The 144,179-nt window shown below is 43.4% G+C and overlaps 3 protein-coding genes across 11 annotated transcripts in view; all 3 read left to right on the forward strand.

Moving 5' to 3' along the window:
* Positions 1-442: 442 nt before the first annotated feature.
* On the forward strand, positions 443-52,423 carry LOC142400472 (myosin IXB). Of its 9 annotated transcripts, none has more exons than XM_075485379.1 (45): positions 443-900; positions 17,454-17,685; positions 17,874-18,093; positions 18,399-18,908; positions 30,124-30,218; positions 32,546-32,608; positions 33,994-34,093; positions 34,553-34,653; positions 35,012-35,141; positions 35,372-35,461; positions 35,957-36,073; positions 36,188-36,322; positions 36,738-36,859; positions 37,002-37,143; positions 37,232-37,427; positions 37,901-37,976; positions 38,490-38,582; positions 40,034-40,147; positions 40,952-40,991; positions 41,124-41,246; positions 41,494-41,574; positions 41,829-41,939; positions 42,689-42,814; positions 42,916-43,065; positions 43,209-43,369; positions 43,500-43,860; positions 44,089-44,666; positions 44,861-44,936; positions 45,078-45,193; positions 45,591-45,709; positions 46,011-46,204; positions 46,299-46,406; positions 46,530-46,700; positions 46,787-46,828; positions 46,915-47,026; positions 47,128-47,201; positions 47,290-47,482; positions 47,669-47,797; positions 48,046-48,151; positions 48,450-48,581; positions 48,736-48,859; positions 49,109-49,159; positions 49,958-50,073; positions 50,178-50,317; positions 50,766-52,423. In XM_075485379.1, the coding sequence occupies exons 2-45, from the start codon at positions 17,519-17,521 to the stop codon at positions 51,317-51,319; spliced, it is 6,759 nt and encodes a 2,252-aa protein (XP_075341494.1). In that variant the 5' UTR covers positions 443-900; positions 17,454-17,518; the 3' UTR covers positions 51,320-52,423. The 9 variants fall into 9 exon arrangements, with proteins under 9 accessions (XP_075341494.1, XP_075341495.1, XP_075341496.1 ...); XM_075485380.1 differs by adding an exon at positions 50,439-50,493 and having other exon boundaries at positions 43,500-44,666; positions 50,766-50,854; XM_075485381.1 differs by adding an exon at positions 50,439-50,493 and having other exon boundaries at positions 43,500-44,666; positions 50,741-50,851.
* Positions 52,424-54,566: 2,143 nt separating this feature from the next.
* On the forward strand, positions 54,567-61,469 carry use1 (unconventional SNARE in the ER 1 homolog (S. cerevisiae)). Its single transcript, XM_075485383.1, has 8 exons — positions 54,567-55,071; positions 56,454-56,503; positions 56,653-56,731; positions 56,940-57,092; positions 58,416-58,431; positions 58,531-58,561; positions 58,701-58,863; positions 59,983-61,469. Exons 1-8 carry the CDS (start codon positions 54,973-54,975, stop codon positions 60,163-60,165), a joined length of 774 nt encoding a protein of 257 aa, XP_075341498.1. The 5' UTR covers positions 54,567-54,972; the 3' UTR covers positions 60,166-61,469.
* A 17,190-nt stretch (positions 61,470-78,659) lies between these two features.
* insrb (insulin receptor b) overlaps positions 78,660-144,179 on the forward strand; it is a 78,541-nt gene continuing 13,021 nt past the window's right edge. Inside the window, exons 1-14 of the mRNA XM_075485384.1 lie at positions 78,660-80,182; positions 99,580-100,128; positions 131,586-131,794; positions 131,899-132,032; positions 138,901-139,040; positions 139,146-139,290; positions 139,382-139,596; positions 140,185-140,311; positions 140,640-140,890; positions 141,471-141,638; positions 141,739-141,937; positions 143,047-143,176; positions 143,569-143,722; positions 143,903-144,051. Coding sequence (XP_075341499.1) covers positions 80,089-80,182; positions 99,580-100,128; positions 131,586-131,794; positions 131,899-132,032; positions 138,901-139,040; positions 139,146-139,290; positions 139,382-139,596; positions 140,185-140,311; positions 140,640-140,890; positions 141,471-141,638; positions 141,739-141,937; positions 143,047-143,176; positions 143,569-143,722; positions 143,903-144,051 — 2,664 coding nt within the window. The 5' untranslated portion in view covers positions 78,660-80,088. The remainder of the gene's footprint in view (positions 80,183-99,579; positions 100,129-131,585; positions 131,795-131,898; positions 132,033-138,900; positions 139,041-139,145; positions 139,291-139,381; positions 139,597-140,184; positions 140,312-140,639; positions 140,891-141,470; positions 141,639-141,738; positions 141,938-143,046; positions 143,177-143,568; positions 143,723-143,902; positions 144,052-144,179) is intronic.

Consider the following 144,179-nt stretch of genomic DNA (forward strand, 5'->3'; position numbering starts at 1 on the left):
TAACATGCATGGGGTCAAAACACTGTTGCGTTTTTTTCCCTCTCTCTTGCTTTTTTTTGTAATGAGTAACTAAACCGAACAATGAAAATGTATTGGAGTAAAAGTATGCAATTAAGTTCGGAAATATAGTGAAGTAAGAGTGAAAGTTGTCAAAAAATTTTAAACTCGAGGAAAGTACAAAGTATTCCAAAATATACTTAAGTACAGTAGTGAAGTATTTTTACTTCGTTACTATACAACACTGCAATGAAACCACAGTGTTTTTTTCTTTCTTGCTTGCTTTTTTTGTTAACTCTGAATCAGTCTGTGCAGATCAGTAACACAGAGCCAATACCCTCCTGCAGTACCACCGCTTTAATCCAGCAGGGGGCGCTGCAGTGCAACAAACGCCTGTGAGCAACAGGGTGCCCTCATTGTATGGAATCTGCCTTTTTCCTCAACTTTTTTTTCTCTCACTGCTCAGACCGCTGCTGTTATTAAGGCAAGGAGAAAGGAAGTAGCGACAGGCTAGCTGGTTAGCCGGTCTGAGACCATGGGCTATTAGAAAACAGTGGACTTTCTAGCCAACTGTTCCACAGAGGCGACACTTCGTCATATAATTTAAGCGTTAAAGGAGGATGCGATTTATTTCTCGTTACGTTTCCACGTTGTTTCCACCCCGCTTTCAAACCTTCAAACTGACTCAACGCTGAGCTTTGTCTGGGGGGGACTCAGCCGTTGTTAGCCAGCTTCAAACAAGTCACTCTGGTTTCTATGAAAGGAGAAAACAAGGAAACAACGTTAAAAAAAAAAAAAAAAAGCTGCGACGTGGTCAGAAATTAAATTGTTCAACAGTCGGTTGAATCGCGGGGACTGCAGTTTAGGATTACACCAGAACAATGAGACGAACAGCCGGGAAAGGTACGTTAAATGTAATAAATACTCTGCTACTCTGGGGTTTTGTTTTGTTTTTGGACCATATACGTTTGAGTAGAAGTTTTAATGGCAAAGTTCATCTTAAAATGTGTGAGTTTACTGTTGAATGGTGTGGCACATTTTTTTTTTAATGGCTACCAGGCACTATGTTGACAGAGCTGTTATAGGAGGTTATTGTGAGGCAGCTTGTGACGTTAACCCCTTTAGGTCGTTAGTTTGAACGGTGTTTAGACGAAGTTGAGCTAAATAACGGGGCACTTTGTCTGAATGTCGGTGATTAGTAACAGCAGCGCGGTCTCCTGCTCGGTCACTGGCACATTGTGGCTGCATAGTTGCAGCCTGTGTGAGAATGAGCTGAGAATGTAGGCTGACTTGTTGCAGGGGGCAATGTCCCCAGGCCCTGGGGCAAATTGTGACAAACCCCCATGACAGTGGGCAGTTGTTTTTGTTTGACTGAGCACTTTGATATCAGTAAAGGGTGAATTGGTGCAGACTTGACAGAAATCCAACCAGGACTGTTTAGAAGAAGGGGCAAGTGCATCTTAACAAAATGACCAGTTTATAGGCTAGTAACTGATATTTTGTGCCCTGCATAGGGCAACATTTATGGCTGAGAGCAGCTATGATTGCTGGTGATAGGTGGACTAGGAAAAAGCAGCAACAATGAAGATAAACAGAGAACTGGGAGGCAAATTGATAAAGTCTTTTACCCTGCTATTAAGCTTAAATATTGTGTCCTCCCCACACCACCACAGACACAACAACTGCATTGCAACTGTCCAACGCTTCTATACTTAGAATTATAGAGTTACATCAGAAATGACTGCTTCTGCCTACTCAAGTTTGCAGTTTACGTCTGTAACTGTGGGAAATATGTCACCTTGTATACTCAGGGTGATGTTGGGGAGATGTTTAACATGGCGTGCCTGCAAATGTTTCCTAATGTTGGTTAATATCATGAAAATAACACATAAGTTACCCACACTGATTTGATTTAGTTGATTTATGCTGCTGGTTCTTTCATAGGATTACCCACACTCAGCCTACATGACTAACATATGGATGATTGGGGGGAAACGTTCAAACATAATAACATTAAAATGCCTCACACTGACATTGAACCTGGACGTTTCTCTCTCTACTCGTTTCCCTCTTGCCATTTCTCCAATTTGTCCTTTGCTGAATAGTGCACTCGCTTGTAGGGGATTTCTTCTTGCGACAGTAATATTTTGACATTTCCTGAAGGCCTGAGTCTCAACCTGGATTTGAATAAATAATGAGGCAAAAGAGTGGGAAATGATCTATATCACCTAATGGATGGTTTAGAAATGCACAATAAAATGACTTCTTGTTGTCATCGGGTGACAATAAAGAACAGAAATAGGTAGGGAAGCAACTTTGTAGTGCTGTAATTGCATTTCATCTTAGTTTTATTGCCATTTTATGGCAGATTATTATTTTTTTTTTATGAATTGTCACTCTTTGTTTAGGGTAGGTTTTTAATAGGTCGTGTAGTAAAGTTTTCCTGATGATTGTGAAAACAAACAGCATCTCAGTAAGAAGTCGAGCGTGTCCTGACGGCCTCTAAATGTAATACCTTCGAATTAATTGAATTAAAGTGCAAACTCCCTATTGTGGAGCCATAATGGAGCGCTTTGTAATTTAGTCAAAACAGCTCTGTGTGTAATGTGATGATACTAAAGCAGATTGGAGCACAAGTGACTGCATTTGTTGAGTTGTCATGGGGAAAGGGAATGACACAGGAGGCGTATGGCGCTGTTGTGGCTGTGTGCATCTGTAAGCTTGGCTGTGTGTAGGTGCCCACCAAGCATTCACACGTTCAGTGGACTATCGTTCCAATATACTGTATTCAAAGTGGAGTTTATGCCTCAGCCTCTCAAGCTTAAAGATTCAGTTGCATCTATTAAAATGCTTCCTGTTCACCGGTTTGTTGTGCAAGCTATTCAAAAACGTATAAGCGAAGAGATTTGTTATAGGTGAATGCCAGTATTATTTAGAGACAAGGGCATAATGCACTCTAAACAGACATAGAATAGCTTATTTTCTTCTTACAAAACAAACTCTCCTCACAACATTCTAGTATAGCATCCACAACACCGCAGTGTTGCATTTAACCTTCTCAAAGTGCTTCAGGAGACTCTGGCTACGGCTACACGAAAACGTTTTTCACTGTAAACGATACTTTTTCTTATCGTTTCGCTGTCGCGGCCACACGGAGCCGGCGTTCCCACTACCCCAAAACGATAGTTTTTGAGAACAGGTTCCAGAGTGGGAAAGTTTGAAAACGAGTACGTCAGTGACCAGAACAAAAAGCTTCTATTCAAAATCCGGAAGAAGAAGACAACACAACAAGGACAGACAGCGATCATAATGGACCCCACAACATTGATAGCAGCACTGCTGCAGACACTGCTAACTTCAGGGGCATTGTTGAAGGAACAACGTGAGCTTCGCGCTGTTAGAAGTAGGGGCGTACACGCATGCGCATTGCTTCTTCTATTGTTCTGGTGTAACCGGTGGGGGTGGTTTACAGCGCACCTAGAGGTGTTTCGTGTGTACTGCACGTTTTCAGCAAGTGTCGCGTTGTCATGTGGACAGAGAAGCCCCCCTGTGTGGTCGAAATCATTTTCGTACCCGTTTTCAAAAAAACCCTCGTTTCGTTTTCGTGTAGCCGTAGCCTCAGGCAGCCCACAGAGTGGCTCACTGCCATCTTTTGAAAGAAAAGGACCATATGGCCCCCTGCTAATGGTTTGTATTCTGCGAGCCCCACTACAGATCTGTGACAGTGGTTGAGGATAAGAAGGGGGGAGGGGATGACATACCAGTTGCCCTGCAGCTCAGCTTTAAGTTTAACTGTTGGCGCATCCTGGTCGATGTAATTGTGTGAAACTGTGGATCATAAAGTAATAAACCGCCTCAATCTTAGCTGTGCCTCCATCTCACCGAATACGCTTAAGGAGCCTCATTTGCGTTTATTTGCCTCTACTACATCTCGCCAGAGCCGTACTGTAGACTACTTTCTCACAGACGCCTCTTTACAAGTTCACAGAGCAGTTTCATATACGAAAAGACATGACCTCCTTATTGTTATATGCAAGCTTTTTCTTCTTTCTTTTTTTAATGCTCTGGGTCTGTTGCTGATTTGGATCATCAACGTGAAACCACATAAGAGGAACTTCTGTTGTATCGTAATGCAATGCTAATCAAGCAAGTTGCTTTGCTATGACACGACAACCACAGCCAACACCATGTTGCACGAAAGTGTTCCTTGAAATTAAGTGGTAGGTGAAGGTTGATAAAGATGCTGCACTAACTTATTTTGACACTGATGTTATGTGAAGTGACGTAGTCCCTTGCGTGGTCAGCTACATATGAGCATGTTATTTTAAACCGATGACTTAAAAGTGTGGGGGCTGTTTTCATTTTGTAGACAGCAAATGAAACCTTTGTGGTGGTTGCAACAGATCTGTCGACAGCTCCATCTGTGTTTCTTATCTTAAGTGTTTTCAGGGTCGAGTGTGTGGGGTTTCTTCTTTTTTCTACAAGTACTGGGAAACTTCAGTTTTCTCGCAACTGCTTTTTGAATCACGCACATTGTGGGAGACTTAGCTGAAAGGTGTACAGAATATGACTGAACTTTTTCTGGTTTTACCGACAAAACAAAAATGCCGTTTGTAACGGTGTTCTTGTAAGTTCAGTTTTGAGGATCTTCTGTGCTCTTGCTTTGACGTTTAGCCTCAGAATCTGACGAATTGAGATCTCTGACAGAACAAGGGCAGAGGAACAGTTTGAGCTATTTTGTTCTGTGGCAGCACACTGATAACAAGTCCCTCAGCAGCATGCGTTGTCTCTATGAGCAGCTGGTACACTTGACTATGTAGGTTACCTGCAGAAGGAGGCAGACATCTGCAGCCCGTGGCTTTAAAATCAGCCTCACACGGTTGAATTGAGCTGCAATGTCAACTGCCTGAAGACACAAACAGCACTTTTATCATTAGATCACTACGTAATGGACAGATTTAAGATGTTTTTACTCATGAACACTGGTGAATGTCAGTAGAATCGCATGCAGTTGTCCCTGCTCATGCCTGTTTCTCTGCTTGAGATGCTTTCTTACAACAGGAAATAGTCAAGAGCACAGTTGATGCGGCCGATGAGACGCCCGACTCATCTGTCATGATGACTGCATCTCTGTTGGTAAATGATTGATCTAGGAAGTTGTTCGCATTGTTTCCAGGATTTTTTTTCCGAGACTGGAGGCGAAAGGGAACATTATGCATGCAAACTGTATGAATATTGATTTGACGATGAATGATTTTGTTTTTCTGCATTTAGTTTATATGTTGTCCTGCAAAATCATGTTTAAAAATGGAAGCTGATCATGTCTCGGAGAGTCTGTTCCTTCTCAAGGTGCAGTGAAAAGCTCATGGCGAAGGGCTTGGAAAGAACAGTCAGACTTGTACAGGCTTGTGTTTCTTGTTACGTGGGTAGTCATGAGGAAAATGTCTGCTCTCGGCTACTTACGCTACGGCAGAGGAAATGGGACTGGCTGGGCTCGGTGTCACTCTGCCTCTCGTAACCTGTGTGTTTAGCTTCTTCAGTACCGCTAAACAACCCGTTAGTCAGGCGCTGAGAGAGCTTCATCTCCAAGTCTTGTCAGGATACGTTGACAGTCGATTCCTAAAGGTTGTGATTGATCAAACCGGACAATCTCAGTCGGTATTAACCATTCACTCGGTACAGCAAGCTGGATAGATTTATGAAGTTGGTGGAAGGGATGAATTGAAAGAAGGAGGCCAGGCAGAAGAAATGGGACACTGATATGCATACGTGTGTGCTTTTGTGTATGTACAGTGTGTGAGTGCTTAGTTTAGTGCTGTCGCAGGAATACTCCAGGGTTTGCTTTTCTGTGCCAAGAGATTGAGAAAGAATAGCCTAACGTTCTGCAGAGACTGCTAACCTAATTGTGCAGTGGGAAGTCTGTGTCATGTAGAGACTGAACCAGGTGGCAAGCAAGCAAACAAAAGGCATGAAAGTTTAGAGGGGGAAGAGTGGTAGTGTTTTGATTCCACAAAGTCCTTAGTAACTCTCCTAAAATGCTATTTCAATGTGGTTACATGAATTTATGGGCTTTATAAATAGATCCAGCAGTAATGAAAGGGTATAAGTGAGGAAAAGGCACAGTGGCTGTTCGGGATGGCCTACTTAGACTGAATTTGTTTGTTATACCGTAGTCCTCATTTAGTAATCCCAGACACATCATGTCAAACTGATTGATAACAAAACATGACTGTGATTAGGATTGTTCTAGATCTAGATGTTTACATTCTAAGTATCAGCTCAGATATAAGTCATAGGTTCAACTAAAATATACAACTCAAGAATTTTCCAAAGTGAAGGGAAAAGGAAAAGTACGTCAACGCCACTGAAGACACATTTAACCACTTCATGGCAACTTGTGCACAGGGAGGTTTGTATTGAATTTAGTTTAAAATCTTCATGTTGCATCTTTTGTATTTCTCACTGTTTTGGGTTTTATCCCTTAATACCCTTCCAATTACCTGGTATTCATCTCATGGCTTTTTCAGGTTTTGGGTGTTCATACCTTATGGTGAACCAGTTATTAAACATTCAGTAATGAGAACACACAAAATCAGTTCCCCAATAGTTTGACATCTTTTTTGTAATTCTATTACCTGATCCTCCCTTTAACGTGATCACTTCTGGTCAACAACCCATGCAGCTTTTTCGTGTCTGTTGATACAGACTGATTTCTCGATGGCTGTGGGGGAATTTAATGAGCCTCCCATTTTGTCCTCTCTGTGGTCACTGATCCTATCCCTTGACTCTGGATTATGGGCAAAGACGAGGCACACCCTGAGGCTCTAGTTGCTGTTACTCTGCACCATAGTGTAAAATGTAGTCATCAGGCACAGGCCATGACTAATGAGAGCCGGTCACATGCACTATGTTGAGCATATGCCACTATTTAGCTATCTTTATTTAAATCTCAGTTTCTCCACGCTTACCTGTGCTGTATGCTTACTAGCAGGTTCAGTTAATTAGATGGAAACTAATGTTTGAAATGTCTAAAACCTTGCCTGCAGAAGTAGGTTAAAAACAACCCTCATGTGCTTTTTTTGTGTCTATGATTAAACCACAGATATCACATCACAGCCACATGAAACTGACAGCGAATTCTTTAATTGTTGAGTGACTGTAAAATATCATAGTTATGAGTTTGCTTGAAGGCTCGTAAATGTATACCCGATAATGTGGTTATTATTATTATTATTATTATTATTATTGTTGTTTTGTGCACATAATGTGACAACTTTCTGATCAGGCAGCTGTGTATGACAGCTACGGAGTACCCCTGAACTTCCATCCCAGTTGAAAAAAAGATGAAGTTTCCTGTTTAGGAAGTTTTTGAGTACCCAAAAGAAAAAAGGGAAAAGATAAGAGAGCAGCTATCTTTGGAAGAGGAGGGTAATCCAACAGGCAAGTCTTGCATAGGGTAGCAAGTGGAGGGACCAATACTTATGGGCGCGGCTGTTGCTCAGGAGGAAGAGCAGCCGCCTACCAATCTGAAGGTCAGTGGTTCGACTTTGGTGGCTACGTGTCGAAGTGACCTTGGGCAAGACACTAAACCCCACGTTGCCTACCATCGGTGAATGAATGTGTTTAAATGCATAGACTGAAGCACTGACTAAGATGTGAATGTGTTGTGTTAAAGCGCTTTGAGTGGTCAACTAGAAAAACTCTGTACAAGTACAGTCCATTTACAGAGGCAGAGCACAAATGTGTACACATGCACAGAATCGATAACTCCTTTTTTTTTTTGCATGTATGTTTGCCTTTGACGCACATTTTCCATCTGGACATATCAATATACGGCATGTGTTTTCAGCAGTTTTGGTTTAAATCTGTCCCAATGTGCTGACTGCAGCTGAACCTGACCGCTGGATGCCTGAAGGGCTGTGAAGAGTGACAAGAAAAGTGAAAGAGAAAAAGCCAAGAAAAGAAGAGTCCAGACAAGGGAGGCACAGGAGGGGAAGAAGATGGAAAGAAAGAAAGAAATAAAGAAAGGAGCTGAAGGTTCAAGGAGAAAGAGAGGGAGCAGGAAGAGTAGACCTTGGCTATGTGCTCACTATTGGCTGAGCTCCACTCTGTTCTGTTTGTTTTTGCTCTATTTTTACCATTCAGTCTGGCTCTAGTCACTGATGAATGACTCCACATGCAAGTTAGATTTCATCTGTCAGAAATCATTCAGGATGTGTGGGCCAGGTAGTTCAGGGGGAGTGTGAAAAAGACATGATATGATCATAAAAGACAGAAAACGTTAAGCCTTTTGGAAAATGGCCTTATTGGTCATGTCTTATTTAATGTGGGTTTCTAACGGATTTGAAAAAGCACCCTTATTCTGTTTTGAAATTACTGTCAATTCCACTTCTTTAAAGATGTGTATAAAGTTAAATTCACAAAAGAAATAATTCTAAGCCTGCAATGTTGGAGGAACGCAATCCTTTTTAATATGTCATCATCTACACGTTGGTGCATTCATTTGCCATACGTAGTGGGACACACCGTTCTCCCATTCACATCCTACCTACTACAAACTCTTTGTACTTTGTCTCGTTGTTGCTATTTGTTTTCATTTAAAGTTAAAGCATGCATAAATACCTGCAGAGGAAACTGAGCCTCTATGCCTCACTAGCTGGGTTAAGTCCCACTATCTTCCAGCTACCTGGGTTGTACGCCTCCAAATATGATCACTATTGAGATGAAGAAAAAGGCTTCGTGCCCACCTGTCTGGGCTTTGATTTTGTATTGGGAAAAAAAAAGTGCATTCTGCTTGTAGCATCTAGACTGGCAGTGGGAGTAAGGGAATTTGAATAAGTATGTACTTAGTGCAGTACAGTACTATTCTGGTCTTACAATGGAGTCATGTGTTTTGGAAGTGTTTTTAGTGCTGGATAGCCTACATGAGTGAGTGTGTACAATAATCCCCTCTGTCTGCCTCCTTCCCCTCGCTTCCTTTTCTCTTCTCTTCCTGATTTCTGTCTGCAGCTGCCTCACATCTCCAGATCACATACCGTATGTTTGTATGCGTGATTGTGGTTTATCAAGCTAAATGGGGAGGAAGTGTTTCCTGCACTGGAGACTATCTTAAGCAGCGACTAATATCAAATACACATGGTGTATCAAGCACGCATGAATCAAATAAACTTATGCCAGTTTTAGACATTGTATCTATCCTAATGGACACAATTAAGAACATCTATTCAAAGCAACCCATGATGATCAATACTCAACCATTTTACCAATCTCCTCCCACGGCCCAACTCAGAATAATTGTGACCTTTGTGCTATTGTACTTAAATCTCACCAAATCCTATGTAGAACTCAGTCCACCCAACTTTAACTAACCCAAACTAGAAGCGGCTTCTACAAATCAATAGATACTAATCATTCAATCATATAGTTCTTTCAGTGTCCACAGACTAATTAACCATGGTAATTAACCCAGGAAATACTTCATAAACCAGGTATATTAGTAGATACTTAAAAAAAAAAATTTTGGATTATGATTTTTTTTTTTAGTTCTTCAATAATTCCCTAATATCTCTGAGCTTCCTAACAAGCTATCAGTTGTCTGACACTATCTGACATTGAATGACATTGTACTGGATTGGTTTTACGTTGTCTGTCCGATAAATGTCTAACAAAGGCGGATAGCGCTAGATTTGTTGTTTCCAGTGTACTGCATTTGTCCGCTGCTGGTTTAAGCAAAGTTTTAGACCAGTAAGGCTTCAATGACTGCAATGGAACATTCCTCAGAATCTCCTGTCCCCATCAACCAGTATGGATTCCCAACATGAGCCAGTTTTGCAAGCAGACTCTTCTGGGTTGCATTAAGTCAGACATGCTATAGCCTCACTGCACTGTTGTATTTCCCATGAACATGCTGCTTTCAATCTAGAATTTAACTTATCGTGCTTATTCAAAACCTCACCACCGGTTACTATGCGTTCTCTTATCCGTGTGCTCGTTTTAGATGAAAGAATCCTGGGACGTGAGTCTGTGCAGGACAGACATTCGAGCCTGGGATTTTCTTTTGGTAAAATTTGCCTCGCGTTTGCATGTGAGCTTATCGTTGCTCTTTTTTTATAGGACTCTAAAAGAAGTTTTAAATTCAAACACTCAGAATATGTTGCTGTTCATTCAGCCCTGTTTCGGGCTTTCCACTTTATTCACTGGAGCTTGACCTCTGCTATGACTCACTGGGTCACAGAATAGTAAAGAAGCATCATTTTTTGGAAAAGAGAAACAAAAAAATCAGGTCATGGGATTTTATGGAAAGTAGCGTTTCCTCAAGATTTAATTCTCCACTCTTTACTTGCGAAGGCATGGCATCTGGACTGAGTTTAAACATCAGTGCCGAATGTTAAGCTGTGGGGGAGCTGAAGTGGGTGACTGGTGGGGGGGTCGAAGGGAAGACATTGGGGGAGATTGTGTGATATGACAGGAGAGGTGGAGGGAAAGGAGCACACTGAGGGAACCAGTTAAAAGTCCAGCATTACAGCTGCGACAGATGGGTGGTGAGACACGGGGGAGTAGTGTAAGGTCGTACCTGGCGTCTTGGATTACAAACCTGCTGTGAAATGTATATAAAGTAAGCATTAGTAAAGCTGTGACTAAAAGTAATATTGTATTGCTTCAAGCAAGGATAGAACAGCAAAATGTAGAGAGGAGTGATGAAGCCGTGGGTTTAAATAGTTAAAAATCAGGTTTGTCCAGCTTGTTTAAAGCAAGCCTGAACTACCATTGTGTTTGCTCTTCACTCAGCCTGGACTTATATGCGTGTGATGTGGGGTCATGCCTACCTCCGAGGGATGCCAAAGTAACAGCAGGCCGCTTTAGTTTGTCAATATATGACTCTGACACATGATATTGGGAGTGGGAGATCAATGCAGTGCGCTCAGATGGTCATGTTGTAATTGATTAGCATTGTCCATCAAAGTTATGGTGATTTATTGGGTCAGACAACTGGCTACACTGCATTTAGCTATGGTTTAGAAAGCTAAGCAGTCGCTGTCAAGGGAATGATATCAAAGTGTTGTGCATTATTTATAGTTTGGAAGAAATTTATGATCTCCAATAATGTATTTCACTGTTGTTTTCTTCCTTTTTAGCAGTCTACTTGTGGCAGGGAAGATAACTTTGACCAAGAGCAGGGGTTCTGTATTGAATGAATAGGCCAGTATCACCAAGTCAAAGACTGGAACCCTGTGGCTTTGCTCTCCTTTATGCTTCTCTTTAGTCGGAGGCAGCAGATGCTCCTCGGCTCTGGTTTTATTGTTCGTGGCTGGCCAGCCTCTGAGCAGACTTAAAGACAGAGACTGGGGGAGGAGATGAGCTTTAAGTGCCTTCTTTTTTCTCCTTTTTCTTTTACTATTTCTTCAGCTCTCTCTATCTATGTTTGTCATATTGAACTCAGTTGGTGCCTGTTGGATGAGTTAATTCCCTGTTTTCAGGTATCGGTGTCTTTAAACAAAAGCCTGCATATTTAAATAGGCCACATGGCTCTGGTGGGAGGTTTCTGAACCATTCAAAGCCATTTTGGGTGGAACTGCACCTCCTAAAGAACCTCAGCCCTGAGGCTGATTTACCACCATTCAGCAGCAACAGGAGCAATCTCTCACCATCAGTGCATCATGTGAATCTTTTAGAGAACGTAAGCCCAAAAACCTCAGGAAGAACACATACAAAGAGACACACACACGTACGCAGTGAATCTGTCCCACCCTAGCTTCAGCCTCGCATTGTGCCCAAGGGACAATGGTGCCTACTTTGGCAAAGAGCCAGCTCCTCTCATCTCCATTAGGTCATGCAGAGAGAGCTGTGGTGTTGATGGATACTTCAGTGGCCCCAGCTCCTTTTTCCCCAGGGAGAGGAAAAGAGCTCGGCCTACATCACTGCAGCCAGGCCCACAGATGCTCCCTCGGAAATTTGTAAGTCGACCTGGGCATTTTAAAGTCTTTGAAATTCAGCGTGTGAAACAAAATGGTTGCATCCAACTTCAACACATATGTACATATTGCTCATCTTACTCCACCCCACAAAGCCTCCAGTAGGTCCGAAATTGTAAGCACATATTGTGTGAATTTTATTTATTTATTTGGTGATTGATTGATTTTATTTATTCTTTTTACATGATATTTCCTAAAGCACAACAGATAGTCACAACATTAGCACACCAGCACGTCCAGTGCTCCATCGGTCTACACAGGATGTGTTTTTGGCACAGCACTGAGCTGTAGGTCACTCATGATTTGCATATACAATCACTGTAGTTGTTTGTATAAAACGGAGGGAAACGGACAAATAGCGCTGTTATGTTGTGTTTGTCAGAAGCAGAATGATATACACTGGCGTGCCAGATGTGAGACGAATAAGTTTGAAAATATGTCTGTGCAGACACATTTCAGAGCTGGATACTTATAAAATAAAGTAAAGTGGAAGCAAATTTTCACAGTTAAATTCAAAGTTCAGTTGATGTTAAAACAAGTCCTACAAAACGCCATCAGCTGATTTGTGAAAGCCAGTAGTGTTCGATGCCTGGGTTGACTTATAATTTTCAGTGTTTTTCGAACTAAGCCTTTTGCTCCCACCTTATTCCTTTGTTTGCACTGCTTATCCTCACTGCCTCTTCATCTAGCATTATTTCTGAGTATATACATTTTAAATTTTTTTTTGTTATTTGATGAAAATTCAGTGTTTCTTTTGTTTGAAAACAAATGGAACAGCGGTCTCAATCTTATGACGGTGTACAGAAATGATCAATGGAAGCATTCACAGTTATAATGAGCTCTACAGTTTTTGAAACAAAAATCATATGATCGAGCTCTCGGGTTCTAATAACAGAACTGCTGTCACAGTCATGTCTGTGACTAGTTCCATCGTTGTTGCTGATTCATGAGATGCGTCGGAGATCATCTTGTGATGGCGTAATGGAATCCAGGGAGTCACTACATGTTTGGCTGACAACACACACGGCTGACATCATAACCCGCTTCCTTTTCTGCATCGACTGTGTTTATATATAAATAAAAATAAAAAAAACTAACGGAGCATCAATCGGAGAAAAAAGAGAATTGACATCGCAGAGCCGTGCATAGTATATTCCATTCGAAGTCCTTTGACCCTGCATGTGTCACTGGGTCATTCACTTCCTGCCAGATGCTTGAGTCAGGCGCTGGTGTCTCACCACTGACTACTTGCTCTGTTTATACAGTCTGTATGAGTATGAGCGCATGTGTCGTCCTTGGGAGGTCCATTAGGAAGAAAATTTACTGTCTGTTGCGCAGAGTGCAAGCATAACACTCAAGCCTCTTACACATCTGTAATCGAGTTCATAAACCCAACAACTACTTGCCTTATAAAGGCAAAATATTTCTTTTCATTGGACATTAATTGGCACTCTAGACTTAGAGAATTCCTCCTCTTCCATCTTCTCTGGGTGGAGGTATTTGCTGTTTGCTTATACATAGGTGAGCATTACGTCGTTAGCTCACTTTTGCCACTGAGAGTCACATAAATTCCTGTGTTACTGCCAACTCCAGCATCAGTTATGACTATGTGCTTGTATTGCACCGCTGTTTTTTTCCAGATGGGCGTTAACTTAACTTTATGCGATTGAACATAGAATTGTACTTTTCAATTAGTCAAAAATGTAGCGATTAATGAGCACTAACAACCAGCATTAAAGGCACGGCTCAGTGAAATATAGACCCCCAGACAACTGTCACTAATGGCTCCCCCATGCTTGGAACGTGTGTGTGGTCTCAGCAAAAGAGAAAATAAACAGTAGATACTTTTGCCTGTCTATAAAAGGTTTTGGCATGCTGTTATATCTGCCAGGAAGAAAACTACAGTAATCACTTACAACTTACACTTACGCAAGAAAATAAATATAGCAAGACATTCACATCTTTTGTGTGTCTTTGCTTCTGCTGATGTATTTACCTGTTGTCACTTCAAAGAAATAGGTCATTTCCCCAAACCTTTGCATCCTGATAAATGAGTGGAGTAGCTTTTCTTTGTGCAAAGTGGTATATGCAAGCCTATTTTCTTGCCAGGATAATGAGGGGTTTAGATGGGATGAGGTTGGTTGGTTCAGTGGGGCTGAGCGGTACCTGCTCTTTAATAAGAAATGTCAGCTTTAAGGAGCTTGTTAGCTGTTGATTCTTCCTCCTGTCCACAGTAAGAAGGTACAGGGCCCACTCAGTTATAGTACTGTGCTCTGCTGTCCCCCCCCATCAACCCCCAGTAAGCAGCTAAAGTGCCAGGCTAAGCCTACGCAAAGCAGACAACCCAGAGTCTTATCTGTGGAATGCTGGGCATCGTCACAGAGGATCTCCTCTGCGGGGAGGAAGCTGTATTATCTCAAAGCCTCTGTCTCCTTTGATTGTCTCCTGAGACCTCTCCTTTCTATCTCACTTTTAGATGTTTACCTTTCTTCTTCGGTCTCTCCCATAGCCTATCGCTCTTTTCTTTGGCTTTTTCAGCTTCTTTTTTCCCTTGCTACGCTGCACAAATTGACATTTAAATCCTTAAATCTTACGCCCCAAATACACCGGCTTCTTATTTGCTTTTTTTTAAACTAGTTGAGAGAGAGCAGCTCAGGAGTTAAAGTGACAAATTTAAACCAGACATGGCTCATGATGGAGGATAATGATGATGCTGTCCTTTGCGGTCTCTGCAGTTTTGCATGCCTTGGCATTTTACAGCCTTGCATGTTTTTGGGACTGTGGTCAGCTTGCTTGGCAAAGGCACAAGCTCATGAGTCTCAAGTTGCTCCATTTCTCGTTTTTATTCTCTACTGTGGTCCAAAGTAGGTTTTGTTAAGATATCTTTTGTTTTGGTGCCGTTTCCAAAGATCATGCCTTCTTTTTATGAATTATTACAAGCTGACTCGTGGTTTTTCAAAAGAAAGCTAACAGGATTGATGAGGGGAAATCCAGATTTACTGAATAGATGCACCCAGCTCGTCAGTTCTGTAGATTATTTTTGTTTGTTTTATGCGTGTGTGTGTGAGATCTTGTGCGACTATTGTTCCTCTGATGTTCCCATGACAGTTGAAGAAGATGCAAAACATTATCTTTGCAACGATTACGCAACGAGACACTTTTGCACGTCATTGAAATGACACGTCCTCTTATCTAAGCTAATTAGACGATTTTTTTTTTTAAATTCATTTAAACAATTCTTTACAATATCAGTGATTGCAAAGTTTGAAACAATCCTAACAATAATTATTTTCACAGCTTGATTTCATGATGCGTGCATAATGCATTCTGGGAGTGCCTCTTTTCTCTCTGCAGATCATATTTCAGTATTTTTCATATTCAGAAAATATACACTCTACTTAAATTGCAAAGATGATCAACTATACAGCATTGACCCTGGAGCAGTTTATGAAAGCAGCACAGTCCGCCTGCCGTGTGGCCATTTAAACCAGGTTCCTGTTTCCCCAGAGGGTGCTCACAGTTTACGTAGCATGCATTACTGATGCAAAGCCGCGCTACATGATCCATCACTAGACCAAACCTTACCCAGCTGCTGTCTGTGTGTTTCACACTCCACTTTAAATCACGGCTCTGTTGCTAAGTTTTGTGACAGACAGCATTAGCTTCAACTGTATTTCTTGTGATCCAGCTGGTTGCTGCTTAGAATCCGTTCCGACACACTTTATCACTGTTTGTTGGTGCTGCTAGACTTGACTTTAACTGAATCCGCAAGATGGCGAGTGTTCCTGCTCTGTTTTGATGACTGTAACGCAGCCATCGTGCCATTCTGCCAAAGGAACCGCAGCAGTTGATGCCGTCAGTAATTTGGATGTGGGTTGAAGTAAACTTGGAGTTGTATGAAGAAGTATCATTGTACAATAACTTGAATCCTAATGACAGAGTGGTGTTAGCCTTAAATGATTTTGCAATAACATATGTGTACAATGGATTGTGATGTGGAAATTTGCAACACATATGCACCCAGTTCTTTGCAGCTGCAGACATTTGTAAAATCATTGGTTGATCGAAGGATTAAAGGTTGGTACAGGAGGACTGGATTTCTTCTAAACAAGTAACACAAACATAAGTAAAACTTGGTCCCTTACTGAACTTATGACATCCTACAGAACAGTATGTTAAGATTGTAGTCAAACCTATTCTATTAATGTTTCTTGCCCGATTAAAGCTTGTATGACTGACAGTAGAAATGCTGGACTTTTAACTGGTTCCCTCAGTGTGCTCCTTTCCCTCCACCTCTCCTGTCATATCACACAATCTCCCCCAATGTCTTCCCTTCGACCCCCCCACCAGTCACCCCCTTCAGCTCCCCCACAGCTTAACATTCGGCACTGACAGTAGCACCTTCACACTTGAATCAGAAAGAGCTGTGGGGACTTTACTTTGCAGAGAAACACAAGTCATGTATGGATGCAGATATACGTTGTTGCAGAGCAGAGTAGCTAAACTCTCTTTATCCTGTCATCAAGTTCTACAGTCATGCTATCACTGTCATCACACCCATCAGCTCAGAGACGAGACGCATGCGGCAGTACGTGTCTCGTCTTTGAGAGTGAATAGTGTGCAGTCATTACACCATTTGTGGTTCACCGCAAGCGTTCTCTGTTTTTGCGTCTTTGTTGTCATCACTAAGCGGAAGGGTTGAATTTCTGTGCACCATCTGCAGACACAACTTAGGGTTAAGTGTCTGCTGTGAAATGATTTCTGAGTGAAGTGAAGCAACATCTTAATGCTCGAGCGATACGCCGTATAGTTACATTTTTGTTTAACCTAGTCTGTTGGTTGAAACCTCTCTTCAGATGTTAAAAAATCAACCAACTGACAAGCAGTTGCTTTCACTCAAAAATATCTTAAAAGTTTGACCCAATCCCAAATTTGCTTGTATTCACATCATGGCACATCTTGTTTCTAGGTTGTCATAATTTTCTTGTTTCCACATCTTGATGTTTAGTCAGTTTTCTCCCTGGACACACACACAAACACTTATTTCTGTGTGTAGAACAACTTTATGCTTAACAACTGACTAAACAGAAAGAGGCTTAGGCAAGTAAGCAGCTTGACAGGATGTAGGCGTCACAGGCATCGTTTGACTATTCATTATCTTAATGCCTGTGTTCCATCAAACTCATACTTCACTGTGTAAATTGGAGACACACCTCTTCTGGCACGTGTTTGTTCACAGTGAAATCCTGATTTTTTTTTTTTTTTTTTTTTAAATCTCAGACAGGCTCCCTGTGTGTTTTCAGACTTTGTTCTAAAAGAAAAATCAGCTGTTTCGTTGCATTTTAAGTTTCGCACAAGTTCAGAGTGCGTTTATTAAGATAAGACCGGTTGCCGAGGTCAGTCCTCTCGACAGCCTTTGTCTCAAATGTTGCACCATCATCAGTTTGGGTTTGGGAACATGAAAATCTCATCTGTCATCTCCAGGTGCTGCGTGGTGACACAGAGGCAGTAGCTGTGCGGAATGCTGAGGCCACTCCCCCTGGCCCAGGATGAGTGTCAGAGATGGCGCTGCCACCATGGCAACGAATGCAGGTGGAGGAGGAGGGGGAGGTGGGATAGATGGCCCTAACGGCCCTAACGATCATGATGGGCGCTCATACCTGCTTCAGATCTATCCAAGGTTGGCTGGCCAGTCCTCCGCCTGCTGCAACCTGAGGTGAGTGACCCTCAATGTTACAGCTGGACAAGGTAGATTTAGCAGCAACAGTTCAGATAATGCGTTGTTGAAGTAGTTAAGTACACAGGGAAATATTATTTTATGATAGTTTCATGCTATTCGGTTGAAGAACTATCATAATTTCAGTTGTTTTTTTTAAGTTTGTGTTTACTTTTTCTCCACATCAGAGTACAGAAGGATGCGACAGCAGCCTCTGTGATCGCAGACGCTGCTTCGGAACTGGGGCTGGACCCTGGCCGCCTGTATGTGTTGGCAGAGGTGAAGGAATGCGGTGGGGAAGAGTGGGTACTGGAGGCTGGAGACTTGCCAGTGCAGAGGTATCTGCTTTGGCCTCGGAAAGCCCAGGAGCAACATCCTCAGAGTCTTGGTTTTTACTTCTTACTGCAGGTAAAGTTGACAGCTCGCAGTTCACTGTTCAGTCAGATTTGGTTGATGCGGGCCAATAGAGAGAAGTCCTCCCACTGTTTGAATATTGCATTGTTTTTCCTTCTGCTTTTTCTTCCTCTGTGTTGTCATTTTCTGTGAGAAACAAGCCCAAGTTATCAGTCTTGGATAATAATTTGCATATATACAATTTCTGTAAATGTATCCACAAAATAGAATCTCCAAGCACAATATGCAACACCAGCCTGTGTGTCGGTTTGTTTAAGAAATCTAAACAGTCAAAGTTTATTTTTCTTTACTTTACACAGGAAAGGAATCACGATGGCTCTATCCATTATGTCCACCTTCCGACCTTGTCCAAGGAACAAGCGGTACAGCGTCTCGCTGCCAGGGGCTTCCTTCCGCCTCCACAGGATGATTTTGCAGACCTCTGCAACCTCCCCGTCCTCAATGAGGACAGCATATTAGACAATCTGCGCACACGCTTTCACAAGAAAAAGATCTACACCTATGCAGGCAGCATCCTCATCGCCATCAACCCCTTTAAGTTCCTGCCCATTTACAACCCTAAATATGTCAATATGTACGAGAACCACCAGCTGGGCAAACTGGAGCCTCATATTTTTGCCATTGCAGATGTGGCCTACTATGCTATGCTCAGGAAGAGGGTCAACCAGTGCATTGTTATCTCTGGGGAGAGTGGTTCAGGCAAGACACAGAGTACAAACTTCCTGATCCACTGTCTGACTGCACTCAGCCAGAAAGGCTATGCCAGCGGGGTGGAGAGGACCATCCTTGGGGCCGGACCTGTCCTAGAGGTAAGATGCTGACGCTTGTGTCTGCAGAGTTGGACAAATGTTTTTATGATTGCAGCACCAGACACTTTAACTGACAACAAGCTCATTTTAACCATCTTATCCTGTTGAAATAAGTGTAACACATTGTGGAACAGAGCGGAGCCCAGGGATTTGATCTGGTTTGTGGAATAAAATAATGCTGATGTGGAGACGGTGATGGATAAACTCTGTGTTATAAAAGCCAATATCTTTTCACAAAGGAACACTGCAAAAGACCATAAGAGCAGATTGAGTTTGTGAAACTAAAGTCTATCTTAGAATGGCACCATCTCATGGGTGTTATATCTGTCAGCGTCCTTAAACATGATTCATGATGTTGCTGTGATATGTAAAAGCATAGCATGGCAAATGCATTGAGGAACATTTGGAGACTATTGTCTGTAGCCATGAATGATAAAACATTCGAGGAAGTTATCTGATCCCATGCTGTTCTGAGTAAATATAATTTCAGGCTGCTGCATGAGCTAAGCTTACGGTGCACATGATAGTCCCTATACAGTGTGAAGACTTCAACGTAAGTACTGTAGTCTATTCAGAAAGATGAAATGAAAAAAAGAACAGGGGAAGTTGGGTTTTTTTTTTTGTCCCTTCTTGTGTTTCTTTGTGTTCTCTGAACAAAATACCGTGAGAATCTAGACAGGATTCGGTTGTTGGTTTGTTTTCTGTGTCCTACTTTTGAGCAAGCAATGATGTCTCTCATTACGTTAACTGTGCTGCTTCTAATCTTGGTTTCCTGACAATGATATTTGTTACTGTTTCAGTCAGGTGACTTTGCTCCTCTTCCTGCTTTCCTCTTCATGAGAAATGACATGCTTGTACTGACTTGCTCTCTGCAGTCGCTGACAGGCCAGAACGAACAAAAACTACAACCAAACTGAAACTAGAAACGTGCTTTCTGGTTAAACAGACCGAGCCTCAGTGCTTCTTGTAGGCAGGAAAGGCCAGCACTTATTAATTAAACGACAGCATCAGAATACATCTTTCCTGCGTCATGTTTTCATGTTCATTCAACAATATGCTGAATACCTGAGTGTATCCAAGAAGACCCGGCTGTGATCATGACTTAAGTGTTTTTGTGTGAACTGAACTGTAGCATTACCGTGAGGAAAGTGCAGCTGGGATATAAGGCTGAAAACAACAGCCACAAAACGTTGAGTGACGGGTGAGACTTTGTCAATAATGTCTAAATTAATAGAAGTGGGCTGTTCTTGTCGAGTTGTAAATTAACATAAACTTGTTCATGTTAATCAGCTGTATAATCTTTGCCGATTGCATCTGGTGCCTCTGGCCGGCCTTTTTTTTTTTTTTGCAGCGTTTCTCACATCTGCATGAGCATCAGCTTTCAAAGAACAGACAGGAAGAAAAGAGCAGCTGATTTAAGACCCCCTTATGCTAGCTGAAGTCCAACTCGCTTGAAATTGAGAGCTGCTTTAGAAAAAGATTTCAAGCTCATTTCAGGCCGCATTATCCTTCCAGTCTGCCTTTTGCATGTCATAGTTTTCATAATCCCACTTTCTGAGGGGAATGAGGGCATCCTTTATTTGACATATCTTACTCAATTCCACCTCTGGTTGATAAGAGATGTGTAATTCAAAATGACTATTTGGCTAACAATAAATCTCATTCACAACCAGACAGAGGAGGATGTCATTATTGTGTTATCACAGACACTCTCACTAGCATGATTCTCACCCCCCTGATTGAATGCTTTCATCTGTGCAGTGACGGTTAAAAGTAGAGTGATGAATGTGAAACATTTCCATTTTTTATTTTTTTTGTGAGAAGACAGACATCTCCCATCTCTGCACCTCACACAAAGAAGATTTAAATGGCTAAAGAGTACCTTCAGCCTGGAACAAAAATTTGTGTACGTTATTTTGGGAGATGCATCTCTCCGTGTTTGTCACTTAGGAACATACTGCGAGGGGTCTCATCATTAGATAAAGGTTTTCTGTGTGTAGGGCAGCTGAAGTAATCCTTATACTGCACAAAATAAATAGCCAAGACCTGCTGCACACTTCCATCTTCTTTTGTGTTTTGTGATGAAACGGTCACATGCTGAAAGTAGCCATCTGTTAGCTTTTTACCTTGATTTACCAGAAAATGTTCCACCATGAAGGTTATTCACAGTTTATCCCTTAGGTACTTGGCAGAGAAAAGACTTGACTCTTGATTGTTTGTTTATTTTTAATCCTTTATTCAGTACAGTTCCCTGCGCTGTGGAGTCGAGCTACAGTTTGAGCTCGACTGGGCCATTTAACTGGACCACCGTCCTTGTAACAGATGAGTGCGAGGAAGTGGAATTTAGTTGTTGACTGAAGTGTGTCTCACGCCACAACAGTGTGGACTGTGTGAGTAAGCGTTCAAGACATTCTGGTAATTCAGCGCATAGACGTGGTCTTTTAAGTTACTTGAGCTGTGATTTTTGTAAGATGAAGCTGCGGTTATGTTATTATTAGTACAGAGTGACCATCTGGAACTGCTTCAATAGACTGCAAGTCAGTCACAGTTTCTGGTGCGTTTAGCTTTCTTACTAAAGGAGCAGGAAATGTGTGAATGAGAGCAGCTTTATTAGGAATTTGGCTTGTTTTAATACACGCTCGTGCTTCACTGTTTTCACAAAAAGCTCGACCTTTGAGGCATGGCGGAGCGCCAAGGCTCATTTTAATTCAATATATACATACAGTGATTCCTAACTGCGTAATCTTGGTGTTAGATTCGGATCAATGCGTCATTAGAAGGCTTGTACAGAACTTAACAATCTTTTGAAGAGATCCTTTTAATCTTGAATCAGGTGTGTTGAAGCAGGGAAACATCTAAAACCTGCAGGACAGCGGGCCTCGAGGACCGACTTTGGACATCCCTGGGTTAGACGAACTTGTTTACATTCATTTTAAAGCCCTGGTATTTGTCTGATTTACACAGTTTTTATGTTTAAAAAAAAAAAAGTATTTTCTGCCGCCATGTAAATGTGCTTAATGAGAAGTGGGGTCTCATTTACTTGTGAAAGAGCTGAACGTTTGCCTTCCCAAAAAGAGGAATATTTTGGTAAAGATGATATCAGCACCTGATCAGCATTAATCTTCTTCTCATACAGTGTTGGACAGCCGCTCATATCATATTTCAGCGTGCTGTCTGTGATCAGATCTGTATGTTTTTTTTATTTTAGATGAATAGGATGAATAAAGATGCAAAAAGATGAAATGTGATCGCACCCAAGACCGCAGACAAAAGGTCCGTCGTGGAAACCTTTTCTGCCCGTGTGCAGTCACCTGAATAACATGTAGGCAAAAAGCTCAAATCCCAGTACTTGGATTCAGTTTGACTGCCTGTCTTGTTGTGGTGAATTAATGACTCTCAGTCCTGATCTGGAAGTAAATCTCTGCATACTTTTCAGTTTTATTTCCCAGTAATGTGGCCAAAAATAGACCTTTAGCCAGAAAAGCCTTACGTGGAATGTGGTTTATTCAAAGTACAAAATGGTGCTAAAAGCAGAAACCTCTGATCTGTGAGAGCAAGTTTTTATTTATTTTTTTTAATTTTAGGAAAATACAATGTTGGAATCTGTACAAAAAGAAAGACGGGGTGAGCAGTTGCAGTAACACGAAGGCACAGTGTTTTCTTGTATCATCTGTCGTGTCTCCGTCCTCTGAGGGCCGGCTGACTCGGTGCCCGAGCTTTCAAACACAGAGCTGCCGCCGCTGGTCCCTTGATGTGTGTCAGTCTGTCAAATCCTCTGGTTCCAGACGACATTTAGGAATGACGAGGGAGTCAACGAAGGGATATTTTTCCCCTCCATCAGCGCAGTTCTGGTCTCTTTGGCAGACTTGCTGCCACTCCGCCGCTCACTATCCAAACGCAGCGTATGTGTGTCAGACCCAGTCCAAAGCTGCGGTTGCAGGGCCAGACAGGGAGATGGTCTTTGGGCTTTTCTGGCCTGATCAGTGGAGGAAGTTGAGATCAGACTGTATCTGGGACCAGTCACGCAATCATGCTGCCTTCTGAAGAGCTGTCCACTTCCTCCTGGCATCTTCATAGCATGTTATTGAGCATTTTACTTAGAAAGGTTGAAACATTAGTGGAGACTGTTGCCTTTTAAGTTTTTCCACAGTGTTACTTGCAAAGAGACTCTCCCAGTGAGCTGATGTAAAAAGACTTTGTGCAGCATGCTCATAAGATGGCCGACATTGTTGCCTAACTACACAAACTCTGTAACTCGGTAAAAGCACCACACAAAGAGTGAACGACTTGTGGATCTTTCTGGACACATTCCTGTTCAGACATTTTAAGTAGAGCATAAAAGACTAGTTTTAGAAATGTTTACCCAGAGGGTGAAGTTTTACTTTGACAAATGGATTCTAAATAGTTCTTTCTTGTTTTTTTTGAAGCTGATTAGATGAAAGTGGTAGAAGATGTGTGCTTACGCCTGTGTCTGTATCCTCAAGCTATAGTGGAGGTCTTGGGGCCTGGGGTTCACATTTTGAGGAGATGAGATCATCATTTGTGGTGCTGGATTCTGGCTTTGTACCGCGTTACTGGCAGATTCAGTAACCCCAACCTGAGACAGTGTGGAAAAGCTGCTTTTCTGTTAGTACAATGTACCAGTCTTTTTATATTATTAAATTTTACTCTATTAATGGTCATGATTATATATATCTCTATATAAAACTGTCTACAAACAGTAACGTATTGGAGATGTTGTTTCAGAGAGCTTCTGTGCTCCCGCCTGTATAAAAGCTCACCAACTCTAATAGAGTACGTCACTTGTGAACTGGTTCAACTGGTTGATCCTCTGTTATGTGGTTACCTGTTACATGCATATTTGTTCTTTTGCCAGACTTTGCAGCTCACTTGTTTGAATTGTCAGCAGGGCCTGCCTCTTTTTCAGCACGTTGGCGTGTATATGGAAGGCTATATGTTAGAAATATGTGTTAGTAGTGAGAGAAAGTTTTTTTTCTTTCTCTTTTGGCAAGCACATCTGAAGAATTCTGAGAGATAGAGAAATGTTCGTGAGAAAGAATGAACATTTTCAGAGAATCGCACTTGTGACCGAATCATTAAAGCCTGTTTCTGAAATGTTTTGTGCAAATTCATGAATATTCTTTTCTAAAATGGACAAAAATACTAACTGCTGTACCTTCAGTGATTAGACTGATTCTGGTTCATTTAAGCACACCTGAAATTCTGATTTAAAGTAAAGTGTACTACCAGTTAACCAGCTTGCTCGAGATGAGATCAAACTTCTTGGGGTCCTTTTTTGTCTAGATGTGTTTATACCTTAGTTTCCTCCTCGTGTACACAAAAAGCTCCTTATGTAAGGTATGATGTAACTCTTTATTTGCCAGTTCTTTCATCCACTCAGCAATGTAACGATTGATTTTGGGGGGTTTTTGAGAAGGAAATCAGTGGCTGTAACATTAATCCCAAAAAGGTTATGAGTGATTGATAAATAACCGCTGATATTTAGCTTTGAGTTGTTCTACAAGTGACACTCCTCATCTAGCAGAATCTGTACAGTAGACATGTGTAACTTAGGCTTGATGTCTCAGCTAAGTACTGTACACATTCCTGTTCAAAGTCCCCAGCCTCCTCCATGCAACTCTGTCTCACAGCTTCAGACAGGAAGTTCCTATCATCCGGAACCCTTTAACAGGAAGCAGCTACGACACGGGAAGTAAAGGCAGTAGTTCCCTCTGCTGTTAGCTCAGAGCTTTGAGGGGTGTGGCTAGACCGGAGTACTGTATTGTTGTTCAGGAAGTGCAGAGGAGTAGCTGGCCATTCTGTCTGCTGATCTATTGTTTATCTCTTGTATATGAGTAGTTATTCAGGGTGGGTGGCATTGTGTACGAGTCTGGGAAAAGTTGGCACTACAGGGTTTAATTCCTTGTGTCATGCCCATGAATCATTTTAAAGCAGACATGCACACACACATAGAAATAGATGCTGTATATAGAAATACATTCCTGCTGTCATGTAATTCTGAATCTTACTGACGTGCAGAGCATTCTTACTTACAGGCCATGCTCAGCTCACATGTAGAAGCAGGCTTTTTCAGTCTATTTGTGGTACCCTGGCCACACCACAAGCTGGGGTTTGATGTGGTACTCATCTAGACATGGGTGGAGTTGCTTAAAAAATCTCCAATATGGTAAAACACCAGAGGAGCAAAACTGGCACTTCAAGCTTTATCGTAACTACCGAATTGCTTTGCCTCTTCCACTGTTCTTGTGCATTAACTTTAACTTTAAACCAGCTAAATCAACTTAGCCAGCCCTCACATGTACTTGAAAATTCAGTTGAACGTTGTCTTTTTCTACTATTGTATATTATGAATAGAACTAATACAAAAGGCTAAGCAATGTTTTGTTTGTTTGTTTTTATCGTGAAGATCTCAAAAATGGTTCACCTTCTGGAAACAAACGGGAAAACAAAAGGTTTAGTTTCTTAGATTGGTGAAGGCCTCCCTCCAAGTGTTTGAATTCCTTATCACCTTTTACTGGAAATATTCAAACTAAAGTAAAATTGGACTTCTTTAATGGTGCACGGTAACATATTTCCTAATGTGAGCTGCGGGAGTGAGGGACCACTTGGGACTTCATGTACGATGTCTGTTAAAAATGTTGAAATCCTGGTGCGTTTCGTTGTGTTCAGATTGAACAAACGCAGAATTGCTGAAATTCTTGCGCAAGATAGAAAACAAAGATGTTGTGTGTTCTGGTTTCCTCCTGTATGGATTCTTATCTCTCTGTGACTTTACTTCTCACAGCCTTGTTGGTTTGTTCCTGTTTGCAGGTTCAGTCATTGCTTCAGTGCATATGCCCCTGTAGATTTACCTTTAACACAGATAATTGTGCAGTGCAATATAAAACTGAAGGTGGATCTGCTTTTTGATGTGATGATAATGTTAATGTACTGAGTTGATAATGGGGATATAACAGTTCTGTGTCCTTTTGAACAACTGGGACCAAGTTAGTGTAAAGATGAGTCTGATTTATTTATCCATCTTTGCTAAAAAATAGCAGTTACTATCAACCATTGCTTTCTGAAGCAGTTACAGATTTCTTTATTTCCTAACCCCCCCACTACCTCTTCTTTATTTCCAGCACGCTGTCATCCAGCTCAAGTTAGTTTCCTCGGCAGCTGAGTCGTAGCTGCTGTATAATAACCGGCCAAATCATTTATGACATAATTTACCGTGTTTGTGCAAATCTGTAAATCTTCAACACTGCAGCTAGCAGTTGTCACCATTTCTCATCACCCTTCATTGCTTTAAAGAGTTCCAAAACCCTGACATCTTCTCTTTAACCTAAAAGCAGCGCACATTTAGTGTATTTGCTGTATCTCTCACACGTGAAGGACGAATTAATTAAGCTCCGAGTCTTTTCGGCTTTTCTGTGTCAGCCAGCAATGTGAGCGGTTCTGTCAGAGATTCAAGACAGCCTATTAAAAGCTGGGTTTTGATTATCATTTGGCTGTTGTTTGAGTTGGTTTTGAGTTGGGGGTTTTTTTTGTCCAGAAGACTTGACGTGCATTAGGAGAGATGAAAACAACTTTTTTAAATGACATCTGACTTAGTAAAGATTCAAATGACATGACTTAATGAGCTGACACACTAGCAGCTTTCCAGAAATGATATGATATCCCTGATATTCCCTGGGATGAAAATAATTCCTTATGAAGAGCTCTCTCTGTTGTCATCTTTTGCATGTCCCCTTTTTTTTCCGAGGTAAAAGCTCTAGTTTCAGATCAGAACAACTACTTCCTCTATGTAACTGGAACCACTAGCATCTGAGTTTATACCACCATCTTCTGGTGACAGTCTAGTTTATTCCTCTGAAACATTGTTTTTTGCTGCTTTTCAAACGTTCGCCTCAGATTTGCTTCACAAGTGGATGAAGACCCAGCTGTTTGCTGTTTTACAGTAAATGGATGTAAGCGATAGCCCCTCTAAGTGCCCGAATCAGCTCTTTGATGACATGTCAGATGAGTTAAGCCTCAGGGGTTAAAATGTAGATGGTATTATGTATACTGTTGACCTGACGAAAAGTCAAGCACAGAGGAGGAGACGTGGTTGCATTCAATCGCAGCCAAAAACATGTGATCTCAGTCTTTTATTAGTATTTTACACATTTGAGACGACAACAAACAATGATTACTCTGTTACCAGCTACCATGGGTGTTTTGCATCAACCCTGCAGCTACCAGTGATTACACACTTAATGCCCCTGCTGCTTGGATGTCCAATTTAACCTGTAATTGATATATGTACACTGACGTTGGGCTTAAAGCACATGATTGATAGTTGTGGGTTGGAAGTTCCTGCAGCTGAAAGAATAAGCTTTTCCACTAAGAGGTTTAGTTCATTTTTGCATGAGTGGCTGCTGTTGTCCACCGAATGTGGGAACAGTCTTTGTGGTAGTTGGATTATTTAGAGTCCTTTGTGGGTGTACCCATGCTGTAGTGAGGTGTCGGTGTCATGGCCTTGGCTGCGCTTCTGGAAACAGTTAACTGAAGTTCTTTTGAAAAGCAAGAATAACGGATAAGGCCACTCTACCAATAAGGGCTTACACCAGTAACTCTTTACTTGGATTCATACTTTTCTTGTCTATTAGTTGTCCTGTCAGTAGGAATGTTGAAATTATGCTGAAATTAGTAACATATGACAACTCGAAGCATAAAAAGTTGTCTGAGGAGTTATCATCAAATTGTTTCCATGAACATCTAATCTTGTACACATCATCAGACTGTTTTTCTCTCTTTTTTTCTTCTTCTTTCTTTTCTTGCAAGTTTATATTAGAACTTATACAGTTATTGATGGTATTTTTTAAATGTATTATTTATACTTTCTCATGTCTGCTCTGCTTGCTTGTTGAGGCAAACAACTCGTAAATCATGCCTCTTGGAGACACGGCCCTAGTTCGTTTTGTAAGGAGAAGTGTGTGTGTGTATGTGAAGTAGGCTGAATGAGGATGTGAGACTTCATACTGGTGGGTCTGGCTGAGCTTTAGTGGAAATGTACAGGAAGCACAGTTTCCAGAGAAGCTTGCTGACTACATGTAATGCACACTGAATCCACATCATGCACATGTGTACATACTATAGATTGCTGAGGTCCCATATGCCCCTTTTCCCGCCTCTCTCTTTCTCTACTGCCCTTTCTCCCGCTCTTCTTTTTCTTCCGCAAACTACTTCTGTGCTAACCTAGTTTTGTAAGAATGCAGATTAGACTGTGTCTTCCCATGGCCACGGTTTGACTAGCTGTTGGTCTGCTTCCTCATACCCGCTGAGCCTTCTAGCCAATCAGACTGACTGCTGGTGGGCATGTTTGAATACGAATGATGCTGTGAGATGTTTAGAATTCCCTCCATGGCCCAGTGGCCTGGGCTTTGCAGAGATTTCCCAGGGTTTTGTACTCCTGGCTGCAAGGTTTGTGGAGGGAGGGGTTTGAAAACAGGACTGGGCACAGTGGGCAACACTGAGCTTTCAGACACCATTGGCTCCAAAACCTATTTACTGATCCTCAGAGATTGAACAGAAGCAATGGTTAGTACCCATAGGAATCACATAAAAAGTTAATTTATATTTATTTATTCACATAAATAAGGTTAAAAAGCAAAGGAACAAAAGTTTTAAAGAAATACATCAACGTGAGTCTTGTGTGGTAGATTTTGTGCGCCTGCTGAAGAGGAAGAAGAATTAATGAGTTGGTTGGTGCTTTGTCTGAGCAAGTCCAGATTAGACTGAACATAACTCTGGTCACAGACAACTGAACATTTCTTTCATCATCTATGAAGAACTGAAAACTGTTTGCCCGTAGATCCCTCCAGGGTCAAACTAATTCGGCTAATCATGTCTTATTCAATTTGTCCCAGTGCACTGAAAAATAAGGAATCACGGTATATATATCGGTTTAATAAAGTGTGTAACACAAGAGAAAATCGTGCAGAATGGAAGTGCAAAAAAAGAAAATAGGTCAACGGCTCATCCCAAGGAATCTCTGTTAGACCCTCTAGGTGTGTTTGTGTGTGTGTGTGTGTGTGTGCGTGTATTATTATGTACCCGCACACCCTGAATAGCCCCAACATCACTGTATCAAATTCACCCTGCAACTGCTTTGAAAAATACAATGTGGCTCCTATTTAACATGCACTGAGTCAACTTCCCCTGCAGTGCCTTTTTGTTGTGTGTGTGTGTGTGTGTGTGTGTGTGTGTGTGTGTGTGTGTGTGTGTAACTACGTGAACATGCGCATCATGAAAAAAAAAGGCTGCTATTCTGTTACCGTATCAATGTAGTAATCGGGGCCTCTCTGGGTTCTCTGCGCCTCTGGCTGGGTTAGAATTTACCCGAGGCCTGGAAAAAAAAAAAAAGCCCCTCTGTTCCTCTGGTCTGATATTGCTGTACAGAAGGACTGGCTCAGCCTCATTTATCATCACTGACCTATGTTCTCTCCATCTCTTTCATTTTCTCACTCGCTCGTCTACATCCACACACACGCGCACACAAAAAAATGGAGCAAATGATGCAAAAGATGTTAAGTAAGGGAAGAAAAGAAAGAGATGAATGAGAGGGGTGCTGGAGGAGGGCAAGAAGAAACTGCGAGCTGCAGATGCTCACCTCCTTCTAAGGAGCACCCGACACACACTTGCACCCCCTTCTGCAGTTTCAGCTGCTTTGCAGCAACAAGATCTAACCTCTGGAGTATTCATTCTCTTAGTTGTCATGGAGATTTGTTGTTGTTGACTTCGGTAAGGGTACTGATGGAGAGATGTTTAGTTTGAAAAACACTCCACTACAGATGCTATTGTAGCTCTCAGAAGCACTTCCATATATGGTGTAAAAGCCAGCACGGTTCACAGTAGAGTTTCTAGACATCACCAGTAGGCTGCCAGAGATTGAAACATTTTACTGGCGCTAGTGGGTTTAGTTTATTGAAGTAGCCGTAGCCTTTGAAACCTCAATTAAACCCCATATGTTGTCCTGTAGACAACTCTCTGGTCCTTTTTTTTTTTTTTTTTTTAACCTGCTTTTTTAAAATAAATTACTCTTCTGAGTTAACTCTTCCAAAAAAAAGGAAGAAACATTAAGAGGAAAAACAGCTGAGGTGATGGTGCACTAAACTTTTGCTGTATCTAATAATAATATATCCTGGTTTTTGTCCGCTTGTCTTCTCGTCAGGCCTTCGGTAATGCCAAGACAGCCCACAACAACAACTCCAGCCGCTTTGGAAAATTCATCCAGGTTAATTATCTGGAGAGCGGAGTGGTTCGAGGGTAAGTAGCCAGCACCGGGTTCATGTGTGTATATGTCTATTTCAGCTAGCGCTGCACATTATATTGAATATTTACCTCCTTCGCAATATCAACATGCACAATATTAGTATCACTTTTTTTCCATGTCCATCATTTTAACCTGAAGTAGTAGGACCCTACGCAGGAGCATTAAAGATGGCTGCATTACACTGTATACTGAAGTATTTGTTGATTATATCTCATAAGCCATATCATCATCTCAATTTTTGACAATGATCTCACTTATTGCAGGTTTACCTAGTATTGCGCCGCCCTAGTTTGCTGCAAGCAGCTCAGCCAAAATCTGATCTTCAAGACATTCAGGGACATTTTAACAAGTCTTATGTGCTCATCTTCCTGTGGCTTGTCATCAGGATCCTCTGCATTTCTGTAGCCAAATATCTTCCTCTTTTCTGTTTTTTGTTTTATTTTGGCAGTCACGCGACCCTTCCTATGTGCAGTGTTTAGGTGGACTGAAACTTTCAACCACTAGCATGCTCTTCCTTTTTCTTAGCAGCCAGATTCTAGTCCGAAGCTGAATCAAACTTTGGTCAGCTGTGTCACTTCCTCATTTCCTCGTCAGGAGAGGGGAACAACTGCTCAGTATAGTGTTGTTAAAGAAGAAAACCTGATTCAATTGTAGCAGAGTCAAAAAGTGAAGGGCTGGAGAGAACATTGAGCACGGTGTTTAAACTTCAAACTGACACGTGTATATATAAGCCACATGCGCCTGTAAATAGCGATTTGAAATGTGTAAATGCTTGTGGTGACACCCACTTAGCTCCACATTTGGTGGGTATCCCCGGCCTAATTATCTCCGAGTGGCACCTGGTCCCATCATGAGAGTCTCTAATTCAGTCTGCGGAGTTCATTTAAGTTAGCTTTGCTACAAAGTGAAACCCTTGGGACAATGGAATGCAGACAACAATCTACTCAAAACAAATAATTTCACCCAGTTTACCACCACTGTTCATGTGAGTGTAGCTTTCAGCTTCTTAACCGTAAAGGACTCAGAGGGCCATCACAGCTCTGCTCTGTAGACTGAACAAAGGCCGCCTGTCTTTCTATCCATTTCCAGTGGCAGCCATTCAGACAGTCAATAGAGGAGATTAACAAAGGGGAGGCTGCTCTTCCGCTTTCCTGTGCCCTCTGAGTGAATGACTGACTGACGGACTGGATGTTTTTATGCTCTCACTCTGGGTCTCTGTACGGCAAATCCCTCCTCACTGGGGGCAAAAGTGAGGTGGAGCAGAACCGTGAAACAGAAGACATACTTTAAAGGAAGAAGAAGAAGAAGAAGTAGAGACTGCTGTCTGACACATTAGTCCAAAATCCCCAGTAGGTGTTTATCTGGGTTGAACCATCACACCAGCAAAGGCTGTAGCTTGACATTTAAGCCCCCGTCATATTAACCAATGGAGAAATGGCCTCCCACTACAAAACACAGCCAACAGACTCTCTACCTTTTTGAGGTTCAGCTTTATCCTTCAGTTTGTCACCACTCTGTTTGTTTGGCTCCCATCAGCATTTCCATGGAGTTCAGACGCCTTGTTCATGTCAGTGATACATATAACTTGCCCAACAGAGCTCAGTATGAGAGGGCAGCTGAAACTGAATTCCTGACAGTTACTCAGGGTACGCCTTCAGGCCCCCCACCCAAAAAAGTACTTTATCAATATTTGGTTGAATAGAGTTTTGTGGCCATCAAAACTACAAGGCATCACACCCACACATAGTATTATCTAGCAGGTACATATGTGAGAAATATTAACTTTGTTAGTCTCTCTCTAGTTGAGGCTGCGCTTTTAGTGGATGGATACAGTTAAGTTTCTCACAACATGGCTCTATTCTTAGTGTGTCATGAGGACTGGCGTCTGTTGTTTTTTTTTCTTGGCCATACAAAAAACAAGTCTAAGATATAAAATTTGATTTAGACAACTTTATTGCCTTGGCCTGGTGTATTTGGTAAATACCACTGTGTTTAAAGCTGCATAGCTCGTGACTGCAGTGAAAGTGTACCTCTACGTTCCTCTCAAGCCTCCACAGTTGCGTTTCAGTGTGAGCGTGATGTGTTCACAGCATTCACCCGACTGTATGTGTTTACTTATTGTTCCAACCATCTGTCCTCACTTCCCCTCCTGCTCCTCCTCTGATTCTTTATTACCACCCCACTTCCACATACACACCCACATACACACACGCAAACACACATGGAGCTTAAATGTAACCTCAAATGTAAAGTTATTCATCCTCGTTCCTTTTCTTTCTTCTTATTCTATTTTTTTTTTCTTCCCCTCTCCATGTTTCAGGGCTGTGGTGGAGAAATATCTCCTGGAGAAGTCCCGCTTGGTCTCCAGAGAGAAGAACGAGAGGTGAGGAGGAGTTGGGGGGGGGGGGGGGGGGGGGGGGGGGGGTCTTGACCTTTCACCCCCATTGGGCTTCAAGGGGCTGTCTGTATAAACATGCTGAGTTTTCCTCAGGAGCTGGTGATGGTTAAATTTGAAGTTCAGCTGAAAGCTTCAGTCTGATTTTAGATGTTCATCTCACACACTCACACACACACACACTGTAGATGTAGTTTTTAACCAACTATAAAAGCTTCTTTATGTAGAGATTCTCTTAATATTCTCCCAACCTGTTCTTCCATTGTTGGCTGAGAAATGTTGCCCATGAAAATGATTGACACATCTCTTAATACTCAAAGTATAACGTTCAGAGATCATTTTAAAACCAGCTTGACCACTTCAAATTTGTAAAGCCGTCCACGTGGTTTTGTGTAAGTTAATGTTGCAGATGTTTAGCTCAATCGATATCTGTTGTCGTATTTTAAAAGTAAAACTAAAAACTCAGGGTTGACTTTGCTGGCTATCACTTCCGAGAGACATCATCCCTCTTCGTGTTGACGCTCACTCTTTCTTCGTGTCATGCAAGTCTTCGTTACTCATAGCAACATTCCCTTTATGACTGCACTGCCAGACTATTGCTACTCGCGTGACTAATACACAAACAAATATTTGGGCTTTGGTAACTGGGTGATGCAGTCAGAATGTTAGGGGCGTGACCAGTTGTTTAATTTTCCTTGTGATGGTGGTGAGAAAGTTGAAGGAAGAGACTGACAGACTTTGAGTAGCACCGGTTTGAACCTTCTGAATGTTTAAAATATCAAATGAAAAAAAAATTAGAGCTGCACTGCTGAGGCTGTGACTAAAAACATACAGTAGCTGTTTTTGATTTAGAAGAGCATTACGCATTCATTAGTTGCCTGTCTTGATTTTCCCAGCTAATTTTGGAAATAGTCTTCGTAACCTCACTGCCAGCCTGCACACAGGGCTGTTAATCACCTCGCCTACGGTTGCTGTTGACAGTGCGTCTTGCCCGTCTAGTCAGGGGGTGAGACTACTGTATGATGTTATTCTTAGTGATAAGAAGAGACTCATTATTCCCATGTGCTTTTACAACAAAGCTCTACCTGCCTGCTGATAGCACAAGTGGAAAACTGATATGATCATCACTAAGCTGCAGAGATTGTCTTCTTTCTATAACCTTTTTACAATGTGTTTACTCTTGGTTTATTACCAAAACTTTCCCTGTGTATGACCATAAACATTAGGCTCCCATACATGTGCAACTATTCTCAAGATGATAACAAACAATTGCAGGATGCTAATAAAAAAAAAAAAACATTAATTCACAGAGGTGTTTGCAAATTAAATTTGTTTTTACATTGATGACTTTAATTTGTTTTGCTCTTTCCCAGGAACTATCACGTGTTTTACTACCTGCTGTTGGGTGCCTCAGAGGAAGAAAGAAAGGAGTTTAAATTGCTGCCGCCTGAAGAGTACTTCTACCTCAAGCAGGTACAGTTCTGCCCAGCTGCCCGTCACATCGAGCAAATTTGCTATTAACTACAAAAATTCTTGACTGTTCGTTTAATTTTGCTCTGCCCTGCTCAGTCCACTTAACCTTCTAAGTACTTTTAAATTGTGTTGATAAACTATGACTTGATCCACTTAAAGATTTGACCTTATAGGTAACACTGTAGTTGACTTTGAGTGGATCTGGTATTCATAAAGATTGCCAAGCCTCTGAGTAGGCTGCTGTATACACTCCCAGCTTACTTCACACATGTGCGCTGCATGTTAATGAAGCAGTCTTTGTTTGCTAGCTTGTTTTCATTGCCATCTTGTCTCATCCTCCATTTCATTTTGTCCCTTGTCTGTTCTTGTTGGGCCATTTTTGGTTTTACCTAATTTCCATAAGTCCTTACCAACTCTATCTCTCTCTCTCTCTCTCTTTTTTTTTTTTTTTTCTTTTAGGAAAATTTTAAGATAGAAGATGAGGAAGATTTGTGTCACGATTTTGAAAGGCTGCAGCAGGCAATGGAGATGGTTGGCTTCCTTCCAGCCACTAAGAAACAGTGAGTGAATCGGTAAAAAAGTTCTAAGTAGTGTTGGAAAGTGCCCTTTAGTCAGTCCTGAAGCATGTGCTGAAAATACAACATTGTTTTGGTCTATGCATTGAGTCATTTACCAAAAATACAAATTAGAACAAAGGTTCTTTTCAGAGCTCAAAAATGTCTGCATCAAAGTGGTCAAATATAGCAGTTTATTACAGACGGTGTGTAGTCACAGTCCTGCACAATCCCTCCATTCAGTTTCTGTCATTAAATGTAAACAGATGATCTGAATGAAAAACACCATAACTGCTGCATGTGTCTTATGACTGTCCTGTTCCTGTTGCTTTCTGTGTTTGTAACATTCACAACTGTGTTGCAGGATCTTTTCTGTACTTTCCGCAATCCTGTATCTTGGCAACGTGACCTACAGGAGGAAGTCAACAGGCCGGGACGAGGGTTTAGATGTGGGGCCACCGGAAGTTCTAGCTACCCTCTCTGACCTGCTAAAGGTAACTTCTGCATCTTTGCCAACTCACTGCTGGACTATAGCTGTTTTTCACTTATAAACTGGAGTCCTGAAACATTCAAGAGATGTTCTGTAGAGAGGTAGCATGTGAGAATGCAAATGTATCATCCTGTCCCTTTGTAAGGTGTCCTGAAAATCAGTGAGACATGTTGCATTGTCTGGCTTGTGTAAGGGTAGTTGTGTCCAGCACTAATCGGCGGGGGTCCCTTGCAGGTCAAAGATGAGCTATTGGTCGAGGCGCTGACGAAGAGGAAAACGGTGACGGTCAACGACAAGCTGATCCTCCCCTACAGCCACTCTGAGGTAAGCTTTTAGCATTAAAATGTCTTTCCAGTGTCCCACTCATCACAAAGAGGCGTCCACACCAATGACTGTAACGACAACTGTAAAAGGATGGTTGTACAATGGATACTCCTCCAAGTCAAGTGGATTACTACAACGATAGTGGCCCACAATTTTGTTGGGATCACTTTCAGTGATTAAATGAACAGGAATGGGAACGCTTTTTTAGCACATTATGATTGTTATTGTTCTTAGTGTGGCAGCTCTTAATCGTGTAATCGACAGGCTGTGTGTCTGTGTGCATCTTCCTCTTTATTCCTGGCAAACCTATTGTAAATCCTTTTCAGATCTCTTCCTCTTGACATATGATGTTTACTGTAGCTGTGGTTTATTTGGTCTCTTTTTTGAATTCAGGTTCACATTTTAAAGCACTCTGTGAAACTCTCTTTAATTCAGTTAAGCTCAGCGGAGTCGTAGTAAATAAAACCCTCTTTTTTTCTTTTTTTTTCCCATCAGGCTATCACAGCCAGAGACTCCATGGCCAAATCTCTGTACAGCGCCTTGTTTGACTGGATCGTCCTGCGCATCAACCATGCACTGCTCAACAAGAAAGACATGGAGGAATCTGTCCCTGTAAGAAACAAACGCTACAATCCCACACAGTTACATTGAAATGTTCCCGAGATAGCTCAGTAACAGTTTATAGGTGCACGAGAATGAATTTCATTCATTGTATTGTTTTTCTAGTGCTTGTCCATTGGCGTTCTGGACATTTTTGGCTTTGAGGACTTTCAGACCAACAGCTTTGAGCAGTTCTGCATCAATTATGCAAATGAGCAGCTGCAGTATTACTTCAACCATCACATCTTTAATCTGGAACAGGTAAGCAGTTGGATTTGATTACGCCTATCACACACAAGCACCGGATTTGCTTCCATGTGACTCAAACGTTTGACTCTCTGTTTGTATTAATGAGGACTGAAGCGATGACTCATCCAAACATTTCCTGAAAAGTTACATGGAAAGTTTATCTAAGTGTATCAGATCATAACAGTTCCTGAGGACAATGGGAATAGGAATCAAAGCTATCGTTATAACACCGAGTCAAATGCAACTCCATAAACATTTTGCATCTGTTTGGCAATCCCAATAAAACAGAAACCATCTGTTTGGAATGGTGCTGCGCATTTGTAATACTATAGTTTTGAGACCAGTTGATTATATTGTTGAACTTTGTTGAAAGAATCTAAATCACCAAAGAGCTTCTTCACAAAAAAAACGTTGCTGACTTATTCAGGAGGAGTACCAAGCAGAGGGAATCACCTGGCACAACATTGACTACACAGACAATGTGGGCTGCATCCATCTTATCAGCAAGAAACCTACCGGCTTGTTGTACCTGCTGGACGAGGAGAGCAAGTAAGAACGGCTGCTTTCGTTCGTGTCATATGGCTGCAGCGTTTGTTTTGATCCAGTTGAAGTTGTCCATTTTTTTCAATTGTTCCTTTTCTCTCATCTTTCTGTCCTCCCCCTTTTCTTTCTTCCCACACCTCCGTGCCAGCTTTCCACGCGCTACAGATGAGACCTTGTTGGCCAAATTCAAGCAGCAGCATCAAGGGAACAAATACTTTGTACCCACTCCAGTCATGGAGCCCGCCTTCGTCATTCAGCACTTTGCAGGGAAAGTCAAATATCAAATTAAGGTAAAAGCAAAAAAATGATATGAGAATGTTTTTTTTTTTTTTAATTTTTTGTCACCTCTGACACTCTTAATGTTTTTGACCGTGCCAGGATTTCCGGGAGAAGAACACAGACCACATGCGCCCCGATATTGTGGCTTTATTGCGTAGCAGCGACAGTGCTTTTGTGCGGCAGCTCATTGGCATGGACCCGGTGGCCATGTTTCGATGGGGCATCCTGCGGGCAACGATAAGGGGCATTGCTGCCTTCAACCAGGCTGGTCGCTCCTGGGCAGCTAAAACTGCAGGTACATTTCTTGAGTTGGCCCCAAATGATCTCTCGAGATAACTTTTGATCCCTTTTCGTTATTGTCAACTTTCTGATGATCTGCGTAACTTTAAATCTTGTCTTGGTGGAAGACAGCAGTGTGTTGGTTTGAATACAGATGGAAAGATTTTGCTGTACAGCTGCAGTTGCACCGCAGCTTCAGACCGCTGCAGCTCTGCTCTGTAATTAGCCTTCCTTGTCAGCATGTAGGAAAAAAAATTAAAAGGGCTACAAATTTGAGGCTTTAGGAGATTTGGATTTTTTTTTGGCCAATCCTTCAGATTATTTTGGTGACCTCAGAGGTAACAAACTGATGTAGGAGCCTTTTTATGTGGATTAACAAGAAAAAAAAAAAAAGTACAGCTGTCGTGGAGCTTTATTCCACCTATAATCAAAACACTGCTTCTCTATTTAATGATGTTGGTTCATGCTTTTATGTGATGTCACTCGCAGGTGTTGTCCGTCCAATCTCCAGAACTCCTTTAGGAGAGCTTCAAAGGTCCAATGCCCCCATAGAGAGAATGTACAAGTAAGTCACCTGCTCCTTTTTTTGTTTTTGTTGCATTTGGTCGGATTGTTTTCTAACTGTCAGGTCTGCTTTTCTCTGGAGGAAATGTGTCTGCCACGGTACCTGTGGACGTGGCGGTAGACTGTTGGTGCTGTTCATTTTGTGGTTAATAACTCTTTATTTTCACAACACTTGGATCGAACATTTAAATTCACCCGAATGTTCACCCTCCTCATGAATCTGCTACTTTTCCTCTCCCCATAAGCCACACAACTATGTATTTCCTGTTTAATGATCCCTTTTGTAAAGGTGAAGGAAATGTTTAACTGGGCGTGCTGTGGACCTCCCCGTCTATCCGTTGGTACTGAATGAGATGAGGAATGAACCTGGAATCTGTTCAATTTAGCTTTTTATTGGATCTGAAACTCCTGAAAACTTCTTCTACCTCATCTCAGTCATCTCAGTCACCCATATCCTGCACCTTTTGGTGACCCCAGTGTATGCGGTTCTCTCCTCTTCCTCTCCCCTCCACAGACGAGCTTCTATGCTCGATTTCTACTTTGATCATTCAGAGGAGCGCCCTCTAGAGGCCTTTGAAGACATCTTTGCTAGCTATGAGAATAAGAAGTAAGTGAATTTGGTGGAAAGGAATGAGGACATGAGGCCAAGCAGGAAGGAATTATCTTTCGTTTTGAACTATAGATATTGGTTTGCTCCATCTTCTTAGTTTGCTCTCATTGAAAAATAAATAAATGATATTTTTGAATCTCGTTGAAACTAAATCATGTACTGAAAGGCTTTTATGAAAAAAGGTCAGTGTTGTTAAATGTTTCAACATCTACTTCTTTAAAAATGAAAACCAACTATTTGAGGAAGTTCAGTGTGGCGCAGAAAACAGTGCAGGAAAGTCTCCCTTTAACTTGAATTCCCCTCTCTTCCCTCACTGTAATCCCCTTCCTTTTTCTGTAGTTGCAATAATCCCTCTTCTTCCTCACGTTTCTTATTCTCGCTGTGGAGCACAGAACAGTGTTTGTGCAGGCATCCTATGATTAGCCACTCAGATTAACTCCATCAGCTGTGGAGTCCTGGAGGCACATGCATATTCTTTCCCGTACAGAGACGCCCCGTCAAAAAGACGGACAACTGTGAGAGCTTTCTGTGAAGAGAATCAAACCATGATGTTATTTTTGGATTGCTGAACCTTGACCTTCTGCCTCTTGTGTTCAGATCTGAAATTACTGGTTTGCTTCTGTTACAGCCAAATAACTGAATTGAATTCTTTAGCCCTTTTTTTATTTTTACTACCAGTATTGAATGGCCCAGTCCTTTCCAGATCTGCAGACACTGAGGTATCGAGGTTAGATCCATTGCAACTAGTTTATTAAGGGCACTTCCTTCACTGCCTGACCTCTGTTTTCATGCTCAGTCCTGGTAAGTATAGGAATGTACTGCATGAAATATCTCTGGGGCAGCGAAAATTAACCTCACCAGACCCAATGTCGAGTGTAACATCGTTCCCAGTTAATGGACTATGAAAGTCTCACCAGTAACAACTTACAGTCACATAGGAGCCAGTAACAGCCGCAGCATGAAAACAGGTGGGCAACCACGCCGAACGACAGCTCAGCTCTGCATGTTCACTACCACAGTGGCAGGCATATATGTTCGAATACAACCCCTTCATACCTCAATCTCTTTCTGGATGTGTGTGTGTATCTTTTTCTGTACTTAAAAAGGACATGGCAGTATGGTTGGGTGGTCTAGTGTGTCTTGTGGTTTCCTCAAATATGAGGAATAAGAGAACAGTTTAGCCATGTGTAAAGACTGAAGTTTCTCTCAATATCAGACCCCCAGCTGTTCTGCAGTGTGTGTTTTTGTCTTGGGTATCTGCTGCCGTTGTTTTCTTTGGAGGTGTCCTCTAACAGCGGTGTTCTGTCGCTCCTTCTTTTGCTTTTTTTTTGTCTCCCTCCATCTCTCTTTTGTGTGGTTTCTATTGTTTTTTCCCCCTGTCTCTTCCCTCCCTCCCCATTCTTCCCCTTTATGTCTCTATTCACACTTGTTGTATGCGTGGTGATCAGAGATATGCATGCAGAGATCATCAGCTCCATTAAGAACTTGCAGTTGGATGGTGAGGACCCTCGCAAGCTGCTGCAATCCTGGGGTCGCCTCCGCTTCCCGCGACACGTCCTCCAGTGAGTCTGCAGACAGAGCTGGCATCAGCTCTTCTCCAGATCAGTCCAGTCTAATTGGCTCAGGCAGAACATGCTCCGATTCTTTCTTACTATTTCCTAGAATAACATATCTGCAGCCTTTTTTTTTTTTTTTTTTTTTTTAAACCACCAGCTCAAAAGCCGTCACATTTATACTTTCTTTTAATATTGGATTATTAACGTCCCCTGTGAGCTAGTCTAATAAAAGCATTCAACACACTTCTGCTTCCTCATCACGCAGTATAATATAAGCTCTAGTTTGTAGCTACCATCCGCTTTTCTTGAGAAATAAAGCTGAGATGCCATGAATACTTTAACTGTGGCATGAATATCGAAAGACTGTTGGCACGCAGGGTCTTTCAGAGCATCCTGTGGATATATCTCCCTGCAACTTTGCAGCATGTTAGAATTTCCACTAAGCTCTGCAGTTTAACACATGGCAACAGAGACAACATGAAGATAAATTTACAGCCTGGTTTGTAGTGATGAACGCAAGAGAGCATGTCTGTCTTGGTATGGCGAGTCTCCGCTGGGCTGATTGTTTAGAGTTGCATCCCATCTCCTGCAGCAAACTCTGTCTCCCTCTGTCGCTGTCATAACTCTGTCTTGTCATTCATCCGATCTAGGTGCAAGCCTTCATTTCATCTCTGACTGACTGCGCATGAAGAAGTCACCCATCTGTACTAACCTGGCCTCACACAATTCATCCGCTACTCCATTCCATCCACAAGCCTCATGCCGTTAGCATGTAACTCACCCTGCCTCTTCTTTCTCCCTTTTTTACAGGAAAAACAAGAGCATCAAACAGAGGCAGGCCATACCCAAGGTAAGCCTGATTGAGGACCAGAAACCTAAAGTTTAGTGGTAGATTAAAAAGATACAGATTAATTTAGTATTATTGGTTTGAGTCAACTCAGTTGCAAGCAGGAGGTTAATGTGCTTTATTAATGCCGTGCAGAGTTTGCTGGACTCTCGATCTTTGAAGTTCATTGTGAGTTTGACGCTCCACGATCGCACTACCAAGTCTCTGCTCCACCTGCACAAGAAGAAGAAAACCCCCAGCATCAGTGCACAGTTCCAGGTAACATCAGGTGCAACGGTATTCATATTGTACCCGAAAAAGGGCAATTTTCCTTTTTCCTATTTCTAGGAATCATTATCAAAACACAGTTCAAACCTCGGACAGAGATCTGATTTAAGACATCCAACTGTACTGATTGAATAGATTGACATATACGAGTACATAAAAGCATATTTATACTAGAACATTATGGAGACTCATTTGATTTACCAGAAAAGTTCAGCAAAACTCTGTCTGTTTTCTTCAGAACTCTTTAACCAAACTCTTAGAGACTCTGAACAAAGCCGAACCATTCTTCATTCGCTGTATACGTTCCAATGCTGAGAAGGTAAGATGTTGTCATTTCATTTACTCTCTTATATCCTTTTTTCATTATTAGATGGATTGTCTGTACATATTTTGCTGTAATTACATTTCTGTAATTCTGTTAAACAGGCCTTTTTACTCTTCATCAGAATATTGAATTTATGATGCTAACGCAGTTCTTATTTTGATGGCAGTTTATTGGTTATCACGGGTTTTTTAAATGGTAAGATAACAATCAAACCTGCTTCTCTTGTATCCGGAACTGTACATGAGCAGAGGGAGATGTGTCTGGATGAGACGTTGGTGCTTCAGCAGCTGCGTTACACAGGAATGCTCGAAACTGTTCGCATCAGGAGGTCCGGCTATGGAGCCAAGTACACATTCCAGGTAATGCAGATCTACTCCTCTTTCATGTGAATTTTAACTTAACAAATTACTGTACATGGGGACATGTTGTGGGAACATCAATTTCTGCTGTACTTTGGAGCATATGATTGGGTTTTTGAAGTCACTACCTTCTGATAACTTCAGAAAAATACTACCCTAGCACTTTTACCATCCAAACTTAAATGGAATGGAGTAACTGTGAAGTCCAGAGATTATGGAGCTGATATGTGATGCAGGAATTGCGACATGAGTTCTCTGGTTATGTTCCGTGCTGTGATTTTTAACAACTTGGACCAGTTAAGCACGACTTGTGACGAGATGTAGCCCGCAGGTTCTCCACAGTCAAACAACAGAAAAGGGAAGTGTAACTATTTAAGAACAAAACTGCCAGTCTAATATTTTTCTCTCAGTTTGGTGTGTAGTCTGAGCTCTCAGACTATGTACTGTATGCTCTCTAATATCATAATAAGGTGTTCCAAGTACTACATATCTCAAAAGAATCATACCTCTGGGAATAGAGGGCTGGAATTGAGTTAAGTGGGACACTCGACACCCTCAAATGATCTGCTTAGATAAAGGTGTAAACCAATGGAAGACAGCTTTGCTGTCTCTCCATGTTAAGACGCTGAGGATAATGTCTGCTTGTGACAAAAGGGCAGAATTTGTACATTTAGATATTTGATATTAGACCACATACCATATGTCCTCTGTGGAACAGCTCACACATTTCATATCTGCACTTCCTACAGGAATTCATTGAGCAGTTCAGAGTGTTGCTGCCAAAGAACGCCTCTTCCTCTAAAGAGGACATCTCAGCGCTGCTTGGCAAGAAAATGGCCCTCGACCCCACCACGTACCAGATAGGCAAGACTAAGGTACCACATCTGCCACTGAAGCTCTATGCATTTAGTTCTTCCTGTGAATGCCATTGTCACCTACATTTAGTTTCTCATTCTGGGATGTTTTGCTGTTTCAGGTGTTCCTAAAAGAGCTGGAGCGACAGCAGCTGCAGGACATGCTGCACAAGGAGGTAATGCGGAAGATCATCTTCCTTCAACGCTGGTTCAGAGCTCACCTGCAGAGGAAAGAGTTCCTTGACATGAAACGGGCAGCCATCTTGATCCAGGTAAACACAGATGCACCATTTATGCTTTGGTTGCTTTTGCATCAACATACAGTATGATTTGCTTTGTTAGCACAATAATGATAGTAAAGAAGACGATTTAAGTTTGTTTTATGTTTTTTGTTTTTTTTTTAAATGTCTCTTAGCAATCATGGCGTAGGTACTGCAAAGAGGAGGAAAGGCGACGGGCAGCCACTCTCATCCAGGCTCTATGGAGAGGGCACAAACAGAGGTTAGACTACCACCGACAAAAACAAGGAGCTACTAAAATACAAGCCCTGGTCAGAGGACACTCGGCACGCAGAAGGTGAAAACACAGATACACTCTTTGTCTTTGTCTTTGTCAGAGCGCATCGTAAAAGTGTCTGACCTTTCAATGTTCTAATACGAAATGTAAAAATATTTAGATGCCGTGTTATTTGTCTTGTGGATTACAGGTGTCAGTCTATACGTGAAGAAAAACGGAAGAAAGAGGAGGAGGAAGAAGAGGAGGCCCGGAAGAGAGCCGAAGAAGAAGAAAGGAGCAAGAGGGAAGAGGAGGAGGCAAAGAGAAAAGCAGAAGAGAAAGAGAGGCTGAGAATAGAAGAAGAAGCAAGGAGACAGGCAGAGGAGGAGGAAGCAAGGAGGAGAGCAGAGGAGGAAGAAGCGGCAAGGGAAGAGGAGAAAAGCCTGGCAAGAGAGCCTCAGACAAGAGAGGATCCAGATATAGAGCTGGTCACAGAGGAGATGCTGGATAAAAACCACCTTGTCCCAGAGATGGAGGGCGAAGAGGAGGGAGAGGAAGAGGAGGCCGAGGAGGTAAATATGAGTTCACATACAGATGAGGAGCATAGCAAAGAGGAAGAGCTGGAGGATGAGGAGATAGATTCGGAGAGTTGTGGTACCCTGTCTGGGGCTGGACCCCAGCTAGATGAGAAAGAGGAGGGGGATTTAGAGAAACAAACGGTAGGATTGTCGGATTCAGAACCTGCTCCAGCCTCAGATGGGGTCACCTCTAACGCACTTACACCCATATCTCCACCTCAGGGGGAGGATAAACAGGCCAGCACTACTTCCACAACTCCACATGCTGAACAAAAGAGGGCGCAACCCTCTGCTGTCAACAAGGGCGTTCCATCCAGGAGCCAGGAGAAGAGAGAGCAGAGGAGACGAAGAGGGTTGGAGCACAACCAGAGAGCGACTGAACGAGCCTCTTCGTCCTGCTCTTCAACCACCAACAAGGATCAGACTTCCCCACCCAAGAGCAAAAACCAGGAGACAGCCAAGCTAAAAGAGCGGTCGGACAGCAAGGAGCTGGACCAGTACACCTTTGTGGCCTGGAAAATGAAGGAAGACAAGGGAGGGAAGAAGGAGGCAAAAACTTCTCCTCCCTCTGTTGGTCCTGTCCGTCCATCTACATTAGCCCTGCAGCCGGCTGACTCTGTGCAGGAGAAAAATGGCTTAAGCGAGAGTGTCGGAACTGTAAATCTGCAGCGCCGCACCGGAGCGATAAAGGAGAAGCCAGAAAAGTGGAGGGGAAGGAGGAGGAGTAACGGAGAAATCCCAGAGGGCACCAGCTCTTCTCCACCTCGCAACACAGAGGAAAAGATGAAAAAACCACTCCTGTACGTCTTTTTTATGTTTTTTTTTTTTTTTATCACATTCTCAGATCTACCCTCATGTTTAAGAACTGTTTAAGTGTGAAAAAAAATTCAGGCCTCAGACTAATCCAAAAATCAACAATGAATTGATATCAGATATTTCTCAGCTGGTTGTCAAATTCTGATACGTCATAATCTGTCTTTATCTTCGTCTGCAGGAGCGAAACCATCTCCTCGTCGATCGACAGTTTGTCTCCAGGTTCCGAAGGAGCTGGTGCCATTTTGATCAGAGAGGTATTTTAGATCCGTTAAATGTTTTATCTAAAAATGAAATGCTTGTTGCAGATGACATTTTAGTTTGTTAGAACTGGTCCCATTTAATTTTAACCTCTGCAAATGCTTCAGTGCTTGTAAACAATTTTCTCTGTTTGGCAGATAATTTCCTCATCAGATTCTCATGGTGATGGTTCAAAAGGTTCTACCAGGAGGAGACACCAAGAAGGTTCTGGGCAACAAGACTCCACCTCCTCCATCCCATCCACACCGGACAGGTGAGCTAATGCCGTGCACTGACATTCAAATACCTTTTTATACCTTTTCTCACACACAAAACAGTATTTTAACCGGAAATAAATCGGTTCCATTTCAATATTAGTTTTCAATATACACACATCTGTATTTTTATGTACGGTTTACCATTCACATACTTAATGTTGTAAGGAGTGAATTAATTGTTTTCATCATTGTGGGTGCTGTAAATAGCTGTTTTTCTTGTTCCTAAGAAACAGCTTGAGCGGTTACAGACAAATGATTATCAACACTATAGTGGTCAGAAATAGGAATAGACGTTAGCCTTGGTGCTACGAGTTTCCAACACAATCAGCCTGGTTACGATTCATAAGCACAGTGTGAATATTCTTGGGTTTCTTGTGTTGCTGTGCTCTGCAGGCCAGCTGGTTTCTTCAGCAAGATTTTGAAAAAGCGACCCCCCAAAGAGGCCTGCACGCCAGACAACGGAGAGCTGACTTTTGCTCAGAGTCTCAATGACAAGTCAACGCCAGGGGAAGGTAACTCATACAAGCTTTGTACTTCCTTTACCGAGCAGCTGCAATTTTCTTACATTACCTCACATGACGTGTTGGCAAGAAAACACACATGTATTATCATTATTATTCTCACGCCTTACCTAATCTCCCTTGTTTGCTTTCTGAGAAAACATTGACCCGTGCCGGTTCAAGCTCACTTCAGAGCCTCTCTCTGGCATTTTGTTTCATCCAGGGCAAAAAAAAATCTACAGATGTAGTCCACATATCTTTTCGCGTGGGCTTATGTAGAGTTTTGTGTCATGAAAAGCCTTCTCCCTTTCAGCGCCAACACCCGGACACCCATCCCGGCCTCATTCCCAGCCTCATAGTGACCGTGCTGTTAAAGGGTTAGGCAGAAACCCCACCATTAAGATCAGCCGCGCCACAAGGGTCTCTGTGCAGTGGAACGCCTCGCTAGACCGAGAAATCACAAACACCAATGAGCTGCGGCAACTTGACGAGTTTCTGGGCAACCAGGTGAGTGAAGAGCAACACAGTGCTGACTTTGATACAGATTTCTTGATTTATCAGACGGGCAGCTCTACAAAACAACGCCTGCGTTCATTTGCAGGTCAATGATTTCCGCTCCAGGGGCAAGTCGCTCTCAACCACAGAAGACATCTTTGTAACAGCCACCATGCAGTTCAGAGAGACTGTCAAGGCCATGTATTCTCTCCCAGTAAGTCTGTATGAAGGCTTTAAAAAAAGACACATACTGAACGTATCCATACTGATCAGTTATTCCTCACCATCCTCTCCTCCTCCTCCTCATTGTTTTCTTCTTTCTCCTAAACTTTTCCAGAAACCTACCATTGGCTACAAAGGACTAATGACGGGCTACCAGAACAAAGTGATCCTTCTGGCAGGCAGCAAACAGAAAGAGGAAGTCCAGCTCGTGGTCAACCTGTTCCAGTCGGTGCTGGATGGCTTCATCAGAGGAGAGATGAAGAAGGAGGAGGCTGAACCTGCAAAGGTGAGCCACTGAAGTTCATGATTAGAATCCAGTCCAAATATGAAGAAAAAAACGACGTGCTCATACCTTTGTGTCTGTATTTTTAGCCTGCCAAAGCCAGAAAGAAGAGAAGGAACAAAGACAAAAGTGTAAGTTTACAGTTCAGTTTTTCATGTCCAAAGTAAGGATTTTAATTCAGTTCAAATCTAAGTCTCTTTGTCGTCTATCTTGGTAGATGGAGAGCCCCCTGGATCACGTTTTTGTCCACTATCAAGTCAGCATAATGCAGTCATGTGACCAGTGTTCCTCTTACATCTGGGGCATGGAGAAAGCCTACATGTGCAGCTGTGAGTAAACGCCGCCCATCACAAAAACTAAAGTTCGTTAACATAACATACAACATGCAACACTGATTCACGTAAATGTCTTTTGGAATGTTTTGTTACAGATTGCAAAATGGTGTGCCACAAGAAGTGCCTCTCCAAAATAGTGACTGACTGCTCCACCTTCTGTGCCAAAAAGGTTTGTTTTTATATCTGGAAAATTCTGAGGCTTGGGGGATTGCATGGGTATAGGTCTTACTGACTGCTGCTGTGTGGTGAATCCGCAGAGTGATGAAGAGTTCACCGGTCAGCACTTCGGTGTGCGGGTGCGTCACCTGGTGAGTGACAAGAATCCAGTGCCCATGGTGCTGGAGATGATGCTGGAGCATGTGGAGATGAACGGCCTCTACACCGAGGGCATCTATCGCAAATCTGGCTCCGCCAACCGTATGAAAGAGCTACACCAGCGACTGGAGACGGGTTAGACTCTCGATATGGCATTTCCATCCAACTCACAATTAACTGGGAAAAATGTAGAATCGTCTTTCTCAAACTCTTGAAATTGAAGCTTGCCTTTATGTATTCATGTCCTGATAGTCTGTAGCAGGTAAATCAGGTGCCCGATTGTTGAATTTTGTGCCGCTTTTCCGTTTTTGATGCGTCTAGATCCCCATCTGATCTGCCTTGATGACTACCCCATCCACACAGTGACAGGCCTGCTGAAACAGTGGCTGAGGGAGCTGCCAGACCCTCTGATGACCTTCACACATTACAGTGACTTCCTGCATGCAGTGGGTGAGGAGGACATTCCCCAGCAGGGGAAGACATTTCACCATAGAAACGATGCGCTTGCCTCTGCTGTTCGGTGTTTCTTCAGCTTGAGTTTTTCTTTTGTTTGTATTAGTCACGTGAAGGCCAAATATCTTATCAGTTGTGATTGATGATTAAACAGAGACCTTTTTTTCAACAGCACGGTGGACTATCAATCTTGAGAAATAAGTGTTGGATTTGATTTTTGTGTGTGTGTCTGCTCCTCCTTTTAGAACTGCCAGAGAAGCAGGAGCAGCTTCATGCCATCTATAAAGTCCTGGAGGATCTTCCCTCAGCAAACTTCAACACTTTGGAGCGACTCGTCTTCCACCTCGTCAGGTAGGGATTCTTATCTTGCACATTTCAGTGCAGTGATGATAAATATGACTGACTTCTCCTAAAAATGTTGTTGGCATTACACTCCCGAGATGACTCCAAATATTCAGCCAAACTCATTCAGAAACTTAATTTTTCCAGAGAGGCTAACTGAGAGTGAGCTCAATGACGCAATGAGACTGTAAAGTAGTAATACAGCAATAAGTGCACCTCAACATTTAAGTCAATCCCTTGTTTATTAACTGAACATTTCATCGTATGCGGCTGAGTGACGTCTCTATGTCCGAAAATGTTCCTGCAGGGTCTCTAAAGAAGAGGCTCACAATCGCATGTCTCCCAACTCGTTGGCCATAGTGTTCGCACCGTGTATCCTGCGTTGCCCTGACAGCGCCGACCCGCTACTCAGCATGAAGGATGTTGCCAAAACAACCATGTAAGACCACCACGACAGCAAAATGAACAAAATCAACCTCTTATTCTACCTGGAGATACATTTGCTTAGATTGATTAGATATACCACCCATGTTTATTCATAACTAAGGAGAGCTGTAACTTTAGAGGCTTTACTATTCCTGTTTTGCCTGTAGGTGTCTAGAGATGATCATCATGGAGCAGATCAGACGCTACAATGAGAAGATGGAGGAGATCGAGCAGCTGGAATACGCTGAGGCTCTGGCTGTTAACCAGCTCAAACTCAAGAGAAAGAACACGGTGAGGAACAAACACTGCGTCGCTCTGGATCTCCGGCGGTTGATCTAGTGTGGCCTGAAAACGTGTTGAGATCCTGGCACACTTGTTAAAATATTGTGAAAAAAATCACCTGAGAAAATGACCTACATGATGAATCCAGCTTGCCTAATCGATAACATTTTCTTGTATCATTTAAATCGCACAAACCCATCGTCAGTTGTTCTTAGGTTACATGGGGTAACATGGCCGATGTTCCTTGTCTCTCTTTAGCACTACTGGCATTTACCTCTCAGGTTCTCAGCTCCTTACAAAGGAGTGGTGGTATGTATCATACAGTTCTCCTAGTACAGTCCATCTGGTAGTTGTAGTGTGTAGTAGTTTGCCATGTTAAAGCGCCTGTGCATGGCATGTTAGTAGCGGGTGATGTTTTTCTGCTTTTTTTTCCCCCCCAGACATCTTTCCTTAATATTATTTACCCTTCCATACTAACTGGGAGTAGACTGCATGTTGCTGTTAGTCTGTTTTATGTCCTGCTTGTGATGTGACGGATTTGTTGTTGTTCTTTTATGAGAAAACAAGATGGTTCTGGGTTGGTGCTGTGATTCCCGTCTTTGGATGATAGTAATCTAACAATAGTGTTACTTGCTTTTCTTTTTCTTTTTGGTATTCATCTGTCTCTCTGTTAACTGTTTAACCTTTTTGTTTAATAGAGACCACAAAGCTCTGAAAGTCCTATCATTATGGAGTAGTTGGTAGTAGTTTTTGAATTGTGGGGATGTGTTTAATTTTGATGGCAGTGCTTTTGTGAGAGGTGAATGTGTGTTATCATTTCTGCCACTGCATTCATTTATTTTATTTCTCCTCCTTTCAAGTAATTCCTGTACACAAAAGTGCTAAGAACTCGCGTGCACATGCATGAAAGTCACAGGCAGCATCCACTCTGCTTTTCTTTTTACCACACTAACAGTTCCTCAGTTTCAGATCGGGGTTAAATGTGGATATATTTTGGGGCTATTTGACATCCATAAACAACTCCTTTTGCATTATAATGCATTATAATCCCCAAATGGACATTTACGTGGAGTTGGTTGACAGTGTGCAATGCTGTGTTTTGTGCAGGTGCATGAAAAGGTCAGCTCGGATCTCAGCGTGGTCCCCGAGAACGAGCCGCTGGACTCGGACACCGAGGCTGAGAAGAACCTGGTGGAACGCATCAAGTCCATCAAGCAGGAAAAGTAAGGATGCTCTCTTAACTTTTCCATTTTCACCACAGCGTTGCATTTGTCTGCTCTTGTTTTTTAATACGCCTCGTGACCTCATCATCTGCCCCCCACCTCAGAGAGGACCTGGCCTGTCGACTGCCAGAGATGGAGCAGGCTGGTTCAGACCAGGAGAACTTGGACTCTGAAGCCTCGCTAAGCTCAGAGAGTCTCCTGGATGAGCAGCAGCGCTCTTCTACCCACAGCTCCGACCCTGAAGGTGAGTATTAAGGTCCACTCCGGACCTTGCTTCCTTCTACCTGTTCCTCTCACTCACCTTTGGGTTTCTGACCAGACCACGGGGCCATTGGGTTGGGCCCTTCCTGTCTTTTGTGGTGCAGGTCTGGACCAGTGATGGTGATGGGGTCGCTGACGTCTGCTCTGTAAACAAAGCAGGTTGGGGGAACAGCAACCGTGTTTGTGTGTTTGTGTGCATGTAAATTCACGTGTGGCACAGAAGCATGCAAAGTTGATAGATAAATTGAACATTTGGCACCTAATTAAATTAAATCATTGTAATTGTTACTTTCTGAATAGATTTTTATTTAGATAACATGGTTGCATGATCTTCAATTTGTTTTCACTCTCTCGGGACTTCTGTGAATGATTTCAATAAAAACACGTTTGTCTTTCCTTCCCTCAGCTTCTTGTTCTATCTCCTCTTCTAGGGCGAGGTGGTCTCCAGCTGAGGAGACACAGGCCAGTTTGTCCTCCCAAACCATTAGATTGGGCTCAGCGACCTAAAATCCCTGGTGGACGCATCTCTCTGTTAAACCTCACCCCTTCCAGCTCCACCACCTCTGTGTCTAGCTGCGCTTCTTCAACCTCCGAATCGTCAAACGCTTCCATCAGGCATCTTCTGCAGCGCCGCAGGCCTATCATCCCAGACACAGTGAAACTCCCCCCAGGTGTTCGCTCCCAGCCTGCGGCCTCGAGTCCAGCTCAGACTTATACTCCTGGGAATCGAGCATTCAAGCACTTTGTCAGGAGAAGAGAGCAGCCCGGCCGCCGTAAAGACAGCACCCAGTCCCTGTACCTCGACGGCACAGAGTCTGACCTGTTGTTGCATTTTTCCTCCTGCCCTCCCTCTGCTTCCTCCTCCTCCTCCTCCATTTCTATGATGACGCCTTGTCCTCAGCTCCAGCACCTTGAGAAAGAAACCTCGGAAGGCCAGCGACGCTTCTCTGACCCAGACATACCCTACATGGACGATGATATCTGACTGCAGTGGGATAACAAAGACAGTTAAAGGCTTCGACATACAAGAAAACAAAACTGACTGCATTCAGAGTTGAGGAGAGGTTAAGAATCAGAGCAGCGTTACGTGTATGTGTGTGTGTGTGTGTGTGTGTGTATGGAAGTGAGAGAACAAGACAACGTGTGCATTTGCTGCAGTGGCTCCACATAGTCAGACTGAAGCAACACAAAACAGAGGCTGCTCCAGCTGTTGTCAGAGGGCAAACTACTCAAGGCGCTGTCGAAAGTCTTGTGTTGTCCTGTATGACAGTAAAAAAAAATAACTGGACAAATTGTTGCCAAGCACCTTTTCTATCCTTTTAATATATTGTGGCTACTGTTGATCAATTCAGCTGGACCAGAGGCTGCATGTTCTGTGGCCTCGTAATGATTCTTTTTCTCTTTTTCTTTTTTTTAATTTGTGCTAATTCAAGAAAATGTTGCAGGTTCCAGTCGCACTTTTCCTTTCTTTTTCTCCTACTGAGCAAAAACTGCTCACTGAGTTGTTAGCTAGTGCCTTGATATATTGTACATTGAGTTGATAACTCATTCCTCGCATCGTAAATATAGAACAGTGCTCAGAGAGGGCGGGCGGGTGATTTGGAATAAAAAAAAAAAGGGGTAGGGTCTTTTTATCTCAAGATGTGCTGAGACCAAGGAAATAAACACGCATACTGTTTGACTTCATCTTTCACCGGATGCCCAACAGACACCAGACAGGAAGTCATTGCTTTCAGATAGCAAAGGTAAAGGGGAGGAGCACGCGCCACTTTCTCCGCTGAAACCCATAACGTCATGCCACAATGTCTTTAAAGCTTCATGAGCACAGTCTTCTAGAATGAACATGGTGTCACTCAGATGTGGACAGTCCCAAGATGAGCAAGTTTTCCTGAAGCACAGCCCGGGCCGACATTGTGTGAAATGTAATACTAATGTTCCTCTGTGACTGCTGAATGATGTCTGTTAGTTTGTCTGGATTTTGAGGAAAATGTTCTGGTGTGTATTGTGTAACGGAGAGTATGTTTGAGACTGAATGACATGAGCTGTAATGGTTATTAGTATTAACATGAAAATACAGTACATGCTTGTAGCACCTGCTGCTGTGTGTTTCAATCAAGTACAAATGAACGGATATGATCTGTATGACGGTAAAGACAGGGTTACATCTTCAAAAATCACATGCAGTTGGCATCAAGCATTATTGGGACAAATTTACTATAAATGCATCACTTTTCATTCTTTAAGAATCCGTTGCAGGTGATGACGTATTGAAGCATGGAACGAATGGACATCACCACAAAACGGGTTTCACCCTATGTGACGCTGTGCTAGGCATTAGCTTTTCCTCTGCTGGTATATCCCTGCCCTTCGTTTTGTCTTCAGCAAGTGATGCGGCTCAACCGGGCCGTGGTTCGGATGGCTTGCGTCACTTGCTTTGAGAGCTGTGCGTGTTTTAGGTTCACAGCAGATCAAATGAATATTAAAGGAAAAGCCCAACGCTTTTTTGGTCAAACTTTTGAGTCAAGATTAAGACCCCGGAAAACAAAGGTTTTAGACATCAGCTGTAATCCCTGAAATCTTTTTCCTATTTAGAATTGATTTCACTCAATTTATAGCTGAGGAACTGCACGTTCAGCTCATGTTCATTGTATAAATGTAGATCAAATGTGTTTGAGTGTCCAAATATCTCCTAACCTTACTGTACATTACGGTCGACACATTGTGTTCTGTAAAACATCCCTCTTTTGCCCTTTTAAATCTTTTACATTTTACTGAAGAAAGCCATATAAAATCATGTGGTCAAGAGAAAAGTGTTTAATTATTGATAGTAGACTTCCATTTCTTGATGACCGGATATGTTGAGCACTCGTTTGTTGCTTGCTTCTCTTTCACTTGAAAGCTGTGATTTAACCCATCAGCAAGACTGAGGTCGGGCGACTGTGGTCGTCAGGTCATCTGAAACACTGCTCCGTCACACTCTCGGTTTTGAATAAATGTCCCTCTGCTCTCATAAGTGAAGCACCCTCCGGCCCATCACAGCTTCTCCCCTGTGCTTCACCATAGCAACCACATCAGTAATAGCATCAGACTTTAAACCAGCAGCCCTTTAAACAATACAAATTCTTGTCTCACACATTAAAAGGGATAAAGAGATCATTAGATGTTTTTTGACAAAGCTCACCATTTAACTGAAGAGCATTCAGGTCATTTTACCTCACAAAGCGGTTTAGAGAACGACCATTCCCAGCTTCCATCAAAGCAAAAGGTCGCCCCCAATATACGTTTTTGTTTACCATGCTGATCCATGTGTGTTACTTCACAATATGGACGTCAATAGTCTCGTTCTACAATATTGTCAAAAGAAAGAAGAAAAAACTACTCATGTGACCAAACTTAAATACACTGAGAAATGTGACCTCTGCTCAGACTGAAGGTGGAGCTATAATGATTGCATAACAGGTAGATGCAGGGATGTCACCATTTAGGAAAGCAAGTAGAACGAGAGTCCTTGTATTTATTGTCATGGCTCACAACAAGACTTGGTGCAACTGCCAGGTTAACAAAACCTGCCTCAACCGTGCTTTTTATGTCATGATAAGTACAAATATTTAGAATAGATATAAAGTAATCCGTTTGGGGCAATGTACCACCTGTGTGTGTGTGTGGCCCATATTTGCACTCAAGTCACGATTATTATCCATCATCTCCAGCGGAACCAGAATAGAAATGTCATATACCCCCCTATCCTGAGAACTAAAAATGTAATAATTAGTTAACAAAGCACAACACTTTCTGAGAATTATCTTTCTGTCTTTAGTGGTATCTTTTTCTCTGTCGACAAAACAAAAGATATAAATACTCATACAGACATCCCAAGTCTCCCGGAAGGTCCGGGAGTCTCCCTGATATTGATAGTTAATCACGGATGCCCGCGAGTCGGATAAAATATCCCGGATTTTAGACTATTCGAGGGAGTTTTTTTTTTTTTTTTTTTTTTTCAATGCGAGTGAGAGCGTGCAGGCAATAAAATAACTCGTGCAACTTGCGCGTTTCGACTGCGCAGGCACGAGAAAGAGAGTGGTGTGGGGAGAGGTTTCTTGTGAAACCTGTCTGTCCAAAGCGACGCTCAGTTCAACGAGCGTCCAGGGCGACTGCTTATCAGAGGAGGGCGGCGGCGGCGGCGGGGGGGCGGGTGGTGATGGTGGTGGAGTGGAGAGGAGAGGAGAGGAGACTGAGTCATCTCCCTGAAATGAGTTTTTGGAACTTGGGATGTCTGCTCATATTAGGCCACCGTAAAGCTAGCCTGGGCGAAAGCCGACTGTTGACTCCGTCAAACGTGTGCGGAGCCAAAATCTTTGGGCGGAAGTACGTAGTATGGCGTCGCCAGGCTACCGTAAAGCTTCATTTGGGGAACAATTTGAAATTAAATTAACTTTTAATGTGCCTCAGCTGCAACAAAATGCTCAATGATAATGTGAATAAATAAAAACAGAATGAAGACATGGCCAAGCATTAAAGACTTCTCAGCTATTTTTTTTTTCTTCTGCGGTGTGTATAAAACAAAAAAGTTTACAACTGTCGGTTACCTCGCGTAACCATTTGACGTCAAACTGCTGCGACCGTGTGTCAGCTTCCAACATGGCTTCAAGATTGGAGATTAATTTCATTAGATTGTTGTCTCGCTGTGAATCAATAGCGTCGGAGAAACGAGGGGAAACGGAGTGGAGGTTAGAGAAGGTAAAGCAACATGGAGTGAATTGAATAACTCAGGGCTGTATTTATCTGATCTTTAGCTTGACTGTTGTTGTTAGCTGTTAGCCGCTGTTGCTAGCTGTTAGCAGCTGTTAGCCGCTGTTAGCCACGTCGTCACTGAAAACCAGGCTGGTTTTCAGCTGTAGACTCCGACAAGCGTCACATTTCACTATTACAGTGCTACATTTTCTCTGGTGTGTTAATGCCCCTCATTAACGAATGAGTGAAGAATATGACTCAGCAAACATTCACGTTATGGGAGTTAGAGCTGCAGCACACGTTCAAGTGTCAATTTGAAAAAACAACACTGTCTACCATCACTTTCATTGATTGGTGCTTCTTCTTCTCCTTTTTTTGTAAACCATTGCTGCTATTTAATATCTCCATCCGGGTTTTACTGTATTACATTGGGTAGCTAACACTAAATGTCCTCTGTCAAAACAAGCCAACCCAATGAATGCTAAATTGCAGCTTTGTCATTATTTTTTGGAAGCTCCAGTTTGTGATCCTGTCTTTTATTCCTCACTGGTGAAGTAAACTGAAACGGTTTGTTTGAGAGGTTCGAGAGATGTCCAGTGTCTTGTTGATATTTCAGTATAAACAGGACACATTTTTGATAGTTGAATTTACTGGCAAACAGAAACGCTTATGAGACCAAATAAACTCTACAGTTCAAAATGAAGACCTGCCAGGACAATGAAGAAGCATCAAATTCAAAGAAGAAAATATTGAATGACCAGAGATCACTTAAATGTTTTGGTAAAATTAAATGGCAGAAAGGTTCATAGGCTGCTAAAGAGTATAAAGATTGGACTCGAACTTCACTCTGTTCCCGATGTGATGGAGGCATCAAAGTTGGAATAGTGGCAGATCAAATGCTGCGCCCATCATACCGTGTGTCTACTGTACAAGACTGTGATGGCAGTCTTATGATCTGGCCTCAGTTGGTCAGGTCTAAGTTCAGCAACGTTGCATACACTCGAAATTAGGTGAACTAATTACCTGAATACACTGAGCTGACCAGATTTTTACCATCATTAGACTCTCTTATTCTCTGATGGCACAGGCGTGCTACTGCATAACCTGCAGTGTGTACCGGACAAGCCGTCGCTGCTTGAAATCGACGCGTCGAAAGCAGAAAAAGGAGGGTGTGCAGAAAGATCTTAAGAAACTTTAATGAGCACCAATTTCCGAGGCCTTAACTTTTTTCCAGATACGAGCATCCCTTATAAGCGACAACATTTTCCATTGCCACACAGAAAGAAAAACGCATTTGGAAATTGTTTGAGGAACATGACACAAAGGTGTTCAGAGTGTTAAATATCAGCATTTCTGTTTATTTATTTTTATTTTTTTGTCTGCTTTAGTATGTCGGTGCCCTGGAGGAGATGTTGGTGGCTCTGAGGAAAAGCCAGAGGTAACCACACCTTGAACCTTTAAACAAGTAGATGAGTCACTGGTCGGTCCCGCAATTCTACTGAGTTGCTATAGAGTTTAATGGTGTTGTACGACTAAAAAAGAACAAATGCAACTCTTTCTTGATGAACTGTTTGTGTCTCTTTCCAGCAAACCCACACCAGAGGTCCTGACTGAATACACAAGGAAAGTAGATTTTCTTAAAGGGCTTCTGGAGGCAGAGAAACTGGTGAGATTTGAGAATATTGTAATTTTCATTCATTCATTTCAACTTTATTCATGCTGAATGTGTAAAATCCTACCAGTGCCTCTGATGAAGATTCTTATTGAATTGTCCCTCCTTTCGTGCCTAAAAAGCCTTTCTGAAAGCTAAGTAATGAGTTTTTCTCCTGTGAGCACAGTTCTCTGAGCTCTTGTCTCTTTCTGCTCTTCCTCAGTCTTCACCAACAGAAAAGGCTTTAGCCAATCAGTTCCTCGCTCCTGGCCGAACACCCACAATAGCCAACGAGCGGATGCCCGCCACGAAAACGGTCCACATGCAGACGAAGGCCCGGTGCACGGGCGAGATGAGGGATGAGCTGCTCGGCACGGTGGGAGGGAGATCCGCCGTGTTGCTTAGAAATTTAGAAGTCAAACTAAAAAAACAACAACTTTCAACTCTTTTTTTTTTTTTTTTTTTTTTTTTTTTTTTTTAAATGTTTATTTATATATATATATATATATATATTGTAGAGAGCAGGCTGGTCCACTTCAGAGAGACTGGGCCAAAGATGACTGGAGCACACAGGATACGTTTTACTGTTATTTTATTGTGCAAGCATGACTAACGTTTCGACGCCGTGCGTCTTCATCAGAGTCAAACCATACTGGTATCAAAGCATAGAATATAAAGACATTATTCCCTCCTTCTTTTCACGCATTGGTTAGTAGTGAGGGGTGGGTCTCAAGCAATTGTCCAGTAAGGGCACTCATGAATAGGTAACTTCATCAATTGCAATTTCCATTGTGAATAAAAACCAAAACACCATGAACCAAAGTGCAAAAAACATAATAAAATAAAATAAAATAAAAATATATACATGACAGACTCAGAGAAAACTGGATAGGCATAGTTCCTCATTTAGGCCATGTGGCTCAACAGTATTGAGGGTATAGATCCAAAATGCTTCCCTTTTTAATAGCATCTTGATTAGGTCCCCTCCTCTTTGGGGAGGTATGATTTTTTTCGATTCCCCAGAATTTCAAAGATGCGCATGAGCCGTGATTTGCCTGGATGTAGTGGCGCGCTATCGCATAATCCAAGTTTTTGTTGCGTATAGCAGCTTTGTGTTCAGCGATTCTCAACTTGAGAGGGCGTTTGGTTTGGCCCACATATAGTAGTCCACACGGGCATTTCAGAATGTAGACAACGTGTGTGGTGTTGCAATTAATGAAGTTGTTGATATTAAAGCGTTTGCCCGTGTGTGGATGAGAGAAGTGTTTTGTGTCGGAGGAGTTGGAGCAATGTGTACAGCGACCACATCTGTAGAACCCTAAAGGTGGAGTTGACAACCACGTCAGCTGTTTGGGGGTGGTGGTTGATGTCGTGTGTACTAGTCTGTCTCTTAAGGAACGAGGGCGCCTGAATGAGACTAGCGGGGGTTCAGTCTCTCTGAAGTGGACCAGCCTGCTCTCTACTGACTACAGTCCTAGACTGTGAGCACCAAAACGGCTAGAGCGCAAGTGACCTCCTTTCCCAATATATATATATATATATATATATATTTCCTTAAGCAATTTCAAAGAAATTGGTCCTTTTTGAGGAAGAAAGCCCTCCAAGTTTTATACAAAACGCCCAGCAATTTATTTTTTTCTTACATAATCATGCTTACATATTTGTTTCACTGACGCGTTTTTTCTTTGTTCCATTGCAGCGGTCGTCAGGGAAAGGTGGGACATTTTGGATGTTGAAGACTTCTAGTTTTTCAGCATGAAGCACAGCACGTAGTTTTTACAGTTTTTGTGTTTGTTCTCTTTTTCCCCGTTCAGGCCGCTCGGACGGAGACTTAAGAAACAGAAGGTAAATCGTAACATTCACTATCATTACCACTCGTCTGCGAGAGCCACTGTTTAAGGCCCGTCCATTCGACGCAGCTGCTCTCACTAAGCACCCCCTGGCTTTTTACTAAATGGGCTCTTGGATGTTTTGAACTATGCAGAGGTGTTCCTTTGGATGAGCGTCAGTCTGCCGCCGAGCTGGACGCCGTCCTGCAGCACCACCACAACCTGCAGGAGAAACTAGCAGAGGACATGCTCAATCTGGCCAAAAACCTGAAGAACAACACCCTGGCAGCCCAGAACATCATCAAACAGGATAACCAGGTAACTGCTTGGGCACCAGCAGAGCTGCTGAAGGGAAACCTATAAAAACCGCCTCGATCCATAGATGTCACCACGCTTGCTAATTTTAGTTTTGTTTAGAAAGACAAGAGTGGACTGTGTTACGAAGCAGTGTTTATCAAAGCTACAGGAACACAGGAGGTAACGCGCCAGATATTTGTTCCTTATTTTCTCTTCTGTTAAGCTACCTCACAAGGCTGGATTTTTCTGCCAGTAATCCCAGTATTTTGTTGACCCACAATTGTAGACACAGTGTTCGGTTGTGGAGTCCAAAAAAAAAAAAAAAAAGGCCTCCTGTCGTCTTCTCTTAAGCTCCACATTCACACAAAGCTGCCAAGCTGTGATGTGGTTCTTCAGCTTTGAAACTACAGCTGTTTGATACTTAGTCTGTAGCAATCTTATTACACTGTTACACAAAGGTTACCTCGTGTATATCACATTAGAGATGATATAGAATATTACTTTATTATCAAGGTTGACACTGAAAAAAGAGAGGGAGAGAAAAAGGAAACATAGGGCAGTTACAGGCTGCTAAAACTCACCCTCCTGTCCTGATATTTATCCACATGATTCACAATTAGTACGACTGGATGCTAATGATCGAGCCGGGAACTGTGGGATGGAATTATCTCCATTCTTTCCTAGATGATGGTCGGGTGTATCGTCTGCTAAAGGAGACGTTAAAGGAAGCTTTGGAGCTCCTTTCCTTTGCATTTGGAGCATCCGAACGGCGCTTGTCAAGACCGTTCCTCAGATAATTCAAGGTCATATCTCTTAGTTTGGAAGGTTCCCAAACAAAATGGACTATTCGATCAGGCTCCTAGATTCTTCTCTTGACCTTCGTCAATAGACAGAATTTAAACCAATATTTTTTCAACATGTGTTTATTTATGTTTATTTTTTTTTTCTATGAAATGCATCCTCTGAATCTTAGCATTGGAGAAAAACCCTTTTTTTCCTCTTGATGTCGCTTGTCTCATTCTGGCCAGAAGGGGGCAGCATTACACGGGCAGAAAGCTTCCGATAAGGGATTATTCCTATTTCTATACTTGAAATCATTCTTTTTACCCACGCTGGGTGTTTTCTCCCTCTGCTTCCCAGACTCTGAGTCAGTCCATGCGCCAGGCAGACCTGAACTTCGAGAAGCTGAAGACGGAGTCGGAGCGGTTGGAGCAGCACACCAAGAAGTCTGTTAACTGGCTGCTGTGGCTGATGCTCATCCTGGTCTCCTTCACTTTTATCAGCATGATCCTCTTCATCAGAATCTTCCCCAGGCTCAGATGATGACTGTGCACAACCCTGAACTCTTAATCCGACATCCTCCTGTGTTTACCAGGGCAGCAACTATGTAGACCTCGGTAGATCTATACAGCATGTCTGTATGTGACGCAGATCAGTAGCAGTCCGAAGCAACACGAGCCAGTTAGATGGACGGAAATATTTGCACCTTGAACACTTTAAAGCTTCTGTATTCCTTCTCTTAAAGTGAGCAGTACATGAACTGAGATAAAGAGTGGCTTGGAGGGGGTTCGGATTCAGACTTGATACACAGACGACAGGGAGTTAGCCTTAATTATTTTAATCCCTCATCAGATAGACGACCAGCCATGAAGCACATGTATGCATTGAATCCAGACTTCTTCCAACGGTGTGTTTTCTAAATGGCTCGTTACTTTATCTCCACAGTTCAGTGCCATCTAAACGTTTAGTAACTGATGAGTAACGCGTTACGGTGCGGTGCCAGACGGATATACTGCATGGACACGATAAAGGCTTTCATCATGTTCGTAACTTTGTGTTCAAAGCTTGCCTCCCTTTACAGGTGTGGACAGAAGCACGGATCCACTCATGACTCCACTGTAGTGCACGACAATCCACTGCTGACAGGATACGAGGTGCTTCACTAAAATGAAACATCTCAAACTGTCAGGAGGTCCAGGTGTCTGTGCTGTTCTTTTTAATGCACCTCTCCGTTTATTTCCGGCGCCATCGGTCTAGTTCATGTGTTCAAGGGTTCTGGTGACTTGATTCCATATACGTACATCAGCCGATGTTGTTTGTCGTGGTTCGTGATGACTGCAGAGGGCGCGGGTGTCGATGAAGTAATGTCTTGTTCCCATTAAATAACTGTAATGCCATGTTCGTTCCTGTGCGAGTACTTGTGCGACATTTAGACTGAAAGTTGTGAGTTTAGGATGATTAAAAACTGCCTCCAGACTAAATTAAAATGATTCAATTTCCCGTCGCTGTTGCTGCATTTCATTTCCGTGTCTTACTTGCTTCTGGTTTGTGAGCCGTGCATCCTCTTTCCTGATTTAGGGAACGAAACAGCACTGGGTGCAGTGACCTCATATAGCCACCATGCGTCAGTCCTGATATGCAAGCATCAACGGACAACGACCTCCTTGACCCTGGAATGGCCCGATCAGCCCCAATTCCCAAATTAACTCCACTATTCATTTAGAACTGAAGATTCAAGTATGGCTAAATAAAGCCGGCCTGCTGTAGTAAAAGCACACAGAGGGACAGTATGTGACTCATGGTGTCTGTGCATTTTTCACCTTTTGTTCCTCCTTAATTAAACTTAATGTGGAAATATGATGTCAGCGCTTCAAGTCTGGATTTATTTGTGCAAACAGACCCTGAGGAAGCTCCTAACATTCCTCCCGTGCTGCGAGCCTGACTGTTGTCTGAGGCCCTTGCAGCTGACCAGCTTGTTCAGGCTTGCAGCTGGGCTTGCAGTCCCTCCGCTGCCCCACCTCGTCGCTGCTCGCTGGCTGACGATCTGGGCTGAGACTTGGCCCGCTGTGTATTTTAGGATCCCTCGGGGTATTTTACCCGCTGGAAGCCAAGGTATGCAGGCCACCACGAGACCAAATGAGGCCGTGTCAAAGCAGAGGATCATCGTCCCTCATTTTAATCACAGCTGTTTGCGCCTTCTGTCTCAGGCCTTTGCTAACACTCTGGCTGTACGACCAGTGCAGTCCATACATGACTGCATCCCTGATGTGGTTTCTCATGTCCATTACGGGTGTATTATCCAATTAGCTGTAAGAGATTTTTAGTGTCCAAAGTAGCCTCCATAGTTTGAGATGTAATGAAAACAATGTGAGTTCCTAGAGTCCCAAAATACCTCTGTGAGGCTCATCAAGAGCTCCTCTAACCTTTGACCTTGGGAACCTGAATAGGTTCCTTCCTGAAGTCCTTTCCCACAGGGATGATCTGAAAATAGCGCTCAGAGACATGTTTGGTATATTTAGCCTTATCAGTTCATAACCATTTTCTAATAAAGAACCACGTATAGACGTTACGAGTTGGGGGGAAAAAAAAGGACTTCACTTTGATATTTCAGTTTTATGCTGTGTTCTACCACAGATCTCAGTTTCCCAAGAATATTTCGGACTCTAATTAAAAAGCCAAGTTCACTCTACCTCTTTTTCAAGCCTTAAAATGTACCTTAAACAGGAAGTAGAATAATCCATAAAAATCCAGTCTGGCGGTGGCCATATTCCTATTTAATTGATTTTTTTTATTTTTTATCCTTTGAATAAATACTAAAGAGAATGTTGTTAAAAATACTTCAGGACTCTCGTACACCTTTGGACGAAGGGTAAGTAGGCTCCAACTAACAGCACAAGGTTTTAAACTCTTTAAACCAACAAAAGATAAAACCATGCCAGTCACCTCACCATCTTCTCGCTGTTCCTTATGTGGACATCTCTGATGCACATTCACGTTCTGTCACCGAGTTTAAAAGCTGTCGTCACAACAACAACCAGCATATATCCACGCACCAATACCCGCTTTCCAAGTTTTGCAACTCTTGGCGATGTAAATGGCAGATGAATCTTTTTACCAGTGTGTTTTAGATGTATTATAAGCACGAATGTCGTATGGATTATAAGATACAAACCACTGAGTTTCCTGGTTGTTAAAAATAACGCTGCAGAAAACCTGAACTGAATCCAACAAACTAGATTATCACAAGCAGCTTCAAAGATAAATAACATAATACACATCATAAGTGGCGGAATGTCACATTTACTCAAGTAAGAGGTTGGGGTTGGACTTTCCCGTTCCATTAAATCTCAGATAATGGATGGATGGAAAAATCAAACCTATTTAAGCAGATAATTCACAGATTAATCCAGCTTTTTTACGGCAATGCAAGACTAATATCGTATGATAATCAGCGGAAACAACAGTTTAACACTGCACTGAGTAGCTATACTTTTAATTCTCTATGTATGTTCCTTTATCGGGATACTATTCAGGTAACATTTTTCCAGAAGGATTTTTATAAGTAGAAATCACAAATGTGTTCTTTTTGGAAAACTGGGAATAATCCTCAGTAGACCGTTGAACTGTAGTACCACAATTTTCTTAATAAATTAGACTAGATATGAGTTTTTAACTAAGACTGAAGTGCAATGGGGTTGATAGTCAGTGTTTTTCTTGTTTGTTTTTGTGTGCTTTTCTTAATTTTCTCAGCATACAACAAAATACATAAAGACAGATTGTGATTTGCGCATCCATAAAGACAGAACCCCTCCCTGACTGCTTCTCAAAGAGATATGTACCTACAAGTCCGAGCATCTCAAATGTGTAGCAAAGGGGAAACTTCTTTAGCTACTTAATAGGACCAGATTTCATTCTGTGAGGTCGTCTCTCTGAATACCCCCCCCACACACACACACACACAAGAATCTTTGAGATAACGAGCTGCCTGAGGGTTTGATGTTTGTTTGTTGTGACCACGCTGCATTAGTCATAGAATCCCCATTTACTATTGTGACCGCTGATATTTGAGCCGGTGTGTCTTTATATGTGTGTGTGGTTGCTTGTTTTAATTGGTTTGATCCCTCTAAAAGGCAGAAAGCACAGGAACAAATTGTTAAGCATGAGAGAACCTCCATCCCCTCGCAGCACAGCGCTGTGCCTGTTAAGCATCCCAACACTCCGCTCTTTTTAATTTAGTTTTTGGCTGCTGCCGCGCTGAGGATTTAGGTTGCCTACAGAGATGAAGGAGATTTTTTTCTTTCATTCTCCTGTTTTCTTTTTTCCATGCAATTCCATGAGGGAGCAAAAGAGGTGAAGAGGGCATTTCTCCCTTTTTCTCCCTTTTTCCTTCTTTACGCCAGCCTTTTGAATGTGCTGTAACGTAATAATAAATAACGCCGCACTTCTTAAGCTTATAGTTGAGGCTCTCCAACAGCAGTATTTATGTATTATTTACATCTCTATAAACCAATAAGCTAATTCTAGCTTTTAATTGATTACTTGCTTTTATATGCATTGTCCTGGTTTTCACTCTTTGTTTTTGATCAAGTTATCAAGTATTAAAACTCCATTGAAACGGGTGAAACTTAAAGCTAAAATCATGATGTATTTTGCACATTTTATACCCAGAAACCAACCTAAAAGGATGATTTCTGGTGCTGTAAATAGTGCCGATGTATTTAAGGTAAATTTAGACTAAGCAGGCAATATTTTTGCTGGCTGTGGAGATGATCTTGACTTTGTGTTGTCTGATCAGAGGTGCACCACGGCTGATTTCAATCTCCCAATCTCTCGTCTGCACAGGTGTTAGGGAGGTTTCATTGTTTTCATTTTACCGTTACTGTTTCCCTCGGCTGCACCCGCCTCCCTGTGAGTGAGTTTCTGTATTTTTTGTCTGTGTGGTTGTGTTGTGTCTGTGGCTCTTCCTCTGTCTTAACACCCTAATGAGGGCTCCTCTCACACACACACACAGATATACAGCTGTGCTGGGGCAGGTCTCTGATTGGAGTGCGAGGTAGCTGAAGCAGCCAACTTTCCTATATCATGATATCCAGAAAAAGTTAATCACACAAAACCCGACCACCAATAACAGTTTTTCCTCAGCTGTATGCTTGGTGTGTGTTTTTTTGCCCGTGCATGCATGTTGTGTTTATTGTATCCCATGAAGTGAGCCATATGTCATTCCCTGTAGCCCCATCTTGTCCCTCCATCTTTACCAGAGTTCCCAGACTCGTGTCAACATGTGGGTTAATGCACTGAACCTTCCAGGCTATTTGTCAGGCAGCTCGGTGCTGAAAGAGTCCCCAGTGGAAGAAAAACCTCCCTGCTGGTTTCTGTTCAGCCTTTGATGTACAGAGCACAGGTAGTTCTGCTGCCACTGAGAGGCTTAATTTCTTGGTCCTTTGCTCCTTCACCTTTTAGTAATTCAGGATCTCCCAGCAGGCAGGACTGACGGCTGCGGCTGTCTCTGATATTACAGGAAGCTTTAAGCTTGATGCTGGGAAAAAAAAAAAAGCTGGTCGAACACGAGACAGCAGATTTAAGGAATAGTTTTGCTCGCTTGCAGTATAAGTGTCGGCTTTGTCGACACATATACTGCCAGCCAGCCTAGCTCTGTCCTAAAGATCTTACTATCTCCGAACCCCACTTCAGTCACTTAAATTATACATGTACAATATGATCAGACAGCTCATACTACAACATATTGAAATAATGCATGAAAAAAATGTTTGGTGAAATGTTTCATAATCTCACGTTTTTTAGCGTTACAAACAAAACCCAACTGCAACCTGTGATGTGAGGCCACGAACAGACCTTTGCTTTTCTTTTGTATTGATATATCCTAATATTTAGCAGAGCTGTGAGGTAAAAGTTGTGGTGTGAAACTGTGAAGCAGGATGATGTAGAAAAACTCAATAAAGTACATCTACCCTGAGCAAGTTAATGCACTTGAATATGTTTAACTATTCCCTTACGGTTGCATTGAAAACTCAAGATAGGAACTTGCAGGTGGCTTGGATGCAGTACATATTTTTCTCTGACTAAACTGAGCCTTGGGCTTGGAATTTTTTGCCCAGACAAGGAGGCGGCCTTGAGGGTGAAATCTGTCAAAGATGCTGCACAGAGCACGCAGCGGAAGCTGGCCCTGGAACTCCAGCCTGAGCCTGAGGCTGAATCTCAGACTGGGATGTGTCCTTAGTGTGAGTGCATAAAAGGAATTACATGCTGTTTGACAAAAGTGATATAATGGAACCAGGCGTCTCTGAGTTTTCATCCCTGTGTGCCCTCATCACCATCGGCAGGTACAGGACATACTCTCAAACATGGGAGGCTCCTTCCGGGTATCACCTAAGAGGCAACTGACGTTTTCAGATGCATGTTCACAAAACTGAAAAATGATGCAAAACTGACCAAAAATAAGCCAAACTGCTATTTAGTTTGACAACACTGAAAAAGTCATAAAAGGGCCTAATCCTTGGCTGGGCTGTTATTCTTCAGGACGTTTGAAACCAAGGTTTCTTTCAAGGGTAGCTTTGGCGTCATTCATCAGATGTCTTGTCCGCTGAGGTGGTATGTCAAGGCCAGCCAGATGGTCCGTGATTAACGGCGAGTACAAAAGTGTGACATTTTGGCTAAATTCTTCTCCAAGGTTTTCAACAACTTGTTACTTTCTCAGTGCAGCCTTTAGGAGAGTGCAGCCCAAACCATAAATGCCATTTCAAAGATACCCAGCTGGAAAGAACTATATTCAACACACTGAACTTATTGTGTTTGGTTATATTCTCATCTTTCACCTTCGATCACAGGTAGAAGTGAAGCAGACATTCTTCGCCATACTCCAATGAATTCAGATCAATGCTAATGCTGCTGTTGGACAAACAGCTTTTTGTAGTCGACCATCGATTCTTTATTTCTGTATTTCCACTGCCTCTTTAAATGACTGGATGTCGCTGCAGCAAATATCGCAGGTGCGTGTGAGGCAACAGGAGAGCGGACCCAAACAGCTGGAAACCATCACTGATAAAAATGGAAGTTTATTCAACAGCCAGGCAACTTCTCACCACATTCAAAGACAAATGGACAATGTTCAATGTACTTCTTTGAGGATAACTGGTTCAATTCACCATCTACCCCTAAAGACTCCACATTTTTTCGACATTACAGCAACATGTGTTTAAGATTATGGACGTTACATAAAGAATATATTGTAGGAAACGCAGTGCATGTCTTGCCGGCCTACACTCCACTCGTGTCTCTTCAGCCTTTTCCAGTTGTGCCTGCTCACCTCTCCCTGCACCCCTTCACTCCATCTCCTGTTTGTCTCTGTCTGTAGCTAACACCGCAGCACAGCAAGAGCTGTGGAATGTTACAGCTGAATAAAACATCAGAGGACCGGTGAGAAGGCCATGAGGAGCCTTGACCTGACGTGAAGTGGGGTTGTTTCAGCAGCACAGAGATCTATGGGTTGAAGCTGCACGTCTCTGGGTAGGGATGAGGAAATGATCACGAACTGTGCTGTTGCTAAGAGCAACTGAAAATTTAATTTGATACTGAGTGCTTTCTTGTTGCCTTTCTGGATTTTGCTTTCATGTACTGTACCTCTGCACTCGCGCAACACTTCACCTGAGCTCACTTGTCTATGACCGACACCGGCAAATTAAAGTCCTGACCTCGCACTCGTGATAGTGCGTGGAAGAACACAGGCGGAGCCATTGATCATAGCTCAATCTCAAGTGCGAAAACAGTCCTTATCAGCAGGACATCTCGAAACACAGGAAATCCATACAGCAGAGCATGAAAGCAGACAGAAGGCTGCAGAGCTGAAGAGTACAGCTGCTGTATAAAGCGTATGCATAATATGGTAGCATTAGTATGTTTGAACAGATCTTTTCCCTTTTTTTTTTTAACTTATGGGATTTCTTGGGTTTTAGGTTGTTGCAGTAGTCCCCATTATTTTAAACAATACTTCATTTTAGTCACAACAAAACCCTTTTATGCCTTTATTTGACGGGAGTAGTAAAAACACAGAGTGCAAGTTTAACCATGTGTTTTGCAGTCGGTAACCATTAGATTACCTGACATTCGCATATGTGGATTTCACACATAGGAAATTACAAATATTCAACAATCTGCAAAAAACTGTGTCTTCAAAGTGTGGAGCAACTTCAGAATAATCTTCCTGAAATGTAAGATTCTATGAACATCTATAATAAGTAATGTCAGTCAATCTGGAAACATCTCTGGGCGCAAGGACCACACCCACCGACATCTAATTCAAGATGAGATCATATGATGTGCCTCACTTTCAGCAGTTGGTATTCTTTTTATGATCTATTGTTTATGAGATATGCATATCATTGCATTCTATTTTTAATTGACATTTTACACGCATCCTGCCTAGTGTTTCTGCTCCTACCAACAACAAAATAGAGCTATACTCAGCTGAGACGTGTGATACAGTATAAGGAAATAGTAAAATGATAAAGACGCTTTCCTAGAAATGTATTTACAAAGTAACCTGGGGCGTTGGAGTGATTTTCCCCTTCCCACACGGATCGAATTAAGCCAAATAAGAGAAAGGGGAAACACTTAATTACTTCCCGAGAGCAAGACATGGTTACGGGATAAATGCGGCAGCATTGTATTAGTGTTTACAGAGGAAACAGACTTAGTGGAACACCACCCATCCTGGACGCTGCAAACGCCACATCCAAGGTGAGAACTACTTCTTCATAGAGGATCAAAGACAGATTGCAGTGTTCATGGCTGCATCAATTACAGGGGAGCAGGAGACTAACTGCTACTCTTGCTAGTTACTCTTCCTTATGTCTGCAGAGCTATTTCCCCCCTGTGAACTCAAACAAAATTACAAGTAATGTGGTTACCAAACAAACTGACAAAATTCCTGATGAGTTTCCTCTACCCTCTACCTTTTACAATTGTTATTGACCTCGTGGAATGAGGTCTAAGTGCTGGCCCCAAGCCCCTGTCACTTATTTGACAGAGAGGTTTGGGTGTGTGTTTGTGTGCGTACGTGTCCTGTTCTTTTCTATCTCGGAGTAGAAAAAAATAAGGAAGTCTGGGTTCAGGGTTTTAACCGTTTGCTCTTCTCAGGTCCTATTTCTAGCCACAGCCTTGAGGCATTGCACTTCAACAACCTGCGACTCAGGCCTGAATGACCACAGCGCTACCCTGTGACCCCTGGGGCCCGATCACGCTGAGAATGGGAGGAACCGGGGGGATGCGTTGTATCTTGAAACTTCCCAGAATGACAATTATAAAAACAGTGTTTGTTTATGTTCTCACAAGGAGATGGACGAGGAAGTCGGAGATCAGGGGAGTGGGATGAGTGTAAAAGTTCAGCGAGGGGTCTGGGAGTCAACAAACAAACTATGGCTTCAGAGTTATGCAAGCTTGACTTATTGTAGTGTAATGTCATTTACTTGACAGACTGCAAATGTGTGTGTGTGTGTGTGTGTGTGTGTGTGTGTGTGTGTGTGTGTGTGTTTGTGCGGCGATTGCATGCCTGACAGGCTGGCTGTGTAAGAGTACAGTTTGTCTAGTCACTATAAATACCCCCGGTTTGAAAACACTGGAGAAAAATAGCCCAAATTAGGACATACATATTCAGAGTGTGCAAAAATAACTAATCCCATCGAGGGTGCAGGCTAAGATTAGAGACAGGTGATGATTGGGAACATGTTGTTACAACATCAGTCTGACATTTAAATGTTGATGTGTTTGCTGAGTTTGATTTAAAAAGGCAGCAGTGAAAAGGTTACTTGTGAAGGGCACTTGCGTTCATGGCATTTTGGGGATTTCAGTTACTTTGGCAACTTTTTAGGGGACAGATTCATTTAGAAATGTACAAACTGATTCCAAAACAAAACAAACAAACAAAAAAAAAAACAGAATGCAAGGATTTGCAAATCTCATAAACCAATATTGTTTTCACAATAGATCATAGAAAGCATATCAGGAGTTGAAGGCAGAAGATTTTAGTATTTCATGAAAAATATAATCTCTTCTTGAACTTGATGTCAGAGATTTGTTTAAAAAAAGAGCTGGAACAGGGCCGTATTTACCTCTGTGTAGAATCGCCTCCTCCTTTATCAACAGTCTGCAAACATCTGGGAACTGAGGAGACCAGCTGCTGGACCTTTCGGAGAGAAGTGTTGTCCCATTCTTGTCTGATTCTAGCTGCTCAACAGTCCTGGGAAAACATTGTTTTCAGTTGTTAAAAGGTCTGAACTCCAGGCAGGCCAGTCCAGCACCTGGACTCATGCGAGTCAAACATTTCAGTAAAAAACAGCAGCTGCTCAAGATAAATGTCTTAAACTGTGCACTATAAAACTCTCAATATTTCATTAAGCTGAAGGCAATCTTCGGGGATGCACTAGACATTGAATTTTTATGTCATTGTTTGAATGTGCAAACTTTGGCTGATTATGACTCATTGTTATTCTCTAGATGCACATGTCGGCTGAGCAACAACAGAACGGTGTTAATGCTACCTGACTTAATCACCTTTGACAACACAGTGTTGAATTCTTTTTTATTTCCCGAAAAGCAGCCGTTCAACAGAGACGAGATTCGTGCCAGACGGCGATGATATAAGAAAAACAAAAATGTGTGTTCAACAGCAGTGAGTACAAGACATTCTCCAATAATATTTATATATATGTGCTGCAAATATAATTCTCTTTATTTTTACATTTTTGTATTTTACATCATTTATTTGAACTATTTATCATTCGTTTGGTGACTTACTTATATGTATGTGAGCCATTAAGGCATTTCCCGGTAACTCTTCCAAGTTCACTACAAAGAAACCCTTCCCCTTCGTTCAACTATACAGAGTCAGTTAACACAAATTCAAACCTGATGTACTGAAAACAAGGAATGGAGCGCTACACGCACACATTCCTTCTACCTGCTTCATCCTGTTGAGAGTTGGAGGGAGCTGGAGCCCCAGGTGACATTGGGGAAGATGTGGAGTGGACCCCTGGACAGGTCAGCAGTCTGTCACAAGACGATGACAGAGACAGGCAACCTTTTACACTCACATTCACACCGATATAGGTACAACCCTATATCAGAAAAATTTCAGCATATCCCGGCGTCATCGGGCAAGCGTCAGGATGCACTGCTGACAGGTTGCCAGTCCATCACTGGGCCAAACAAGGCAAACGACCATCATAAACAATACAAATTCAACATGTAAGGTCAGTTTAAAATCATACATTAACCTAACACGCATGTTTTTGGAGAACCTGAAGATAACCCATGCATGCAATGGGAGGACATGCAAACCCCACACAGTGAGGAATTCAACTAGGAACCATCTTGCTGTGAGGTAACATTGCTAACCATCACACCACCTTACCTCACCAAAAAAAAAAGAAAATATCCATCACCATTACCATTTACTTGTATTTCTTTTTCATTCTTTTGTCTCATCAACTTGATTTGATTTGTTAAAATACCACCAGTTTTCCATTTCAGGCCTGCAAAACTTTCCAAAAGAAGCTCTCCCACTATGTAACACTACTGTTCCCTCTTACAGCGCAATATATTCTGGCATTCAGGAGGACAATTAATGAGGCATTTCAGTTGGTATTTTGTAACATTCTTCCTGCAATGACGTCTTAAAGCATGCAACACCACGGGGTCGTTGTCACATTTTTTGTTTAAAATGACCGACACATTCTCAATTACGGACAAGTCAGGCCAGTCCTGAACCCGTATGCTCTTCTTCAGCCGTCATGCCTTTGTAATGTGTGCAGCATGTGGTTTCACATTGTCTAGCTGGAAAAAGCATCAATGTCCCTGGAAACACGTGTTATAATGAAGGCTCTAAAATCTCTTTGAACTTTTCTGCATTCATGCTGCCAGCACAGACGTGTAGATAAACTTTGCCAAGCACACTGATACTGATACTTTTGGACTTGTTGCTGACAACAATTGGGTCCTTTTTGTCTTTGGTCCCGAGCACATGGTTCTTCCTGTTGACATTATATGTTTAAAATAACTTCATGTGTATGTGTGTAGATATATATATATATATATATATATATATATATTGTTTTTGGACAACTTTTTCATTCTCTGTCAGCATACTAATATCTTTTTTATCCTGCAGTTCGTCTATAAAACTTCATTTACATCCTGCTGTTCACCACATGATTTTGTGTCCTGGCAGTTCTTGTAACTGCTGCCTTTATTCAATCAAGGTTAAGAAGAGCATGTTTCTGAATTTGGCTGGCAGATGACTAAAGGCCATTACGCATTTTCACAGGCTAAACAGCCGTAAAACTTTAAGCGGTGATTGACACATGAATATTTCTGTGATTCATCATTGCGCATCAGTAATTTATCCTTTGTTGTTAAATTAAAATTGGCGAGCATGACATAAGAATTTGATCTTTTTTGTTTTAGCATTAGCAGGAAAGCAATGAGAATGACCCTGTCATCATGCAGCTTGCCCGACTGTCTTGACTCTTGCCAGAGGAAACTTTTCTGAGAACTGGGTGGCTTGCATGCATCTGCATGCATGTGTGCGCTTTTACGTGCAAAAGGAAGCCGGCTACAAAACAACAGTGTCCACATATTGGGCGGCTGTAGCTCAGGAAGAAGAGCAGTCACCCACCAATCGGAAGGTCGGTGGTTCGACTCCGGCTTCCACGGGCTACATGTCGAAGTGTCCTTGGGCAAGACACTGAACCCCACGTTGCCTACCGATAAATCTGTCGGTGTATGAATAGTTGTGTGAATGATTATAAAGCACGTAGTGTGTATAGATGTAGACGTGCTGTATGAGTATGGGTGAATGTGGCATGTAGTATTAGAAGCGCTTTGAGTGGTCAGTTAGACTAGAAAAGCGCTATACAAGTACAGTCACCATTTACATAATCACAACGTGAGGGGAAGTGCGAGTCACACATGATGTTGAGCAGCACACACCATCTTCCTGAAGCCAACACTCCTTGTGAGATTGCGTTCTGAGCTGCTCTGAGGCCTGTGACCCTGACCTCACCTTGACCGTACAATATACTTACTGAGCCTGTCCTGCCGGATGTGTTGATGTTGTTGTCACTCTTACAGTGTATGGATAAAGCTGTCACTGACACATCCTCTCAGGAAGTGTACTCAGGTCCAAGTCTGCCGTGCGGCTCCTTATCAACGATAAAACAAATCCTTGGGCCCCCTGACACTCCCATCAGTGCGAAAAAGGGGAGTATTTCATTTCAGGAGTAGTGGGAAAAGGTGCAAAAAAGCAAACCAAAATGCAGAAGGTGGGTTCAAGCTTTCAGGCCCGTGACAGAGTACAGCAGGTGATGAGAGTCTGAGCAGGGAACGCAAAGGAGAGAACAACACAGGTGACCTTGGCAGTCTAATCTGTTTATAGATAAGTGTACTGTGGCTCATGTGTGGGAAAACAGGGCCCTCTGGCATGACCTACGCTAAGTGTCTTACACACAGACCAGGAACAGTCACATAATGATACGCAACACACATGATGGAGCAAAGCATGGGCGGAGGCTAGGTCTATAGTTCAGGATATTGTGTCAGAGATAGAGCTGTCTCAAAGAGGAAGCAAAACCTTTGCTTTAGAAAATAAACTGCTACGCTGTACTGTACGTCTTATCTTCAGGGTGCCTGAAGAATCCACTTCGTCAGCACGACATATAACACAAACAGAGGTTAGACTGTCACATCTGCTGAAACCAATTAATTTCAAAACATCCAGAATTATGTCTGAAAGCCACTTTATCATAAAGAGCAACTTCCTGTTTTACACAAAAACTGTTAAACAAATGAAGATGCTCCTTATTTGGACCAAAGGTGAGAAAATGTACCTTTTACTAAAAGTGTAAGTGCTGATTTACAGTTTACAGATTTAGATATAGCCCAAAGACGCACAAAAAAAAATCTACTTACATAGAATTCCAACTGGTTTTTAAAATACATAATCCTAAATGTATCATTTTTAACTTATAACTACTGACACCTGATGGTTTTCTGTTCCATTGACTGTGAGAGGAGCTGATAAAGAGGCCTGGTGTGTGGGATGGTGCCAGTTGTTTGCCTGAGGCTTGTGATCATGTCAGGCTCACTCCAGTCTGAGTGAGTTTGTGTTGGACCAAACAAGATCTTAAGAGTTGCACTCTTAGATTCATTCATCTACAGCGGGTCCGTCAGACTGTTTTCTTTATGTTTTCGGTCCTTTTGGTTTGGTTTTGAATAACTCAGTCTGCAAGGGCTTGCATGGCCTGCTGACGAAAAGATCTGAGCAGGTCTCCTGAAGGTGGACTAACTCTACACTTTGGATGCAACTGTTAAACAGACTGAGTGTCATATTGCAAACGGATAATATGGAGACCTGGACCATATTGCAACCCAGATGTTCTGCAGTAGATCTACTTCGAACAAAACAAAACAAATAAAGAAGGAAAAAAAACAAAACAGAAAATGAGTTTAAAGTCCCCACAGGGAAGAATAAACGCGAACACACGTACACACACCTGTAAAGGAAAAGAAAGTGATCGTGCTCCATATCACAGTAAGACCATAACGACTGTTTACTACAGATCCATCTGAACCTCAGAACATTAGGACGATATGGAAATCTGAGACGGGATTTTCAAAAGCAGGACCAAAACACTGAACTTCCCTTTTATCTCAGATGACGACGTGTATGCAGTGACATAAATCATGTTGAACATAATTTGGTGCCCTGTGCCAAAACAAGTGATGGAAATTCAGCTCCTCTGTGCAGAAGGAAAAGGATGTATCCCCTCTGACTTGTGCCATATATGTGATTACATTGTGCCTGTGTGACAGAGACAACAAGGACATCAGATGGTGAGAGGTCCGGTTGTTTTTCCTAGCTGTAGACCACAGGGCCTGAAGTGCAGCAACAGAGAGCACCAAAAAGTATAAATCAACCACACAGGGAGCTGGTTGAAGAGGATAATCTAGGAGTGTTTTGTCTCTTTAAGCTCATGCCTCCTTGGTGGAGGGGGTCATGAGCCCATCACACGCACATACACACAGGTGCCCTCATACATAAACATTAAGCAGAGGCTCTTTCTTACTGACTCCCTTGGCAGTTAATTACTGAGCCTTCCACACTGACAAAAAGGAAAAATACTTCATCCAAATGGATTAATCCCTCTGTTTACATGCTGCAGCAGAGGCGGCTGCAGAGGGGATGAGAGGAAGTCTGCTTTGCTTTCTGCATCTGTGTGAGTGTGTGTAAGTGCTGCAGAGGTTTATGATGTGAGGCAGGAGGAGAATGCAAATCTATGCATCTGCAGTTAACATATCTATATGTGTGTGGTGATGACTGACACACTCTGCTGGTACCAAACAGATGAGTCATTTGGACCTGTATAAGAAAGGAGCCACAATGTTAAATTTGACATGTACCTCATTTCAACAAACCGGTGAGAAATGAAAGTCTTCTGCACCCCAAAGTGACAGACGCACACCTACATTTCCACTGGTGTTCACAACTTAGTGTAAGTCACTGTGATCAAACTATGCAATGCACCAGATACTTATGAAGAGCCACAATGGAAACACGAGAGCTTCTCTGTCTACGTCATTGTCAAATTTAGAGTACCAACCTCACTTCCACAGTGTTAATCAGACTGTTATTTGAAAGATCTAAAAAAGTCTAAAAGTTTCTAAAAAAAAAAGGAAGCATTAGTATTAGGAGTGAAAGTAATGGATCACTTGACTATTTAGAGACGGGCTCACGCCATCAAGTGATAAGCAGACAATTGATTGATCGTCATCATCGTGCTTGTAAAAACAACGTCTAAGCTTTCAAGAAGATGCAGGCTCTGAGATCACCAAAGTTTGTGCCTTTTTACGTTGAACCTCCACTGGGGCGACCCGCTTCTCTTTTTTCCGTTTTGACTTTGAGAGGGAATAGTCTGTCTGACCGAGAACAACATTTGAACTGTTGACACTTGCAACACATTTTTTTTTTTGTGTGTGACCAAAACAGATCCCGGTGGAAGCATGTCACACCACTGCTGACAACAATGTTTGTGTTCTGTTTTGAGGAAGAAATTAAACTATGAAAAAAATGAAAACAGGCACATTTGATACTTCCTCCTCAACATCCAGCGGGACAACACTACTTTTGCAAGTGTTTTGATAAAGATGAGGTGCTAAAGAATTTCAAAAACCCACAGATGATTTAAAATTCTTCATTTGCAACCATTATTATAAAGCTGAAGAACTCCTACGCTGGCATAACGCTGACAAAACCACTTTATATCCATCGGACAGAGTGCAAAACTCCCCTCACTAGCCTCTTTGGTCAAGTTTAATCCTATTTATCCTCAACATTGTATCCCTTTGTCCCTGTTTGACATTTGGATTAAGTGAATTGACTGTTATTTTTGGTGCCACCTACTGAAATGAAGCCATACTACAACAGAGCAGGAAAGGGGCTGGAGTGCCACGCAAGTGCTGCATGTATACACTCATATAACAGAACTGTAGGTAGGTTAGTGGGATAAAAGGCCATTCACTCAACCTCCTCCACTCCCACAGAAAAAGGAAAGAAAGTGGTATTACGAACAGCACCTGAGAGGAAGTGGGACAAGTGTGAGAAGGGAGGGGGCGAGGTATGCGTGCGCGCCTCCAGTTGGCGTCAGACAGCGTGACTACCACAAAGAGATCTGTTTTGACTAGATTCCACAAGCCTTAGTCCTTCAGACCTGTGACATTTAATCTCACTAAAACCTCATTTACTCTGTTCACTGGGTAACAACATTCCTCAGATTAACAACAAGCCTGCTGCACAAGCTCTTAGCTGAGAATGTACCCATCTAAGCACACAGACTCCACCTTTATTCCATAGATAGTCTATTCATTCTTTCTTTCTGAGCCAATCGTCTCAGGTGGCAGGATTCAGCTGTCCTGTGTGCATTGGCAGGAAAACCTCCCAGGTTTTGTTTGGAGTAAGGTTCCATCAACAGGGCAGGTTTCATTGTGAGGATATTTGCCATGCAAATCTGAGGGAACTATGTGTACCTTCCTCACTGCAGGCAGGTATTTCACTCTCTGGTTGCAGGGCCAAAGAAGTGTGTAATGTTTACACTTCTCAATGACACAAGGAGGCTTTGTTTAACTCACAATCTCATTGATCCATAACAATGTGACAAGGAAAATGTAAGAAACTAGAATAGTTGAACACTGCACAACGGTTCTAAGTTCCGGTTCATCTGATCCCGTGATCAGTTGTTTCCAGCTGCTTTTGGCCTGTGTTAGAGAGTGTATGTCTCGACTGAGGCTTTAATAAATGCAATATTTTCACTGTCAATGGGTTTGATACGAAAAGGCTCAGCATCTTCTTTTTTCTTCAAAGCAGCCATGTCTATTCTGCATGCACATGTCCACTGATAAGTGTGGGATCAACCAACTGAACAACATTATTTCCAAAAGGGTTGTGATGCTGTGTACAACTGAAACAAAAACATAAATCCAGTCATTGTCGAATCACATAAACCCTGGATTTATTCATTGTTTTTAAAAAGTCAAAAACAGAGCGTCAAATGAGGAAATTGAGAAACGTTATTGCCCTTTTTACTCAAATGTTCTTGAATTTAAAGCCAGCAGCATGTTTCACAATGTTGGGCCAGAGGCAACAAAGTTTTGTGATGCACTGCCATAAATTTGCGAATATGATATTGTATGATATAATCTTGTGCCGTGTATAATATCAAACGGTTCAGAGGATTAGAAAAACAAAGTCTTTATCTCAGCAACGAGGCTTGAAAGCCAGTCCTGAACGGCTGTGATTTCCAAGCCCTTCAGCCCTTCACTCCTTTGAAAGCAAATGCGATTCGTGGTCTTCTGGAACACTTCAGAAAACAGCCGTCAGGTTACACAGTTTGTTTCTGCATCCTCAAATGCGTAGAATCTGCAGATCATATCAAATGGAGGAACCAAAAATCATGAAAAAAACATCGACAGCCTAAACAGGTCCAGCTTGTTATCGGTGCACAATTTAAAGGTCAGCAGTCTTTGTGGCACAGAGGTGCAGATGTGCAATGTCATATTCAGGCAGAGCCTTGCTTATTTCAGCAAGACAATGCTTTCATCATATGAGAGTGGCGCTGTGGTAAAGAGTCAAAATGACCTGTTTGCAGAGCACATCTCCTGGTGCGACAGTGTTTTAGATTTGTTTTCTGTCATCTTTAATGGTGACACGGACAGACAACACAAACGGCAGTTTTTTTTTTTCAGCTTTATCAAATTGAACTGGATCTTTGCAAAAAGTCATGACTTTTATAATGTGGTTTTGGTTAGAAAAAAGAAATAAAACTTGCACCAATGTGCTTCATGGGTGGTGGTTTTTCATTTGTCATCACCAACAGAATTATTGTTTTCTTTTATGGTGATGATCTAAATAACAAAAAAAATGTATTATACATAAAGAAACCATTTAAAATAAGTAGATTAACTTTGTAAACTCAGCTCGGTCACGTTTTGAGCAAAAAACTCCCCAAAATATCATCTTTTAAGTCCTCAAATATGGAGGATTATCCGCTTTTCTTTACCACGTACGACAATAAACCCTGTGTTTTTGTGAACTGGGTTGATGCGAACTGATAATGGGCATTGTGTAATATCTCCTGACATTTCAGGTGAACATAAAATGAAAAAATAGACATAAGTGAGTAGCGTTCCTTAAGCTGGTTAACCACCTCAGTGCTGTTCGCGTCAAAAAACACACACAAATATCTGTTTAGTGTTAACAAAAATAACAACAGAAAAAAACAATTAGCAGATATTATTCATTAGTGGAAATATTTTCTTGACTCTTGACGTGCTCCGGTTTGGAAAAGGTGTTGCAGGGCTCTCATCCCGCCCCCACCCTCACCGCGTCCCGCGCTGCCTCAGACGCTCCGGATCCGGAGAAGGGGCGGACGGCTGGAGCGCGCCGTGTTTTCCCGCAGACCATGTGTGGCCCAGCTGAGGTGACTGGCAGGACTTGTTTACTGGTGGAGAGACTCGCAGAAAGAGAGACGGAAAGGGGGAACCTGAGGGAGAGCGATCGCTAAACGGAACGGGAATCCAAGTTTTCGCACTTGACCCGTCTTTTTAAGTCTTTTTACGCGCGCTCGCCTCGTCTTTTTCTGACTACCAGTGTCGGGATGCTCACTTTTGCGTGCGTGCGGTTTTTTTTAATTCCCAACTCTTATCGCCGACGCTGAAACCCCGTTTGTTTTGGATTAGCCTGCTAACGTTAGCCGCCCCCACCCCTCACCCACCCCCCCACCCCCTCAGTCAGCTCACGTTAATCTGAGAAAAGCAACGGGCGGCGTGGTGGTGGTAGTGGAGTTTTCTCACTTCACAGGTTGGACAGCGAAATCGTTCGGTCTCTTCTTTTATTTTTCTCCTCATTTTCTCCCCCCATTCCCTCCCTCCCAACCCCCTCCCTACTCAAGGTCTCTGATAAACAAGTGGCATTTACCGAATAAGTTTGCCGTCCCCGCTTTCTTTCTTTCTGCCGTTTTTTTTTGGGTGTTCGTTCGTTTTTTTGCGTCGTGGTGGTCAGCGGGGGTGAAGGAGTTCAGAGGAAGGTCGTGGTGTTGCGCGCGTGTGTGTGTGTGTTGGGGGGGAGCTGCACGTTTTTCCTGCCGGGGAGTTTCCTGGGATGTGCTCCCATCGGTCTTAAAAAGGGGTGAGCTCATGAGAAGACAGAAGAAGCGGTGGTGATATAAAAGACTGCAGAGACTCCACACGACAGAGCCCAAACCCTACCAACTTTCAGCTCGTGTCTGCAGAGGAAAATACCGTCGTGGTAGTTTTTTTTTTTTTTTTCCTTTAACGCTGTGCAAAAGACAAACAGTTAGTTTCTTTAACCTCTGTCTCCGGAGCTGTGCATTGCCGAGAAATGTGCTCGGTGGACCTGGCAAGCGGACCTCCAGAGTAGCTTCCCAAATCCTGGGATATTAGTAATCATTTTCTTTTGATGAGGCGGAGCACCGGAACCAAACAGATGAACACGGACTGTCGCCTTCATTTATGGAAAATGAAGATTTTTACACGCACATGTGTGGCCAGAACCCAAGATCACGTTATTTAGTGTCCTGCTTTTCTTTTAATTTTTTTTTTTTATATATATTTTTTTCTCCAGGACTCGCAGACATCACAAACTTGGCTGGGAGGGAGGGGGGAATAATCAGAAATTTACTACCCCCTCCTCCCGGAATACTGGATGGAGGGGCAGCCTTAAATCAACTGGCTTGATTGGACCTTGAGCTGTTTTTTTTTTTTTTTAATTTTTTTAACTAATTATTATTATTTTCCTTTGGAAATCCACTCTGAGATACACATTACTCCCTCGAGATTTGACTTTTTGAAACGCCTGAAGTGAGGGGCACAGCTTCAGTCAAAATGAGGCGGTGGACGTTAAAGCTGCGAGCACAAGTGGTGTTTTTTCTCATCTGTACCTGCGTCATTTGCCAGTGTGGACTAATAAACGGAGAAAGTAAGTATTTGTTCATTCATATTTTTTTTTACCTTTTCAAACCAGTGGCACCACACACAGCACCTCCCAACTAACACTTAGCCTAGGAGGCACATTTTTTTTTAAATTGTCTAAGTTCAGATACTTGATGATACATGTGTTCATTTTCTGTGAGGTTTGTAGTAAAGCACCTCAAAGAGTGAGAGAAACAAACAAAAAAATGCAAAAGAGCTTTATGTGGACGCTGCCAATTAGGCTACCGTGCGAGTGATAATAAGTTGTAAAATAGTTTTGTGGTTACAAAAACAGCTAAAATATTGTCCGGAACGACGCAAAAAAAGGACGATTATTTATTGTTTTTTTCCTGTCACGAGACTCTCGCCCACATCTTCGCGCATGCTCAGACTCGTGCACAGGTCTAATTGCGAGGCTCACAAATTTCAGCTGTTGCGGCTGCGCGGTGATAATTGGCGTTTCTCTGTGTCCCCGCCCCCTCGAGCCGACTCGTGCATATGTCGGCGGCCTGTCCTCGACGCGCGAGCCCCAGGGCCAGATTAGTCTCCGTTCCCGACTGGGAGGGTCTGCTGCAGCGGGCCGAAACTGGGAGCAGCGGGATTGTCCCCCCCCCGTGCGCGAGAGCCAGGCCTCTCGTGGCTACGCACGCTGTACTACTGCAGCTTAAATGTAAACAAATTAGCCGTTGGACTCTTTAAGGAGTCTCATCTTGGGTGGTGGATTAGCTCGCGCTGCTCTTTAGCTCCAGATCACACCAAGTGAGGGCGTCTTCCTCTCTGGTGGACGCCTCTTGCTTTGCGGTGTTTTTTTTCTGTTTTTTTATTTTTTTTATTTTATTTTTTATCAATGAGTTATCTGCGTGTAAACTAAGCGGCACCGCGTTGCGTTGTCAGAGAGATTGAGAGTTTCCGAGATAATGATCCCGCTCCGCATCATCTAATGACCCCGTCTGGGTAATGATATCAGTGGAGTGATCATTTGCAGCAGGGAGTTTTACTTTCAGGCGGAATAGTTTACTGCAAGCTGCTGCTGAGATGAAGGGCAGGAGGAAACGCACATTAAACTCTTAGTTCTTTCTTTTTTCTTTTTTCTATTAGAGTCAGGTGTATGAGCAGTCGTTTTTTGACATGTCACAAGGAAATGAATAAATCTAAAGCTTTTTTCCCCCCTTTAATGGTCTAATTTGACATTGGGTTTGTTGTACATGTGTCATCTGCTGTTGTAATGAGCTACAGGTGTAGTGCTTTCTTACTTTGAAAGGAGGAAAGTCTCAATGCAAAGCTTAATTGTTCGAGCTTTGTGACGAGAACTGCTCTAGAATCGGTTTGAATTGTTTGTCAGTGGGTTAACCTTTGGCCTACATGTCTCCTTGTGACATTTGTTTTCAGTGTTTCGTGCAGCGTGTTGCAAAAGTGTCTCAGTGCTCGAGAGCAACACCGGTACACCGGTTTGAAATCATCTAAAGCCAGGCGCACTCTCGGCCTTTACACGTTAAAGATGATGTGGTGGCGTCTTTGATCGTTACTTAAAACGGACAGTGAGGGAGGTTCAAAGGCCGTCGTTGTGACCAAAGGTAGCGAGAGACACCTTTTTCTGACCCTGTCGGAAGTGTAGGGCGATCATCACGCAGTGGAACTCCTGCTACGACCTACGTCTCCTCACCGCCCTGAAAGAAGGTAGCACGAAAGGACAGGTTGGGCGCCGTTACAGTGCAGATGGACGCCAGATGAGCTCAACGTGACTCGTTGAATCCAAAGAGAGATGCTGCGCTAAAAGAAATAGCTGAGGAATAACAGCTTTTAGAGGGGGTAGCAATCAGTGCATGCCATAGAAAATAGTGGATCTCCTCGGCTGTGGTTCATCAGATACCTGTTGCGCAGTGAACTTTTACAACAGCTGAAATCTGTAGTAAAAGTTCTACAGATCTGTAGCTGAAGCCACTCCTGTTTGCGCCCGCTTTCTCTCGGTTGTAATCTTTAAAAGTGGTTTCCCGTAGCTAGGTTCAGAGGAAAGGATCTGGCTACTTTACACAGGTCATGTATGCAGACGGAGCTGCTGGTACCCCTCCTTTCTTTGTTTTTTGTCCTCGCTCCTGTCGGGTTTCCCGGTGAGTGGGGTACATGGCTCGTGAGCTCGCTGGAAAGTGACCATATTTGGAACTTATGAGATGTTTACGGCATGAGTGGGGGTGGGGGCAACAACAAAAATACTTAGAATATTTCCTTCTGAACCCACACGCAGCCAGACAACTCCATCTCGGTCGTGGGAAAAGGGAGAGGCAGTATTGATAAGCAAAGAGAGGCAGCTGAGAACGGAATAAAGTTGCCTTTACAGGCTGCTGATTTTGAATGGACTGCTATCGCAGCCACAGTTATCTGCAAATAGTTTTCTGAAGTAACCACTGAGCTGTCTCCTGGTGAAACTCCTGAAAAACAAGTTGTGCAACTGGGAGCCCCCCCCCCCCTCCTCTGAAAGCTTGGGAGCACAGCTCTGTTAGTGGCATGTATGCGTTCATTATCGTAAACGTTTTCCCCGGTATGTGTGCTGCTCTAACCTGCTCTTGCCACACGGATCGCCTCACAAATGTTCAGCTCTGATAGTTGGAGTTAAATGTCCAGAGCAGTGTCATTTATTTCTGAGTGGTTGAATAGTTGTTCTGCTAACTCTGCTGGGGGGACGACAAACGTGTGGAGTTCTAAGATCAGGGCGATCAGGCCCTCCGTTTGTGTGAGCGTTTGTCTGTAGCCCATTTGGATTCTCCGGCACTCTTCACTCAAGTGCGCATTGGCATTTTCCGACAATGCTGTGCATGTTGTGGAATGTCTTTGAAGTGGCCCTGTGTGTGTGTGTGTGTGTGTGTGTGTGTGTGTGTGCGCCCTGGCCAATCTGAGCTTGTCTACAGGATCTCATCTTTGAGCTCCTGCCCGGCCCACTTCCGGGCAATGTAAGTTTTTGTGTGTGACTGTGTGTGTCCAGAGGAGGTGGAGAACAGCGTGTACTGCGGCTTCAGGCCCAGAGGCCGGCTCTCCTTTAGGGCTAGCCGGCATTCCCCCTAGAGGCCCCTCGGCCCACCGAACAAACGATAAATCAAATTGGCTAATGCGCTAAAAGATATTCTTATGCATGCGAAAAAGTGACACAGTGCCAAGCAGATATATTTGTCGGGACACGTCATTATGATTATCTTTGCACACGTAAGAGGGTCAACACGAAATAATTCCTTCTCGAAAAAAATGACTTAAAAAGTCAGTGCAGATATTTTAAAGTTCAAGACATCCGGTTACACCGTGCAGATTAACACATCTTTGACGCTCACTGTAGCTCCCCAAAAATGACTTTTCTAAGAAAAGAAAACAATTACGCTGAGAAGCTTGGCACTAATGCTACATGCGATCTGTAGTATATTTCAGTGTTAACCATTCCAGGGTTGTGAACATCCAGAAAGGGTGCACTTCTGTGGTGGAGTTGCTTTAGTTTCGGACAACAAATCACTTTTTGATGCTTTGCTATCGGAACATCCTGGCCTGTGTTCTGTAATAGGCCGCACGCTGGATCAGGGCTTCACAAGGCAACCTGGCTGCTGATTGTAAACTGCAATTGTATATTTGGGCAGTCCTTGTTCACATTGACGGCAGACAATGGAGGTCATGGCTCCACCAGCTGTGTATTACCTTCCGCATGTTGGCCAGGAAGGCATTATTATACTGCTAAAGGAAATTAACTGTTAGGGTGGTTTTCCTAAGTGCTTCCTCCTCTGCTCTTATCTTTCTGAGTATCTGTTTCAACTTCTACTTACTTGCCAGTGAGTTTTTTTTTCTTTCTCCCCCACATCTTTGCATTTGTGTTCATGTGTAAGTTCATAATGGGATGTAGTTGATCTTGCAGCGATAATTTGACTTGATTGATTCATCAGTTTTCCTTCACCTGCTTTAAAAACAGCCGATAAATGACCACATTTCCACCACATATTTCCACTGATTTTTATTTTTATTTATTTATTTTTTTTTATACACCAGAAAGTCAAGAGTCGGCACCACATGCTGTGAATCTCAATGTGCTCAATTTCGGATTTTAAACGACCTTATTCCATTGAGCATTTTCGAACAATAAGTTGAGGGATTGAGTTTCAAAGTGGAACGCTGTAGCACTGCTGGGGGGCACGTTGTTTCGACAAAAGAGTCTGGTAATTTGGAGGTGGGGATTTGTTGGATTTGCAGCAAAAAAAAAGGTATCGATCAAAGGCACTAATACTACTAATTTAAAGAAAAGAAAAAAAACTACAGATGCAATACCTCATAAAACTGCTCAAATGTAGAAAGGCAGCTGCAGTTCCAGGTTACTATCCGCCTCACATTTACCCGATACTGTTGTTTTGCAAAGGCTAAAAGTGGTATCAAACTATTATTTGTCTTATTACTTGAAAATGGTACAAAAAGGGAGAACACAGTGGCGCCATTAATCACAATTGTTTGCGTCTACAATAATTTCAGGACTGAATGTGCCAGTCGAGGTCCCCTCCTTTCTATTCCAATATTTCACCCCCTGATCAGCCTGACCTGTAGCGTGTTTAGCTTTGGCTGCTTTCAACAGAAGTGGAAGTGTTTTGTCTTTACAGTTGATAATACATCTGGAAAGGTTTCCACAGGAAAAAATACAGCCCAAATAGCTGGGTGTTGACACTGACATGCTATTGAAAGCTTATTTGTAGGCGCGCACACATTCGGACACAGTCAAAATCCATGACGTTGCCTCCATTTTGTTGAATGTTAGACACTGAATCCACAGACCACAATCCAGATTAAAATCCTAAATGTACAAAGCACATGAGCTCAACAAGCGCACTGGTGAAAAACCGGTCAGTTACAACGATTGATTTCCAATCTATCCGAATTAACAAGCCGTCCTAATGTTATGGCAAACCGCTGCGTGACTGGGAAATGGTCAGGTCGCAGCTCTGTGATCTGTGAAAGATGCGGAGGAAAAGTTTTAAAAACCACACCAGAGTTTCTCTTTGATGAGATAAGAACCAGACGCGCTGTCCTGCATCCGACTGAGATGCACGACAGGCTGGGCTTCTTTCGAATTTGAAAAGTGTTGCGTTAATTTTATCTCCTCCTCGCAGAGCTTTGATAATGCTCTCCTCTCTGACTCATATTCCTAGATAGAGGACTGTAGCTGTTTATGTAAACTTCTGCTTACGGCACAGAAATGTGGTCTAATGGGGAGGGGGAAGCATGGGGTGCATTAAACACACACACACACACACACAGAGGAACAAAAAGAGTGCCGTTACGCCATGCTACAACAATCTGATTTGATAGCCTGTGTTGCTGTTTGGATCTGCCCTGTTTTAACCATCGGTGACTTCATGCTATAAAATCCAACAGAGCCGGCCCTGTAATGCCGGGATCAGCAGAGGTTGATTTTGGGTAATCTGTTGGCAGAGACGGGGCCTGTCCTTGTCATCTTTTAGCCTTTTTTATGACTAATTTTCACCTCCTGCTGAGTGTTTATTCGCGGTTTATGAAGCAAACAGACTCTCCAGGAGGCCGAACTGATCAGAACATTGGAAATCTTGGTATTTCAAATAGGTTAAAGCCCAACACGAGAGAGCGTGACGCATGTTTTGTGCAAAGCAAACTTTTTATGTCAACAAGTCTCTAGACGTAGAACCTTTTTTAACGATGTTTCCAGGTTACGGGAGTCTGTATCTGGGCTCTGGTTATCAAAGTTCGGAATTTGAGGATTTCACCTCAAGCGGTCGACGTGTCGGTCTTTGTTCAGCGCTGATCCTGCAGACGTCTCAGGGTCGCCCTTCTGGCTGCCGCGAGTTTGCATTTGTTCGAGTTTGCGTCTCAAAAGGAGAGGCGAGCGAACAGCTTCCTGTTCAATCGAACAAGGCCGCTGAAAAGACGTGGCAGAGGCTTGAAACAACACACGGGGAGTGTCCAGTGGATGGACTTTTGGACCTTTTTGAGTTTGTCATTTGGCGCGTGTCCATCGCTATAGGAACAAACTTTGAAGGTTGGCGACGCGTCGATTAATTTCTTTCCATTTTCCAAAGTACTAGAGGATTTGTTGACATGTAGAAAGACTAAAAGTTTTTGTATCAGCTGGACCATGAAGGCTCCTTCACGTGTTGGAACACTTGTTGTTGCCTTTTCAGTTTCAAGTTGATGGATTTCAGAAGCATAAGATCCTTCATATTGACTCGCCAAAACCTCGTCTACATTGTTTTAAAGTGTGCCGCATGTACCCAACTTTGCACAAACGAAAGCCCCCCTTTGTGTCTGGATCATGTGTCCATGTGTCAAAGGGCACTGGGTGCATGTGTTGGGCTCCAGCGGCTGCCTAACTGAACCTGATGGGTTAAATTTATTTTGAGGACTGTCATATGACTGAGAAGTGGCCATTTGACAAACAGCCCAGCTGTTAATTGTAACTGCACACACACACACACACACACACACACACACACACACACACACACGGAGTTATAATGCTGATCACTGCGCCAAGCGATGGACAGATTTGAGCTATAAAAAAATGGAATGTTGGCTTTAGATGATGGATGTGATGAAATCAATCATGGACATTAGCTCATAGTAAATGTCGAAGTAGTTTGCACATCACAAGGCTCCAAACTAACTCTTGTGCCTCCCCCCCCCCCCCCCCCCCCCCCCCCCCTCCCTCTCATCTTAACTGTACAACTTGTTGGCTGAATGATTTGTTTTTTATTAAAGACAAAATGAATGAATCCGTTCATCAGAATAAAGGGCGGATTATACTTCTGCGTCTATCGTCTTGACGTGTTGCTTTGCTCTGGTCGCGAACCACTTTTCATGTTATGGTTCTGCAACCTCGGTCTGGAATTTCTCGGGACGCACAGCAGTTTCCCCTCGCGAGAATTTCGGTGGCGCCGGCGGAAGTGTTTATCTTTCAAAAAAAAAAAGTGTATGCAAGATATGGATCTGGAGTTGCTCGACATCGAAGAAGAACAGCTTCTTTTATTGGAGTTGGCGAAAATGCAAAGGAGGAAGCCACACAGACAACCGGAAAGGCACACCGAGGACCAATCACAGCTGCTTTTGTCTGCGCACTTCCGTTGGTGGTCTGCGTGCGTCTGTCGTGTAGTCAGGATTTTTATTAGGTGCACGACAACGCGCGCAGAGCCTCTGCGTGGGGGAGTGGTCAAGATTTTGACGCTCGCAGAGGCTCTGCGTCCGAGCGTCAGAGGCTTTGCGTCTGAAGCATAAATCAGGCTTAAAACATCACCTTGTTGTTTCATACCAAAGGCATCTGATGGTAAAGAAACAAAAGGAGAAAGGACTGGAGCATTTTTTCTGTGTTTTTTTCTTTCAACAATTCGGTGTGACCCTGGAATTCAACGCTTCTTTCAGTGTGATTGGCTGTATGGGGGTTTTATTGTCTTGTCTTCAGACACATTTGTAGATTCCTGCCAAGTATGAAATTCCGCAGGCTGCTGGAATGCAGTTCCATGTGACGCCTTACAAGTGTTTTTGTATCTAAAGTTTGTGATTAAGTCGGCAAGCGAGTTTTCCCCTCAAATTTTTGGGCCGTATCGGGAGCGGTGCATTCAGCAGGGAGTTAGTTATTTTGTTTACACTCGACTCCCTCTGTCCCTCCTGGGTCCGCGCCTTATGAGACTTTTCTCAGTTTTCTCTCCTCCCTGTTAATGCTGGCGCTTTGTATCTTCCTGGATCCATTGCTCACCCTCCCACCCCTTCGTGTGCTTTTACGTTCAGGGGTAAGAGGGTTCACTGTCATCCACAGATTTGTTTTTCTTTCACACTGCAGATGCTCTGAGCCTGCTGACTCGTCCTCCACACACACACACACACACACACACACACACACACACACACACACACGTTCACACCTGCTAATCTGCCTTTAAGGTGTGGGAAACTCACTTTTTTTTTTTTTCCAAACCTCTTCAATGTGTGAAAGCCATCTATTTGACACCTCTCCCCCCATCGTGGTTTCTGTTTTCTTCTTGCTTATTAAGCCTGCTCGCTCCATCCAGGCCTGAGTGAGGCTAAACGTCCATCTGCATGTCGTGATAAAAAGCACAAAGTCCCACGAACCGAACCCCCCCCCCCCCCATTATGTATTTGCTGACAATGTATGCCTTTATTTGTTTGTGTCTCCTTTTTATGCTTTGGTGCGTGATGTGTTCAGTGATGAGGTGTGTTTGGTTGGGGGTGGAGGGGGCTCTGTTTTTTGTCCTGATGAACTCGCCTCAAATGGGTTACTATGGTGATGGCACTAGCTGTGCTGGCAGTATATACAGTGCTCTCCACACCTCCCCTGTTTAAAACACTTCTCACTGTGTTTTAACTCATTTATGCACTCATTTTTTATTTTATTTTTCTTATAAAGTCTATATTGTGTTAGTCTGATTTATTTTCTTGGTTTATATGCTATTTCTGTGCTAAATGTCCCTCTTTCAACCTCAAGATGGTCATCCGCTGTAAACAATCAGTTTGCCTTGATTGTTTTCCAGAATAAATCTGGCCACCTGTAATCGAATCGGGCCTCGTGCCATTCAGTCTGCATCCTGTAGTAAGTGTGACTAATGCATCTGCAGTCTATCAATAACTGCTGAGAGGTAGAGTCGTACCGCACAGCTCACCTCTGTGCTACTCTAACTTAACTCTTGATTGTTTGTTTAGCTGCAGTCTGTCTTGTGTGTAGAATCAGTGATTTACTCATAAATTTTGCATAAGTGTTTACTAACTGCACGCGTCCTTCCAGAGACCGCAGTGTTGTTCACCTCCGGCAAAACGGCACGCTTCTGCATTGACACGCCGCGAGGCGCCATCTAACCCTACGCCACCTACTGCATCTTTAATTTTCCTTTCGTTCTTGTGCCCGCTGTACTGTCCAGTGGACCTCTGCACAGCTTCATTCGCTGCGGCCATGAGACCAGAGCGAGAATCTGGCAGGTTTCACGAGAACGTCTTAAGCAGCAAATATAGTCTTCCAATGAAGGAAAGGAAAACACTTTGGATACTTTATTGGGGCTTTTAAAATTAACTGTCAACTGTTACTTACCTTATACATCTCAGGAGCGAGAGCAATTTATGCCGTCCTTGGAAATCATGCATGTTATAACGAAACCATCAATGTCTCTCTCTTCACACCAAAACACATTTACAGGGAATTCTGTAAATCTGGAACACCTCTCGTAAGTTGAGCGTGTTTCATGACACCCTGCTGTTCAGAACTGTAAACTAATAGGAGTAATCATTGTAGATATAAAAGTACTAATGATTCTACAGTTGTAGAGGCTGATGACGATGATAATGAAGGGTTTAGCATATGTACTGTACTACTGTGGGGCTGTGAAAATCCTTTTCATACAGGTAAAGTTCTCTAATTTTTCCTGGTGTCTGGTGCAAAATTGAGAGCATATTTGATCTAAGTTTGAAGGCTGTGACTTAGCAAAGCGATCAGTGATATTCTCTTATGGCATTGGCGCAGAGCTGTGGTGAAGAGGTGATTCCTAGCTGCACACTTTATGCATGTTTGCATGTCCTGCGTTAGTTTTTTACGTGTATCTTTGCAGCTGTCATAGTGCCAGTGTAGTTTCAGCTCATCTGAAAACAGCTGAGCTGCTAAGTTACAAAAAAATAAGGATCCATGCAGCAACCTGAATCCAAAAGCTTTTAAATGGACACAGTTTAGTGCGTTTCAATTGTTTTGTGGATAAATGCACTGGTGTGAAGTCTGGCCTTCGCTTCTGTGTGTGTGCGAGCTCACAGGACAAAAATAAAAGCATCAGTCTCACACATTAGTGACGACAACACAGTAAGTTGTGTCTCAGTTCGGATGATTTTTTATTTATTTATTTTTTTTACTCAATAGTTGTTGACTGCATCAGTTTTGGCATGTTTCTGGGGGAGATAATGGAGATGGAGTAAAAAGATAAAAACACAGAACAGATTGATGACAAGGCATTGTGAAAAATGACGTAGGACTGAGTGGGACCCAGTTCACGAGCCCACATCCAACGTTCCTAATTCTGTTACAGTTAAAGAGGTCGCATATTGAATTATGTCGTTAAATGACAGCATAATGAATGGAAGTCATTTACAATACCGCTGTGGCCACAGACCTTCCACTCCAGGGACCTGTCTGTCAGATATAACAGTGAGTGATTTGTTGGCCGGGGGCCTTTTGCATGTTAACGTGACGTCAGCAATCCGTCCAAGCGATGCCTAGCGAGCTCGTGGATGTCCTGCGCGGAAAAACCAACAGAGCAGGGCAGTGATCGAAACTCTGAGTGTCCGAAGAGTTTTTGTGGAAAAACAAACTGCACCGGGGTAGGGGGTTTATTGTTTTTTATTGGTCATATTCAGAGCACGCTGCTGCTTAAGGTGCATTGATATCAAGTGAAAATGAAAACAGATATTTTTCTTTTTCTTTCTTGATATTTTAAGCATCTTTGTGATTCGGTAAATGGACGACAGCACTGAGGCAAAGGGAGGGAGAGACATGGATAGAATGAAGTCCAGAGGCAGGATATGTGTCTGTGTGTGTGTCTGTGTGTGTGTGTGTGTGTACCTGAGGTTTTCCTGCAGCAGCCACTGAGAGCTGGTGGTCGAGCAGTGCAGACAAACGGGCCATTAAACCGACCTGGCCCCTCGGCTCTCCATCCCCTCAGCCTCCGTCGGGCTTTTTGCCCCTTTGCCTCTTAACTTTCTCCTATGAAATTCTGCCTGTTTTTATTTGATTTTTTTTTTTCTTTTTTTTCCCCATTTCTTTATTGCCTTCTTATCTCCTGACATCTCTAAATAGGCTCAGTCTCTCGTAAACACACACATGTGCAGACTTTACAGATTTTTCCTGTATACGCACACATAAACAACAGGAGTTTCATTTCAAGGCAGTTGGAATCAAATTATTTCCTCCTCTGTCTGTGTTTCTTTCTGCTTGCATGAAATGTTGGATTCAGCTGTTGCTTGGGAGTTGGCAGCGATGCAGCAATCCAGTCAAATCGATAGGATTTGCCATGCATGGGATAAGCTCACTTATCCATTCACCACACAGGGAATACCTCCACTGAACTGTTATAGCTGGACATTAAACCTACAGTGTGGAAAAGAAGAAGTGCAAGCATGTCGGGCGGCCGTCTGGACAGCTATCTCATCACAACTAATTTATACGTTCCCTCCCTTTGCTTCCGAGAACCCACCTTAGGAGCTTGCACTACTGGAAATGGGTTAGGATTGGAACCTTTAGCCACTGTTCATCCCATAAAAGCAGGCACATTTGGAGGAAGAAAGTAAGTCGTATGGGGTGGAAGAAGCAGATTTGGCAGAGCCATCAGACAGGCTAAGCTCCTCCGGCCTCATGTGTAGCTCTGGTTTGTGGGTCTCGGCGTCGGTTGGGGCCGGTCCCTGCAGCTGCTGCCGCGTGGCTGCAAGTCAAGTAGGGTAACAGAGTCCTGGCTGCCTTTCTCTCGGGCCAAGGCTCACCACACCAAGATGATGCACTCTGCTCAACTCTCTAACAGGGGAAGATGAAAAGGAACATCAGATGTTTTTTGTATTACTCACTCTGTGTGATTATGATGGGTGCGTGCGTGTTTCGTACTTGCCTTCTATCCTCAGCACAGCGAAGAAGCCTGCAGTTGATTACCTGCTCCTGGTTCATAGACCTCTATCTGTTCCAAAATGCTCTGACTATGTTAGGAATGCTACCCCCCTCCTACAGGCTTTTTATTTGTTTGGCGCACCACCTGGTTTAGCTGTTTTGTTAGGCGTGTCCTGAATTTTTAAGATTTTTATTCTCATCTTTTTTTTTTCTTTTGCTTAAGTGTGTGTATTACCAGCTGTCAAATAATTCTACAGTTGGGGAACTTATTAGCTGTAATTGGCCGTGGCGATGGAAAAAGACCACAGTATGCTAAAGGTATAAAGAGAAGATGGAAGTTCTCATGGTTACAGAATCAATTGTAATCATCTGTTCTTTTAAGCCCTGATTATTTTCTTTTTTGAGTAAAAAAGGTCACTGAAAAAAAGAAAGTGTTTATGTAGGACATGTTCCACTGTCAGACTGCGTCCATATAGACAATATTTGACGCTTCGGTTGGTTAAAACTCGAGGGAGCAGTTTCTAGCAGGTGATTTTCGAAGTTTTCAAAAAGAGGGGTCCACAACGGGGGCCGAACATTTGGATTGTGATTAAGATCATGTTATAATCTGCAAGTAACGTGTTCAGATTGAGTGACGTCCATCTGGTCACATCAATGAAGCTTCGGCTAAACATCCCAGGCAGTCCGATCCCCTGAAGAATGTGGCCTTTTGGGCTCACTTGGTGTTACGTTGGTCGTCTACTAGGAGCCACTCGGTCACTATTTGGTATCGCTTACAGAGAAGAATCCGTTTGTTTTAAGAACGGACTGCTTTTGATCAATTTTAGACCCAAATTCACGTGCAGGAGATCCTTAAATACTTTAGGTGCATCAAACCTTCCCCGTTTGGGACCGTGGACACTGTAGTGTTTCTATTTCTACAGCCTGAACTTTGCTCTCATTAGATATCACCGTGTCTCTTCCAAATCTTTCCCATACATTTTTTTTTCTCATTTCCTTTTCCATTGGTCTTCTGTTTAATTAGATGGAAAGCTGGAGTAATTCCTCAGTAAAAGCGAGCACAAGAAGAGCCTAGCAACATAGAAGAGGCAATTTGTCAAAGAGGCTGTGATCAGAGCCACTGATAGCACTGATCTTTAAACCAACAGGGGCCTGGATAATCCAGAAATGAATTGTTTCTTGCAGTTATTCGTGACAATTGGTTATCAAAATGAAATGTGCAAATCTTCAAAATGTTACTGTTTCTTCTGGGTGCTTCTCTCCTCTGTGCGTCTGCACCTGTCTTTTACCTCCTCCTTCCTTCCAGCCTTGAGTCCAAGGTCGAACGAGAATATAGTGAGTCATTGTTTTTATAAACAAGTGACACAGCACCTTTTTCTTCCTCCATTCCTTGTTTTTCTCTTGTTTTCGGTCCCTGCGTATCTTCCTTTCCTTCCCTCTTGTCCATTCCCTCATGCCTCCTCTGCCAGTACCGGAAGGTAAGGAGAGGGAGGCGAGCCAAAGTCACCAGAGTGATCTTATTTAGGCCTCTCTCCTCTCTTGGCGAGCCATCTGACAGTTCTAGGGCCTGCATGTTGCTCTTTTCTACCCGCTTCAATCTGCCACACGCTGGCCCTTTGCCACAGCTGTAACAGGACCCAGCGTTGTATATAAATAGGTTGGGCCAGCTCCGTTTGCCATGCTCCTCAATGGGAAGCTGAGGCAATGGAGGAACAGGTGGTCCAACCCACACACTCCCTCTTCCCCCAACTCCCCACCAACTTTATCTGATGTCTTCAACTGTGGAAGTACAGGACAGTCATGAATCACATGGCCACACTCTCTCCTCACACCACTGGCTCTTTGTTCCCTCTGACAGTTGTATGTATTTTAACTCGACACTTCACTTTTAGCCCATTTCTGCTTTGCGAAATGCGTTAATCTGTATCTTTCCCTGGCTCGTGTGCTGTTATTCTGGTCCTCAACTCTCTTTGTTTTGGAAGTGCATGTTGGTACAAGTTGTTCAAAATGCTTCTCACACACTTTCTTAGCACCGTTTTCACTGCAGAAGCCACAGATTGGGAGTGGGTGCTCAGGGAGCTGGCTTCACTTCTCAGGACTTTCCACAGTAATAACAGCAAACAATTGCATTTTTCTCACTGGCAGTCCACTTGGCACCACGGCCGCATATCCTCTCTCCCGGGGTTTGTTCAGCAACTGAGCTGTTGACAAATCTATAATCAGCAGATCACCTCATCAGGGGCAACATGCCCCCAAGCTGTCAGAGCGGGAGAAACTTCTCACAGTCCATAGTTAGCTGCCGCCTGGTTCCATGTCGGACAGGTCTGGTTTCACGCTAAGCTAATGTGCGGCCGCCCTCTGCCACAGCGAAAGGCCGAGTCAGGCCGCTCTGCGGGCCATAGAGGGCCACATTGATGCACTTTCTCAGTGCCAGCCAGCCACCATTAGTAGATGCATATTAAATTCTCTGCAGGGAGCGCAACTCTAAAAATAAGAGAAGAATCTGGCTGAAATTGTAGCTACACTATAATGGAGGTTGCAGCTGTGGGTGCTCACTGAATAGTGGGGATGCCAGTTGATAGCAGTTGGTATGACCTCAATTGCACCAGTTCATACTGGAGTCATTTATGAGCTGAATAACTGATGAGCCGATCCTGCCTTATATTAAACGCAGAAAACATTTGAATGGAACAGATAATGGCTGCAAGCTACGTGGAATTAATTTCGGCCGTGTAACAGTTATTTGAGAGAAATGCAGAATTACAGCAAATCTGAGGAAGAATTCTTTATTGCACTCTTTATAAAGAGCCAGTACTTGTGATTTTAAGCCATCCAACCACGTATTATATGATCCAAGTAATAAGAAGGCAGTAAATGTGAGTGGGGGGAAAGTTTTTTCCTTCCTCACACTCACACGTACACAGGAATGTAAACCTGATATCAGTGTTTTTTTTTTTTTTTTTTTTTTTTTTACCTTAAAATTAAATCCTCTCATTCGCCAAGCAGAGTAAAAGTGCTTGAATTTTTTTTACATTTATTTATTGTTTTGTTGTTGGAGGCATTGTTTGTACAGAATAACAGTGAGTGTTGTTTTATAAAGAAGAAGCAAGGAGAAAAGAGCACAGTGATCCAAACACTGCATTGCTGTGTAGCTCTCATGGCTGCAACACTGTTTCTGTTTGTCTGACACCCCCCCTGCACACCACTCTCCTCCTCCTCCTCATTCCTGCAGCCAAATTAAGTGTCAAATACACATGGAAGGTAGGCGGATGGCCCACATTTCTCCCTATAGAGGTCTACAGTATGACACTATGGTACAGTACGTTCCAGTCTGGGCCCTGCTCCTCCACCCCCACCCCCACCCAGTCTCATTAGCGACTGATTGGGTTGTTATTGTAATTAAGAGATCCTGTATATCCTGTGAGAACACCAAGCTGTCTGCTTATGGGTGGTCCTGAGCGAGTGGGTGGGCCACAGAGAGATCACGGTCATTGTCCACTGAACCCCCCCCCCTACATAATGACAACTGTTTTTTTTTTGTAAGCACGTAATTGTAAATCAAATGGCTAAAATGAAAATGGGGGTTGACATTATACTATGTGCCTTCTGACAGTCCACATTAAGGATAATGGAAGACAGGCAGCAGGCTTCCCTCCTTTTCCTTATACCTTCTTCTGTTTCTGTCACTTTGGGTCTTGTTTTTGCCGTTTGTGTCCAGTCGACCCCCTCCCTCCACCCTCTCAGGCTGGTGCTTGTCACGTAACTGTGGTCCATAGCGGCCCTCCATTCATGCATGTGATCACCAACCGTTCTATAGGTCCTTTACGTCACTCTGCGTTCCTGTTTGGGCTCGGGTTACACTTTCTCCCCTCCCTTAATTTTTCTGCCTCCCCTCTTCTTCTTCTTCTTCTTTTGCTTGTGACTCCTCTCCTTCTGACTCAGCCCCCCCCCATGAGTGCCGTGTGCTCCTGCTACCAAGCTAGGGAGGAGAGAAGGAGATGGCTCATTATTTTAAAGACACTGGAGCTCTCACAGCCAACTCCTGACTGCAACTCCCCCCTCTTGCCCCCTCCCCATCTGCCCCCTGATGACCCTCACCCAACCCCGCTCCCGCCGGTTGAATACAAGACTCCATTTTGCAGGAGGAGCTCCCAGCAGCACAGTCTGCTGTTTCCCCCTCATGGCCCACTAACATTTTTTTTGTGTGTCAACAAAGCTTCCAAACAGGAGATGAGAAATATGTACACTGGCCTGTGAGGAGAAAGATCATCATCTCCACCAACCTGCCCCGCAAAAAGCACACCAATATGAAAAAGTCATTTTTCTGACCGCACGGTGCGTCTTGAAGATCATTCAGGGCAGGAGTGAGTTGCACTCTGGCCCTGCTGGTGCTGCATAACGCACTTTGTTATGTTGTCGTATTTCACAATAGGTATCCGGTTAGTGCTGCAGGCTGACAGCAAGTGGGTGGCCTAGGCCAGTGTGATGACTCCAGGAGATAGAGCAGGAGGGGGCTGAGAGAGGTGTAAGGTTGCTGTTATCACCGGTAATAACAGCAACTGCCACACAGTGGACGAAGGAGTGTGTTTACGAGTTGGGCTTTCTGATACAGTGTGAATCTAATTGAGGGTGTGGCCGAGGCACACTTGCCTAGAACGAGCTGCTATTGTTAGAGACACCGTGTTATCTTCCGAGATGCTGAACAGCTAAAATGGATTTATTGACTTATTTTATGAGTTGTTTTTTTCGGCTGCTGGCAATTGTGAACTGTCCAAACAAATGTGCATAGATTTGCATTGATTGGCCGCTTGCTCTGACCCTGCTGTACATCGCGACGTTTTTGGCAGATTGATGATTGCTGTTAGTAATCCCCCCCCCCCCCAAAAAAAAGAAGATGGTCAGAGCATTGGGAAACAAGCTTATTTATATATTTGTAGATATTTTGCTCCAGTTATATCCCTGCTGAGGAGGATAGAGAGTGTTGTAGGTTGCATCATATATTTCTCTTTTTTTCAGTCCATATTGATCTTTTTCTCTAAAGTAGGAAAATGTGTTGTGACAGTTTGATATCCAAGTTGAACATTTCTATTTCCATTTCTACCACTGTGATACTGACCCTTCTTGCTGACACGCAGTTGGAGTAAACATGGCTTTTATTTTATGAGTTTAGGGATCACAGGTTTTATTGGCTGCTCGCCATCACAAGAAGTCAGTTATCGTCATTTCATTGACGTGGTTCTAGTTAGAGTTTGTACCCAGATTGTTGATGTGTATGTCTTGCTAACCATTAACAGAATGGGGAAGTTAATAGCTTGCTTACACGGGGGAAATGCATGGGGCCAATAACAACTGGGTGGAAACAAACATTTCACCGCAGTAAATTTGGGCTGCTTCTAAAGGACTTTTTTTAAAATTGTTATTATTTTTTTATTATTTGTTGTCATGTCTGTGTCATTGAGTGTAAGTTGTAATGAAGCAGATGGGGCTCACAACATGAAACTGCATGAAAGACGTACAGAGCGATGAGGAATTGAGTGTCTGACTTTCAGGAGACTCGATGGAAGCCATCAGATCATGGTCCATTAGTGCACAAGCTTAAGCCCCTCCTTGATGTTTCTTTTTCGCTTAATTCTATTTCTTTTTGGGTTTAGGGTACTTATATTGTTGGCAAATCTAAGATTTGGGGGTGACAATTCTGACATGAAAACTAATGAGATCCTTGGTTATTTGCAATGATTTGCAGTAAATGTCTCTTTTTCTCCAGTGAATCTTCAGCCTCCTTATATTAAAAACAGTTCTGTTGGAATGCTAACCAAGCTAGCGTAATGGATTTTGAAATGCTCCATTTGAAAGTTGCTGTTAAATCACTCTCCTCCCATGTTGACAATGAGGACATGATGGTTGGTGTAATAGTCGACACGGGACATGCAGTAATGCCATGTGGGGAAAAGAGAGTTTAGGCCTCTTTGCTTACCACTATGTTTAAGGCGTATGTTGATGGAGAGCAAATTGATGTGACAGCACCGCACTGTGTGTGCTTTTATCCAACAAAAAAACAAAACATTTTAACACCATCTATCGTCGACTAGCTTGTGTTTTCTGAATCTGGACTCTTGTTTGGGAGACATTTGACTTGCCTCTGTGCCTTTCCAACATTTCTCTTTGCCAGTTTGATAGGAAGACATGTTGGGTGGTTGACTGTCAAAGGCGGATTCTTCTGTTTGGCAGCTGCTGGTTTCAGTGCAGCGCTTTCCCAGCACGCCATGTGTGAGCTGAACTGTTGCTTTTTGTCATCTCCATAAACCTGAAGGCGGAAGAAATAGCTGCTTCTTTAGCTTTCGAGGCATTTTACCCCGCCCCCCCCACTCACTCACTCACTCACTCACTCGTTTCTCTTCAACTGTCGAAGGATATGTCCGTAATGTGCATCTCATTATGTGGAGCAAGTAACAGCGTTGTGCGCGCTCTCGCTCTCTCTCTCTCTCTCTCTCTCTCTCTCTCTCTCTCTCTCTCTCTCTCTCTCTCTCTCTGTTCATCTTCTTAAGTAACTGTCCACTAATGAATTCTCCACTCCTCTGATGTGTGTAAACGTGTGTTCATGCATTTGCCTTTCCAAATGTGTGCTTGTGTGCCAGTGTGCAGCAGTTAAAGACTATGAATGAGCTTGGATAAGCATTTTACCTCCAGGCTTAATTTCTGTTAACCCCTTCAAGTCGGATTCATTCAGATCAGACAGTGCCATACAACCATTTCCTCTCTGGAGAAATGCCATGGGAAGAGAGTGAGTGAGGCTTGGTGTGTGTGTGTGTGTGTGTGTGTACGTGTGTGTGTGTGCTTGTGTGTCTTAGTTGGAGAAGCCCCCCCCATACAATGTGAAAGCAGGGATTTGAGTGAGACATCTTCATGAATGGTTTTGCTCTGCTTAATGCAAATCGCTGGTGGCTTAAATGGAAAAATGTGGACGTGTTGATCTTCATATTCAGTTGTTTTTAATACAGCTGCAACTTAAGGATGAACATGTAGGCTAACTGCAGTTTCACTGTAAACCACATTTGAATCTGCTTGCAAGGAATAATGCGCACCTCCATTTATACAGCGGTGTGCATTTATTTTTCTGTATAAGTTATTTAAAGTTTATGTCCAGCCAGTAAACAGACTCCTTCACAAACTATTACTTTTATGGAAGAAGATGCATATCAAAGATACTTGAGTGTTCTTTGTGTCGCATGAAAACCAATCGCATGTGATTTTTAGGGGTACCATACTACCCGTTTGATGACATCCCATTGGGCATTATGGCGTTGTCACAGAGATGTTCACCTTTTCTCATAGTTATTGAACAAATGATGCCTTGATTAAGAGAAGAATCAAGTCAAGAGGAGATGAATTAATACCAGAAAGAATTGTGAGTCGCAGCTTTGTTTGAAACTTAACTGAATGTAACGGTCTGTAGAAATGAAGAGCTTCTCACACTAAAACCTTCAAACTGGTCCAAACTGTAAAGCTGAGTTAGCGCCTCCTCTGTGGGAATGAATTTCTCGACTGCTTTGTTTTTGTAATAAATCACTGTGTTCATACTTGAACATTTATTATTCTTTTTCAGGGATTCTGGAGATGATTTATGAATGATACTCAGTTCAGGGCTTAAAAGATATGCCAATAAAATGATATCAACTGAATAAAATTCTGTAAATAAATAGAATGAAGTGAAGGGCGTATTCTTCTTCTCTTTTAAAAAAAAAACCTAAAAAACTTGTGTCTTCTCTATCTGTCTTCCCCAGTTTGCCAGAGCAAAGACATCCGGAACAATGTGACCAACTTCCAGTCGCTGGAGAACTGCACCATCATCGAGGGCCACCTAAAGATCCTGCTCATGTTTGAGACCAAGACCGAGCACTTCCGAGGCCTGAGCTACCCCAAACTGCGAGTGGTGACCGACTACGTCTTGCTGTTCAGGGTCTACGGCCTGGACTCCCTCAGCGATCTCTTTCCCAACCTGACGGTGATCCGCGGCAACAATCTCTTCTTCAACTACGCTCTCGTGATTTACGAGAACCTGCAGCTGAAGGAGCTGGGCCTCCACAGCCTCATGAATATAACGCGGGGTGCTGTGAGGGTTGAGAAGAATCCAGACCTGTGTTACCTGGACACCCTGGACTGGTCCAAGATCCTGGACTCGGTGGAAGACAACTTCATTGTGGCCAACAAGAATGAGAGGGAGTGTGGGAACGTGTGTCCCGGCACAGCCCAGGGTCAGACCCACTGCTCTCAGACCACCATCAACGGACACTTTAGGGGAAGATGCTGGTCACAGAGCCACTGCCAGAGAAGTAAGTGCTCGTGTGTTAATCAGTCCTAAACGCTGGAGAAATTGTTGTTTTTTCCTCAGATGCTGCTTTGATAATTCATACCATGTAGCAAATTTTCTGAAACCGGCCTGATGTAAAGATAACAGATATGTAAGCGTGGCGCATGGGGGTGGGGTGGGTGGGTGGGTGTCCATACTGATTGGCAGCGGTATGCAGACACAATGATACGGGACCTTTCCAGAACCCATCTCACGATGGCCCACCGAGACGCGTAAGGAGAATATGCGTTACAGATTTTTCTGAAAAAAATCAATTGGAGCGACTGATGTTTTCATCCCAAATGATTTGTGAAATGATTTTTATGAACATGGAGAGCTGCTGCTGATACAAGCAGCTAGAGGTTGTCGACCTGCAACGCCCTCCTATTAGCATTCATCGACTGGCGCTGTGTGGGCAAATGATCTGTAATTATAGGCTCGGGGTCAGCCTGATGTGTGAAATGCGCCGACTTCCACTGCATTGTTGATTCAGAGGAGTGCACACTCACAGGTTGTGGGGAGAAACGCAATGAATAGAGAAGGTCAGAGCTGCAGAGCTATTGACGGGGATATGGACAGGGCATGTCAGGCATTGTAGAGATTTTCTTCTTCTTCTTTTTCTTTTTTTTTTTTTTTTTTTTTTTTTTTTGTTTTTTAATTCTTTTGGTTAAAATGAGCTGTGGGTTTGCGCTGTGTCTCAGCTGCTCTGCCAGTATGTCGGTCAGCCAGCTTTTCCTCTTTTGACATAAACACACAGACTGTCTTCTATTGTAAGACACACAGAGAGATACTTATTTCCTTAAGGTGATTATAGCTTGTGTTTCTTTTTCTCTTCTCTCTCTGTGTCTGACAGCGAGGCCAGAGTTCAAAGAATAACAATCTCGGCCATGTTTATACATCGACCGTTGCATCCTGCATATAATGTTGGCTCCTCGTTTTTTGTATTTTTTTTTTCGGCCAGGTCTCGATTCGGGGAAAGCGGTTGAGGAAATGGCTCTCTATTTCTATTTTCCTCTCATATGCGCACAAGCATTGGTCTTTATTTTGGTTAATAAGAAACTACCACTGTACAGGTGGTGATGCCAGCATCTACATTGTTTTTTTTTGCCAGTGGTAACAGCTTATGTCCGCTCAGTAACTTTCTCTCCATCATAGTCTGCTGTAGTCTGCAGATGTTGATTTGCAGACTTCACCGGCACATCCACTCAGCAAGCGGGCCACATACGTATGTTCCGTTTTTAGATTGAGCTGTTGGTGTTTATGCTGCCAGGGGTTTGGAACTTTATGATAATCATTAGACTGGTAAATTTGATAGGGTTTTAATCTACTTTTACCCTTTTCCTATCTCCACTCTTTCCCCTCCGCATTCACGCCCTGCAAACTCTTTACTCTTTGGACTAAGCAAGCGTCTTGCATGTGTGCTCACGTCTCCCTCTCCTCAGACAGGCCGGGGGAGCAGCGACGACGCTGCGCTCTGTGCGGTGTGACGGGAGCCAGTTAAGTTGAGAGCTGAGCGTCAAAAGCAGGAGCCGTTCCTAGAACACGATGTGATGCCTGACTGTTCCTCAAACATTTGTGTGTTTGATGTGCTGTACGTATAACTGCGAGTCCCCAATAGAAGTGAGAGCTATGGGTCCACATTGCCACAGATGTGTTTTTGGCTCGCAGCAGCCAAACGCTGCCACTGAGCAGTAATCTGCTTTATCTTGCGGCTTGATGTAAACAGATGTAGCTGTAAATCTATGGTATATGAGGAAATGAAGCGCTGCACAGCGAGGTGCATGCAGGGTGGTGGCATGAGGAAACTATAGGGATGTTTAATTAGAGCTCCTGTGAATGAAAACTCGAGAGTTTATAAACTTGGATGTAATCATAGACACAGATGCGGGCGCAGGGTGTCGGAACATTAGACGCAGCATTAAAGTTTATGTGTGAGTGGAAAATGTGGTGTCTTTTTTTTTTTTTTTTTTTTTGTTGTTGTTGTTTTTATAGGGTCCCACCCGCCTAAGGTAAAAGTCAGGGGAGAGCCTGCATTCCTCTGATCTTACACGGCTCCTTACAAGCAGGAAAACCACTGTACATATGTGTGTGGACATGTAAATCTGTGTCAATGTCACCATAACTCGTATGTAACCAAAACAGCGTGTATGGGAACTGCCAATCATCGCTCAGGCGCTGTATTCTCCGCTTTGTATGTACACATATCTGGCTTACATGTGTAATTAGTGTGTGCGCTGTGTATTTACGACTCTGTGCAGGTTGCTATTCAGATGTGGCGATCCAGTACAGTAGTTGTTTTTTTGTCAAGTGCAAGCTGCAATTTTTGTCAGCTTTTACAAGCGGTCACGAGTCACCGCGGCTCTGTTGCCCGAGTGAATGTTGCAGGTTGTTTTGCTTTCTGTTGTGAGGTGTTTTTTTTTTTTTTTTAAATGTGTGTGCTGCAGAGCAGGGCATCGCAAACTCCTGCTGCTGATTTTTAAATTTCTTTTTTTTTAACACAGTCACATACTTGTTTTTGCCTGAATCAGCTTTGAATGGCTTTCAGAAAATGAATTCCTCTCAGTCCTACACTGGCCACCGTGTACATGGATGACGCTATAGACAGCAGAAAATCAAAGCAGTCGTCTCTGTTTAGAAATTGAAGCGTGTTGGCTACCGATGTGAGATGTGTGACTGGAAGGAAGGAGACTGGAGCAAAAATATCTTAAGAAAGGAAGGAGATGGTTGTCTGGTCTGAGATCAGCGGGGTTTGGATATTGCCGACTAAGGTGCGTATGTAGGGCGATGCAACATGCTGGCACGCGATGAATCCGGTATGAATAAAACGTGTTTGCAGAGGTGGGTAGAGTAGCCAAAAATTGTACTCAAGTAAAAGTACTGTTACTTCAGAATAATATGAGTCAAGTAAAAGTAAAAAGTAGTCATCCAAGTAATTACTCGAGTAAGAGTAAAAAAGTGCTTGGTGAAAAAACTGAGTAAATGTTGAGTAACGTCTGATTTATTTGTTAACACAAGCATTCAATCAGACAGAAAAAAATACAAAATCATCATCTTTAGGCAAATTGATAAAATAAATAAAAATTAATTACAAAATAGCTTAAATTAAAAATATCAAGGTTTAATTCAAGTACTTCAATAAAAAAAAGAGACTTAGGAAATGTTTACAAACATTCACCTATTCATGGAAAGAGTTTCTCACTCTTTGTAAGATAAACATGCTTTCAGTATGAGGCCTTGTCTGTGTCTTCATTTCCGACCGTTGATTCTGACATTTTTCATCTGTTTCTTTTTTTGTTTGCTACGACTGTAGATTGTAAAGCTACGATTGAGTATGGTCACGTGACGAGACTGCACGGCTACGTTTGATTGGTGAAACACAGTCACGTGGTAGAGCCTTTGGCAGAAGTCTCTCTCTCTGTCAAAATAAAACATTAAAATGAGGCGTACGCAGGGGAGATAAAAAATAATGACGCGTAGAATACCAAAGAGGTAAGAAGAAAAGTAACGAGCTCATTGTAGCCTAATGAAGCGGAGTAAGAGTACAGTTTCTTCTTCACAAATCTACTCAAGTAAAAGTAAAAAGTATAGTGATTTAAAACTACTCAGAGAAGTATAATTTTTTCAAAAACATACTCAAGTAAATGTAACGGAGTAAATGTAACTCGTTACTACCCACCTCTGCGTGTTTGTGCTAACACAGACCTAGAGAAATGTTGTTTTGCTGTAGAACATTAAACGAATGATATTAATAGTGGACAGCAGTTTTAAAGTAGCTGAAAAGAATTTAAAAATAAGAGATTGAATGAAGGAATCGAGATGAGCGAATTTAAAGATGAGACAAAGGCAGAAAGAGGGAATGGGAGCAAACACTCAACCTCCTGTTTAGTTAAGGCTCTATCTGCTCCTGGGGCCTGGCACACTGTGTCCAACCTTACGCACCAGCCAGCGCTTTGCTTGCACAACTCATGCACACAAAAACATACACACACAAGCAGGAGGAGAGAAAGCTTTTCAGGTCAGAGTTCACTGTGTCTTCGCCTACGTGCTTTATTGTGCCCTGCGATTGCTTCCCCGCACACAGACGCAGAGTCTCAGCTTCAGCTCCGACTGACTGAAGTCACAGAGGGGGAAAGCTTTCTGTGTTACACCTGCACCTTTAGAGGCTGTCAAAGTCACACAGGGGGCTCTTCTTAGACGGTGGTCGATCTAAATGGGTGCCCATGCGTCCTCAGACAGGCTTTGTGAACCTTCTCCTGACCAGAGGTGAATTTAAGTTGGACATCACCCAGCTGTGGAGATTCAGCAAAGAGACCGTGCGACTCTGTCGTGTTTTTAAATAATATTGTGTTTTTAAAAAAAAAAAGGGGGGGGGGGGGCACTGCTCCTGAACTCCCCGTAATCGTGTCTTTACTGTCCGGGCTGTCAGTACATCGCCATGTAAACACATTTACATAATCCCTGCAGAGTTGATCAAACAAAGAATTAGCAGCTAATGCGCACTCTGTCGCGTTTGGACCAATCAGAGCGGGTCTGGCATATGGAACGTGAGGGGGGGGGGGGACGACGAGGTGTTGCGTCAACGTACAGTTTGAATATTAAAATATCCTTCTTGAATCTTTTTATTTTTATTTTTTATAACAGGAGAGCCAACAGGAGAGCAAGACCAGAAGTGAAAGTGAACATTTATACTGTAGCAAATGATGCATGCTGTTCTTTTCTTAGTTTCCTTGTCGGTGCAGTTGTTGGCCTCCAACAGAGATGAACTCATTACAGCAGACCTATAAAAGGTTGTAAAAGGTTGAACACATTTGCAAGTGATTGCATCTGTGTTGTCTTAAAAACGGCACTGACGTCCCACGTGCGGGTAATGTTCTCTCCTCAGTGCAAAACCAAGGGTTTAGCCAAAGCTATTATGAGGATTCAGAGTGCGAGTTCACCAAGTTGCTATCTTTGTTCCAGTATTTGTGTTCGTCTACTGCCAGAATTGTGTCCCAGCAACGGCAACCGAACACGTCTCTCCAGCGCAGCGTAGAAGAGGAACAGACAAAGAGGACATTTTCTACTCGAGCCTTCAGAAAATGACTGTTTGGGCAAAATACTTCCTCATTTGACCCCTTGTAAAACTACGAAATGCCTTTTTTCTCCTGCGCTTTGTACTGTACCGTTTCCTGGTCTAATAATTTTGATTTTCATCGGACACATTTCCATTAGTGTTTTATTTCTCATGCTATCAAATGAAACGGGAGCCTCCGTGTGGAAAAGATGAGGAGGCCAGGAGGGGAAGAGAAGGGGGTCGGGCGAAGCAAAATAAACAGAGCTAAACAAACATGGCGGGGCATTTGAAGTGCGGCTCCCAGGTACACACACGCATAAAATGCACTCAGATACCACACACACAGACTTTTGCCAGTGTGGCAAGTTGCCAAGTTAAAGAAGGCTCAAGAGAGAGAGAGAGGGGGGGGGGGTGACAGTATTTAGGATTGTTGCACTCAGTGAAGCGTGCTGTTGGCCATCGCCCACAACCAAACAAAAACACTTTCCCAGCCCCGCTTCTTAATTGTAGTGCAAGAGTGTTTCTACTCGGGCTCCTTCTCAGACTCTCGCAGTCTTCTATCCCATCCTTTCTCCGGTTCAGCGTCTATAGTCGTTTTTAATGGGATCTGAATGAAAGAGATTTTCCCAAAGCTGCTGTTTCTAATTAGCCGTTTTGTTCAGCGACGCAGGAAAGACGAGAATATAAACTCATGCAGATCGACTGCTCGACGGTGCTGAGGCGTTTCTGTAAAAAAAAAGCTTTAAAAGTGCCTCAGAATTGTACAATAAATAGTTTAAAAGAATGAAGAAAAACACAGTTTGTTATCAGCCATGTTAACTGACGAATAAAGGCCTCGTACGCGTATTACAGTGTTGGGTAGTATCTGACATGAGTAATTCACAGGTAATAGAATATAAAAGATGGTATTGTACTTCCATACTGGTTGCACCCGATCGTTCATATATGTGAGTGTACGGCATATCCGATTAAGTTTACCGCCTTGTTAAAGTCCTGTTTTTTTTTTTTTTTTTATTTATTTCAGTGCATGTATTATTAACCATAAAACCTCTGGGTGTTCATTCAGTGCGAACCGATACAAACCTCAGAACTGATATTCAAATGCTTCTTTAAATTTGACTGTGAAGCGACAACCTTTTGCTCATTTATCGAGTCCCTGCGCCGAACGCCTCCATTCATAGAGGGGGGGTGTTTGTTTGTGTCGAATGCCAGTCACCCACCGCCACACACTAATTTGCTGCTTCTCTGTGGTCAGCAGTTTTAGAAATGAATATGAGAAGAATGCACGCACACACACACACACACACACACACACACACACACACACACATATATATATAGGAAATATCTACAGGTCATATTTTTACTCATGTGTCTCACTTTGTCTCGAAACCGTTGGAAAAAGCGACGGAATAATCACAGCGTGGAGCCTTTGGTCCACTTTGACGCACTGCAGAGAAACACCATCCTACATCGGAGGTTACTTGGCCTCCTGAAAGTGGGTGCTAGTTTTACAGTTCACGTGCCACTTTTAGGGTTCGTTTATAGCTTGTTCTGCATGACAAAATTGTTAGTATGTTGCTCTGATAACATCAGACATAAACCGTCATGTTTTGCTGCTTCTCTAATTTTGTCATTTGAAACCGCTTCCCCTCCAAAGAGGTGAGGGGAAAAAAAAAAAAAAACGCAAACCAGAATCCTCCTTTGAATTAAAACAGGAACCACTTAAATGATCGTTTTTTTAAAATCGTTTCCAATTTCCTCTTCCATTCCTGTTCTCGAGTAAAGTGAATTGCTCTGATGTGATCCTGATAGCGAGACCCTCGCACAAACAGAGCAAAGAACTGCACACGCTTGTTCTCATCTTTCTCCCGTTTATTGCTGTAGACACGGGCGAGCTCCTCTTTGATGCTGTCCGATTGCGACAGTTAAAGCTTTTCAGTGGTGGCTTGCCTTACATCAGCATGCAATCGCACTCATTTATTTCTGTTTGAAGATCTTGAAAAGGACAAGGAGAGAGGCAAAAGAGACAAAAAATAGAAAAAACTAAAAGAGAGAAACGGGAGAAAGGAAGGATAGAACCAGGCATATGGAGGGGGAGAGGTAGTAATCACGCTCTTGTGTTTTCCTTCCCAGCAGCTTGCATCCTTGTTAACAAATCCAAATTAACTTTGATAAGCTGGCATCAGTTCTGTGCGTGCATGTGTGAGCGTAGCCCGCTCCATTCGTGCAGAGCGTAGCAGGCAGGCAGTGCTAGCTGAGCGCCCCGGGGGATCTGGAAAACTATCTCTCCTCGCTCCTCCAGCTCATCAATGGGCTGGCACTCCCACATCCTGCTCGGTGTACACGCACACACACACACACACACAGAAAGCATACATGCTTATACTAAAGTGCAACCTACACATTTGGACAACTATTCGCACAGTTGTACACACAAAACTAAGTGAAGCACGCTGACCAAGCTGCCTGCTTCTCTTAACCGGAGAAGCTGAAGTTTCCTCTGGTGTGGAGACAGCCGGACCTTGGGAGGTCCCAGCATGCTGGAACGAAATGCATGGCTAATGTTGCAGCTCTGTGTCAAGGAGGAAAGAGGAAATTCCTTATTTCTTCAGCCTGCTTCTTTTCCAATCTGTTAAGTGAGGACAAGCAGGTGTTGAGACAGAGTGGGGTATTTCTTCCTAATGAGGCTGACAGTTTGAATTCCCTGTGTGCACGTGTGGTTTGATGTACGCTGCTCTGTGGAGTTGTTTTGGCAGGCAAGTGGTTGTTACAGCCCAAGTTGTCTGACAGGACTTCCTCATTGCTTCCTGCCTTTGTCCAAAGTACTTCCTACTGCTGAGCTATACGAGTCGGAAGGGAGTTTGTTGGTGGGTTATTTATATGTGGGGTTGCAAGGAAAAAGAGAAACGGCTCGATGGCTGGATGCACACGTGTTTAACAGAAAGGCCAAGCTCTGACACCCCTGCAAATGTTTATTTCATTAATAGTTTTGCGTGCCAGCTAATGTAAACCACCAAGCTGTGAAGCAATGTGTCAGAAATGAGAATACGGGCAGTCGAGCCGAGAGGTGCGGAGAAAGGATTGCTTGAAATTGTTTTTGTAGGAGGGAGGAAAATAACAGGACCCTCCCTGGGGTTTCGGGAAGGAGATTGTTTTCAGGTGTTTGGGCAGATCAGGTGACATCCTGCTTCTAGTTCCGACATCAACACCGCACTCCACGTTTCTGTTTGTTTGCGAGGACACGCCGAGCCTTCGCAACACAGCTAAATGTCCAACTTCATCTCTTTGCACTGAGCATAGCCTAAACCTAAATGTCACCTTAATATCAGGCCTTAACCCTCAAACCGCTCTTTGAAGGAGTCCAAGAGAGTAAGGATGACGGTGTTCAAAAGACATAAAACTCAAACAGGCTCGCAGATGGAAAAAAAACAAACAAAAAAAAAACATACAAATTCTAACTAATATCTGGTGCTGACTTGTCAGCTGACAGCCATCCCTAACATGGTTGCTTTTCACGCGGCATTTAAATTCAGGGGCTTCTCTGTGAAAACTCACTACTTCCTTTCACCAGACAAAGGATAAACGCTGCTGTGCAAATCTAAGATTTTGAAAGATTTCTTATGTTCCAAGTAAGCTGAAAAGTCTGAATACAAGGCCTTGGTGTGTTTTGGGTAGGTGTGCATTGATTCCTCAGCATTTCAGCTGTTCAGGTTTGAATCATTTATTTGATTATGTACGTATATATGTGCACATAACAAAATGACTTTCTGTAGAAACCTGATCAAAACCAGGAGACTTGTTATGTATGTACGCATGTACACACACTTATTGTCACAAGAGGTGAGCCTTTTTTTTTTTTTTTTAATCTTAAAAAGGTGCGCTAACAGACCGGTGACTTCATCTTAAACCTGAATCACTATTAATAACCCTGGGTGATCGTTTGACGTCAGGGAAATAACATTTGATGTGCCATGCTTTAGGCTGACAGTACTGGGTTCTCAGAAAGCACTGCTGAAATCTTCCCACCAGAGATTCTTAAGCCGCTTGCCAGATTTTATTCAGCTCAGATCTGCTCGCCTTATGGAGCAGGTACCGTTCTTTACTTTGTTCCTCATTGCAGAGAGAATGCCTTCAACGAAGGGCGGGGGTTACCTGATCATCAAAGAAAGGAACTACTGTAACAGACTGAGAACACCAAACGTCCCCGTGTGTGTAGTGTCTGTCATACTGTGGATCGGTGCGCACTCATGTCAGTCCACGGGTGTAGGTTTGTATATCGGGTGTGACGGCAGGAGTTCTCACACGCAGGGATGTATTATATGCAGCGTGTTGTGTAAAACGCACTTTCACTGCTCTTATATCAGATATCTAAGGGAGCGCCATCGACTCTCTGCATGGCTGCTGCTTCAGGGCAGCTCTGCGCGCACTCAGCTCGGAGCCGTGTGTTGGGGGCTTAACATCGTCTGTGGCCACGAGCTACTGTACTGTGTTTGGAACAGGTGACTGTTATGCTCCGTCAACTTCGTGGAATTTAACAGGTGGCTTCGAGGTGGTTCAACAGCTCAGCTGAAGGGGTTTGGGAGAGATGCCCGGACATTTGAAATTCTTCACCTTCTGGGGAAAGAAGTCTTTGTCACAGGTTGAGAAAGGGTTAGTGGAGTTTCTACTCACCTTACGCCTTCTGAAGACCTTTCCTGGTCCACGAGTAACCTGGTCCCGTTGAGTAATAGAACAGTTGCTCCTTATATCTCGAGAACATGTGTGGACCCCCCAAAAACCTCGAAAGTCAATTCTGAAATGAATTTTTGTGTTTCTAAGTTTGCTTTTTCCTGAACTGAACTCTCGTATCCTCATAAGACTTCCCCATCCTCGAAGTCGCTTCCAAACCCAACTATTTCCACGTAGTGGTGCCCAGACCGTTCACTTTGCTGACCATTTAACAAGTCTCTCGGGTTTTTTTGGGGGGGGGGGGTACTCACGGGTATCCTTTGGGGAGTCTAGCCCAATTGAGGACACGCTGAGTGGCTGGGAAAGCAGCACCATCTTCAGTAAGAGGGAGCTTTGATGGTGGTCTACGGTAACCACCAATAAAGCTCCTGCTAAAGGGTGTGAGGGTTATTGGGAGAATGTGACCCCGGGTTGAAACGCACAGGTCAGGGACTGGGCGAGTACAGGAAGGGGGTAGAGGAAGAGGGGTCCCAAACTTAGTACAGAGTAGGAGACGGACAAATGCATACACCCCGGAGAGGCTCGCAAGGGCCACTTTGGAACAAAGACGAGTGTGTGAGAGCCGTCAGTTTATGTTCTATGTGACACTGAGTGAATCTGTTTTTCTTTCGATGGTCAATTCTGTATTTGTTTTCCCTGATTCATCTTTTGTTGGAGCTCTCAGAGAAAGCTGACATCTTATAAGTTTAAAATAATGCTCAAATTAAGCTTTTTCTAAGTAGCGAGTTCCATCTGAATGCTTCTGCTGTGCAAAATGGCTGTAGGCACCAGTACACAGATGAGCATGGTTTCAGTTGGCAAAACCGGTACTTTCCTCCGACCTGCGTCCTCCGACATGGCATTTCTGTTGAGACCTGTCACATTAACCTGGAACTTGGAGTGGGAATCGGTAGGAGGCAGAAATCTGATAAGAAATGTTTACACGGAAACAAAAAAAAAAATGTAATGTTCACATGCGAGTGAACATGAAATGTGGATGGCTAGATAAATCTTGGTGCCAACGCGCTGTTTGTTGATATAGTTAAAAAAGGCTTGTAAAGATATGAAGTTCAGTTTACGGAATAGACGAGGACACGAGGTTAAAAGAAGAGGCTGTCGGTGAAGGAAAAGCTTTCAGCATTTAGATTTAGACTCCCCCAAAGTGATGTGTTTGACCCTGAAGTTACTTTTTACTCCTGCAGCTTGGTGTGCTGCCGGATTGTTTTATTCTGCCCGTCCACTCGTCGGCTTTGATAACGCCATGAGGTTTCTGTGGAGTAAATGTGATCCTATAAAAAACCTATCGTCACTTAGCTACTGCTTAGCTCCCTGATAGCTTGAGTGGCAATATACATTTGCAAGCCATATAAAAATGCTCTTATAATCCTCCTCTCGTTGCCTAAATGCATCCTCTGTTGATACGAGAGTGGTGACAGTTACAAGAGCAGTAAAGGCGTCTGTTGATCCTCCGCAATCGCCAACACTACAAAGACTTTATTGAAGCGGAGGAAAATTGTTGCCCTCGCAGTGTGTTTTCCCAGCTCTTTACCTCCTCAGCTCCCCGCCGCAATTTGATGACCCCGCTGCCCTCGAGAGGAATGAAAGCAGTTAATAATTTTACCGACATGGTTGGAATGTCTGGTCATGTGTGGAAAAGCCTGGAAAACGCGTCAGACGCTGCTGGAGAAAAAACAAAACAAAACACAAAACAATCCCTTTCTGTTTCTCTCCCTTTCTCTTGACTTCTCTTAATGCTCCTCCTCATGTGATTGATCCTCCCTTTTCCCTTTCTTCTCCTCTCTGTGCCTTCACTTTGGTCTCTCCCCCCTTCTTCCTTCCCCTTGCACGCTGTGGTATGCAGACATGCAGGAATTTTTGGGTTCAAAATGATAGACCAAACTTGTCAGCCCTGGCTCCTGTTACTAAAGATGGCCGCTTTGGCAGTGTTTGCGCCCGTGATTGGTGCACGTCTGAGTTACTCCTCGTGCGATTGGTCACGAAATGTTTGTCCACAGTTCATGTGTCGTTGGCAGAAGTGTAAATTTGAGATTTGTGTCTCGAAGTAGCCATTTCCATCTGTAGTTTGTGATTGTTGCCGTTTCTTCTTCTTTCTCTCAGTTTTCTGTTCAGAGTTACACATGTTTTTGCATTTAATCGTTTGAGCTTTTTGTTCAAAGTGTGTAGGGATGATCTATCGGAGGCTCTTACTTGAAATTTAGTCGTTGATTAAGTTTAATTTACAGGTCTTTTGTTGCTTCCCTTCTTCTCGTGCGGCTTTATTCTGCTTGTCAGGTGGACAAGGTGACTGTATTGATTCTGATCAGCGGCGGTCCTTTGTGGCTGATCTGCTCAGTGCCAAAAACGGTCCCAGAAGTGTCGAACCGCCTGTGCAGACGGGCAGTCTTGATATTGACATTAATTTTCCTGGCCGCGCCTCTGCCTCTCTGTGCTTTGGTGAGCCGATGCATTGCGCCGACATGTGAGAAGAATCTTATTCGATTATTTTCACGTTGCTTTGGAGCACACAGTGTTTCGTGGTGGTCAAAGGGGTTTGTCAACTCACTTAAGAAGTAAGCACTGTTCACCTGAGGACAAGGTTATGATAGTTTCCGGTTGCAGTCGTTGAAAACTCACAAATAGGGTTGTGCCGATGGACGATATCATCGTCCATCGTCATTTATGACCCACCATCACGATGGATGGTAACCATCGTGATGCCACGCCCACTTTTTTTTTTTTTTTTTAGGAATATATATAACTACGGTAATATGAATTGGAATCAGGCATGAAAATTAAAATAGCTACAAATATGCCTAATTGGCTTATTCTTATATAATTTATTATTATTATTTTTATTAGGGTATTATGTCTAGGTGACAGCTTGTCTTCGTTTTTCCCACGTCAAACATTTCATGTTATTCACGCTAACTGCTCGTAGTGCGTCGGGAAACTTGCTCATTGTCAACAGAAAAGGTGGTATGACGTTCAACTTCAGCTAAAGCATTAACTTTGCAGTGCAAAGGCTGGCAACTCGTACTGCCTGTCAAAGGTGTGTAGCATGGCCTTGAAAGTGGGCTTCTCGAACGTGTTGAACGATATCATTTCTTTGGCCAGGTAGCGAGTTACAACACCTGTCAGCTCCTTCCACCGGTCACTGTCAGTTTTATATTTAGTGCTTTTCGCAAACATCACAGATATGGTCGGTTGCGTTTTTTTGGCAAGCCCTGAGCGCACGGACACGTTGATCGTTGCATATTCTTCAGGATGGTGAACACGCAGGTGATCGCGTAGATTTGTTGTCTGTCCATCTTTGGCACGGACCACAGATGCGCAAATCTCACAGGCACATTTATTTAAATCTTTTGGCAGCCCACGCTCATCTGGTTCAAAACCAAAGAAATTCCAAATAGGCGAAGTGGTGCCCTTCTTTCCAACCAACTCCTGCGTCATGGTAGGTTGCCAGCTGTTGAAATTAAATGAGCCTCTCTAACGGAATAAAACGGATGCTTTTAACCGTTAAAATTCAGGAATGGAACGGCAGCTTTTCATAACGCGCAGCGCGCCAAAGCGCATTAGTAAAACAAAATATATAGTTTTAAATGTATTACCATTAAATTGCCGTTGTTAGTAGATTATTATTATATATTTTATGATGGCCTAAATATGTATTTATTGTTACAATTAAGTAGGTTAAATAAGTAGGCTATCTATGGGATAGTGACATTCTGGCACGGGCCATTCAAACGCGGAAGGATGTTTTTTCCCCCCTTACAGCTAAAGCCTGGGGAGTCTGTGTAGAATCATCACCGTGTAGCTTATATACTACCGTTTTATTGTTATTATTTGATCATTAATAAGTCGTAGCCAACCCCCAACCCCACCCCCCCACGACGATATCATCGTCCATCACGATGTTTCACTGTAAACATCGTCTTCTGCCAATTAAGAAGACATCGCCCAACTCTACTCACAAACCAATATGTGTTGTGTGCGTTTTTGAAGTTTCTTGACTCTATTTCATTGGTTTATAGTGCTTTGACAAAGGTCTTCTCTGTTATAATGACATATTGATACTGTTCTATATGAAATTTCAAATTAATCCCAGTACTTGCACCAGATTATCTCATTTTGGGGCTGTGTGAATTTGTCACTCATACAATACTTTCTCAGAGCTGCAGCAAAAGCCATGCTGTTATCAACTGCTCAGTGTTAGTAGCAAGCCAAGCCAAGTATGGTTTCATTTTCCATGGGCTTGCATACATCCATAATGCATGTAGAAGGACATTCACTCCGTGCATGAGCATCCTGGTGAGCTAAACTTGTCTGTGTCTGCACTGCCTCCAGTAACGGCTCCGCAGGGTGCTGAAACGTCTCTCGTATGGAAATAGATTAATATACAACTGCACTTAAGCTTGCAGAGTTTTAACATGCAGGTTAAAAGTAAGAAAGTAAGCGCAGAGTACACATGAAGCGGTGTGCAGACAGGGTTAGGTGTGAAGTTTTAATCCTCAATGCTGTGACAGTTGCACAACATTTTGTTGACGATGCCCTTATGAGCCTTTCATCGTAGAATCGAGTGAAGCTGATTGGGATTAGTTAAGCGGCTGTGTAATGAAACGGTGCGATAAAACAAAATAGTTTTGTTGTTATGTATTTGTACGCTGCAGGCGTTGCCAGTTTGGGGGGAAAAGCTGCCCTCAAATCTAAACGTCCCTCTCAAATACATACTGAAGATGACATTGAGTGGGGCCCACAGCTTGTCCTTAATATAGAGTGTGAGCTAGTGAGCTATTCTCTTACGACACGCGTTTGCGTGTGTATCACCAGGCAGAATGACGTCCGGCCCTGCAAATATTTGGCGTGCCTCAGTTGTTACCTCCTCGCTCCGGCGTCTGCTGCTCTGGGCCTTGTGATGGCATTGTTGCAACTAAAAAAGGATCTGCTCTGTATCTCGGCCCGCAGCCCGTCGGCCTGACATACAGCTTTCTGCTGTCCGCTCCACACGCTTGACATTTCTGACTCCTCCTGCTTTTATTTTGCTGGTAACCTGGATGAACTGCAGTGCACCTGTGTGCACTGTGTACTCCCATATATCACCTGACTTCTCCTTGTGTGATCCATATCTAGACAGACTGGAATGAGGTTTCCTCTTTTCACAAGGTATTTTGCCGTAACATGCCGTCAGTTTTTCTCTTTTGGGTTGCTTGTGTGTAATTTACCAACATCTGACCTGCACATCTCTGAATTTAGGTTAATGAGATCAACTGGAGCCACAGTGTTTCTGGTGTGTGGACGGCGAGCATGTGATCCAGTGTAATTCATATCAATCATGAGGGAGGAGCAGCGGACATTAGCAGCCCCACAACAACAATTCCCGTCCATGCGCAGACTTCCAGCCAACTAACCTACTACACAAACCACAACCATTTTGGAACTGCTGTTTCCTCTCAGAGTGGTTGCCTTCAGAATGAAAAAAACAAAACAAAGAAAAACAATCCCCAGAGAATTCTTCCCCAGTTGTAAGATCTGCTTTTTGAACACAGCGATTGTAGGCTGTGTTGGAACTGGTGAATAAGTGTGAAAGTCAAACTGTTTTTTTGTTTTTTTTAAAAAAAAAAAAAAACAGAAAAACTGCATCTTTCTGACAAGTCTGATAGAAACCTTTCTCGTCACCCACATCAAATCTAAGCCTCTGGGGGGAATGCTGGTGTAAGTTCCCTTTATCACCCACCATCTCTCTTCCTGCAGCCTGCCTCGACCGATGCAGGCAGAGCCCGGAAGAAGAGGGGCGCCCCTCTGGGGCAATTCCTCTGAACTAATCGGTGTCATGGGTTTGTGGGTAGGTGGAAGTTTGTCAACCGAGGGGAATATCTGTGTTTGTGTGAGTATGTGAACAAGGAGTGTGGCCAGATTCCCCCCCTGGGAATCTAGAGTAAGAAGACCAATAACAAACTGGATAGTAGTTGAAGTTCAGCCCTTGCTGGAAGAGCTTTTGATTCAAAGAAGCTTTCTTATATTTCCTAAGGATAGACGGGGACCGCATCTTTGGCTGGGTCCACACCAGAAAAACTGAGTTTTTTTTCTCTCCAAAATTTAGCAGTTACTTAAGTAGTAAAACTCCTGTGATTGATCCAGATGGCAAAAGTGTCTGCTGATTGGTCTAACCTCACCTCCGGCGACCTCTATCAGAAAACTGCGTAAACACCATTAAGATGTTGACCATTTTAGACATCAGCTATTATTATTGCTTTATTTTTTTTTTTTAAATGAGGCGACAGACAAAAACGTGGACCGGGGGGGTGGCATGGCTAGCCTGACTACGTCATACTCATGATTCTAGTCAGAATGTGAGTCTGATACCGCTCAATAGAGTTTTAAGTATGGGGCGTGTTTTAACCGAACCAGGAGAAAAAATGCCTCCTCGCTCAATTGGATAGACCTACAACCAATCAGAGCAACGTAGTATGTGAAACCAAGCGCTCTTTAGTGACGTAGTCGATGATGTCCCTGTTGATCATCTGTCCATCATCGTATAAAGCCCGCCCTGGTAATCTGATTGGGTCGACTGATTCGATGTCGGGCATAATGATTTCCCAACTGAGCAGAGCCAGACCGAACTTCCCGACCAAAAATTTTATGGGCGGGGCTAAGTTCGGCTGGCACCCAGGCTATGGCATGGCCTCATCGAGCCAATATTCAACGAGGAAGTCTGCCAATCAGCTGCTACGTTTGCCGCGTTCATTCACGGTAGACTGTCTTATGTTGATTTATATCAAAAGGTGTCTATTAAAAGAAATTTACTCCCTCATTGATGCAGGGGAAATGACCACGGAGTCCAATATGTTTTTGAATCCGTGGATTAATGTGTGAATGAATGGTTATAATTGAGTGTGGGAGTGGATGTTTGAATCACTGCTTTAACGCGCAGCAGTGTTCCTCTGAGCAACTCGGCCGGTCCTTAAAGGCTCCCTTAATTGCGTTTCAAAGTCAGTGCTCTGCTGTGCGCGTGTCCGCGGCCGTCTCCGTTTTTGGGACCGCTCTCAGGATTGGAGGACAGCGCGGGATTGATGAGCGCAGAGAACTTGAGGACTTGGGTCTGTAGGAGGGACTGTCTGGCGCGCCATATCTCCACACTGTGGACAGTATGTGGAGATTGAGATGCTTGATGCTTGTCCTTTTGTCTCATGCGTACCACTGGCAGAGATAAAATGGCCAGTAGCGTTTTCCTGGACTGCAGAAGAATAGCCGTGTTGATGCACGGCACCCTTAGTCTTCCAGGCCCCGTTGGTTAGATTTAGTTGTTTTCTTGAAGCATTATTTTTTTTCATCTCTAGGGTTGTGTTGGTCCTTTTTTCAAGGGACTGGACTCAGGGATTTATTTAAGCTAAACTTCGTTTTACTTCATTTTAATCCCTCTTTTGTGACTTGTGATATTTTGCCCTCCACCCGTGTCAACAGCTCCCTCAGCGGCCGCGTGTGTTGATGGCATCAATCACCGGTGCCTGTTTACTGCCTCCTGTTAACCGCTCTTCCCTTGACCGTCCAGACTTTCCCTTCTGTGCTGATTCAATTTGGTCCTCATTCTACTTTTTACAATCTCATTACCAAGACACACACACACACACACACACACACACACACACACACACACACACACACACACACACACACACACACACACACACACACGGCTGTTTACCTCTACCTATCCAATGTTCTGAGGCAAATCGCATCTGTTATATGGTGGTGTTGTTGTAACAACTGTCACGTTTAGAAACTGACCGCAGGAACATGGGTTTGATGCGAGAGAGTACCTCGCCGGCAAATGTGTTTTGTTTCTTTTTCTGCCTCGTTTAGTTCCGCAGCTGATTGCGGGGCCTACGTGTACCTCCTCCTGTCAAAGCACATCTGAGAGACTTCCTGATATCGTGTAGGTCCCCGTCCTGTTGCCTAACACCTCTGAACAGTCTCTGGCACCAGGACGCTGTCTGTGGACGTTTTCAGTGCCAGCCCCTCCTGCTGATGCTCGGTCATAATGCAACCTGTGGAGGCTGGGTTGACGCCTTAGGGGGTGGGCATGTATGGATGAGATTATCAACATTAACTGCGTCACCTTGCTTTGCTCACTTTGCTAGTTGAACAATGCTGGCTAATTATTGGACTCAAACCTACATCGTTGTATTGCGTGTGAGTGATCCTTCCTTATTACGTGGGAATGTTTTTCCTCTGTCCCGCAAGCAGATCTGCACAGCAGCAGCATTTCTTCGAATAGCAGCCATAGAGTAGCCAGCAGAGCCGCAGGCGGCCTGTTTTTCTATTATGTTTGTTTTGGCAGCGTCTAGAGATGAAATACTCGCTATATCTTTCATTGTTTGCCAGATGTGTAAATGTGCTCTGTTTGCCTCAGATCAATGACTTCAATGGGAATGATGTTACACATACTTCATTAAATCATTCAACTAAGGTGTCATTTACGGTGCTGGCTTAGCAGCTCACAGTGGTGGCTGAATGATCATTTATAGCTCAGTCCTAAGCTTCAGTTACATGAGTGATTTAAGAGGTTGACATCATATTCTGACAAATTTCGGTCTTCCCTTCATGCTCATCCTGAACCATTTAACATCTTAGCTGAGTCCCTTTAAAGGCATGGAGCATAATCTAACGGATAAAAATGAGTCAGGTGCACACTTCTCATTTGAGTTTTATTGCTCCTCATAATGGAAATGGAGCTGATACCAGAGCAGGTGATGAGCTTCAGTTAGATGTCATTTTTTCGCTCTTTAATTGGTCACCAACTAAAGACTTTCCCGTGGTGTTTTTGTATATGATTTAATGATTTTCAATTAGGCTTTTATAAGCTAGCGGCTCGTCTTTCGCTCAGAAAAGGGTGCTCGTTCACTGTGTGGTTTGCAGAGAAAGAAATTAGGGATATTTAAATTGCACCTTTGAGTGTTTGGAGCATTTTTACTTACTGGAAATAAGGCACAGGTTGGGTCTCTCTAGCCCCTTTCACACTGCGACCCGCTACCTTAGCGGGTCCAAATTGCACCTTCGACCCGCGTCGAGCAATGTGAACGCTTGGCGTGTCAGGGTGACCCGTGTCGCCTGAAGCCGAGTTCAGGGGGAGTTGCCTAGTGGCAGAGCGTCACACGAAACACATAAAATGCTGGGCATGTACTGACGTAGGCACAAGCCATGCGTCGGAGGTAGGGTTAAATACACCTGTCTGCATCAAATTTTTCAAACAAACGATGGCGGGACACCTTGAGATATCGTTTATGCAATTGTATATGCAGTTCATGGAGATGTTACTTTACGGTGCGTGGGAAACCACGCTCTCCCATCTTTCTCGCCAGCCCTTCCAGCAGAAGTCCATCTTTCACCGTCCCCGAAATGTGGCGGAAAATAACGTCCTCTGTTTGGGGGCTGAGGAGCTCGCGGACCTCCTTGTCTCACCAGTTGGCCATATTAAAAAATGTCTCCAACTTGATGTAGGCTAAAACAGAGTAAAACTTGTCCTCACCTGTCGCTGTTGTTCTGAATCAGCTGTCCATTCTGTCTTTTAAACTCCTCACGTCACTCCCACGTCCAACCCGCGTCGATTGTGTTCACATCAAACTCGGCTCGGCAAAAAGACTAGGGTCCGACGCGGGTCGAAAGGCGAGTCGAGTTGACGCGGCAGCCCGGGTCGGCAGTGTGAACGCAACAGCGGACACGCTAAATTCGCGAATTAAACGCGGGTTATTCGGCAGTGTGTAAAGGGCTTCTGTGTTTCTCCCTGTTTACCTCTAGCTGATGTATGCCAGTGAAAGGCTTTTCTCTTTGTGTGCCACCCACTCACTCAGGCTGCCTGTTCGAGGGGCCTCTGCTGACAACACTTGCACCCTCAAGGATAAGCAGGGCCTCTTTAGTCCCCTGACACCCTCTTCTCCTTTTTAATGTATGTGCTTTATTCCTTATTCTTTTGTCCTACAATGTGGTGTACATGTATTATGTATGTACATACACACATATGGCAGCATGGTACAAACGGATATTCTTTTGTAGTTTGACCATTCTCCAGTCGTCACCTGCTGTGCAAATCCCCCCAGCCTAGGTTTGCTTTTCACTCAGGCCCCTAATGGGACGCCATGTGCCTGAACCTGTCATCTAGCTGAATCTGGCTTAGGACCCAGATCTTCTCTACTTTCTGCTTTGAGTGTCCACATTACGCCGATGGTGGTGTGTGAATGTTGTCGGAATAAAACCGCGTCCCATCCGCTGTGGCGCCTGCCGCTCTCGAGTCACGCAGCAGCATCACAGCCAGGCACTGACATGTTATTGTCATGAGAATTCTTCACCATCAGCTCAGAAGACACAAAGGTGGCCAATGGTTGACGAGCTTGCTTCGTTGGTGCACACGAGCAACCGCATCCAGATGGTCCCGATCCGATCAATAACTCATCAGCGAAACGCTGTTAAAGCTTCTTTTTCTAACCGTAGTAAAGTAGACAAAAAGCTACAACCGAATTTTCATCTGAACAAGCTGTTTTCAGGGGCACACAAATGCCGTTTGTCTTTATGTGCAGCCTAGCATCTGGAACCTCTATTTTCCTGATAAACGGTCAATATGGTAACCCTGGTGTGTTTTTTCTTTTTCTTTTTTTTCCCAAAGTTGATAGTTTATTTTCGGTTTATCAAAGATTACAGATCTGGATATAAGAATTGGCCAGGATAGTTGCCATCTTTGTAAGTCTGGTGGAAATCAAAGAGAAAATGAAGCGAAGGCCTGTGCACGTGCAGAAACTCACTCTCTTCTCTCTTTTGGCCCTTACAGTGAAAAACCGGCTCCTCCTCTTTTACTCACAGTCTCTCACACTTTGCAGCTTAGCTGACAGAAACATGCAGTGGAAGACAGAAGTGAGAAGCTAAAGATGACACGTGTGTTGAGAGGAACCTCTGAGATGTGCCATTGTCCCGATTTAAACCCTTTTCTCCTGTCTGGTATCAATCTGCTCATGTTAAACTACGATGGAAATAATGGTGCAAGCAGCAAAATGTGGTTTAAATGTGTGTTCTGTTTAAAGGTTCTGGAGGTCAGAACACAGATTCATTAAAAATGATTTTTGCTGATGTGGTTCAATTGGGAATCTGTTAGAAATCGTGTTAGAAATGTTAGAATCGTAACCGAGATGCACCAGCCTTTGGTAAATGAAGAAATAATCTTGTTTTAGAACTCTTGAATCCTTGTACAAGGAGAGGAAAACGGGTTTGGCGGAGAAGTGTTTGTCTGAAAATTGATCTGAGTGATTGAGCGAGGGGACAGGAGGACGGAATCGGAGCGGCCTTAACTCCGGACTCTTAAATGTTGGCTGTGATATTTCGCTAATTGTTTCCCTCGTGACGGCCATGTGCCTGCACCGTCTGCTCTTGTTCTGTCCTTTGTGCATCGCCCCTCGCGCCAAAGCTTTGCTCTGGCTCTCCCTTTCAGCGCCTTCGCTCCTTTCCTCCCCTTCAGCGTCGCCCTTCTGCCGGGCCCCTTCATTCCATGCAGCACTTGCTTCTCTGGTGCATGCGTAGCTCTGCGTTCGGTTGTATGTCACCCCCCCCCCCCCCCCCCCCAATTCTCACTGTAGACGTGTCAGGACACAGTGTATGACCAGAGCGCTGTCTGTTTATAGTCTGTCCACATCACTGGAGGTGCTGCTGCATGGTGGCATGAGATCTGGATCTTGTGTTTCTGTAGTTTGTTGCGTCTTCTCTCATACCATGCATGATGCTCGTCATCGGCATGCGAAAGCCCACGGGCGTAATTTTTATTCCCTAATTCTGTGCTCGGCAGTTAATATTGTGCGATTATGGCAAATCTCTTTAGTCTGGCAGTTATTGGAGCTAAGATTTTAATTAGGGGAGGTTTTAGAGCAGCGCACGCTGCATTAGCATTACAACAGGGGCTTGTTTTGAGGTGTGGATTCACAAGCAGCCACAGAGCCATCATAGCTAGCTGACATATCAGTCCTGGGTAATGCAGAGAGCAATGTAAACTTTACAGTGTGCATGCATATCCTTTCAGCTCGGTCAAGACAGAGAAGGGATGTTTCTGTGCTTGCATTATTTATCCGGATTTGTGGACTCCCGCTGCTCATTCACTTGTAGTTTCCATGCTCTGTCAAGGATCTTTGGGTAACTGAGTGTGCGGCTTGTTGTCAGAAATAACTCCCATTGTTAAGGCAAGCTGCTGGGATGATTGATTGAATCATGTCGGTGGCTGTCAGATGCGGTTGGATTAGAATTTGATTTAAAATCGTGTCAGTTTGGAGACATACGTGTCCGTCTGCTGCCACAGCATGTTCACTTTTGACCTCTTCAGCTCTACAACACGTCGATGTTGTTGTTTTTGTTTAGTAGACTGTCTAAAATGAGCCTTTTCTCTTCCCTTTTTTTTTAACTTTCATTTGCGTACTTTCTCTTTAGACATCAGTTTTCCCTCCAGTGTCATTCAACACATTGTGTTCCAAATTTCCATTTTGCATTTCAGCCTGGATCTGAATGTAAGCTGTTTTACTTATTGACTACGACTCCCAGTAATCAGTCTGCGCACACCGGCCCAGCAGACCCCCGGCCGCTCGTTTCGGCTGTTTCCTCTGGCTGCTTGCTCTGCAGATGGGAAGATGCTCTCAGCGAGGTCAAACTGAGTTTGTCAAGCTTTGTCAACTTGATGTGAGTTTGAAGGGGATAATGGTGCTCTCTTCATTTGCTTCCATTACTGAGAGCAATTTGCCTGTGCATTTAGGTCCCAGTGGCCTTTGAAATCCTCCTTGGCTTGTTAATCGGAAAACAACGCGATTGTTTCTTTAGTTTGTGTCTGAGGGGGTTTAAAAACTCGCAAGGACACTGTGAGCACGCGCAGTTTTTATTCTCGTATTATTAGCCGAGGCGTTTGTTTTGTCACATTTGAGTGAAAGTGAATCTTTGTCACTGATGATGAAAATGAATCCCAAAAAACTGGTGATTATAAATCCAGTTGGAGAGCTGGTGAATGTACTGTTGCTCTCCAGCCTTGGGGTCAGGGGTCAAGGGGCAGCTCGTCTTAGAAAAGGAAGGATATTAGACATTCACGCACCTGCAGCTTGTGGCCCATACACTGTATTTTTGGCCTGTTATAACATTAGGAAATGTGTGTGTGTGTGTGTGTGTGTGAGACTCCTTGTGACAGGGCTGTTTCTTTTGGTCGTGATGGAGAGTTTCCCTCCTTCCTCACAGAATGATGAGCCTTCCCGAGACCTTGTTGGACACGAAGGGCAGGAACAGTCGGACGGGCACATTTGTCAATGAACTGCGAGGATTTCAAATGTTTTTCTCCTTGTGTTCTCACGTAAGAGAAAATCGCAAAACAAATGTGGGGGCGTTAAAGTAGATCTCTGAGAAAATTGACCTTCTTTGGCGTCTTTTTTTTTTTTTTTGCCTCCCCCCACACGTTAAAGCATCTGAGTCTTCAGATATTTGGAGGCTTTATGGTCTTTGTCTACAGCCTCCCCGTATTGTCGGTGTGTTCTCTGCTCTGCTCTGCGGTCGTATGCGTGAGCATAGCAGTGTGTGTGTGTGTGTGTGTGTGTGTGTGTGTGTGTGTGTGTGTACTGTAGCTTTGCTTAGTGCAGTGCTGTGAATATGAAATAGGACAGCTAGCATCTGCACTGCAGCCGTCCCGCCCCGGCCCCCACACTGTGCCTACCGCTCGGTGCAGCTGGTCAGCCTGCAGAAGCACAGGAACGTGGGATGTTTGTGTGTTTTGTATCAGCTTGTGTTGAGGAAGAAGGGGGTTGCGTTTACTCTACCCGTGTCCGCTCCTGTGTTTGTGTGGGTTCATTTCCTTGTTTGTCCTGTTTTTTTTTTTTGTTTTGTTTTTCCGTTGGTGTTTGCCTGCGGAAGGTTCTTGTATGCGCGGCTGTCATCGCGTTTGCTTGTTCTGCCACATATTCATCTGCCCTGTAACTGAACCTGTGTCAAGTGTAAGATTTCGTCTCGGAGCGAGTGGTTATCCCAGTTGAGGCGAAGAAGCTGTAAACCAGGTCAAGTTCAAGAAGAACATTTCTTATATATGATAAAATGTTGAGGATGAACTCTTCTGGTCCATCAGTTTCAGAGAGCAACCTTGAGATGAAGTTGGAACCAATTTGAAATGATGCACATCTGCTTAAATTAATCCAAAATAGTTTGCAGTGTGTAAAGATGGCTTCTACTCGCGAACTGCATCCGTTTATGGAAACAATTAGGTCGCAGAAGGGTCGGTAGACCAAGTCGAGCAGCTTTTTTTCGAGCACCTTCTGTTGAAGTTTCTAATGAAAAGCTGCGGCTCCGGTGTCTTTAATTTAGGGGAAATATTTCCCTTGTTGCCAAAACTGATTTTGTAGATGTCACATGCATCAACATCAGTAGTTTGATTCAATTTCCAGTTTGACTTTAATCTTACAATATCAACTTAAAGCACAACGTTTGAACTGCAATAATGATGAGTGATTCGTTGTTAAAGTTTCTACTTCACCTCTGTATTTTTTTTTGTGTTGTGAATGCAAACACCGGCCATTTTTTTTTCCATTTTTTTCCTCAATTTATTTCAACAATCGAATAAGCGATTTGGTTATTTTCCAGTCCATTTGTTTCCTAACTAATCGGCTGACTTGTACAAGCTCTTTTTCTATAAAAACTCGCTCCTGGTCTTTTCTCGGGTCTATCAAAGAAAGTAAAAACTTATCCACCAGTCTGCCATTGCTTGTGGCATCTTCGACCACACGGAGTCCTCGCCCTGGTCGTAAGGACCGACTGAACTCGGTGGCCTTGAAATACAAGACAGCCTTTTTTAAAAAAAAAAAAAAAAAAAAGGGATAGAACCAGAGGTAGAAGAGAACGATACACAGAAAAAAGGAAATTGAGACAGAACCTGTGACAATGAGTCCCTTCATCGACATTTTCTCCTGTCAAATACAGACAGAGAAAGCAATCCGAGTTCTCTCCTTTCCTTTTAATTTTCTTGTTCTCTCTGTGGCTGGTGCGAACGCAGAACACACACGAAACGTTGTGTGTTTTTTGGAAAGCTGTGGACGTCTAATTTCTTCATGCGGGCGTGGGCTGGCTGTAAAAAGCCAGACGTTTTCTTCTCTTCAGAGCGAGATAGACTGGCACCATGTCCACAGGTCCAGTCTGCGTGGTGATTGACAGCGAGGTTCACTCGAGGTGGTTGTAGGATAAAATTGTTAGTAATGATGCAGCAGCGGCAGAAACAAGCAATTCCATCAGCCCAGATAGGAGACACAAGATTGGGTGACACTGATTGTGTCCCAAACCAGTCCACATTGTTTGATGCACGTGTCTCTCAGGCTCAATAAATCATAGTGACCGCTGGACCTGACAGCAGCCTGGAGGTTCTGCTGAGCTTTTGTTGAGTGGTGTTTGTGTGTGTGTGTGTGTGTGTGTGTGTGTGAGTGATTCTTTGTCTTTGTGATGCGAAGGAAAATCATGAGGACTGTGATGCAGGTGTCTCACTCTCTGGATGGATGTTCACTCGCTGCCTCTCTCCATCACCTTCCTACTGTCGCCACGCCGCCCAGTCAGCAAGTGCATGTACGTGTGTGTGTGTGTGTGTGTATGTGCTTGCGCATGTGTATGAAGGTTGTGAGAGAGATTGTGTGTTGATTTGAGTTAAATCTATGACTGTTTTGTCCGCCCTCTGTGCTGTAGTGTGTGTGTGTGTGTGTGTGTGTGTGTGTGTGCGTGTGAGACAGAGGAAGTAAATCTGCGCTGACTGCAGCAGCGTCTGCATAAATGCGCGTGTGCTCCCGGCTTGTTTGTGCGCGTGTTTGATGCTTCCGTCTAGATGTCAGAAAAAGTGCAGTGAGCAGCAATAATGCTGGGGCTGGTGGCACTGTGACAAAATTAAAGACTGACAGAGACGAGCGGGAGAAGAAGGATTGGTCGGAATGAAGGATGAGGCCACAAATGTGGCAGTAAATGGAGGGATGTTACGGAAAAGGGAGGATACTACTGAGGGATGGTGATAAGTGATCAGAGGCAGAGTACAGAAAACTAGGAAATGTGGGAGAAAAGAACAAGGGAGTGGCTTTGAGAGCCATCAGTGGGATGTATTAATTGCAGCTCCATCCTCGAGCATCTGTCATGAGATCTAGTGGCTGCGGCTTTCTGAAGGAGCAGGTTTGTCACCTCGGGTTGGAAACTACAGGAATGGGACGCAGGGAGAAGGCAAAAGCGGCAGGGGAGGGTCGAAAGGAGAGGAGGCGATGGAGCACAAGTCAAAGAGGAGGGAAGGGCACTAATCTTAAAGGGACAGAGAGAAGAAAGCAAGTTTTTCCTTATGATGAAACACAAGACACAAATGATGACTAGGGAATCTAAGAAAATGCCTGATGGGAGCGTACAGCTAATTACTGCAGACAGTCTATGTCTGGACTCATCTCCATGGTAACAGGATGGGCCAGCAGGGCTGGCCACCACACAGAAAGACACAGACAAGGAAATCAATGAACAGAGAGGCAAAGCACTGAGCAAAACCATGCTCATTAAGCCAGATTCATTCTTTCATTTTGTTATTCTTCTTGTCTGTATATCAGGTTATCCTCTGCAACATATTTAGTATTCATTGCTATGGAACAAAAGATAACCCTACATGAAGAAATAGAGGTAGTTAGAGACCTGAGAAGGTTGCCTGACATCCAATTGTTGCTGTTTTGGATCATATAGCAATAAACACGGTAAATTTTGGCTTCACTATGTGGGGAAAAATGTCTTTGTTCCTTCATTAGCGACTTCCGAGAGCAAAGCAAGACACCTGGAATTGCTTGAGTCGAGCTTTTCAGTGTCTGGTATGCGCGGAACCAGAGGAATATGATCATACTTCAAAGCTGTCGGATGAGTGTGCGACGGCATAATGACAAGCAAAGCAGCGCTGATAAAGAGCGCGCGTGCCCTTTCAGCCATGGACAGATGAAGACACTGCAGGTTGATTGTACAGCTCTTGCTCTTCGCAGCCATCCACTACTGCAGCTTTTTTTTTATTTTTATTTTTATTTTTTTAAATTCAGACTAAAGTAAACAACATGATCAAGCTGTTAATGACTTTCAAAAACAAAGGCATTGTTGCTTTCTTTAAGCTGAATATACACTCGGACCTCCCTAATAACATAGAAAGAAGCTTATTTTTCTTAATACGGACTGCTAAGCCAGAATGCTACTGTTTATGTAAGTGAGCAACCAGACATGCTGAGGCAGGTGTGCAGATATGTGGAAGGGCTGTGATCATTTACATGAACATGACAGAAGGGGGGGGTTTATATCCCTGTGAATCGTAATGTGAATGGTGACGTAGGAACGCAAACAAAATATCAGCGAAAAACCCCAGCAGTTATTCTGAATGAAGGTCTTTGTCCTGCAGTTGTTTTTGTTTTCATGCTAAAGGATCTGCTTTAAAAGGCAAATGTATGAGAGGGGCTGACAGAGGTATGCTAACTTTGTATGAATGAATATAGAGGCCGCTGCATGAACTGTGTGCTCTGTTTGAACCAGTTCCAACTGTCAGTAACCTAATATAGTCGAAGTCATTAAGCCAACAGGACACACACACACACACACACACACACGCACACTGGCTTTAAAAGATAGAAAACCTCTTGTCAGGTTGCTCTGCCTTGTCCTTTCAAAACTCCAGGTTTTTGTGACATGAACATGTCTTTGAATATGCGTAAAATCTCCATTTCTCGATGACCTCGGCTTATATTAATCGTCGTGCTTCGCCCGTGTGGTCGGTGAAGTCGTCTTAACTTGGTGACACGAGTTAGGAATGAAGGCTGTGGCATGGTAAAACCACCCAGTTTCATTCCTGAGTGATGAGAGCATTGTCCAGAGATGAGTCTCTGCATGAAGCTGGTTGCAGGCACGCATAAATGTCTTGTCCAAACATTTACTGATTTGGATTCAGGCCTCATTGTGAGTCATACGCACGCCGTAAAGGAACACCAGAGAGGATCTTTGTTGTTACTGTCTTGGTGACAGATCTACAGGAATGTACACTGCCTGGCCAAGAAAAGTCTCACTCTGTAATATTGTGCTGGGCCGCCCCTTAGCTTTGATTACACCGTGGCGTTGTTTTGATAAGCTAATCTAATGTTGCAACATACACTTCCTGCAGGGTTGATTAATTGATGATGTGAGAGTTTATCTCTGTCAAGTGTTCTGCAGCACATCTCAAAGCTTCTCGTTCGGGCTGAGGTCTGGAAGCTATGGAGGCCAGTCCATGTGTGGAAATAATTTCTCACGGTCCTCAAATCACCCTTTGACAAGTAGAGCCCGATGACTCCTGACATTGTTATTTTAGGATGTGCTTGTGCCATCAGGGAGTAAAACATCTATTGATCTTATAAAAAAAATTTAAAAAAAAAGAAACCAAAAATTTGGGAAGAGGAACCCCAAAAGCGGGTCATTCAGTATATTCAGGTACAAGGCTGACCTAATTTCTCTGGGCACATAACGTTGCCGAACCTGTACCCGACCCACTGAAGGAACCTCAGATCATAGCTCCGCCCCCACAGGCTTGTACAATTGGCACCTGGCATAATGGCTGCAGCATTTCGTCTGCTGTTCTTCGTACCCCGATGCGTCTCGATCAGGGTATATCTGTATTGTATCTATATTTCGTTGCTTCAGAGTCCAAACTTAATGCTCCTTAGCAAAATAGAGGCTTTTGAAAATTTACCTCCATTAATGGGTGGGTTTCTTAAAGCTACACAGCAGTCTAGTCCCAATAACCCAAACTCTCTTAGCATCATGCGGACAGGAATGCTCTTTTTTTTTTCTCGCTATTAATCATTTTAACTTGAAACTGAATAAGAGCCTTGTGTTACCATTGCTCCTTTTCTTCCTCCCCATAGTATTTTCTCTGTTTCTCTGGGCCTCTTTGTCTTTCCTTGTTTCCCAGCTGTTTATCTTATGCACAGTACCGTTGCCACAAAACAACCTTTCTCCTTAGCATATGTGTATCTGAGTGTGTTCATGCTTGCTTGCGTGTATATTGAGGTTTTCTAATGACGCCCTCGCGGCCAATCGTGTGTTTTTGTTTACACCCCCCCCCCCCCATCTCTCTCCTCGACTGTCTCAGGGCAAATGTCTTACATCAGATCACTCGGAGCATTTATAGCAAAGCTTTTGAAGCTTAGGACTCCCACTGTGGCCAAATATAGTAAACGTGAATCCAGCAGCTGTGTGTATGTGTGGAAGAGGGAGGATGAGCATGTACGTGCATGTGTTCTCCTGAGTAAATGGCTCTGGGGTAAAAACGTGTTTGTTATTGTTCCCAGCACTTTTGCCTTACGACAAAACTGACAATTAAAGGGGAGGTTTTATGTGTTAAGAGCAGGAAGTGTTGCCGTGTGTGGCTGCACGCTATTGGCTGCGCGGCTTCTCCCATGTTCTTTCCCTGGGGACTTAGCAGCCAGGACTCTTTACTGCGGTGGCCAAATGAAAGGTAAACACAACACACCTTTGATCAGGCTTTGCATTTAAAGCCTTTACTGGAACTGGGTGTGTGTGTGGAGGGAGGAGGAGAGGGGGGGTGCGCAATCAAATTATTGAATGACACATCCGTGTGTGTGTGTGTTAAGCTAAATGAGAGAGAACTCCTCCAGGATACTGCTGACGCTCCCCCTCCTCTTGTTTTTGAAGTGTGAGTAAAATTAGCCCTCAATCCATGTGATGCCCCCCCCCCCCCAAAAAAAAAAAAATCCAGGCTGCATGAAAACAAAACAAGGTGCTGTATGAATGAAAGTGGGAGGGGCTGAGTGGCCTAGAAAGGAAGGCAGGCAGGCAGATAGAGGGATAGATAGTGGTGCAGGGCTGGGTGAGGCTGGCTGTGGTGGAGAGGAGGGATAGAGAGGACAGTAGTGAAGGAGGAGGAGGGTATGAATGAATGAGTGAGCGGACTGGAGCGTGTTTGGCATAACAGTTAGCTTGCGTAGCCTGATGCTAGCCTGAGAAGAATAGGGAGTAATCCTGCTGCAGTGGTGTTGTTATCCTGCTGTGCCGCTGCCTGCTGAGGCGCAGCAGCAGGGTGGATATCTGCTTGTAAACATGTTAATAGTAGCTAAAAAAAAAAAAAAAACTAGACTTGCAGATTTGTTATGCTTTTCGTAATCTGGCATTGTATGAATGTGATGCCAGATTGATTTATCATCTCCACCCATGTCTGTTTTTGTCTTTGCTACTTTATTAAGCTCATTGTAATTCCTCCCAAGCAGCAGTAGTAGATTCATCGCTGGCATTCTGGCTTCTTAGCCGCGTCTGCCCCCTGTCTGCCCCAGCATGGCCAGGGTTAAACCTGGGCGTCTCTCCTCCCCAACATGGAAGAGGCCACTGAATGGCTGCCTCCCCCAGCCAGCAAACACATTGGCTGAAGCTGAGGGTGGATCTGGGGCGAGAGTTGCACTCTGGCATGGATCATTGACAGGAGCTGGATCAGGGAGCCCTCCCCGTTCTGCTACGTGATGCCGTGCTCGCAGCACGTACACACAGAGCAGACAGACGAGAGGGGGAGGGCTGGGCAAGAGCTGTGCTTTTTCTTTTTCTTTTTTTTTCCTCTCCTGTGGGTCAGAGACGACTGTGAGCTGTGGTGGGTTTACGGCTCATAGTAAAGAAAATGTAGTGAAGCAACTCCTACTTGAACACCAGAGATCGGACATGTTATTTATTTATTTTTTCCTCCTTAATCTTTTTTCTCTCACATTCGTCACTTTCCCTCACATCAGTTGTAACCCCCTGTCCCTCTCATTATTTCTCAGCTTCAACCTCATTATCCCACTGTTTGTCTCCCCCCTGCCTGCCACAACCCTGCCTGTCCTCTCCACTTTTACTCAGGCAGCACAATGGGCAGCCTTCCAATGCAAAAAAGAAGCGGGGGGGGCCTAGCTGTATCCCTAGCAGGGAGAGATCATGTGATGTCCTCACAGAGGTGGCATCCTGCAAAGGCTGCCAAACAGTGCGTGCCCCCATTACACTTTCAGGCTATTCGACAGTTTGATGCACTCCTAAATATTCTGTACCCTGTTCGGGAATTTTGGATCAAATATTTGAAACACATATTTGTGTATGTGATTTATTTATTTTTTTCTTCTTCTTCTTTTCATTCTAAAGTTTGCTAATCAGCTTGACTGAAGATGTTGTTGCAGCAGTGGATACGGTCGCTTGTGTAAGTGTGGATGAAAGCGCGTGTTGAGTAATGAGAAAAGTTTTGCTCGCATGTATCTCTGTTATAAGAGCAACAAGGAGCCTTGAGGCTGAGCTGAGAGAACACCTGGGGATTGTTTGTGCAGCCATGTTCAGATATTTGGACACATTTCTTCGTGCTTTTCTTGCCGCGGTCAAATTAGATTAAAATTAAAATGAAATTTTGTGAGCTGTTACATGCTAGATAAAGTAGCGTGTCTGCCTGCATTCATTCTTGGTCTCTATTCTATTCAGCCTCTGCTGTATATTTGTGCGTATTTGTTCCATGTTTCTGTCTTCCTAAATGGCATATAAGGCTGGAGTGGTTAGCGTAGTGATATTTATGTTGACACTAGTGGGTTGACAATAAAAAATGACGACGACTCTACCTGTGGGGCCAAATATTAACCACTTCTTTCTCTTTTGCTTTTCCCCAGTGTGTAAGGACAAATGTAAGCACGGCGCATGTAGCGGCCAGGGCCAGTGCTGCCACGACCAGTGCCTGGGTGGCTGTTCTGAGGCGACCAACGCCAGCAGCTGTGTGGCCTGCAGGAACCTCCAGCATGGGAACACCTGTGTGGAGAAATGTCCTCCCGGATACTATGTCTTCAGAGGCTGGCGCTGCGTTAGCTTCTCCTTCTGCCAGGTTGGTAACAAGCAAAGTTCTTGGCTCAAATCATACTCGAATCACAAAATAAATGGCTACGGTGAACTCACATTCTCCGTGCATTGTCCTTGTCTATAATCCAGGACCTTCACAACCAGTGTAAGAAGACCAAACAGCTGAACCAGGACCGGGAGGCCAGCTGCTATGAATATGTCATTCACAACGGGGCCTGTATTCAAGAATGTCCTTCTGGATACACCACTTTAAATTCCACTACGTATGTTGTGTTCACACATAAAACACACACAAGCACACGCTTTAAATGCCACCATCAACAATAGGAGAACAAATGCGTTGTGGTAACTCAACATAGTAAAGTTTTTCCACAAAAGATGGTGTTGGGATAGTAGCAGGGTTGCTGAGAACACATCGGACATGGCAAAAAACCCTTCCATTTGCCTTTTTTGGAAATCTTCAGCAGTCACCTTGAATCCTTAAAGACGGTAACATTTAAGGTGGCCATTTATTCCATTTTAAAAGGCTTCTTTTATCCTGGATTTTTTCTTCTTACATCCATTAGAAGGATCCTTGTCCAACTGACATTTTTAAATCCAGTGTAGGGTAGTGAAAGCACACCCCGATATGTCACTATACCGGCTCTGTTTGAAAAGCATCACTGAGAAAAGGCGAGCAACGGCGGAATAAGAATCATGTCTTCTTTGCAGTGAGACGGTGCAAATGCTGTGTCAGGAGGGCTTATTCCGAGACATTGGCCAGCTGTGGCCGGATATAAACTTGAATACGAGCTCAGCTCACAGCTTGTTAAGTAATAATGGCTCGAAGTGTTCACATTTAGGCCGAATCGAAGAATAAGCAGCATGCAGCAGATGAATGAACAACATGTAATAGTGGCAGGTGAGGTATTACGTCGCATCTCAAACAGAGTTTTCACATAGGCAGGAGGGAACAACATTTTATGTGCTAATAAGTCCTCTAATCTGAGTTTCTGCAAACGAGTCCTCTGTGTTTTCACGGCCTGCGACGCTTTTTTGTTTTTAATAACTGCGACGCTGCATCAAGACGGATCCTTGCCCAGCTGACACAGCAGTGTGTGAAGCGCTGCATGCTTTTAAGTATGCGGATCATTTTTGTTTCCGATGAGCACAAAATTCCTCATCAGCGTTTAGCGACTTACCCGTGCGTGTTGATTATTTTTGGAAACGGATCTATTTCTTCAGCCAGTTATTTTTCCGTCGAAAGGATCATTCACTTGTGAGCTTGTTTTGGCTTTCAAGTCTGCCTGGGGCCTGCTTATTTAGTCTGGTTGAGTGGTTCATTGGAGGTCATTTCAGGTGAATTAATAAGTAATAAGTGAAGCTTTTTGATTGTGAAGATTTAGGGGAATCTGTTTACAGGGACCACAGATGGGTTTCACCCCGTCAGGAACAGAATACCTTAGTGTTTAAGGTGATTAAAAGAATATGACACGCAGGTAAAAGATCGAAGGGACCTATTCCTGTGACAACCGTTTGTCCCCAAACAAACCGGACCTCTCATCTTATTACAAGTTACATTTTTGTTGGTGTAAGCCAAGGGCCTGAAATGTAAAAGCACTCCTGAAGCACCTGGTCCCTCTCAGCTCACAGTTTTGCCTGCATGTACAACAAGCAAGGGCATGACCTTATTTAGCATTTTTCCTTATAAAGGAGGGGAGAAGAAAATATTGACGTACCGATTTAGTCTCAGGAGCTGTTGCTAAACGAGGATGACGTGTATTTGTTTTGAGGCCAAGTATGTGTTTTGAAACCACTCCTGTTTACACGCTTTCAAAACGCATACATGAGGCTTGTGCAATGAGGGTAACATATTTTCCAGCAGGACGGATGAAATATTCATGTGACTAAAACATTTATGGGACAAAACAGTTATCACGGGACCTGCTGGTTCAGTCTGACTTTCACCCCAACACGAAGGAGAACAACAGAGACAAATGAATAGATGTTAATGGGTTGTTTTGCACAGAGATTCACTGAGTTTCCTCTTATTTGACACAAGTGAGTGGATAATCGATTGTGTTTGTGCGTATCCGAGTTACGTATGCGCCGTTCTTAAATTTTCTTAATGTTAAAGTTTGCCCATCCACTGCGTTTTTCGCGGTGAATAACACACGCTTACCTTTTGAAGAAGTTTTTAGCACCATTAGCAGATGCAAGAAGGAGGAGAAGAGGAATCCTCCATTTTCCTAAGCCCGAGCGCGCTCTTTAACACACACGCAGGAATTCGACCTCTGCGTTGAACCCATCTCTGAGTTGTGAAACGCACTCAAGGTGCAATGAGCAATTAAGTACCCATACCGGAGGCAATGAACACACACACACACACACACACACACACACACACACACACACACCCACACCCACAGCTTCAGGTGCAACACCCAGGGAGCAGCTGAGGACGTTGGAGGCCTTGCTGAAAGGCCCTTGAGCTCTGAATACCGAAGCAGGAAAGTACTTACCTTTCATTGCCCCAACTTGGTTTCAGCTCGTCAGGGAAACAAGAATTATAAAATTATTAGTATTATCAAACATTTTTTTTTATGTTTGCTGTAGTCTAAGATGCTTGAAAATGTAACAAAACGCAGGATGCCTAAACTTTTTTTGGCCTGCAGGGAAGAACTTTTCTTTAAATCAGCATGTCGCTCTTCATGTATCCGAGTGTTACCGTGTAGTGTAACAGTTGGTGTCATCTAGGGACCTAGTTGGAAATGGCAACATCCACCCACTATCCAGCTACAAATGACAACTTCATCAGTCTACCTATTCATAGGAAAACAAGCGTCACTCTGAAGACCGTCGTTATTTATCAGTAATTTCCATCTGGGAAAAGCCACACCAGTGTTTGTTGTTGTTTTCTGCCTTCACTGATCCCAAGATGGCTTTGCCTGTTAAGGTTTGCGATCCTCTCACAAGGTTGTGTCATGTGCTTTTTGCCTGCTGTTGCATTATGCGAAAAGTGGGATCTTCCATTTCTCAAATGAGGACACTCGAACCTCTCACAAAACGGTTCTATACACACCATTTACGCCACATTCTTCTCCCATCATCCCCCTCTGAACGTGGTTCTTTCTCTGCCTGCCTCCATGGCGTTATATGGCCGCTCTCCCATGTAGAAGTGCTTTCTGCACAATTCTGGATTTGAATGACTCTTACTAAGGTAATAACAATCCATGTAGGGAAAGTGTGAGTAGATGGCAATTGAAATATTGCTTAAAATTATATAATTTCTTACACAGACCTTTGTTATTTCTGCACATTGTAACTTGGTTGTTTTTTTTTTGCCTTGCATATCCATGATTTCAAAGGACAAATGTCATGAATAGTTTTTATGTCCTGCTAACTAGAAAACAAATTGCAGCAAACGGAGAAAACCGAACCAGTTAAATATTTGATGTCAACTGCTTTTTCGTCAAAACAAGCGGGACTCTCCTGGGTGCAGTTTTTAAGGTTGTTGGCAGACATTGATGATGTTGATCAGGGCTCTGTTGAGACCATACTGACTTTTTCCAGACTCCTTGTTCTCCTTGTTATGCTTCCTTCACTACAGTAAAACATGGCAGCATACGTGTGGTGCACGGTGACTTTTGACCAGCCCTCTGCCTCCCTGTCATTACTGCATGTTGAATGAGAAAAAATGAACCTCTAAAGTGTCTAAAAAGTGGACACATCGCTGCATGTGCGTACACATCATGTGATAAACGAGACTTTTCTTTTCCACTAGGATTCTGTTGCAACATCGCAGCCTCTGTGTGTGTTCAGTTATAGCAAGAGCAAGCGTCATCACATTGGCTTAGTCTGGCAAAAAGCTACACACACACACACACACACCCAGTCAGGCAGACATCATGCATCAGAGATGCCTACATATTCTCACACACGCACACACAAATTTGCATATCCAAATCCTGTAGAACATTACACTGACTTACGTTAATTTATTTGAACTTTAACCCTAACCACTACTTGCCTAACCTAAGTGTGTTCTCAGCCTAAGAAGTGATAATTTAGGTGATGGGGACTGGCTTGTTGTCTCCGTTCATTTCCCCCAACACTGTGTAAACAGACACACGTCTCCACAGGATTAGTGAAACCTGGATCACAAAAAAGTCCCGTCCCACGGAGACCCAAAGGTTTACGACATGGTTTTTCAGTTCCCAATAAATTGCTGGATGATAAATCCTGCCTTTGCGTTCAATTCCATCGGTATTTTTCAAGCGACCAAGATTTAAGATTCCCTTTATTATTCCGGCGATATTGGAAACTTTTCGTCAGGCTTCCACCCACGCTGCGTCCAACGAGAACATTCCCCCGAAGTGTAATGTTACTCTTGATATTTGGTGTGTAAAGTTATTGTCGCGCGTACGGAGATGACTCATTTATTTTTAGGGACCAGATGTCCCATTAAGCTTGAATATCTCCATAATTCTTTGTGGCTAGAGATTCCCTTGAAAACGCTAGTCTCTCAATTAGGGATCGCTTTCAGGTGCTTTTGACTAATTGCGTTCAATGTGCTCTTTTTTTTCCTTTTTTTTTTTTTCCTTTTTCCTTCTTCCTTCTTCCTTCTTACCGTGTAACGAGAGTTTTGCTCATCTTTTCTGAGCAGTGTGACGAGCGCGGCGGTGTGCGCACACATACTTGGCCTGGTTCTGCCAGGGGTTGGGCCCAAACCAAACCCGAGTGTCAGCTGCGGTCTCGGCTCAAGATGGCTTTAACAGACCCCGGAGTCCGAGTCACAGAGTTCAGATAAACACTGTCCCTTTAAGAGCTGCCGTTGAGCCCAGCCTGTCTGCCTGTGTGTCTGTGTTTTCAGTACAACAGCCCAAAACATTCTCCCTTTCTGCCCTGCAACTAGAGCGTTACTTTTGAGAAACTGAACACAGGATTTTCCAAGAGGGGGAGAGAGAGAGAGAGAGGGAGAGAGACGCAACATTCCCATTGAATTTTCTTATATTCTTGTTTTTTTTTTTTTTTTTTTTTGAGAACTCATTACAGTGTTTCCACTCACCCAAAGTCATAGAGGGAAAACTGTGATTTGGGCTGTGATTGGAGTGCATTATTAAGAGCTTGATAAGATGGAAACTAAGAGAGAAGCCAGGCGTGGAAAAGATCATTTGAATCTCTGAGCGTATGGCAAAACCCCGACCCAGACCAAAACATTACTTCTGGGAATTTCATGTCTTTATATTAAATGACATTGTGAGCACAACATAGTTGCTAGGGGGAGAGAAGTAGGGGCACAGTTTGGGTATATCAGTGTGTGTGTGTCTGCTTCCTGGAGAGGGGATTATAATAAGAGTTGCATAAACATAGAATTAAAAGCAGGGTGAGCTTACAAATGGCAGTACATGCAGAGCTTGCGTGGTCCATGCAGTGAACAACAGCATCCTTTGTTAGCTGCTCCCCATGTGCAGGGGCTGCTTTACAGAAAAAAAAAAAAAAGATGGCTGTTAAGGTTGCTCTTTGATGTAACCGTCTGCTCAACGTGGAGATTTTAAACGGCAGTTTGAATGCTTCCAAGTCCACTCTGGTGACCCATTGTCATCTCTTGTGCCCGTCTGATTTGAAATTCGACCCAACTTTTTTTTTTTTTTTTTTTGCCCCTCTTCAGTGATGAATCCGTGACTTTTCTGAGCTGTGCGTGGTTTTTTTTTCCCGCCAACCAACCAAAGCAGGGAATTTTTTAGGCAATGCCTAAGCAGACCTTTGTTGTTCGGAGGGTCAAGGCTGGAAGTGGAATAAAAAAGGAGGATTATGTTCTTTTGAGGGGGTTTCAAAAGACAAAGTGCTCGTTTGTGAATGAAGCGTAGGGTCCCTTTTGTCCGTGCAGCATGTTCCCAACTGCTCGCTAGACGAGACGTGCCTTTTGTGAATGAATTTCCTGAAAGGCACTATCAAGGCCTCAGTGCAGTGCGCTTGTGTGTATATGTGATTTCGTGCAAAAGCACATGTTTGCAGGGAGAGGACGTCACTGACGGAATTGAAAGAGGGAAACAGAGGGAAGGCTGTTGGGAACAGCAGCTGGTGTTTCAGCCTTGTTGTTTCGCTTGTCTCTGATTATGCTCTCTTTGCGTATTCATCCCTGTTGCCTCTGTGCTAATAAATACCAAGGAGGCACAGATGTGGGTGAGAGCTTGTATAATCTGATTTTACTCCGAAAAGCTTTTGTGTTTATTATGGGACTTATCTAATTAATTAAGAGAATTATTGACCTTGACATACGTCAGTGCATCCAGTGACTTGATTTCTGTTTGCAGCCATGTTGTTCATTAGAGAGTAATGAGCATTTAGTAAAATCAAGTGACAGTTTTAATTAGCATATAGTCAAGTGAAAAAGAAGTACGCCCTCTTTGGTTTTGCATATCCTGACATAAAAAAAAAGAAAATCTGGTTCTTGCAAGGTCTTTAAATGAGGTCAGGACACCTCAGATGAACAAACTGCACATGACGTGGTGCATTGTGTCTGTTCATCGAAGAAAAACTAAGCTTAAATGAAGAACCAGTGCATGTGAAACTAAGTCCATCCCATGATTCGGTGGCTTGAAAAACAACCTTGTGCAGCAATGACTTGAGGTAAGGATTTTCTGTATGTTGTTATCAGTCTCTCACATCATTTTGGAGGAGTATCAGCCCACTCTCCTTTACAGCGTCGCACGGCAACACCTTCGCTCTTTTTTTTCTTGGGATCCTGGTCCCGTTGCGTGACCCAGTTTCTGCCAAACTTTAGCTGTCGGATAGATGACCTCACACTCGACTCGGGAATACTTTGGTGCAAACAAGTTTGTTTCAGTTCTGTTTCACGTGACTGCATTCCACACATTTGATTGGAGGCGGACAACAGAGCAAAGCGAGACGAGTTCAGACTCGAATAAGAAGACCGACTGCTCCTCACGTTGGAAAACCCGAGTAGACCCCAGATTAAATGTCCCTCTGTCATAATCCATTGAAGAGATTGACACTTGTAATTCAAAATGACCTGGTCTCTTGGGATTGTATGTTACATTTGTGCTCATTTCTTATGGACGCTGAGACTCGCACCGACTTCCTTTTTATTTAGACGTTGACCTAATCTCTGTGCATGTCTCGGTGCAGGCTGACGTGTTCCCCGTGTGCTGGCCTGTGTCCAAAACTGTGCATGGGAAATAAGACGATCGACTCAATAACTTCAGCCCAGGCTTTAAGAGGGTGCACTGTTCTTCATGGCAACATGATCATCAAGATTCGAGGTGGAAGTAAGTAGTTTTACACATAATCCCCTGCCTGCCCCTCTGCGGAAGCTCTTAGTTTATCTGTCTAACTGTTTCTGGCTCTCTGTACGACCTTCTTTCTGCTTGCAGATAACATAGCAGCGGAGTTGGAGGCTAGTCTGGGACAGATTGAGGTGATCACAGGTTACCTTTCTGTACGCCGAGCCTACGCCCTGGTTTCCCTCTCCTTCCTACGAAAACTTCGCGTCATCAAGGGGGAGCATCTTGATGTGGAGTAAGTCCTCTTCCTAAACCTCCAGTCCACTTTTTTTGTATCTTACACGGCCATTGATATCTTCTTCTGCTTTCCCTTTGTCACCTTTTAGTATCTACTCCTTCTATGCGCTGGACAACCAGAACCTCCGTGAGCTGTGGGATTGGTCAAAGCACAACCTGACGATCCAGCGTGGTCGCACGTTCTTCCACTACAACTCTAAGCTTTGCATGTCCGAAATCCGAAAGATGGAGGAGATTACGGGAGCCAAGGAGCGCAACCAGAAGAATGACATTGCTGTTCGGAACAACGGAGACCAGGCCTCCTGTAAGATAGCCAGAACTTCCATCTTTATCTTTATCTTTTTGCGAAAATACTGATCTTCTACAGTATTTTATCAAGATTAAGTTAGCTCTTATGTTTTAGCTCTTATGTTTTGTTAGCTCAGTTCTCAGCACCAAACTCTTACTTGTAAGTCTCTGTGTGAAGAGTAATACAAGAGTTTTCATCAGTACGAAGGGACTGATTTGATATTGGTGGAAGAAAACTTTTCACGGTGAAAGTTTACTATAATAGGTGTACAATCCACTTTATTGCTGCCGCATCTCTCGTCACCTTCTGTCTGAAACGCTCCTATTTTAGCTCCCGTGTCTTTGAGACCCACCTCCCAAAAGGACCCGCTCTCAACAGTTGTTTGATAGCTCACAAAGCGAGCCACGAGGCTTGCATAAAGCTAATCTATACCATGGTGATGTCATCAAGTCCAGATAATAATAAAAAATAAATAAATAAAAAATAAATAAATGTATTGTATCAGGGTTAAAAAGAGGAAAAGTATCTTTTGGATGAGTTTGTTGTAGATGAAAGGCTTTTTATTGAAGCCACGAGCTGAGTATTGTCAATTTTGTCTTTCAGGTGAGACGAAGCTGCTGAAATTCAACATGATCAAGACCTCGGCAAACATGATTATACTGAAGTGGGAGCCGTTTTGGCCATTAGACTTCAGAGACCTGCTGGGATTTATGGTTCTTTACAAAGAAGCGTAAGTAAATTGTGCACATTTCTTTTTCTGCCTTTTAACGCAAATCAGAGCAGATTAGTGTTAGTCAGGCCTAATGTAGCTGCTGCCTTTCATCCCCTGATCAGGAGATTTTAGTTGGGGAGTCAACCCGGATATCATGAAATAAAAACAGATCGAGGATTTCTTAAGCTAATGCTAACATCCCCTCTCATTGAGAGTTGTACTTTCTTGCATTTTATTTATTACTCTTGCTACCACGAGCTCAATTGATGGATCTAATTTAATCTAGTTTAATTTGTACACGTAGATCCATTTTTCTCTCTCTGATCTTTCTCTCCTACCACCGCAGGCCATACAGGAATGTGACGGAGTTTGAAGGACAGGATGCCTGTGGATCTAACAGCTGGTTGATTGCCGATGTTAATCCACCGCCTCGCGCCACGGATGGCAAGAAGGCGGAAGATCCGGGGCACCTGATCCGACCGTTGAAACCATGGACTCAGTACGCCATCATGGTCAAAACCCAACTGTCGTCGTCTGATGAGCATCAGGTTCATGGAGCCAAGAGCGAGATTATTTACGTCCGCACCAATGCCTCCAGTGAGTTCAATGTGCTTTTACAGATTTTCCACTTTGTTTGACACTTTGGACTGTGTATGTTTTGTAGAATATCTGACATTATGATGGCCTGATTTTTGGACTTTTCACTCCTTAGACTTAAAGGTGTCGTTTTGTGTTTTCTTGCATGCGCATTTGTTTCGTGTTTCTTACCAAAACACACGGTGCGTGTTGTTGGGCCATAATAAATGTACCGAATACATCCCCCCTCCTCATAAATAATTTGCTGAGTGTTTTGCGTGTTTAAACCCTGCGCTGCTCTCATGCAGGATTGCTTAGTTGGCAGTCTTGTGTCACTTTACCCTTTTCTGCAAAACCATAAAGAACGGAACCTTTGGTTATTGCACGCATCTAAGTGATTGTATTTTACCTCGTATTTTTGGTGAAAAGTCCAATAACACTACTTTAACACTCCAGGAAGCAGCTCTGATTTATCTTTGTCTTTCTGTGTTTGCACTCATCTTATTCAAATATTTGAGAAGCTTCACATTGTTCTCTTTGTCATAAAACTTAATGATTTTTGTTACACTGTGTTTTCTTTTCTTTTTTTTATCCCCCTCAGAGCCCTCTGTGCCTCTGGACCCCATCTCATCCTCCAACTCCTCCTCTCAGATCATACTGAAGTGGAAGCCTCCAACGAGTCCCAATGGTAACATCACTCACTACCGGGTCATCTGCCGTAAGCAGCCTGAGGACAGCGACCTCTACAAATTCGATTACTGCCTACAAGGTTAGTACGCCCCATTTGCCCGTAGGGAGTGTCGGCAAATCAGCTGCTCCCTTTACAACCGTCTCCCTGGGCTTCCCTGACACCGTTCTCTCCTGCCCAGGAATGAAGCTGCCGTCTCGTACCCCAACCCACCTGGACAGTGAGGATGAGCAGAAGTGGAACCACACCGATGAGCCCACCTCAGGGAGCAAGTGCTGCGCCTGCCCCAAGACGGACAGCCAGATAAATAAGGAGCAGCTGGAGATAGAGTACCGCAAGACCTTTGAGAACTACCTCCACAATGAAGTCTTTGAGAGCAGGTACACAGCTCATGACCAAAACGAACCGTTGCGCTACTGGGTGACAGCAATGCAATGAGTTTTTAATTTCTCTTTTTTGCACTCGACATCTACCCTGGAGCAGTTTGCAACTTTAATGAATTGATGCTTTGACTTCTAAAGTCTCGTGTTCATTGAAAATTGGGCGCAGTAAGCGTTAGACCGGGAGGAGCGTCTGGCTTTCTTTGTTTCTGTTGTGACTACTGAGCCCCCTCAGCGGAGCTGGACCACTCCTCTTTTGTCCCGGACACCACAATGTGTGTCTTAAAGCAGCTCCTTGCCAACTCTGTCTCCTCAGTATCTGTGTGTGGGGTTTTTTCTTGACCCTTGTTTTTGTACTGGGCAGTGAGAGGGGGGGGGGGGGGGGGGACGCTGAAGGTGGGAGGGGCTGTGTGTCTGGGCTTTCGGTGCCCCTTCCTTCTCCCCTGACACACAAACCCCCACAGTCTCTCTCCACGTCCCTGGGGGAGTGATTACTGTACCCATTATCATTCGTGCCAATCAGGAGAGCAGTCATGCAGACTGCCGTTTGGTGACACACAAACACTCTGTCTCAAACACACCTCAGCTGAACCCATGCTCATGAGCCGGCCAAGGTCTCGGTACAGGGAGAACTCCTCATGCGCTCGTAGTTTATCACGCAAAGAGAAATGCAGGTATCAGCTCTGCCTCAGCGCAGGCCCGTGCTTCGCAGGACAACAGAGGTGAGGCATCACTACAGCAGCCCTTCCACCGATCAAGGACAAGGATATTTTTCTTTTCGATGCTTTAAGAGCATTGGCCTGCTCACTGGCACCACCCAGTGGAAAGGGTTGTTTGCTGCTCCAGAGGAGCAGCAGGAGGTAATTGTGGATAAATGTCAAGAAGTCAGACTTGTTATTGTAAAGGTCAGTGTGAGCACAGCTGCTCCGTCTGTCATCTGCAAGTGTTTCATACACACAAAATGCTTTTGACTTCTCAATCAGTGGATCTCTATCGTACTGCCATGTCTGGATAACACAAACAATAGATACAATACAATGAAAGCAGAGCCTTATTTGATTTATCCTGAAACCTTTACCTTTGGTGACTTCTTTACTTTGTTCCTCCAGATCTTCTCGTCGACGGCGATCAGTGGGGGTCGCCAACGCCACCCAATCTTCTCTCTTTCTGACAACAATGGCTAGTCTGCAGGTGGGCTCCACCACTGCCTCCCCTAAAGATGAAGACGAGGAATCTAAGGTCCCAGTCATCTTCCATCTATCTTTGTTAATGTTACGTAAATGTCGTTGCGTATCTCTTGTTCAGTTTTCTATCCTGCTGTTTTTTTGGGTTGCATGCACATTGAAAGTACTTGTCCTCAAATTTACTATTTTCTTTAAGCACTGGCTTCGTCCTGGCATTCGATTACATCGATATACGTTTGCAGTCACAACTTTGCTTTTGAATAGGTTGAACTGTTCTCAGCTTTCCTCCGCAAGCTACGCTGTTGGGGTTTGAATGACTCAAATGGGCCGAGGTGCTCAGTCCATGGTCCAAATTGGGTTGAATCACCCAATGGCTGTATCTGTAGCTTGATGCGACTGTGCTTTGAACTGTGCTGACTGTTTTTGTGTGGATGTTTCTCTAATTAGGTGGAGCTAAAGGTGTTCTTAAAGGAGTCAACGGTCATCTCCAACCTGCAGCACTTCACCAGTTATAAGATAGAAATCATGGCTTGCAACCATCCAACGGACTTCAAACGCTGCAGCATGGCCACATATGTTAGTGCCCGGACTATGCCGGAGGGTAAGAACAAGTGCACTTTTACATAGTAAAACCCTATGTGTCCGTCCTATGTGTATTGATTATGCATTTAGTATTGGCAAATAAAGCCCCAAAAGCATTGAGAATCAGATTCTTGTCCCAGAGGAAATTGGATCCACCGATTGTTTAAAAGCGTCTTTCCTTTTTCTGTGTTTTCTGCAGAAAAAGCAGACGACATCCCAGGCCCCGTTACCCATGAGATTGTGACGGCCGAGCCTCCCTATGTGTTGATTAAGTGGAGTGCGCCTCACTCCCCGAACGGTCTCATCATCCTTTATGAGGTCTTCTACAGGAAGGTTGGAGACACAGAGGTCAGCATCAACAATTTACAAACATTTACAGGTCGTGGGAAATGGAGGAAAGGAGGATTGATGTCAAACCTCTTTTTTTTAAGGCATAATCTGAAAGATTCTGTTGGAAGGAAAAGCTCAAATGGTAG

This window comes from Odontesthes bonariensis, chromosome 15, assembly GCF_027942865.1.
Source record: "Odontesthes bonariensis isolate fOdoBon6 chromosome 15, fOdoBon6.hap1, whole genome shotgun sequence".
Classification (NCBI taxonomy): Eukaryota; Metazoa; Chordata; class Actinopteri; order Atheriniformes; family Atherinopsidae; genus Odontesthes; species Odontesthes bonariensis.

Bases quoted from the DNA above. Each gene is read 5' to 3' on its own strand.
- LOC142400472 (XM_075485374.1), top strand. From the start codon at position 17,519: ATGAGTGTCAGAGATGGCGCTGCCACCATGGCAACGAATGCAGGTGGA. The intron at 32,609-33,993 runs GTGAGGAGGAGT...GCTCTTTCCCAG, and splicing joins TCCAGAGAGAAGAACGAGAG to GAACTATCACGTGTTTTACT. The intron at 36,323-36,737 runs GTAAGCAGTTGG...TGACTTATTCAG, and splicing joins ACATCTTTAATCTGGAACAG to GAGGAGTACCAAGCAGAGGG.
- use1 (XM_075485383.1), top strand. From the start codon at position 54,973: ATGGCTTCAAGATTGGAGATTAATTTCATTAGATTGTTGTCTCGCTGT. The intron at 56,732-56,939 runs GTGAGATTTGAG...GCTCTTCCTCAG, and splicing joins TTCTGGAGGCAGAGAAACTG to TCTTCACCAACAGAAAAGGC. The intron at 58,562-58,700 runs GTAAATCGTAAC...TGAACTATGCAG, and splicing joins GGAGACTTAAGAAACAGAAG to AGGTGTTCCTTTGGATGAGC.